The 102124-nt window shown below is 39.2% G+C and overlaps 6 protein-coding genes, 1 long non-coding RNA gene and 1 pseudogene across 10 annotated transcripts; all 8 read left to right on the forward strand.

Moving 5' to 3' along the window:
• Positions 1-2394: 2394 nt before the first annotated feature.
• zbtb49 (zinc finger and BTB domain containing 49) lies at positions 2395-7600 on the forward strand. 3 transcript variants are annotated; one of them, XM_063473155.1, is made up of 8 exons: positions 2395-2457; positions 2800-3000; positions 3090-4198; positions 4293-4339; positions 4408-4499; positions 4824-4906; positions 5077-5238; positions 6368-7600. In XM_063473155.1, the coding sequence occupies exons 2-8, from the start codon at positions 2849-2851 to the stop codon at positions 7084-7086; spliced, it is 2364 nt and encodes a 787-aa protein (XP_063329225.1). In that variant the 5' UTR covers positions 2395-2457; positions 2800-2848; the 3' UTR covers positions 7087-7600. The 3 variants fall into 3 exon arrangements, with proteins under 3 accessions (XP_063329225.1, XP_063329228.1, XP_063329227.1); XM_063473158.1 differs by having other exon boundaries at positions 4426-4499; XM_063473157.1 differs by lacking the exon at positions 2395-2457 and having other exon boundaries at positions 2467-3000.
• A 9251-nt stretch (positions 7601-16851) lies between these two features.
• synpra (synaptoporin a) lies at positions 16852-46608 on the forward strand. The gene is made up of 6 exons (XM_063473159.1): positions 16852-17004; positions 17119-17184; positions 43592-43716; positions 43872-44070; positions 44284-44475; positions 44736-46608. Exons 1-6 carry the CDS (start codon positions 16987-16989, stop codon positions 44985-44987), a joined length of 852 nt encoding a protein of 283 aa, XP_063329229.1. The 5' UTR covers positions 16852-16986; the 3' UTR covers positions 44988-46608.
• LOC134627211 (uncharacterized) lies at positions 35939-39768 on the forward strand. The gene is made up of 4 exons (XR_010093875.1): positions 35939-36062; positions 37363-37513; positions 37852-37924; positions 39236-39768. It is a non-coding gene; the product is annotated as an uncharacterized LOC134627211 (long non-coding RNA).
• A 706-nt stretch (positions 46609-47314) lies between the features above and the next one.
• LOC134627213 (zinc finger protein 182-like) lies at positions 47315-49807 on the forward strand. 2 transcript variants are annotated; one of them, XM_063473160.1, is made up of 3 exons: positions 47315-47550; positions 47629-47964; positions 48385-49807. In XM_063473160.1, the coding sequence occupies exons 1-3, from the start codon at positions 47367-47369 to the stop codon at positions 49227-49229; spliced, it is 1365 nt and encodes a 454-aa protein (XP_063329230.1). In that variant the 5' UTR covers positions 47315-47366; the 3' UTR covers positions 49230-49807. The 2 variants fall into 2 exon arrangements, with proteins under 2 accessions (XP_063329230.1, XP_063329231.1); XM_063473161.1 differs by having other exon boundaries at positions 47632-47964.
• Positions 49808-53654: 3847 nt separating this feature from the next.
• LOC134628236 (interferon-induced GTP-binding protein Mx-like) lies at positions 53655-73120 on the forward strand. Its single transcript, XM_063475005.1, has 13 exons — positions 53655-53841; positions 54721-54858; positions 54975-55129; positions 55427-55565; positions 66130-66328; positions 66421-66499; positions 66592-66714; positions 66802-66943; positions 67111-67269; positions 67369-67445; positions 67529-67732; positions 69127-69385; positions 72909-73120. The coding sequence occupies exons 1-13, from the start codon at positions 53655-53657 to the stop codon at positions 73118-73120; spliced, it is 2073 nt and encodes a 690-aa protein (XP_063331075.1).
• LOC135933061 (interferon-induced GTP-binding protein Mx-like) lies at positions 56626-58540 on the forward strand (annotated as a pseudogene).
• Positions 73121-73871: 751 nt separating the features above from the next.
• On the forward strand, positions 73872-77428 carry LOC134628237 (interferon-induced GTP-binding protein Mx-like). Its single transcript, XM_063475006.1, has 9 exons — positions 73872-74007; positions 75176-75374; positions 75467-75545; positions 75638-75760; positions 75848-75989; positions 76157-76315; positions 76426-76502; positions 76586-76787; positions 77136-77428. Exons 1-9 carry the CDS (start codon positions 73878-73880, stop codon positions 77426-77428), a joined length of 1404 nt encoding a protein of 467 aa, XP_063331076.1. The 5' UTR covers positions 73872-73877.
• Positions 77429-92418: 14990 nt separating this feature from the next.
• On the forward strand, positions 92419-99144 carry LOC134628007 (interferon-induced GTP-binding protein Mx-like). The gene is made up of 12 exons (XM_063474574.2): positions 92419-92605; positions 95071-95208; positions 95310-95464; positions 95855-95993; positions 96308-96506; positions 96599-96677; positions 96770-96892; positions 97030-97171; positions 97289-97447; positions 97556-97632; positions 97713-97970; positions 98816-99144. Exons 1-12 carry the CDS (start codon positions 92419-92421, stop codon positions 99095-99097), a joined length of 1938 nt encoding a protein of 645 aa, XP_063330644.1. The 3' UTR covers positions 99098-99144.
• The last annotated feature ends 2980 nt before the right edge of the window (positions 99145-102124 follow it).

The raw sequence follows: 102124 nt of genomic DNA on the forward strand, positions 1-102124 counted from the left end.
GTATTACTGTGAGTTATACACCTTACAGTATTAAAAAGGAAACCCAACAGACAAACCCCTCTGAGCAAGCAGGCGACAGTGGGAAGGAAAAACTCCCTTTTAATAGGAAGAAACCTTCAGCAGAACCAGGCTCAGTGAGGGGCGGCCATCTGCTGCGACCTATCAAGGTTTTCAGAAATAACTCGATCGATTAAAGAGCCATTGTGATTTAAAAACTAGCCAATTTAAATTCTCTAATTAGTTTTATAGAAATATTTTTTCAGTCTATATCAGGATTTGCCTACATTACAGAAACCTTATTTCGTTTCCTGGTGAAACGAAACATTCGGCCTACAAATGCGAAAAAACGACATATGCGACTTGGTTTCTTAGATAGTTTGGCTGCCTCGTCTATGAAAATTTTAACAATCATGATGTCATGGTCTCAACAAGCCAACGTCATAAGTTCCAGAATTCTTTTTGCATCTTTCCACCTTTCACAGAGGGCTTTGAAAATCACCTTGTGGAAGTTTCTGAACTTCTTTAAGGGGATTTTATAAAATTCATCTGGGATTTCAGACCAGATTTGGGTAGTAAGACGGTTGGTGATGGCTGAAACTATGTCCTGACTGATGACCTGGCCTGATTCTTTTACAACCCGCATAACAAGTTCTTCCACACAGATTTCCACCGAAAATCTGTATTTTTCTTTCTGTTGATGCGATTCTAGTTGATCAATATTAAATTGATTAACCATTTCTTTATTCACAATGATCGGTCCCCCATCTTTCATGTTTTCTGCTGTGATTTCTGTAAAGGTTGCTGTGTCATCACTGCTGACAGTATCTGGATTTCTCGTGTCATCACTGCTGACACTGTCTGGATTACTCAAGGCTGTGTTGTCTTTTTTGGTTTTTTGGTGGATTTCGGATGGAAATCAGGCTCCAATTGTTAAGGCAAGACAATTTCTTAATGACCTTATATTTTTGGGGCATTTGTTCCTTGCAGCAACAAGTTTTAGCAGGGAGGGAGTCGCTGTCTGAGCAATCTGCCTGAAATTGCTCCCCCTCCTCTTTTTGGTTTTGTTTTTTGCCTGTTTTTGTTTTTGTTTTTTTTGGTGTTTTCCTATGGAAATCAGGCTCCAGTTGTTAAAGCAGGACAATTTCCTAATGGCCTTATATTTTTGGGGCATTTGTTCCTTGCAGCTGCAAGTTTTAGCAAGGAAGGCCACTGATTTTGGGGGGGGGGGGGGTTGTTTCCTGGGCAGGCCTCAGTGCTACACCTGCCAAATCCGAACACAGGTCCAACATGTTGCATATAGACTCTATAGTGGTGTGATCTAGGTGACCTGCCTGAAATTTCTCCCACTGTTCTTTTGTAATGTTGTTTTTGTACTGTTCAAGGAGTTGCCTCACAGTGTTTGCTGTGGCATTTTTTGGATTACTTGTGGCTGTGTAATCTTCCATTATGTTTGAATTTGCGTTTCTGTGTTGAGAATTTAGAGTCGCTTTGTTAAAGATAAAGGTTTTTGAACTTCTGTTCATAGCTATATATGCTATCCCAAAGGCGTTTTGCCTTGCCTATATGAGAATATAGACTCCGCCTTGTCTTTTGATCTTAACAAAACTTTACGTGCGGGTGAATGAATTTACCCTGACTAAAAGGACCATCTATTTGTTTTTGTTGTTTTTTTTTTTTGTTTTTTCAATTTTATACAAATCTTTTGGTTGGATTTTCATGCCTGGCTTCAATCGAGTGGGATTCAAATTACCCCATTTACCTTAAATATGATATTGTTTGGAATGTTTCTGAAGGAAAAGAAAGTGAGTTATGGTGTTAATGTTCTATTAATCTTGTGTAAGTGTAAATACATAAATGTCATTTTTTTTAAGACCAAACCAACCTTACTTCACTGGAAAAACGACCTGAACCTGTTGTTTAAATCTTTGACTTTAGTTAAAAAGAAAAAGGCTGCATTTTTTCTTTCCTTTTTGGAAGATTTTGATTTAGTGAGTTAATATTCCGTTAACTTTTATGACCCCGTCTTTATGTCTTCTTTTTCTTCTTACAAAGGTTGAAATTTGATTTTTCTGAATGTATAATATATGGTGCATTTTGTTTGTATGTTGATTTTGCTAATTAAAAAAATAACAATTAAAAAAAAAACACCGGACCGTTTGGTCGCTACATTATTAGTCTTCCCTGTGCAAATGCAACCAAAGAAAAGTTCCGAGCAGGGTGGAAACGAGCCTCATGTAACTTTTTTTTATAAGAATGAACCAAGTGGTTACTTTTAGCATGTCCTCTCCTTACAGTGACTTTACCCGTTCCATTATTTAACACGGTATATCTGTATAATGGTTAACGGTATTTATTAGCGTTTAGCAACTCGAAATTCAAGCTACACCAGGAAGTGACGTATTGTCATGCCTGTCGAAAAGTGACCTATCATCCAAATAAAAGTTGGAATCCTTTAATGTAAGTTTGACCCCCATCTTTATGGGCTAAGACAATATACAAGTCACAGTACCGAGGAGCAGTTCTAGGTTGCAAATGTAATGCATTCGGGATTTTGTGCTCAATCGATTTACACCGCTTAATAACATGGGTGGCTAGCGTAGCTTTGTAGCTAAGCTTAGCGGTTTGTGTCCAATTTTTGCATGGGTGGTCTTGCTGCAGAGGGACACTGGATTCTGCGCGGCTGTTGAATCCCATATGTTCGAAACTGCTCTTAGCGCTTCCTGGCTCGCTGGCAGGAGAAATGACAACTCTGGTTAATCACTCGTTGTTTTTGTTTTTTTAAAACTTGTGTCACCTTAGCTCGCTTTTTGATGAAGACTTGAGTGAGCGGTGGAGCCGCTGAGTAACCATGGACAGTTTGTCCAGCCACAGCTCCTACCTCCTCCAGCAGCTTCAGGAGCAGAGGATTCAGGGTCTGCTCTGTGACTGCATGCTGGTGGTCAAAGGCGTTTGCTTCAAAGCCCACAAAAACGTCCTGGCCGCCTTCAGCTCCTATTTCAGGTGCCATTATCTCTTTTGTAATAAACGTTAATCATACCGATTTGCTTCAAGGTTTCCAGATGCATTAAGTATTACTCTGATCTTTTCAGGTCCTTATTCCAAAATTCCCCCAGTCAGAAGAATGACGTGTTCAACCTAGTTATCCAGGATGTCAGTGGCATTGGCCAGATATTGGACTACATGTATACCTCCCATCTTGATATTAACCAAGATAATGTGCAAGCACTCCTAGATATTGCGCAGTGTTTGCAGGTTCCGAATGTGCAGAGCATGTGCAATGCTTTCCTCAAGCCCTGTCCTCCACCAGTGGAAATGCCTTCGTTTTCGCTCTCAGGCATGTTGGGTTCAGAGCATGACTGCCTGCTTGGAAGCAATCTTCCTAACGATGTTGACCTGCCCTGTCCCTCTGAATCCCAGAGGCCTGGCTTCAGCAGTGACATGGACCACACCAGAAGGTTGCCAATTTCTGTGCCTAACAGCAGCTCACACTGTGAAATGGGTAGCAGCTCTCAGGCACCAGTAGAAAAGCAGCTAGTTCATGGGTACAAGCTCCGCAACTTCTACAGTAAGCAGTACTTTAAACAAAGTGCAATACAGAGCAATAGTGCAAATTCAAACCAGGGACCTTCAGTGGTGGAAGAGCAGCAGTGTCAACTTGCGATAAGCCAGCCAGGCAACAGCACCCCTGTGAACTCAGGAAACACAGTTCAGCCTAATCAGTCTTCCATATCAGTGAGTGTGGACAGGAACCCTGACTCTTCTCTCACACCCTCAGATAATCTAAACACTCCTAACCCAGACTCCTCAATGAACAAGCCAGTGCGCCCAAAGAAGGCCGTCTACCTGAAGAAATATAACTATCTTCGGTCTCAGAAGGCTTTGGAGGAGATGTGCACTGAATCAGTTATTGAACCTGTCCTTAGCTGTTCAAAGGAGAGCCTTCAAGGAGAGACAGTGGTCCAAGTTCAAGCACCAGAAGCTCCTGTAGAAGATAGCACTGCAGCCAGAGATGAGGTTGCAGACACAGCTGCAGATGCACAGCTTCCCAGTCCTCCACCTGTGAATGAAGAGGAGCAAAATCTAAAGCCTGTGCCGGAGCCAGCTCAGCAATCAGGACACAAGCAGTACTGCTGTGAGGTGTGTGGGAAGATCTTCAAACACCCGAGCAACCTGGAGCTGCACAAGCGCTCGCATACCGGTATTTCCTGATTTTAACAGCTCTAGAATCACACATTTAAGGTTGAATTATAGGAATAATGCTCTTAGACATAAACTGATCTGTTCTGTTATAGGCGAGAAGCCCTTTCAGTGCAACGTTTGTGGAAGAAACTTCTCACAGGTATTTTCTTTTGTGCTCTTCTAATTTAATAGTTATTCTTAGATGTTCATATTAAACTCAGATGTCAGACGGATTCTGTCTTACAGGCTGGAAATTTACAGACACATTTGCGGCGTCATTCTGGGGAAAAACCATACATCTGTGAGCTGTGTGGGAAAAGGTAAAGTGAATTGGATTGATTTTCATTTGTCTTCTTTTGCCATCTCCCTGTCTCTACTTTAAGCATTTTCTTGGTTTAACTGATTTTGCCTTTACTAAGACAAAAAGTGCTTCCAAAGTCTTCCCAGGCTTAACACGCTAATAAGGAACTGCTGTGAGTAATTAACAAAGTGAAAGAAAATAGAATTTTCTTGCATAGCACATGATATACTATAATATCAAAAAAATACATGATATGATATTTTCCACTTACCATATATAGATATAGAGATATCAAAACTGATGATTTCTTTACTGTCCTTTATTATTCATCTGTGTTTTCCAGCTTTACTGCATCAGGGGATGTCCAACGTCACAAAGTGGTGCACACAGGAGAGAAGCCACATCTGTGTGACATATGTGGCCGAGGTTTGTGGCATCTCTCAGCACGAGCAATAATCTCAGTCAGTCATTTGATAATACAACAATCTGAGAATTTGTAATGCCTTACTGCTAAAGTGAGCTCCTGCTGATGTTTAATAGTAGCTTGAGCTGCTTTTATTGAGACATGCATTTCTTGTTCCTTGTTTATTGTTCAGGATTTAACAACTTGAGCAATCTAAAGGAGCACAAAAGGACTCACGCGACAGACAAGACGTTCACCTGTGACCAGTGTGGAAAGTCCTTTAACACGCACAGAAAGCTTCTGAAGCACAAGGCCCGGCATGCTGGGGAAAAACCTCATAGCTGCGCCACCTGTGGTAAGTTATAATGTCACAATCTATTTTTAAAAATATTTTTAAGAGTCTACAACATGCCCAGTTATTTAACATAACTTTCAGCAATATTTTAGTAATAGAAAATCAAATCTATTCTCGGGTTGGAATAAAAAAAAGTCTGGACTAGAAACTTCCTAGCAGCCAGACTGTTAGGTGGAGCTCGACACTGGTTGGTTAAATAGTTCCCATTTTTGAAAACAAAAAACAGCAAAATGCACAAAAAAGAAAAAGAATTGCTGCTAGTATTGTATTTTGAATACTTTGTAAAGTCACTTTAAGTACTTTTAGTGCAGTTAAATCAACACATTTTAGGGTCAACGTGAAAGAAATGCCGATGTGATATGTGAACGTGCGATCAGAGGTCTAATTTGACACGATATTTGGATGCAAACTTTAATGTGATATTTAGAATCCCCATTTACCTGTATGATTTCCTAAATATCATCAATACAAACAATGGCTGTAAGAAACATAGTTTTAAGTAGCTCTACATAGCCTTATTATTATCACTTTGACCTTTGACGTAGATTAATCTTTTGACCTTAAAGGAGCGGTCAGAGGTCAGCTATGATATGTTATTTTCAATACTGTTATTGTTCATCTATATGCTGACAATACCCACCAAACTAGTAATAAGGCTTTTTATACATTTTCAACCAACAAATCATTCAGTTGACCTTAAAGACCTTGGTGGAAGTAAGCATAATTTTAATGCATAACATAACATAGGCTCCTTGATGGAGGTAATTACCATTAACAATGTACAATTTTGCCACAAAGGTGGACCCAACACCAAAACAGCAGCTGTCTCTGTTCCCTTCACTGACATTGTTTCAGTCTTATAGAGCCACGTTTTACAACAATTTGTTCTGACACACTCTGTATCGACACTACAACCAAAGTTGTTGCAATATTATTACATTAGCTAACAAGTCCAGCTGGTCTTGGAATACAATGGAAAGGCAAAAGTGTAAATGGCATTTACCTGCATATTCTTTAAGGCTCTTAAAGCTTGTTTTTCTATGACAGCATTTTTTCCCCATGTTATCATTGTTTAAACATGATGTGCACACGGTGTTATTCATTTGAGATTTCTTATGAATTAATACAGGGAAGTGTTTCATTGGCTCAGGAGACCTACAGCGTCACATACGGTCACACACTGGTGAGAAACCTTACATCTGCAATACCTGTGGAAAGAGCTTTACCCGGTCTGCCATGTTGAGAAGACATAGCAACATGCACTGCAAGGGGCCTCCAGTTGAGAGTCAGGTCACTGACAACTCTGAGCAGACACATAGCGCAGATGGCGGCACGTCATTACCCAAAGCTGTCAGCCACAGTAAACCTGCTGCTGCCAGTGAGCAGCATTTCTCTGCTATGATGCCCCACACAGAGTTAGAGAAATCCTCAGCGCCGGCTCCTTCGCCACCACAAGCAACACCACATATAGAGACTTCACCTCCCAGCATTCAACTGAGCCCAGGATCTACCCCGCTTCCAGAGCTGCGCTCCCTGGTTCCCCATCACCTCCTTTCATCTGGCCACCAGGAAAGAACTGCAACCCTATCTGCCACAGATCGTACGAAGCTGGCCAAACCCCACGTATTGCAGGAAGCGCCATATGGTCCGTATGTCGAGAACGGGAACATGCCAATGGATAGAGGCCCAGCGGGGAGGCCCTACCTGCCTCCTACAGACAATTACTGCAGTTCCCTCACAGGGACAAGCAGGCCCTATAGGTCCAGTGAAGGCCAGTTTATCTCCAGTGTAACTCTGTGGGGCCTAGCAATGAAAACGCTCCAGAATGATAATGACATGGAGCAGTAGCATGTCATGTCACACAGCATAGCCGGATCAGCTACCCAGTGTTTTAAGTGAAGTTTACTCAACTGAATCATATTTCTACCACCTGGATCATGAGGGCCATCAAATCAGAAAGGACGGGGCCTTCTCTCTCGCTAGTCTGCTAAGTAGACTTGACCGGAGAGCAGCTAGAACAGCAGCTTGCTTGAGACAAATGGTAAGCTGAGTGGCTGTTCAAGACCCAGTATAAGATATTATCCTGAACTCTAAATCATGCAAAACTGAGGTCTGCAAGGCACTGACGTCGCAGTGCAACAGGAATTTTCAGGGCTCTGTGATTCAGTGGAGTTTATTGTTTGAAACTTTATTGTTCCAAATCTAAACATCCCAGGATGCATCATGCATCAGCTACAGTCTTTCATTTGGTTTGTACCGCGCTGCACTTTAAGATGTAAAGAAATGGGCTTGTTACTGATTAAATATTAGTGCAAGATCTCTCTGTGATATATTTATGTAAGAATTAAAGACCTACCCTTTCTGTGTTGTAATGTCTCAGTTTTATTTAAAAGAAAGACATTAACTTTCACAGCATTTTAGTTTTTCCAGTTTTCACTGTGTAGCAGGCGAGTAGCTATATGGGGAAGATATATTACATTTAAAGTTTAGGGTCAGCTAAACAACTAGTCTTTTTTTCTTCTTGTTTGTATAAAATAAAATATTAAATGTATCCAAAACACCACATGGAATAGCCTCCATCCCGCGATTCTAAGAACAATAAGATACATTCACATGAATAAGCAAATTTTAAGCTGCGCTAATATTACTGGAAAGCTGAATTTCTAGTGCTGTCAGCATTAGGTTACTCAGTGTGCCACTGGAACACACAATTCAGTTATCATTCACTCATGAATGTTTGCTTTATGGTGTAAACTAAACACCAATTAGCAGATCCTCACTGTGATAGAATAATACTTCAGCTGCTCAAGCTTTGACATCAAACGATAAATGTTTGTAACGGCAATGACAAAAGTCATCCTGGTCATCTGTCTGTTTCATAGTCATCTGTCTCTATAAATAACCCACTATATATGTGTATATAATTTTTTTTTAGATTATAATGTCAACTGTAAAATTGTATAAAGGTGCTCCATCCACAGCAGCAGCTTTACTGTGCAGCAAAAGCCTGCAGTTGCAAGGTGCAATGCTTAAAGAGGACAACAGAGGGAGCTGTAAGATATGTAGCACCGGCCCACTCTGCTCTCACGCACCGTCCGAGGTCTGGGGTATGCTTAAAGGGATTGATTTGGTGTTATGGTTCCTGTTGAAGATGAGCCATTCAAAAAGTGATATTTCCACTCACCACACATCCAGTGAACACCAAGCATCAGTAAACATTGTGCAAACGCACTGCAGCATGTCGGGTAAAAAGTACACTGAGCTTTCTCTACAAGATAGGCAGCTGATAATTGGCCGTCATTGCCACAGTATACAGGCCCCGTTACTCCATGCCTGCTAGATAGGTTGCCTAGCAACACATAGGATAAATCTGTTATCATGGTGTTCATTCGTTGCCTTTACTCCAACTACGATGGGAAAGGGGGCAGGCACTCTGGGTAGAGAGGTGTGCCTAATCGTGATGCACCTCTTACATCCTGAGTGGGGTGTCATGCCACAAAAATTAACACCTCGCAGTATCCTTGTATCTCTCATGTACCTGTGATATTAATAATTAAGCTTAAGATAGTGGTGTTTTTTTAAATAACTCACTTTGCTTTGCTGAAAGCGGTTACATTTCACTACACAGAGAAGTTATTTAAACCCTGGTCAGCTTGAGTGCATTCTCACTTTACAGCAGATACCAAAGTGTGAGAGCGTGAAGAAATCCCGTCTGTCCCTCGCAACAGCAGACTGACCCTTTTCCCTAGACTATCAAAGTCTCCCAAACCTCCCAGTTGTTATTAGCGGGGAAATGGAAATTATATTTATACAGAAATGTTTTATGTTTATAAGCTGAACGGTAAACAATCAGAAAATCTTTACAATGATGATGACTGAGCTCATATAATGCTCATATCCAACATTTTCTGTCACAAGTGCAATTTATTGTTGCTCATGTGTCCTCTGCCTTCAGCAGAAAATTCAACAAAAATGGCACAAAAATATAAAACACGGATTACGTTTTGGATGTTTCTTTTTGCCTGGATGTTTACACAAGGGAAACACTTATGTGCACCTAAACCACCTTTCCCATAGAAACCTTGCTTTTCATATATTCATTATATGGCAATAACTACACCAGTTTGACTCTCTGCCAGCTGAACGAGTGACTTTGAGGGTGAATCCTCTCTGCTCATGACCCCCATTTCTCACTCTGTGTCGCTGCTTCCCTCTCCCCTCGTGCTAAAGTTAATCCTGATTATGTACGCCATCTAACTGGTTCAAAATGAGACCCAGCCTAATGCCATTTTACACAGAAACGCTTCCAAAGCCTGTCTTTTGTTCCAGCATCTAATCACGTTTCACTGCTTTGTGTTGTCACAGGCATATGAGGATAGGTTTAATTAACAAGTGAGTGTGAAATATATAAATCCAACCAAATTTGGCTGACTGGGACGTTTCACCGCAGAAACTGAGCAGTCAGCTTTAACCTCAGGCGAACAACTCAGTTTTATTTCTTTTCTTTATTTTGCTGCTTTTTGTCTGTATTTGTAGTGACTGTTATCCCCAAATTTTTAGCATTTTTATTGGATTTTTGTTTGTTTAGATAAAAAAAAAAAAAACTCCATATATCTCTTCATACTCTTCAGATGAAAATCAACAAATACCCTCTATTACCTTTCAAAAGTCATGGATTTTTTTCACCTGCTGTGCACCACAGCTTTATTATCGCGCTTATGTCTGCATCAGCACCAGAGATGTGAACGTGTTCTGGCAGCGGTTTCAGCCAAGTAGTAATTGCTGTGGAGCTGCGGCTTGTTGCTGTGTTGGATGAGATGGATAAGTGGCTGACCTAGTCTCTGCGCTATAATTCCTCTGTGTGTCACAATATGAAAGAGGCTTAAGCAGAGGAGAAGAATGGTGATTGTTCCTACTGTTGCTTTGCTGCTTCTCTCTGCTGTTTCTCACTGCTTTTCTCTTCTCCTCAGACAGCAGCTACCTGCTTAGCTCTATCCGTTTCACTCCAATCCGGTCAATACATAACTACACAGGCGTTATCATAGCACAGACCGATGCACACAGTGCTACCAGATTAATGTGAAGTTGTCAGGGTCACCTGTTAAGTGGTGCTGTAACCATCAAATGTGTACAGAAATGTGCAGTCTGTGGTTTTAACACACTCACTTGTTCAAGGAGGTTTGTAGTTAAATGCAGACTGTGGATATGCCATTTCACATTTATGCTGTCATACCCCCAATTCTTTCTCTACAATTATTATCTTCCTCCATGTCCTGCTTTCTCTTGCATACACACCCACACACACACACACTCCTAAATACACACACGCTGGCCTTTAGCTACTGTACCCAGGTGTGTTTTCTCTCTGGGTCTGCACAATATACTTCCAGTTTCCTAAGATGCGTTTAGACACCTGTCAGTGTGTGTGACAGGTTATTCTTTGTTTTCCCCCCTCAGGCAATGAAATGAGGTTGTTTCAGCACACATACAGTAAAGCTCACGATGGGAAGGAATGAAGAGCTGATTTTATAGCCAACCATGTGGCTGGTTGTCCACGCTAATGCTACCAGTTCTAATTTGTAACTCTATTCCAAATATTACAGTGACACGCTGTGAGAAAATTGAGAGATGATTGGCTACATCTGGGATCCCCTCAGGTACTGTGTGTCTATTTGTAGGTTGTTGAGTCCCTGCATGTTTAAAGACAGCAGCAGTTCTTCGACATGGGTGTGCTGTCAGTAACTAGAGCTTCAAGAAGACTGAACCGTTCCAGGCAGGTCAAAATGTCTGCTCCAGTTGATGAGAATAGAGAAGTAGTTTCACATTAAAAAAAAACCCAAACACATTTACCAGAAGATTCTGTATAGTAATTATGGTGAGAAAGCTTGAGATATAAGCTGAGCACAAACACTTACAATCAGTACATATACTTGAGATATATGTTGTATAGTGGTTCATTTCAGGGGCGTCAGTTTATGAATTTATTTACCTTATCTCAGGGGTGGGCAATCTCAGTCCATGAGGGCCGGTGTCCCTGCAGGTTTTAGATGTGTCCTTGAACCAACACAGCTGATTTAAATGGCTAAATTAGCTCCTCAACATGTCCTGAAGTTCCTGGCCTGGTAACGAACTAATCATGTGATTCAGGTGTGTTGACCCAAGGTGAGATCTAAAACCTGCAGGGACACCGGCCCTCGTGGACTGAGATTGCCCACCCCTGCCTTAGACAGTTTGTCTTTGTGCTTTGCGGAGCTAACCTCAGCAGCTGTGGCCTACAATGGCAATATCTTTCATGTTACTGTAGCAAGACAGCAAAACAGTTTTTGTGAAAAAAGAGAATACACTATAAGGACTGAATTAAATATCATCTAGTCCTTACCAGGTCTTCCAATTAAGTAAATTCAACAGTGTCACATGGTACTACACAGTTTCATTATTCACTCTATTTATATAGCACCAAATCACAACAGCACACACCTTAAGGTACTTAATATTTTAAAGTAAAGACCCTGCAACTATACAGAGAAAACAACAGCAAACCAACAACCCCCCCCCCCCCCCCCCCCCCCCCCTTTGTTCAAGCACTTGGCAACAGTGGGAAGGAAAAACTCCCTTTTAACAGGGAGAACCCTCCACAAAAAAAAGTTTTTGTATCTGTTTATGTATTTAACATATGCATAAGAGCTGGGGGGCAATTGCAGTTGCTGCCCCATGCCCCCCTGTAGATCCTCTCCTGCCCCTCCACCACTGCTTGGGTTTCCCTAAATATGCTGCTTTTTGCAGTCAAACATCACCACTTTGGTCTTTTCTGTCCAAATGACATTCTTTCAAAAGTCTTGTGGTTTGTGCACATGCAACTTTGCAATCCTAAGACGTGCTGCCATGGTTTTTTTGTTTGTTTGTTGGTTTGAGAAGAGACTTTCTCTTGGCAGTTGTTCCAAACAAGCCATGTATGTTATCCCATAATACATTTGATGGTGAAATTTCCAAATACTTCTAACTTAAAATATATATTTATTGATATTGCTGCTATAGTGTCACTCCTTTTCTGTATGTGAAGGCTGTAATGTAATGGTTTTACAAAGGTCTGTTTCAACCTTAACTAGGGGTGGGAATCAACAACTGGTTCTTGTAAAGAATTGGTTCCCAGTAGTCCAAGTCCTTGGAATTGTTAGTCTGCCTGCCTATCGATCCTACTTATCGGATCTTGCACTCGCGCTACAATCAGCTGATTTCAGCTCGCATGTCCAAGGAGGAAAATAGCAACGCAGTCTAATGGATATGGACATTTATTTTTATTGCACAAAAGGACGAGATAAACGGTAAAGTGGAAAACTGCATCCAGGGCAGAGACAACCACATTGTGCTGCTAACACAACTTTGGTTCTTTGCAAGCATCCACAGAGAGCATGCTAATGCTAAACTAGTCAAGAACCCAGGGTGAAAGTGTTGGCAATTTCTCAGATTTATATTGTTAAATGATGATTATGAATGTGTTTCAGCTGTTTTTTGAGTAATGACTCAAACACTGGTCACAACAAAGAGGAGAAATACCTCAGCAAACAAGCACAAACATTTGACCCAAAGCATACAATTAATTTGCATGAATGTCATTTTTTTTATTTCTGCTTAGCACTAGTGGTTAATCTCAAAGAGCCGATGAGAATCTAAAAAAGACTTGATAAGGAATCAATTCGATAAGTGATATCAATAATGGAAATGGAAATGCTAGATCTTATCAATATCCATCCTTAACCCTAACCATGGTCTTTTCCTAAATCTTTCCAAATTATCCTATGTTGTACCAGACTGGAATCCTACACTGAAAAAAGGCCATGTTGGATTTACTTAATTCAACAGTGGACATTGGTTGCACACAACTGTTTTGCTTTGGCAGAAACTTAAACAACTGAGTTAAATCAACACAACTTATTCATATTGAAACATGTTTAGATTAAGTAAGGTGAGCTCTTGGAATATTTTAATCCTTCGCAATTTTGTCATTTTATTTCAACACTATTCAATAACTTTTAGCCCAGTACTTCTTGGTCACTTAATTACTACATGTTGTCTTTATATTACATAATGTTCAACAACGTTTATGGTCCGGTTAACATAAGAATTGAATGGATCTATTGAACGACTACCATCCTCCTATCTTTATAGGATAGGAAGATATCACTTCTGGGTTATGCCCCAGGGGGGCTGGGGCATAACCCAGAAGTGATAGGTTACGAGGCAGGGTACACCCTGGACAGCTCACCAGTCTATCACATAGAGACAAACAACCATTTGTACTTAGATTCATGGGTAATTTAGAATCACCAATTAACCTAACTTAACTCTAACAACTGCAGGACTTTTAACTGTGGAAGGAAATCAGAATACCCAGAGAGAAACCAGTGCAAACTAGCCAGATTGTGGATTTGAACCCAGGACATTCTTGCTGTGAGGCAACAGTGCTAACCACCATGCCACCAATCCAGGCTTAACAAAAGTAGGAAAGCTACGATTGTGTGTAGTTGTCTGCCTCATAACTCCATGCCTTCCTCAAACCACGATCCAAAGCGCGCGAGACTGAAATCCCATGCGGTGTCGCGAGATTTAACATGGCTATATTATTGACTTACTTCACTCGAACATGATATGAATAATTTAATCTACCCTCTCTGCATATCATGTAGTTTCTACACTATACAGTTACACTTAACTTTAAAGCATGAGGCAATTGTGTTAAATACACGCAAGATGCTTACATAAATCCAAGAGATGGCCAATCCCTTTTTGTCAGTGTAATCTCCTGGATTTGTGGTAATTTTGCCTCCTTTGACCTGCCTACCTCATTTTAGGGACTGTACTGGTTGCAAGGTGTTTTATAGAAGGGAAAATATGTTCTCTCAAAACATTTAGAAAGCAATATAATTGGATGGGAACATAATTTTTGGGAGACAGGAGTTGATTAAATACCAGAGCATCCTTTTTTCTGCAGATCTGTTATATTATATTTCATTAAATACTAACATTAAGAACAATAAAGATTATTTAGCTGCTCATGTAATCAGATACTTTGTTGAAACATGGTAGCAAAATAAAAATTTATGTAAAAAAGTGTAGTTAGCTAGTCTAGGTACATTGTGGGTTACATCACACTGCCGAAACTGCCTCAAATTGTTGATGTGAGGCTCTGTTGCTGTCTTTGTTTAACTAGAGTCCATGGTTCCAAGTAATAATTCTGTGATCACACACTCTGCAGTGAAATAGCAAGCCTTCATGAAAGCCCGTAGCATTAGCTTGCTATATCAAACAGATCTTAACTACAAGGATAAAGTACACATGGGAGACTTCATTCCTCTTGTTCAGATTTTTTGGATTTCCTATGGTGAGAATATTAGCCAATCAGATCCAGCGATTCCCCAATCGCAAGGACAGAACGCTTGAGGCAGAGTGTGCGTGAGTGTGTGTATGTGGATGTGGGTGAGAGAAGAAGAGGGAGAAAGAGACAGTGGAGGGAGAAAATGAAAGGGGAAGGGACGATAGAAGAGATGTTGTAAAATTAGCCACGCTGTCAGAGCAGTTTGCACTTGGTTTTAAAGGAATTGTCATCAGTGTAGCAGACTCAGGGAAGTCCTTGCTCTCGATCATCTTGCCTGCAGTGGGACTCTGGCTTTCTCCCTCTCTTTTCCCTCTCTCTGCTGTGGCAAACTCATTAATGACAAACTGCTCCAGCTTCTCATGGACTTGAACAAAATGGCATTCAGACAGCCGAAGGAAATCGCACAAAGTCACCTGCATGCACCCGTACGAAAGAAAACTCGCATGAATGATGCCCTGGTTTGTGCCTGGTTATCTCGGATTACATAATGTCCACAATCTCTAAACAGTGAGTCACGTTTCCAGTGGATAAGTGATGTGACTTTATTTTATGGGACTACAGCTTCTGAACAATTATTCCAAAGTCTGGGAGATATAAAGTGGACCTGCAAACAGTTGTATTTGTTTGCTTTTGTTTTGTTTTGTTTCAGGACATTATAGTTTTTCATTTCTCTTCAAAGGTTAGACCATGAGATTTTATCTACTGTGCCGGCACACTTAATATTGGTCTCACCCTATAGACAGCTGGGGCAGACTCCAGTCCCCCAATGACCCTGAACTGTATCAGCACTTAAGAAAATGGATGGCCTATGGATGACCTAAAAATTAGCCTATTGCATAAGACATCTAGGTGTTAACTACCAGCATTTCAAAGCCAAGCAGCAACCTCCATGTGTGACAAATAAAGCCAATACAGAAGTGCCAAAAACCGCAGTTCCTCTACTGGCCACTTGACGCTGGCATTAAAAAAGGTATTAAAAAGTATGTTTACAGTCTAGTTCAAAAAAATAGCTCTCTGGGTCTCCATGGATTTCCCTTCATAAAAATGCTAAAGTGTATAACTTATTATTATTTTTTTATTTCAGAGTGATGCGGGTGAGACTTAAAGTTAGGGGAGTGAGTGCTTTGCTTGACAAATGTACTGACGCAGGGTGCTCACTGCCACTGTTTCAGCTAAGTAAAGTGGAACATTTTAACAGTGTTTGTGCCATTGGTGTCTTTAAAAGCAGTAACAGAAAAATAAGTGCAGCACAAAAAAATGCCCTGCTATGTTGTTTAGCTCAAAGGCATGGCTGGTATTTTGTCTGTTACTTAGCACTAGCAGATATTTGTATCTGTGCTGGGCTTCAGTTTATAAATGCTGTATGTCTGTGAAGGTTCTCAGTCATCCAGGTCATCGTAGTCTAAGGAGCTTGGAAAGAAAAGCGTCTGGACTTCTTAAAGTTGCTTGAAGACGTTTCACCTCTCATCCGAGAAGCTTCTTCAGTTCTAAGGTCAAATGGCCGAGAGTCCCAGATTTAAACCCAGTGGGAGTATCCCCCCAAAGAGGGACAAAGGACCCCCTGGTGATCCTCTAATCACATGAGCCAAGGTGTGAAAGCGGGTGTGGGACCTTATAAATGCTGCGCGGTAACCATGCTCATGGCAGATGGTAGCTTGAGTAACTGAAAACTTCACATCACTTTAAGAACTGTTGCACCTGGTGTAAAAATTAATATTATTACTAGTATTATTATTTATGTCATTATTATTATTATTATTATTATTAATACTACTACTACTACTACTACTACTACTAATAATAATAATAATAGTAATAATAATAATAATGTGTACCTTTTAATTATGTCAGGTTTGTCAGTTGACAATACTACTGAATACATTAACAATGCACTTTTTGGCGTTTTGTTGTTTGTCTGTATTCTTAAGTCAATTAATTTCATGAACTGTGGATGATTTGTCCCATAAAAGTTTAAAATGAGTTTACCTAGAGAGCTTTTTTTTTATTTAGGAAAAATCGTCTTTCAGTTTGTTCACTGCCCTTGCTGTAATTTATTCCCATTAATGCGCGATTAACGGAAATTCATACATCGAGAGGAATTTGCAAAAATATCGATAAACTTCCAGCCAATGAGAAAAACAAAGGAAACGCTCTTCTTTCCGGGGGCCAATCCCTGCTTGTCTCCGTGGCAAAAGGAAAAGAAAAATCCTCGACTGTGGGTCGGTTTTTTCCGGTCGGACTCGGAATCAGAGCTCAGAGCGCCTCACTGTTATCGCCACAGACACATCAATCGGGTCCTGGTTCTCGGTTCTCGGTTGCTCATATACTCACGCTAGTAGAAAAACAAAAAGAGCCCAAAGTACCCTGCTTTTGAAATGGACACCGCCAACCAGGTGAGTAAATTAAAGCCACAGGAATGTGTTTGACTGCTGCTCAGCTGATCAGTGTGTGTTTAATTGATGATGGAAATTGGAATCTTTTTATTCTCCCGCCTTGTCTTCGCGCAGCTCGCTTCTGCGGGGACGTTTCAAGTACTTAAATTACCTCTGGGATTTATCCGTGTTTTGGAATGGGTGAGTTGGATCCATTTTTTTTTTGCACTACTTACATTAACCCCATTTTGGCCACTTCAATTAAAAAAAAACATGATTAGTTACATAATGTAGGGTTTGTGAGCTTTATCGCTAAAACCCACATTTTTCTACACTCAGTAAACATCTGGTTGTGAAGAAATTCCTGCATCTGTAGGACGGAACTTAAACTTCACCGCATTTGTTAAGTGTTCCTGTGTGAATGGCGCTGTTTTTCATGTGTCCCACACCTTACCCGCAATCTACTCTGCTATGATGCTTTCCACTGTGACTAAAAGGCTTAAGTTTATGTGAGGATTTATAGCTCCGTGAGAACTACATGGCAGGGGAAACCACTATCTTTTCAATTATGCATACTTGGTGCCAGCCCTGTGCATTTTGCGCTAGTCCCTGCAAAAAACCAAACAAACAAAAAATGCCCCATTTTACCCAAAGTGAGATGATATAACAGAAATCCACAATACCAATGGGGTGTCCTAGCTCTGACTGAATTAAAGCTTTACTACCCTTTTCTGTCTAGGCGCCGGTTGTAGCTTCTTTTATTTGTTGTACAGTGCAGTGAAGCCCAGAGCCACAAAGAAAGAAAGGAGAAAAAAAGGATTAAGTGAATTTCTTTGATGTGAGTTTGGAGAAATTACTGTAGCCATAAGGGTATTCAGCTTTTGCTCAGATAGGATATGTGCGTGCGGAAGCTTGTCTTTCTCAATTTTGCAAATGCCATCAAAAGTGCAGAGAGTCCTCGAGCAGCAGTCTTCACTCTAGAAAAAAATAAAATAAAAGCTGTTTTTCTTTTGCATGCCAATAAAGTAAACTCACTTTCAAGAGACACTTAAGCTGAGATAACACAGATGTCTGTCAGTGAGGTGAGTTTTCAAGTGCATCCCTTTCGGCTGTTTGTAGTGACCTAACTGTGATATTTGGGGGCCAGAGCCAAAGCACCATCTGTATGATGAAGATCGCGCACTGTCATAGTTCCCTGTGTGGGTCTTTGTGTAACTCTTTGTGTGTGTGGGTGTCTGTGTGTGGAAGGAATCACGTGTTGTTTTGTGAGCATGACTGCACACATTTTTGTTGCATCCATACATGCTGACATATTGATCCACTGGCTACCTGGTTATGTTTGCTTAGATGTATTAACCATGATCTAACGCAAGCCACAATAAATCTTTACATTTCACACACATACACACACACATACACCCCATGACAAAATTATAAAAGTGACCTTTTCTCTCCTGCACCTTTTTTTTTCTCTTTCTCTTTAGTTGAGCTCTCACATGCTCAGCTAAAGAGAGAAGGGCAGTTTTTCCAGTGTTTCTGTTGGCCAGTGGGCTCATAAACATGCAAACAATTCAAATTATGACCTGAGTATTCTGATTTATTCTGCAGCACCTACAGTTCACCACCAGGTCTTATTCCCATAGTAATTTTTTTTAAGTTTTTCATCGTACTGCAGGGCGTCCTTATAAATGTGTAAAGATCTTGCCACCCTTTTCCAACTACTCAGAGAAAGTCTTAATATAAAAAAAACACCACATCATGGTAACCAAAAAATATAAGTATTGTTTAATTAAGTGTATTTATTCTCATATTTTTAAAGAAAATAGTGAATGTATTTGTAAAATACGTAAACTAGTATATGCAACTAGTAGCGATTTATCCGAGGTCCCAGTTGGATTTAAGAAGTGAGAAGCCTGCAGGGACTGTTTCCCACTGTCGCCCACCAAGTGACTTCCAGCTGAGACATGATGCTGCTCAGCATCACTGGATTATACAGACATAAACAATGGGATGAGTATTATCACATGGAAATAAATAAATAGTGCATTGTGGATGCCTTTCAACCTCTCAGTGTGCTGATATCACACTATATTATTTTAGCTGACCAGCACATTTTTGTTATGGTGTTGCTACTTGGTCATGCTTGGCATTTGTAACAGCAACCGCTATGGCAGCTGTGCAGTGGAAATGAAGCCATTTATATGTTTGCGCAGACAAATGCACATCCTTAACGTGTTTCTTCAATATTTCCATGTCTTTGCAAATCACTGTAATGCTCACCAGGTATAGAATTTGAGCAGTTAACCAAGGTTTTTTGTGTGTGTACAACTGTAACCAAAGTACTTAAAGTCTTACTTTCAACAACTGCAAGTTAAGGTTATGTGGGTGTGTTTGGGGTTGAGTGACTGAAAGCATTTGCTAAGGTTAGGGACGTAGTAACACTGAGACTCGCTTTAAGTGCAGGTCTGAGATGGGATGTAAATTCTGGTTTTCCACATATGATAATGCACCCCATTAAATGCAGCATTGTCCAGTATGCATGAAATTCCTGGATGCTGAGCTGTTTTTCCCCTCAGGTTGAAGCATGGAAGCATCTGCAAAACCACAAGAATATTGGCAACTGCAGTACTTTTCTGTGTTTATGATAATCATGCGTCATCATCTAAAAGCTTCTTTTAAATTTCTTCCCACGCTATTTATGATACCAGCAGAAACATGTGCGTCACTTTGATTTGTTTACACACCCCAAGGCACTGAAGCCATTCTGTTGGGCAGAAATTGACATTTACTTAGTGAATGATAAACCTTTGACAAATAGAGGGTTGTATAAAGGATAAGTTAACCTTAGTTGCAGGACACTCGTAGGTTTACCATATTATTAGTCTGTGCTGGATCTGCACAAGATTAAGCATTTATAATCAGTCATGTCTTCAGGAGATTCCGGGGGATGGTTTTACCGCTCTGTGTGCGTCTGTGCATGCAGGCTCTTGGCCCGTTTGGCACACTGTCAGGGGCTGGCATATTCTGCTCCAAACAGCTGTAAGGTCCCCTCCTCTCCACCGTGGACCAACTCATGCAGAAGCTGTCCTTTGAGATGTGCCCAAACTCTTCACTGTGTGCGTCTTCATGCTTATGTGTATGCATTTGGGGGAGAGACGAGAGGATGCCAAGAGAGAGCGAAATTGTACAGTTGCTTGAGCACATGATGTAAATGGTAAATGTGCGTTTTGCAATGCACTGAAGCGTCGATGGGTTGTTGTGCCACTGAACACAGAGCAGTTTTACCAGTATTCTGTTAACTCATTGGTTTCCTTTACTGTAGAAAAAACAAAACTCATGCTGATGAGTAGCCTGCAACATGATTCTAATTTATTAGGAAGGATTGTCCTCTCATCCAAAAACATTGACTGACCCACTGTTCTATGATGCCATCATTAGTACCTTACAGTAAGGCAGTTTAGTTTGCCTTGAGTGGTCAGTGCACTGTGTGTGTGTGTGTGTGTGTGTGTGTGTGTGTGTGTGTGTGTGTGTGTGTGTGTGTGTGTGTGTGTGTGTGTGTGTGTGTGTGTGTGCAGGAAGAGAACAATTCAATTCAATTCAATTCACTTTTATTTATATAGCGCCAAATCACAACAACTGTCGCCTCAAGGCACTTTGGATTTTTTTTTTATGTTACAGTTGGCTCAACACTCCACCACTGTCAAGTACTTTATTCACAATAAGGTCATTTTCTTCTTTAAAAAATCATTTTTAATATGCGACACAACATTTGACAAGACAATTCCATTTACAGCTAAATTTGAGCTCTTGAATTCCAGCTTCTCTCATGACCAAAACAAGCACGATGTCAATGAGAGGAAGTGAAAAGTATACAACAGAGTACCTTCAAAATAAAACAGTAAAAGCTAAAACCTATACTGAAAAAACTGGATGACACAAAAAGAGGAACTTAAAAAAAGGAAACAGAAAGAGAAAAAAAAAAAAGAAATAGGTGCATGTGGAATCAGTGTTTGTTAAAAAATAAAATACAGCACATAAAATTCTCGAAAAAAGTGGGCATGATTTTCAAGCTCCTGTGCTCTAATGCAGATGGTGATACTGCATAAGAGCTTGCATTAAATAATTCTTTTGCAAAGGGGTAAAACACATATTTAAACCTTTTAATTAACAAAAAGTCATTGTCCTACTTATGTAATTTAGTAGTAATAAGCACTGATAATTAAGGCACATATACATCACATTGGGTCAAAACTGTTGATTCCTTTGTCAGACCTGGAGATGAATTTAATTACTTGCATATTTCCGAGTATCTTTATGTAAAAAAAAAAAAAAAAAAAAAAATACAGCATAGAGGAAGACTGACAAATAACAGGTTGCTTAAGGTAAACATACTGTAAGTGATAATTAGTACATATTTTTACAGCAAGTATATAGAAGTTTAGAGCAGTAACAGAAATACATCTATTACATTGCACTTCACTGAAGTGTTTGGGTAAATACAACACGTTGCATCCACCTGGTCCACTGTAGCCCTGTAGCATTAGTGTTGGGATCACCAGGCAGTGCAATCATATTTTGGGGGTCATTAGTACCACCCTGATTTATCCTTTGGACCAACCCAGTATCACAGTAAAGTGTGTAATAGACAGGTCCACTTTGTCCATTTAACACTTCATTCACTCCATATTAGCCATCTAGCTTAATCATTTTTGCCGATTAAGGACCCTGGAATATACTTCTTACCTTTCTTGCTCACTACCGAGTTCTCACCTTTAAATATATTATCTCCCCCTGCTGGGAAAGCAACTTCAGCATGTATGTCCATTTCACGCTTTGCCTCATTAAAACGTGAATGGACACACATGCAGAAATGGTGGCACGGCATGTCTGTTACATGTTTTGCAATGAAATTGTGTTGTTTGGACACACCCTGTACAACAGAAACCATGACAACATGTAAATAAAGTAGTAGTACTAAAAGGAGGGGGGTATTCTACAGCAGATGGATTGTAGATAAACGGTACAATATTTATTTGAAACCAGCCAACATAAATTTAATTGTTGAACTGTCAAAAAGCTGAATTTGGCTATAAGAGACAATGTTGACTTGAGTGCAGTGTAGCAAAGGATAACATACCACAGTCTGGGGGCTTGATTGTTCATACTAACATTTAATACCAAAAACCAAGCAAAAGCAAGTTTTGGTGTTTGTTTAATTGTTAATGCCAGTGCTTGGTTTGTTTCAGCACTGCAGCTGAAAAGCCAAAACCAGCAAGGTGGAAATAGAGGTCATTACGTATAATTACTTTTTAAATGGAAATTTGCTAATTTACAGGCCAATTTACCAGAGATATAATTGGTTCCCAGAGTCTGAGCTGTCATGTATATACATTGTGCTGGCCATTGTAAGAATTCTCATCTTCAGATGATGCCAACTGAACACTTGAGATTAGCTAGGATTTATGTTGTAATGCAAATCCCCATATGAGTAAAAAGCATGTGACTAAACAGAGTTGGGACAAAATTAGATGCATCTCACATTTCAGTATCTCTCTTTTTCTCTAATCGTTCATTCTTCGTTGACCTGTCACATCAGTAATATGTCACAAGGAAGGCCTTAACAGACAGTTGTACAATCCTTAGGACAAACATTTTTGCAGGGTCATAAGTACTCTCACACACTGTGTCTGTAATTTCAGAGAGCATTACAACGACTCAAAGAATGTCCTGGAGACTCAACGTTTTCACATTGCAATCAAATAATTTACATTGTGAGGACTTGAGAGTATGTCTCCACAATGTTACTGCTAACATACACACACACACACACACACACACACACACACACACACACATACACATACATACCTCAAAGGAAAATAAATGAATGGGAGATGGAGTGAGATTGGTGACAGCTGCTGACAGTTATCACTAGAGACTTGCCAGGTCAAAGATCTGTTTTTCAGCACTAAAAAACTCAGTTGCTTTTGACAAGGGGACACAAGGCTAAGAGAAAAAATGTGTCCACTTGGATTAAGATGTATAATATAGTAGTAAGAAATGTATTTCACTATCCAGTCAATTGTTAAAAGACAATAAGGTAATGAGGTAAACTTTAGCAATAGTGTCTCAGTTAATTATCAGCATAAACAGATGGAGTGTCTGTCTGACAATTGTTTAGTGAAAGTCATTTCATGGGCACAGGAACACTGAAAACCACTGTTAAAATGGTTTGTCAGTGTAATCAGAAATGCAAGTTAAAACAGGAACACTGTTCTGTAATCTGACCAATCAAATTTTGAAATGTTAAATCATGGATGCAACATCCTTTTGGTTAAAGAGGTTTTAGAGATTTTAGAGTAACAGTCTGCCATCCAGGCAATCTCTTTCTCTGGGAGATTTTTGCAGCTGTTTGGCTGTTGTGCTAAATCAGTCTGCCCAAAGTCCAGACCACTAATTCAGTTGATTACCAGAAACACATATTTGTCTTTTTCTTGCTATATGCATGGAAAACTCAGTGGTTCCACACAGATAATTTTATAAGCTGATGACCAACATTAGCCCATAACAGCCACAGTGCGGTTAAATGTGAAAGTTTGTAGGCCAGATTTTGCCTGAGGACTTAAAGGTAAGACGGCCCTGACATTTTCATTGGAGTAGATATGATGTTTGGTAACATTAAATCTATGAGTGACCAATAACAAGCTGGACTGCTCTTTTGTTGGGTCTGTGTACTCTCTGGAGAAGTGAAATGAGTGAAAATTTCTTAACTTACGTTGTTTTTTATGTGTGTTGATATGTTGACATAAGATTGGCACCATTAGCATTAAGTAGTTATGCAAAAATTGTTGGGTTTTTTTAAGTTTTTTTTTCTTTTTTTTATGTTGGTCAGTGAAGATATACCTGAGCACCTGATTTCAATTAGGAGAGATCATTTGAACGAACTGAACATGATTTAGTAATGTACAGGCCCCCACTGGTGATGGGGATTAAAGCAGGACCCCATCAGGGTATCTATAGAAAATGTTTTGTTTTGCTTTTTACTTTGGGAACTAAAACTATAAATCTCATCTTTAGTTTTGAAACATCTTCTGTCAAATTCAATATTAAACAGATTTCATAGCGAAAAGGTTTAACCTGAATATTTCATGTGCCGATACATCTACATAGAACAAAACAAGAATAAGAAAGAAAAAACTGTTTTGAAGGTACAACGTATGATTATATCTGAAAGACATTGTAATTATGAAGTGATCTTAATTAAAGCTCATTGGGTTGTAAGATTTGGGGAGCTTTTAGATGTGATGTGGCCTTTTCTGACCCATCAGGTCGGAGCTGGACCTCTGTACTCTTTAACCCTGTGAAGGTGGTCTGCCATCTGTGACTCAGACAGGAAAAGGTTAACCTGTCGTCTCCTGTAGCCAGACATGCCTGTTCAAATATGACTTCACACACACACAGTGCATGTAAGATCACAGGTACTGAGACAGTATGTATACGAATACAAATGTCACAAAGCCACTTTGTATTATATAGACTAACTTCAGCCTCTCTGGGATGCTCTGTTTTTCCTTCCCTTGTAATTAGTGACCTCATGACAATAAACAAAGTAGTTGTGTACAACCAAGTTTTTTTTCCAGCATTGCTTGTCTTTTTAATGCTGTTGCCAGAAGCCAAAATTAGCATATAATTGAAAAATATAGTATGACATTTCACAGTTTTTGATTTGTTGTCTAATTTTTAATCTGACATATTAATTTAAGACTTCCGAGCCACTGCTTTAATTAACATTTTACTTAGAGTACCAGTGTTCTTTTAAACAGTGCAGTATGCCAAACCATAAACTACTGAACTATGCCTAATTCTTCCTCTGTTCTCCTGATACCTGATCCACCATCGTTTTTAGCACTGATCTTCACCTGTAACCTACATTTGTAGGTTGTTATAATGTCCAGCTGAATCTTATGGCCACCTTCATAATCTATCCTTTGACCATGTTCGACCTGAAGACCACTGCCACAGGCACTTAGACAGCACTGAGGTGCTGTTTGTTTCATAAATTTAGACTGAAATTGAGCTTGCGTTTCTAGAGACTCACCAATTTTATCAGCAGGCTTATATTAGCTGTTTTCTAATATGTTATTATTTGCATTTATAAAAACTGATAACTGAAAATGCAAAAAGACAAGAGAAACACCCTGTTATAAGTGATGACTGCCTGATATCTGAGAATATTGGATTTTTAAATCACCAATCATCAATATCTTTAAAAAAAAATCTTATATGGGTCTAACTCTGCATGTTACTCTGTTTGTTGTTGGGAGGGAGAACATCTTGTTTAGTGTTGTCCTAACCTCTCAGAAGGGAATAACGTTAACAAAGAAGCTCCCATTACAGTTGTTAGGAGCTAACTACATGTGTTAAGGCTGGACAATATGACCTCAAATCCAAATCATGATTAATTAAACTACATTTTTATACGCCCACATACACATATAAATATATATTCTTCTTGTCCTAATAGGTCACAAGGTTTGCACTGATTGGTGGTATGACCCTTATTTCCCCCAACAGGCTTTTCTCTGTGCCATGAAGTCTGGCCATTGAAAACATCTCTGCCTTGTAGTGTAATTGGATACTTTGAAGAAGTCAGTTTCATAAGGTCGTAATCCCTGGTCCTACTCATTTTAATCATATAGGGCTACCATAATATTTAAAGACAGAATCAAACTGTGGGTTTATGATACATTTTCATTGGGCAACCCCGTCTTCAAAGGGACAGTAAGTGTCGCCCTAGGACACCTAGGACACGGCACCAGGTTCCAGTTGATCACCTGACTGAGTAGCCATGGAGAGACATGAAGAACACCACGAAGAGACATTGTTAAAAAAAAATAAATTGAAATTTTCTTGTGGTCAGTCAAGCTTACAGAGCCGGAGAGGAGAGAGATAAAAAGAAAGATGAATCTGGGTGGATCTGTGGTTGGCACAAAGCACTCCCTGTGCAGGAGGGGGACTGGCCACTGCTAAATGAGCTACTGATTTTGTTCTGTGGTGCTGCTATTGAAGATCAGACAGTGATTCACTGAGGGCTTGCAGTCTTTGCTTCTTAGTGTGACCTGATCCTTAGTAAGTGAAGAAGGTGGGTCTTTTTTGTAATGCAGTGGTGAAAATCACAATAAATGAAGTATAATTACGTGTGTTTCTGTTGGTAGAAAAAAGCATGTATGTATGTAACGTGATACAAAACATTCAGCTCTGCTCTGCAGCATTTATAGTGCTCAAGTCACACATCAGTGCCATGAACCGAAAAGTCTTATTAGAGAGAGTCTTTGTTGCAAATTAAAAACAAATAAATCAGAAAAATTAGATTTATATTACCTTATTGTACTGGAATGTCATTTTGAGTGATAGCCATCATCAAGTGTTGCGTAAAAGTTCACATATGTCTGTCTGCTTCCTCAAATGTGCTTCTATTGTTTTGTACTTAACTAGCTGCCATAAAATTGCTCATGTTTGCACACTGGCAAGCTGCAGTACTGAGAGCAAGTGAAAGTGTGTGTGTTTGTGTTGGTGTGTGCGTAGACGCTAACCAATGCTTCTGCCTGACTGGAGAGAGTGAGATATTTTTACTCTGTGTTAACATACATACACATTGCATGCTCACATCTAGACCCATCTAGGCAAACACTCTGACACACATGCGCATGGAGCGATTATGCTAATTTGGAGTCGCATGTGGAGCCATGCACATGCAGACATGGAGTTCTAAATAACTGGGAATACTGTATCCACAGTCAGACCTGTGGCTAGATTTGGAGACTTCCTGATTGTCTGGGACATTCTGGAACAGGTTACACAGTGTAATTGGTGTTTCAGCTCTCAAATCCAAAACATTTTTGCTGCCATCTCTTCAAATGGTTCTTTTTTTCAACTATATTTAAAGAAAAAACATTAGCTACAATAGCTGGACTAGCTCTTGTACTAGCTAGCTGAACTATAGCTGAACTAGCTAACGCCACTGGGAATAACTTTCAAGGAAACTTGTCACATAAGCAACAGATGGATATTCATTTGCACATGCTGTTTTGTTTACATGGATGAGGCTAACTTTGGTTTGACTCAAAGATAAGCAAATGATATTATTAGTGAGAAGTATAACTTTCATTTGAAAGTGTTATATTTGTCCTAGTTACATTTCTATGATTGAAATAAAAAATATAATACTGTAAAAAGGTCTTGAGCCACCCCTCATGTTCTTTACATTTTTTCTAGGAAAATGAGAAATAGGTAGTAATTTAATGAAATATGAATAGACCTACACAGAAATTGTACATAAGGCAAACGTTCTAAGCAGTGGGAAAGTTGATATTTGGTTTGACCACCTTTGCTCTTCAACACAGCCTGAAATCTCTTAGGCAAACTTTCTTCTTATTTCTTAAAGTAGTCTTCAGGAATAGTTCTGCAGGCTTCTCGAAGGACATTCAAAGCTCTTCTTTGGATGTTGACTGCCGTTTGTTTGGTGCTCTGTCAACATGATCTAACACTTCAATAATGCTGAGGTCTGGGCTCTGGGGACGCTTATCCATGATGGAAACTGTTCCATTTCATTTCAAATCACATGCTTTCCATGAGGTGTATCGTGTTGGATTAAAATTGGACTTCCGTGTTCATAATTCCATCAATTTTGATAAGATTTCCAACACCACTGGCTGAAATGCAGCCTCCACTGTGTTTCACAGATGGCTGTAGACACTCACTGTTGTATCTTTCTCCTGGCATTCTCTCTACATGGTTACAATGATCTGAACCAAAAAAATTCCCTCTTTCCTTTTCTTTTCGACAGCCACCCTACAACTAAGACTTTCTGTAAATGGAGGGCCAGATGCATTTTTCAGGTTCTGTCAGGTCTTTGGTGGACTATTTCTTTTTTCTTAAGGACATGGCTTCCAGATATTGTTCTTCTGTTGTAGATAGGGTTTTTTTTTTAGACCTGCCACTTCCAGTGGTACAGTTTTCTCAATTTTTAAGTGACTTTACAAAGGAAAGAAAGCATTCCTCTATAAATGGTCAGGTACAGCACTGGACTAAAAATAAATGAGAAAAAGCCCCCAAAGAAAGATTTTGAAAGACCTTATGAAATCTTAGAGGAGCAGCGCTCCCCAACCTCCCAACCCACTGGTCCGTGAGTCATTTGGTACTGGGCCACGAGAGTTGAGGCTCATGTGTAAAATTTATGGTTTTCAGGGTTTTTATCATTTTCATCATTAACTCAGTTTCCCTGGGCCTTTTCCCGTGTGTTATGAATAAATCATCTTTTTTTGGTACTGGTTTTATTTTGTTGTATTTATCTGCGACATCTTAAAGGCCGGTCCCTGAAAATATTGTTGGACATAAACCGGTCCTTGGCGCAAGAAAGGTTGGGGACCGCTGTCTTAGAGAATTACTGTTCAAGCCTACTTTAAAAAAATTAAAGTCTGGCTGCTTGAAAGCAAAATTTCAAGAAATGAGTGGTGGCTTAAGACTTTTTTACTGTACTATCTTAGGACCTACCAAACTGTCCCGACTTTGAACCCAAACTCCACTGTATTTTATTTCATCATTTCGTTTTTCCTCCTCCTGAGGCAGCCACTTTACACTGCACCGACTCCTATTGACTTGAATGGAGCAGGTGGATTGTGTATGACTGTATGTGTTGCATCTGTGCCGAGGTTTGTGAAAATGTCAAGTGCAGCTCATCAGCGAACTCATATTTCAGCTCATTTTTCCGATCCTCACCTCCCCCACTCAGTGTCACCTCAGTGTCACTTCCTCTGCCGCTCTTATCAGGTGCTTGTGTTGAAGCAGCTCCTCCATTTTCTCACGTGATTCTCCTCATTTTTTTCATTTGCATCCACAGATACCATTCTTTAAAATATTATCCACCCCTGATTTCGTTGCACGTTTGGTTCATCTTTTTGCTGCTCCCTAGTTATTTTCCTGTTTTTCACAACGGAGAGTGTGTCTACTGGACAGTGGGTCGAATTGCTGGTGGTCAAGCCTGAAGACAGTGTATCAGTTTCATAATCCTCAGCCAGCCTACGCTCCTTCACAGTGCTTGCTCACATCTCCATTTAAGCCCCCAACACCGCTCGAGCTACACTCTCAGACAAAACCATTGCACTCTTATCCACTACCGCTCGTTTAAATCTGTAGATAATATCACAGTTGCTTTTTCTTAATTCTTATTTGAAGTGCAAATATGTCTTAACACTGGTTTGAATGCAAATTAAAATATTCACATTAGTGCTTTTCAGTACCAGTGTTGGTTAGAGGAGATGGCGGCAAACGCGGAGATGTTTAAAGGCTTTGTTTGCATTGCAGGCGGGTTTCATTCCTGCACCCTGGCTTTTCTCTCTTCTTCTCTTTGTATCTGTCTCTCCCTTTTTGCTTTCCCTCTCTCGCTCCCCTTCTCTCTATCTCTTGTTCCCTGAGGAGCCCAGCTGGGAGAGGCAGATAAACACATGGGGGCGCGGGGCTTAGCATCCACCCTACTTCCACAATGCCACGCTCTCCTGTTCAAAGGCCCCAGCCAGAAATGAGAGGGGCTAAACCCGAGCTGAAAATCACAGGCAGGGGAGGCAGCTGTAGGAGTACGTATATACACAAGCAGAGAGACAGGCAGAGAGTGATGTTTATCTGGGGCTGTCTTTGATAATTACGATGGAGCATTTACTCTGTCTCTCCCCTGGTCACTTGTTTTTTCTACTACTTGTTTACCCAGATATACACATACGCTACTCAGCAAGTACAATATCTGTCAACACTTTGAGCTGCATATGATTAAGCAGCACATGTACATTAGTTAAACGTGTGTTTGTTTGTTTGTTTGTTTGGGGGGTTTTTTTGGGGGGGGGCATGTTTGTTTATAGGCCGGCAAATTTCAGAACAGAACAAAGCTAAAGACAGTGACGCACTGACAAACACTTCAGTGGAGGGATTTCCAAGAGAGGTTGCAGCTGTGCACCATGACAGCTAGGTAAGCAGCAGTCAGCCATCACCTGAGGCCTGAAGCTGCAAGTGGAAATTGGAGTCCCCTGTTTATCATCTGGCTGTAATCTCGACTCACCTGAACCTGCCAAACCAAGCTGGGTCCTTTGTGACCCTGATTAGCTTGGCAAAGCAGCATCTAGTATTGTGCAATTATGCCCCTGTGAGCTCACTGTTGCCACTTAGCCTTAAAGATTAGATTATACAGCTAGGGAAACTTGGAGAATAACTTCACTTTTTTGCAATTTCATTGAATCTATTGATGGTCTTCATCAGGGATGTCAGCATACTAGAAATGTAGTAAATACCAATACCATTAAAATAACGGAATTCTCGACACCAAACCAGAAAAAGATGATCCAGTATACTTGTTATACGTAAACATGTTAACGTTTGTTGACAGGTATAAAGTTATAACATTAGATACATTATGTTGGTGTACATTTATATCAATACATTGATATAAATGATAGTAAACGTTTTCTACAGTCAGTGGTTTATTTAATGTTAGCTATTGCAAATAGAATATCATTCACACCACCGTGGCAATGGCCGCTTTTTTAAACAAATGATAATGTGTTTTTCAGGATAACATAACAGGGATAACACTTTGGATATTGAATTGAAAACTCAGTCAGTCAGTCACTCAGTCATTGAACAGACCTGGATGCCGCTCTTTTGTATTTCCTCACTTGCTCTGGAAAGCACAATTTGCATATTGCCTTCTGCAAATCAGCTATCACTTGACTCTTTTGCCTTAAACAAGCATGTCCGACACAGGGATAACAACAGAACAGACAGTCCACCAAAGGCTGCAGTGAAGAGAAGACTTTTATACACATCAGAGGGTTGGACACAGGAGCGTAACTAGACACAGATGTAAACAATAAGGACAATCAGTTGTGGAGGAACTGTAGCCTTGGTAAAATACACTGCCTACAGTACATACGGTACTACCAACACTGTGACCGTTGCATTTCAGAGTTATGATATCAAAAGGTATCATAACGACTGGTTCTGGTTCTAGTTTACATTGCTGCCACTGTCAGCTGTAATGCTTCTGGACTGGAGCGTTAGGGACCTTTTGTAAGAAACTGCCCATTAATGAGTTCCCTCCTATACTACGTACATTAAAGGGCTTATTCCTATTTATTTTCAAACAACCAAACTATAATAATAAAATGATACAGTAACCCAGTGTTTGACATAACAACAGCTATAGCACAACAGCTAAATAGACAACAATGCGATCAGTGGTTTGTAAGGCAAGGCAAGGCAAGGCAAGGCAAGTTTATTTATATAGCACAATTCAACAACAAGGTGATTCAAAGCGCTTTACAGAGACATTAAAAACAAAAACAAATAAAAAGCATGATTTAAAATTGATTAAGACAAGCAAACAAACAAACAAACAAACAAAACAGTATTTAAAATCAAAAATCAAAACAGTAGATAAAATCAGAACAGTAGATAAAATCAGAACAGTAGATAAAATCAGAACAGTAGTTAAAATGTAAGTTTTGAAATTTAAGCTTAAAAGTGTGGATTTGGTGCTTTATTCAAAAGTAGCTGAGAATAGGTGAGTCTTCAACCTGGATTTAAATAAACTGAGTGTTTCAGGTGATCTGAGGCTTTCTGGGAGTTTGTTCCAGATATATGGAGCATAAAAGTTGAATGCAGCTTCTCCTTGTTTGGTTCTGACTTTGGGAACTGATAAAAAACCGGATCCAGATGACCTGAGGGATCTGGAAGGTTCATACTGGGTCAGGAGGTCACTGATGTATTTTGGTCCTAAACCATTCAGAGCTTTATAAACCAGCATCAGAACTTTAAAGTCTATCCTCTGACGGACAGGCAGCCAGTGTAAAGACCTCAGAGCTGGACTGATGTGGTCCACTTTTTTGGTCTTAGTGAGGACTCTAGCAGCAGAGTTCTGAATGAGCTGTAGTTGTCTGACTGATTTTTTAGGTAGACCTGTAAAGATGCTGTTACAGTAATCAAGCCTGCTAAAGATGAATGCATGGACTAGTTTTTCCAGGTCCTGTTGAGACATCAGATCTTTTATCCTTGAAATATTCTTGAGGCGATAGTAAGCCGATTTTGTTATTGTCTTAATGTGTTTTTCTAAGTTTAGGTCTGCATCCATCACTACACCCAAATTTCTCGCCTGGTTGGTGGTTTTTAGGTGTATAGATTGAAGTTCTCTGGTGACCTGTAATCGTTTTTCTTTGGCACCAAAGACTATTACTTCAGTTTTGTTTTTGTTTAGCTGGAGAAAATTGTGGCACAACCAGTCATTAATTTCCTCAATGCATTTACCAAGAGCCTGTACAGGGCCTCGGTCTCCTGGTGACATTGTGATATATATTTGTGTGTCATCTGCGTAGCTATGATAGTTTATTTTGTTGTTCTTTATAATCTGTGCCAGTGGGAGCATGTAGATGTTAAACAGAAGGGGTCCCAAGATGGAACCTTGGGGAACTCCACATGTGATACTTGTCTGCTCAGATGTGAAGTTACCTATTGATACAAGGTATTTCCTGTTTTCTAAATATGTTTTGAACCAGTTTAGTACAGTTCCTTAAAGACCTGCCCAGTTCTCCAGTCGTTTGAGTAATATGTTGTGGTCAACTGTATCAAATGCTGCACTGAGATCCAGTAAAACTAAGACTGACATTTTTCCACTGTCTGTATTCAGACATATGTCATTAAACACTTTGGTCAGAGCGGTTTCAGTGCTGTGGTTCTGTCTAAAACCTGACTGGAAGGCATCATAGCAGTTATTCTGTGTTAAGAAGTAATTGAGCTGTTGAGAAACTGCTTTTTCAATGATCTTACTTAAAAATGGGAGGTTTGAGATCGGGCTGTAGTTATTCATTTGTGTCTTGTCAAGATTGTCCTTTTTCAGTATAGGTTTAATTACAGCAGTTTTTAGTGATTCTGGAAACACACCTGACGTTAAAGAAAAGTTTATGATCTGTAACAGGTCTGACTCCAAAGTCTTTGAGACCTTTTTGAAAAAACTTGTTGGCAGGACATCTAAACAGCAAGAGGAGGAGTTCAGTTGACCTAAGATGTCCTCCAGGTCTTTGCTGTTAATAGGGTGAAACTGTTTGATGGTGTTTAAACAGTTTTTTGGTGGACACAGTACATGTCCTGGATCTGCTGTTGATGTACCAATTGCTTGTCTAATCTTTTGGATTTTTTCTGTGAAGAATTTGGCAGAATTTGTAGGGCTATCCACCCAATATCACGCTAGCTGTGTGCCACGTGTGGACAGCGGAGCATTGTCGGTGTAGCTCTTCTCTCACACTGTGTGATCTTTAACTTCCCCATATCCATATTTCATTTTCCTTTTGATTACTCATGCCGCAACAGTATAAGCTTGTGTCTAAATGACTCACAGTGCACTTATGTCACTCAAAGGTTCTTGTGTTGAAGAATACCTAAACTTAAGTAGATGCTGAAATAGACCCCAAAACGGGTTTCCAGGAACTGTAGCAGTCCCCAGTTTTGCTGTGCAGAACCACAGGAAGGACTTCCTCCAAGGACTATGAAAAAATTCCTTCTTAAGAAAAAGAAGGTCAAGCCTCTCTGTATCAGTTTATGATCAGTAAATGTGTTTATTCATGACTTATAAGTAAATATAACTCCACCTGTAACTGCATTCTGGTGTATAAACAGAAAATTAATGTTGAAAAAATGCAAAAAGAAGAAAATGATACTAAAAATCTTGTTTTTTTTTAAAGCATTATGACACAAAAATTTAGCCTATCAAACGGTCTCAGTGCTACTCAGTTTTGTTACTTCAATTTCTACTGGTAGAAAATGATAAATAGCTGCTTGTAAACTACAAACCAAATGAAAGAAATGAAGCTTATAGCTACATTATAAATTTGAACAATAACACAGCAGAAGCAGTGAATGAAGGGTGGGGGGTGTAAATGAAATGTAAAATAAAATTCATACAACTTTTCTAGTACTTATAAAGTTAGGGGGACTCAGAAGTACTGAAAAAATGACATCAATTTAAACATTTTGACACCTTAATTTAAGTCTAAAGTTTCATTTGTAAATATTTGCTGAATTTTAGCGGCTCATATGGGAAGCACTCACTGATTTCTCATTGCATGACCCATAAATCTTTTCTTTGTAAGATGACATATATGTGCTTAGCCCCTGTTCCCTTCACGAACATGAAAGCATCCATTCAGTGTGGCATAGTCCAGCTCAGTGATCTGATAGTGCCCTCCAGAGGCTGACATTCTTTCAAACAAGCAGAGATGCTGCATAACCTCCACAGCTGCTGGCAAGCTGCATGTCCAGCTGCCTGTAATATGGGAGAGGGGAGGCTAATGCTAACCAGGCGTCAGGTCTGATTATGGTGATTATGGTTGTGAGAACTCTTGAGGCTATGAGAGCTTTATATGGACAACTGGGCTAGGGGAGGAAAGATGTTAAGGGCAGGGGAAGTGTGTGACTATAATTATGTGCTCGCTGCACGTTTGGTGACTGTAATGAGCAGCTTGTTTTCACTTCATGTGTGTTTTATGCATTTGGACTTATTCAGAATGGAAGCGGTGTCGTGTCAGCAACTTTTTTTAATCCCCAGCCATGAAAGCCCCAGGCACATAGAGCAGAACCACTGAGGTACTGTAGTAAGTGGAATTTGACACAATTCAATTCAATTCAATTTTTTTTATAAAGCGCCAAATCACAACTACACTGTAAAATGTAATTCTAGATGTTTGTTATTTCAACATATTATTCTATATCAGTTTGACGATAGATGACTGAAGTTGTTGTTATAACATAGAATTACAAGTTAAAAACGTCCCAATTACACCAAAAAAAAGCTAACTTGAAAACTCATGTCCAGCTAAATCAGCAACTTATGTGAACTTGACAATGTGGGGAAGTTGAGCACAGCAGGATTCAAAACTGTCCCACGTGACTGCTATCGAGGTGCATCATGGGGAATTGGCGGTTAATGACATGTTCACTTTACTTGGACGTTTTCTAATCGTCTTCTTTGGAATATGCTTTCAAGGTGAGTAACATTGGTTATAACTATAAGGAAAGAGAGCTACAAAAGTTGGAACATGTTTTGAATTTATGGCATGATGTGTGTTTTTCTCTTTTAGCGAAATGTTTGCTTTAGCTAATGTAACTTTAGCCGACAAGGTCCAGCTTGTGTGTCATGACCAAACTTTACCTAATAAACTGACATATGGCCTTTTTTATGGGTTTAATGTAGCGCTGAGCAAATCACAAGTATTGTGCCGCTAGCTTTAAGGTTGTGCACTCAACCACTGTTGCGATATTAGCAAGCTAACTCAGCTAATTAATAAAGCTTATTTCATATTGTCTCTGTACTTGTAAATTTCTTTCAAGTTCACAGGCTGTTGTATTTTGGTGGAAGTTCATTTTGGCAATATTTCCAATAACTGACTGGGTTCAAAAAGACCTTTTTGGCAGGACTCGGATGCTTGTTGTCATCTGTTTACCCCTATGTAATCACTTAAGTTGTTATTAACTGCTGCATGCTAAGCTGCAAGAGTGCACTGAGGACTGAGACAAAATATGGTCTACAAACCAGCATTATATTAGTTTTTATCAGATAGTTCTCCAGTGTGTTTATTTATTGCTTTAATTATATTGTGCAGTTATTTGTTACCCTGAAATGCTTTATGCTTAACAACAGCTCACCATTTTAACTTATTTTTGAACTCTTGTGATCAGTATGACTAGATTGTGTGAGTTTCCATACTAAAAGAGCTGTAGTGATAAAATAATTGGCATAGAGACACTGATTTTTGGCATGGTATACTGCAAAAGTTTTTGGGTTTTTTTTGCATAATTTACCTTTTAATTAAACTGCATTCTCTGTATTGTAACAAAACTAACATTGTTTATATGTCAGAAAATTAGCAAACATGAATAAATGGCAAAAACAATATAATTATAACATATATTTTTATTTTACTTATTTTAGGTCTGTGAAGCCAAACTTGATGCTGGGGATTTATTTTTGTCAGTGGAGTCAAATGGTAAGTTACAATTTGTGCATTTTGTCATACTGGAAACACCACAGATTATATTGTAACTTAATAGCTCTGTAGAACAAATGATATAAAGATTGTAGTGTCAGGGTACTTCTTAAGAAGTAATCTGGCACTATTGATGATCGCATGCAGGTGGCATAAACTAAATATTCAGACGTGCTACCAACAAATGATTCATTAACAAAAGCAATGGAGCAGACTGTTTAGGTTCTTGTGGTTGTAATAACATCCATAACTGCAGGTTTGTCATTAATTTATTTTCACAGGTCTAGATGATCACATCTGTCTTTGTCATTTAAATGAGGTGGACTTGCAAACTTTGCACTCTTTTGGGTAAATTGCTGTCCACTACATACAGTGGCTTGCAAAAGTATTCGGCCCCCTTGAACTTTCCCACATTTTGTCACATTAAAGCCACAAACATGAATCAATTTTATTGGAATTCCACGTGAAAGACCAAAACTGCTGTTCACAAATGCTGTCCATCTAATCTGACTGAGCTGGAGCTGTTTTGCAAAGAAGAATGGGCAAAGATTTCAGTCTGTAGATGTGCAAAACTGGTAGAGACATACCCTAAAAGACTGGCAGCTGTAATTGCAGCAAAAGGTGGTTCTACTAAGTATTGACTCGGGGGGCTGAATAATTACGCACACCCCACTTTTCAGTTATTTATTTGTAAAAAATGTTTGGAATCATGTATGATTTTCGTTCCACTTCTCACGTGTACACCACTTTGTATTGGTCTTTCACGTAGAATTCCAATAAAATTGATTCATGTTTGTGGCTGTAATGTGACAAAATGTGGAAAAGTTCAAGGGGGCCGAATACTTTTGCAGGCCACTGTATACACAGAATGTGCACAGTATTTCAAATCTAAAAAGGGAGTATGTAATGGACTTGCTGGCTTTAATGTAAAAAGCCTGTTGTGTAACTTTAATGAGGCAGTTAGACTAAAACAGTATTGCTCATCAAGGTAAACATCTGAGGAATAAGGAAATTGTTACTTGTCCTTTTACTCAGTGTTCTTTTAATCGCACGTTTACTAAAGTTTTACATCACATTTTCACAATCATTCTACTTTAAAAGATTTCAAGACAGAGCTTATTGTTCTCTGAACTTCCTTGTTTGCTGAAAGGCAGGTAAAGTGCATCTTTTTGTTTGTTTGCTTTTGTGTGTTTGTGTTTTCTCTAATGGGCCTCAGATGACCGTTTGCTTAAATGTGGGTCTCAAAGAATCTTTTTTTAATTCTGCCTGTACTCTCCACCCCTCTTCTTCTATTGCTCAGGTTGAAGCAGAATTTGCCCGTCTTACATCTGTTGACCTGAAAGGGTTCCTCTTTGCTGTGCTTGACCATTATGGAGAGGTTCGTGGAGCTGTACAAAATCAAGAGCGGCATAGGAGGGCTAACTAGGCTCATAAAATGCTTCGATGATGATGTAAGTGTTCAACTGCGAAATCTTCTCCTTTGTTTAAGTTTTAGGTTATCCAGTTCAAGTGATGAACTCATTGAAAGAAAGCTGATAAGTAAAGTCTGTGATCATATTTCACAACCGGACATTTAGTGTGGTAACTTTTACAGAATCTGTGTATATTGGTGGTAGGTTGGATATCATATTCTACTTGAATGTCCTGATAAGCCTGATTCAAAATTTTCAATGATAATCATATATTGATGGAATTATGTATCAAAAAGCTGTGAATTTGGAGCTGTCTACATGCTTCATAAACACTGTTTAAAAAGTGTTTTTGTTTTCTTTTTGACTTCTTTGACCAGAGCCCTACACAAAGAGGACAGGGGACCTCATTTTCTAAAGGAAGATCCCTCACACACTTTCAAGACTGTGAAGGTTAGCATTGTTTCTTTTAGTTAATTTAATAATGACAGCACCACAGTGGATTTTAAATTAAACATGTGGCATCTATGAAACAATAGATGCCACATGATAACATGCGTACTTTTTCCTCACCAAATGTATTATTACAAGATCTTTGACACTGGATTTGGTCTGGCTTTTAGAGAAACTAACTGGCAAGCTAGCATTGATATTATTAGTGTCTTGTGTTTATTCATGTCTTCACCAGGGTCTTTGACATTTCGCTGCTGTACTGTTCACTTCAGCTTTACGTTTGATTTCTCACATTGTATATTGTAATGGCAGAGATATTAGGATATTTAAGGGGCTGCAGTGGCTGCTACAGCTGTGGGGGGCAATACTTTGGTGAAATGTCCTGGACCCTGAAAAGAGACTGTGTAGACTGGGTAAGCAATTAAAGGTTACTGGCCCAGAGTCATTGGGCAGCTGGGTAAAGGTGGATGTTGATATTCAGTGCCAATTATGCAACCTGTTCCGCCATGTCTATATGCTCTTTTTTCATGCTGTTAATATAGGGGGAAAAAATAAACTTTAATCAATAAACTGATTAAAGAAGCATTGTCTATGGAGCCATAATCTGATCCTGTAGTGTAGCTGCAGTTTGCACATTTCATGTATTCTCAGCCAGATTTGGTTTAGAGCACAGCCAGTATTTAGCATAAGTAGATTTAAATTCACACACACTGATGATGGCAAGCTACATTATAGCCACAGCCGCCCTGGGGCGCACTGACAGAGGCGAGGCTGCCAGACACTGGCGCCACCGGGCCCTCTGACCACCACCAGTAGGCAACAGTTGAAGTGTCTTGCCCAAGGACACAACGACTGAAACTGTCGGAGCCGGGGCTCGAACCGGACACCTTCCAATTATAAGACGAACTGTCAACTCTTGAGCCACGATTCAGTCATCCACCCATGTGTGTGAATGACTGAATGTGTAAAGCGCTTTGGAGTCCTTAGGGGACTAGTAAAGCGCTATACAAATACAGGCCATTTACACTTTAAATTGAAAATTTTGTTTGAATTCTGCAATTGAAGACATGCTCAGTTATTTATGAACATGGTCTTTGTTTAAAGCAAGAAATGGATTTGTAACATGGGGGTCCATATCTCATTCTGAAAAAACTTTAACAACTAATAAGTGTTACCCAAAGCCAATCACCATCATCCAAAGCATCAGTATGGCTCTTCTTTGGAAAGACATGAATTCTTAAGCACAAGGAATATTGTGTAATTGTAATTGTGTAATTTTATTTTATTTTTTGTCTTTGAACCCTTTTATAGCCGACAGGTATTGAAGACACGTTTTCTAAGAGGATGAAAGTTGGCATTGTGATGGTGAAAGAAGAAGACATCATCGATGTGCTGGTTGTCCTTGAGGCGGCAGTAATCCTGTCTAATCTGAGGGATGTCTCAAGTGCCATTTCCATGCTGATGGGCCTCCTTTTTGCCCTCAACATAGACTATCCAAAGGAACTTAAGGACATCTTTGAAGTCATTCAGAACGTCCTAATGAACATTGGTGGGAGTCAGTGCATCTCACTAGTGCATGGTCTAAGAAAACGACTCCTGCAGAAAGCCATGCAGAACTGTAATTGTATGCTCACAGCATACAATTGCCTTAGTGTTAAGGACAGTTTTTATTTTACTGTTTGTTTTTTTATTCTTGCAAGTTCTCATTCTCACTTTTGTATGTCACTAAATGACTACACTTTACATTCCAGATTAGACAATTACTCATTTGTTCATGGTTTAAGAAACTTATGTGAACAACAATATAATGGTGGACTCTGCAGATGCTTATCTCATGCAAGTCAGTAGTTTTTCCTTTGTTTTGCAATTGAGCAAACTCAAACTGATGTATCTGAAATATCCATATTATCAAATGTTTCAGAAGCATGCACTCATTTTCAGAGATATTGGTTCTGTGGAATTTGTTGCAATTGTAAACGAAGACAAATACAAGAGTTTGATGTCTTAGTTGTTATAAACTGATCTTTACTGTCACTTATCAAAGGTTTTGTACTATTTTAATATTTCACATTTTATGCTAACAGGTGTGACTGAGCACAATGAAGTTTAAAAATTTTGCAAATGTAAAGAATAACTTATCTAAAATAGCAAGTGTCCCGTTTATACATTACATTAATGCAGACTTTATGTTGTTACTTCACAAGAATCACTACTGCTCCTAGAGTATTGGTCAGAATTTAATCTTCACCCAAACTGGGCTCAAGACCAAGTTCAAATTTATTGTTTCACAGGGAGCAGCCTTTGAGTTTTGATGGATTGTGAGCCTGATGAGCTACGTCACTGATTTTTCTGTTTCTCAGATGACTAAGATGGCACAATAAATTGTGAATGTTGGGTGCTCATGAGTAATTGTCTTGTCATGTTCCTAAAACAAACTTTCTGTATGAAATGATCAGATACACTTTAATGGAATCTGTGGGTTTTTATTTTTTTTTTCTGTAAACAACAGAAAATTAATTCAAAGGAATGTAGATATTTAAACCTGAGATCTAAGATAAACCTAACAGGAAGTTTTGCTGAAATGGATGTTAGAAAGCCAAAAAAAAACAAAACAAAACTTAAGATGTTTAATACACATTTTTCTTAACATCCAGTCAATCAACTCTGATAATTAAAATGAAACTGATTTACAAGTTCACTCAGCTACCTTAAGGAGCTCAGTTAATTAATAAACTTAAATCAACTTAGCTAACAGATTATGTTAGTTAAGATAAAATAGATTCCTAAGTTAAAAGAACTACTAAAGTATTTGAATTAACTAAAAAACCCAAGTCAACTGAACTAGGACAAGAGTTTAAACAATAGATTATTTTAATTTAGCTGAAAGGGTTTTCCCAAGTAAAAATGACAATTAAAGGAGTTGAACTGACTAACAAATCTCAGCCAACTAAACTAAGACAAAAGTTTAGACAACATGTGATTTTTCATTAAGATAACAATTGGTTGTGTTATAAGAACAAACTCTATTTCTTGACTTAACTTAAAATTTTAAGGCAGCCCTGTACCTGATATTTTTAAGTTGAAACAACAAGTTATATTTTACAGTGTACAGTCGCCTCAAGGCGCTTTATATTGTAAGGTAGACCCTACAATAATACATAAAGAGAAAAACCCAACAATCATATGACCCCCTATGAGCAAGCACTTTGGCGACAGTGGGAAGGAAAAACTCCCTTTTAACAGGAAGAAACCTCCGGCAGAACCAGGCTCAGGGAGGGGCGGCCATCTGCTGTGATTGGTTGGGGTGAGAGAAGGAAAACAGGATAGAAGACATGCTGTGGAAGAGAGACAGAGATTAATAACAAGTATGATTCAATGCAGAGAGGTCTATTAACACATAGTGAGTGAAAAAGGTGACTGAAAAGGAGACGCCAGACATAGAAGAGAGGCCTGAAAACTGAAGGCTCTCCCTCCAATTCTACTTTTAAATACTCTAGGAACAACAAGTAGGCCTGCAGTGCGAGAGCAAAGTGCTCTAATGATATGATACCTTATATGGTACTATAAGGTCATTAAGATAAGATGGGGCCTGATTATTTAAGACCTTGTATGTGAGGAGCAGGATTTTGAATTCAATTCTGGATTTAACAGGGAGCCAGTGAAGGGAAGCCAATACAGGAGAAATATGCTCTCTCTTTCTAGTATCTTTCTAGCTTTTCAGGGAGTTTTTAGGACTTCCTGATAATAATGAATTACAGTAGTCCAGCCTAGAAGTAATAAATGCATGAACTAGTTCTTCAGCATCACTCTGAGACAGGATATTTCTAATTTTAGAGATGTTGCGCAAATGGAAGAAAGCAGTTCTACATATTTGTTTAATATGTGTGTTGAAGGACATGTCTTGGTCAAAAATGACTCCAAGGTTCCTCACAGTGTTACTGGAGGCCAAGGTAATGCCATCCAGAGTAAGAATCTGGTTAGATACCATATTTCTAAGATTTTCAGGGCCGAGTGCAATAACCTCAGTTTTATCTGAATTAAGAAGCAGAAAGTTAGCAGCCATCCAGGTCTTTATGTCTTTAAGACATTCCTGCAGTTTAACTAATTGGTGTGTGTTATCTGGCTTCATAGATAGATAGAGCTGGGTGTCATCAGCATAGCAGTGAAAATGTATACAATGTCTTCTGATGATACTGCCTAAGGGAAGCAAGTATAATATAAACAGAACTGGTCCTAGCACTGTGCAACTCCATGAACAAATTGGAGTCTATTAGATAGATATGATGCAAACCACTGCAGTGCAGTACCTGTAATACCTAGAGCATGTTCTAATCGCTCTAATAGGATATTATGGTTGACAGTATTGAACGCTGCACTGAGGTCTAGCAGGACAAGCACAGAGATGAGTCCACTGTCAGAGGCCATAAGAAGATCATTTGTGACCTTCACTAAAGCTGTTTCTGTGCTGTGATGACTGAAACTCTTCAAGAGTATTTAGTGAAAGAAACTTGTAAGAAAGACTAGCCCCTCAAATATTCAAGATGATAAACTGTAGTATTATCCATCCATTTATTCATTTCTTTAGCCTTTTATTGATCTCATTGTACGGAAGGGACTTGAGCTGGTCCCAGCTGACATAGTGCAAGAGTTTGCCAGTTCTATGGCTTCCTAAAAATATCAGTATGACTTGTGGTTTAACATTTTCATAGTAAATTACCACATTTGCTTCTTGTTAATTCTGTATCCTTTCGAGGGGGCCATTCCTTATAAAATTGTCCCTTCCTTGTACAAAAGTTGGACATTGCGGAATATTGTTTTCCACCATCATCTAGAGAAAAGTGGAGGAAACTTACATACTTTATTTTCGCTATAATGACTTATAACTCACAAATACTTTTTCTGCACAGAAATATAACTTTAGGTTTAGATTAGGTTTAGCGAAACATCTGGGTTTAGATTTAAAGAGAAAACTTGTTATAAGTCTGATTTTCTTTTTTCTCTCTATGCATGTTTTGTGACTATATATGTATAACTATATATGTATCACTCTGTCACAATTTTCTTGTGTTTCTCAGGGCATAATGCCATTCAACACCTGTTCCTGTCATGCTGTTAACACAAGTGTCCAGCCAACTACTTTGTTCAGATTTTTTCTTGCATCTTATGTCACTACCACTAAAAGATCTAAGGGCTGCCAGCACAATTATGCTGCTAATCTGTTTGGTAGACAGGACACCTGAAAAACAAAAGAAAATGATATATATGACTCATATATACATATCCATAATGCAGCAGATGAGTCAAACTGAGTCTCCTTCACATTGGAACTTTCTTCTATGTAAAACTGTAACTTTAGGTTTTGGTAAATGATTGTTATTGAGCTGAGAAGGTAAAAGTAAACTTTACCCAACCATCCATCCATTTTCTACTGCTTGGGGGGTTGGGCCATGGTGGCAGCACCCTAAGTGGAGCCCAGACCTCCCTCTCCTCAGCCACTTCCTCCAGCTTATCCGGGTGAGCCTGCTCATCTGCCCAACCCTGTACTGAGGCCTTTGTTAATGTGTTTGAAGAAAACTGATTGTTCTCTTCTCATAGTGTCCCCTTTATATTACTTGTAGTGTCTTTTTTGGATGAGCATGTGATGCTTTTTTCTTTGTGTCTCTGCAGCTCTTTTCCATCTTCGCATTTGCAACATGTGGCGGTTATACTGGGCAGCTGTGGGTTAGCGTGGACTGCATGGAGAAGGCCAGCAGCAACCTCAGCATTGGCATTGACTTTGGTTATCCTTTCAGGTGATTGACCTTCATGTGTCTGACAGCCTGCTGACATTTTGGGATCTAAGAGCTTTATATGAAATGTATGAACTGCTGACAGTGAAAGTTAATTGTTCATTGCTTTTGTACTTGACCCTTGCGCGCGTGCGTGCGTGCGTGCGTGCATGCACCAGGTTGCACCAGGTGTCCTTTGAAGCGCCCATGTGTGAAGCCATGAGGAGGGAGCGTGTTTTCCTGACCGGAGACTATTCATCCTCTGCTGAGTTCTTTGTCACCATTGCAGTCTTCGCCTTCCTTTATTCCCTCATGGCTGCCATTATCTACATCTTCTTTTTAAACAAGTACCGCGAAAACAGCCGAGCACCACTCATTGTGAGTACAGTCGATGAAACACTTTCTCAGTCCTTATTAGGTAGTTTATCAAGAGTACGTTATGCACATAGTCTGACCCTCTATTCTTCCAGGTTGACGTCTTCCATTGACTCACAAACTAACTATTCACTCATTTAAAGTAAGCATTTAAAGTAATGCTATAGTTTTATTGCGCTGAATTCTTATGGACATGATCTCTCTCGTTTCTTCCAGGACTTTGTAGTGACAGTAGTGTTCTCCTTCTTGTGGCTGGTCAGTTCCTCCGCTTGGGCCAAGGCCCTGTCTGATGTCAAAGTGGCCACCGATCCAGATGAGGTGCAGCTTCTCATCTCTGCCTGCAAAGACCAGATCAACAAATGTGGATCTGTGCATGGACCTCGCTGGTCTGGACTCAACACCTCAGTGGTAGGTACAAAAGATGTGGAAATGCATGAAAAGATCAACTAGAAAAGCTCAGTTTTCTGAACATGTTTAAACTGATGTGTGGAAACTGAAATAGTTGAACAGTGTGAATGACTGATGTTATGGTAGTGTATGGGAGATGTAACCAGTGAAAACAGCAGAAATTGTGGTTCAAGCTGAATGAATATGTGGGGGCAGTTATGCCAAGATTATTTGAATGTTTTGATGTTTATTGTAAATTTGTTTCTTCACTGTCTCTTCAGGTTTTTGGGTTTCTCAACTTTGTTCTATGGGCTGGAAACATCTGGTTTGTCTTCAAGGAGACCGGCTGGCACAAGGGTGCTTCAAGATTTGCAGCCGGGGCGTCTGAGAAGCAGGGCGGCACATTTAGCCAGCAGTCATACAACCAGGGAAGTTTTGACCAGTCAGGGAGCTACAACACCCAGGGCAATATGGGTCAGCCATCTGAGTACAGCCAGGTGGGAGGGCCCACTTCCTACCCCAGTCAAATGTAATTGTCTTTTTTCATTTTGCAAGTAGCACCTCAGCGTCTTTAAGCAGGGCAATCAGGCGTGATAGAAGAAGACGGAAGTAAAGTTTGTCTGTGCAGAATACAAAACGGTGGTCATAAAACCAATGTCGGTGTGTCCAAGTACACTCATTGTAGATACAAGTGTTGTTGGGTAAAATTATTAGATATAGTCTTTTACTCCTTCTCTTTCAGAGGTGTTGTTTGCTGAATGCTGTATTTCTTGTAGTCTGAAACACATTAGTAACAGTTTCTCTCTCTCTCTCTCTCTGTGCTCAGTAATTGACATACAATGTTCTGATTGGATGTCTTTTCCAAAGTGGTTTCCATTCTGTCGTGGAAGGAAAAAGTACTCCGTGTTTGTATACTCCAAAGTTTCCAAGTGCATGATGTTTTATGTGTTCTAATACGCTTTCTGTGAAACAAAGGGGGGTGGGGGGACATGCATTTTATCTCTGAAAGTTTACACCCTGACTGATTACTAGACGTTCATCAGTTAAGTATTACTACAAGTGTAATTTGTTTTTAATCTAATAAGAAAAATATTTTGATAATGGGAATTCACATATCAATTCAGAATAAATTCTGTGATTTGTCTGTGACACAAATGCATTCCAGCTTCATTCTAACACTGGCTATTGACGGTGTCAAAAAGTCTTCAAAAACTAAGGCAATAACTTCATTCTGCAAAACATACAGGGAATGTGCAAGAAAACCAAATTCTATATGCAACCATTGCAGCATGTAGTTTCTGTTCCTTTCATTTTCATTTCTTCTGCACAGGCAGCATCACTTTGGCATTTTATTTGTAAAGAGGGAGTTTGTCTCCCCTTATTGTTTGCAAGTGGCTGCTCCTGCTACAAATGCCTGGGACTGCTTCCTATGCCATCGTCAGACTGATGAGTAATTCCAGATCCAAGTTCCACCTCTCTAAAGCATGACCAGAGCATCCACACACACACTAATAAAGCCCAGCAAAAAAGCTATAGTGACAACAGAAGACTAGTGAATATTAGATTCATCTGTATATAATGGCTACTGAGCTTTAGTTTACTTTAAAAATCACAGTTCCTTTCTGCACCACAGAGGTGTGACTTCATGTATGGTAAAGTCAAAATCAAAGGATAATGCGTGGTTGCTGTTTGTTTACATTAATGAGACTTGTGCAACCCTGTTCTTTGAACTTCTAAGCATGTGGCTCGCATCAGTGTAATAAAGTAGACCGAACATCCATGCACTGTATAATAATCTGGCATCCTTGATGACTGTGTACAGGTCAGGAATTCAGGAATTCATCCTAATAAAATGTATAAATTTGTCCATAAACGACTTCTTCATCTGTTCTGATATCTTGATTTGATCTGTAACCTCTGACCCTTTTCCTTGATTTCCCAAGAACAAAGCAAGGACACACTGCTGTCTTTCTGTTTGATATAAGAAACAGTGATGTGCACTGCAAACTGAGACACAAATGTATGTGGTGTCTCTGCGTGTAGGTTTTGGAGTGTCACTAGAACAGTTCATCTTTTACCGTACCTTGTTCACGTTCTGAACTACACTATAGAAAATAAAGCAAAGAGCAATAAACACATCCATGGATTTCATCATACCACTCTGAAATTCCTAGAAATTGATTTCTGAATGTTTTGGTGTCTTCATAATGTTTACTTTTAAAAAAAAGTGTATTTAAATAGTTTTATGTACAGTAATAGTAATAACAGTAATGTGTCCTCATGATTTAGTGAGTTTTCCTTTGTAGCACTCAGTGGCCTAAAGTCCAAATCTTAAAATCCAAATGAATACAGAATTATAACATCATAGTCTATGTCTCAGGAATTTGCGCATCAATAATAAAATGAATTGTCTCCACAGTATTTTGAAATGTAAGCCTGTGCATTTTTAAAGGTCTCTCTCTCTAAAAGGTCACCCACACCCCTCCAAATGATGCAGGAGTTTCCACTAAGACCAGGAATATATTAAAATGAAAATTAAAACCACAGTAGTTTACTTGAACTCTTGCTTTTCTTCATAAGTTATACTCCTAATTCAAGATTTGCAGTATTTGTTTTCTTATTTGTGTGTCTAATATAGTCTGTGTCATCTAAAAACACACTTTATTTTGCTTTTTCTTCCCACTAAGTAATTTTAATTATATGTGGAAAAACGGGGCTTTTGCAGTTATCTGCTCTAACATGGCTACAAGTTGGGTGTGACTTGCTTTTCCACTGCGAGCATGTGGTGCAGAAAACATCGCGTGTGACCAGCAGAGGGCGATATCCCAACAGCTTAACGCTTGTCGCTGACACCAACGAGGAAGCCAACGTCTGGAGCTGATCAGCGAAACCTCCACCGGATCAGACCAGACATGGGCACACTGCACCACCTAAACGCGCTCATCACCGAGCGGCTCACCGCGGCGGCGGTGGAGATTTTCGGGGCTGTGGAGAAAACCTTAATAGACTACCAGGGAGAGATCAGCCGATCCAAGCAGGAGATAAATCAGCTGCGATCACTGCTCTCCTGGCCTGAAGTCAGGCTACACAGATCAGGTGTGTAAATGTAATACTCATTACTTTATGTTAAAGGCTACAGCTGTTTCACCTCCAGACTTTTCTCGTACCATTCAGCAGATCATCTTTTGAGTGCCCGCAGTGATGAAGAGGCTTCTCCTGAGGGCTCTACCCCACATGTGAGCCCAAAGCCCCAGAGCATCCTGCACATTAAAGAGGAGCATGACCAAAGGGATGCTCAACAAGGAGCCTCCTGTAGGCAGCAGAGTGATGCCACAGTGTCACCTGAGGTTGTGACAAGAGGAGATCACGAGGATCCACCCTCGCACCTATACACTGTATTAACTGTTGAGCAGGCAGAAGCTATCAAAGCTGAGCCACACGGAGATGAGTGTTTAACATGTACCTGCGGAATAAATGCGGAGTCAGAAGTTCAACAACTTAACCCAGAAGGTGAGGAGAGGACTGAGTAAAAGCACATCCAGCAAAAGCTGGCATCAGTTATTTTGTTCTTATATCAGTCCGAGTGCTGGAATGAGAAAAATAGTGTGTTTTTCATTGCATGAGCTGGAGATGCTTCCTATAATGAGAAGGTTTGTTTACATTCATGAGCTAATACCTGTCTGAGTGACCAAATCTAAAGTGTATCACTGCAGTAAACAACAGATTTCCTTTACATTCATGTTGTGTTTCAATGTTAAACAGAAAGGTGAAAGGAAATGTCAAACGCAGCCCAAGGTCATAAACTTCTCTCATGTTCAAATATACTAATAACAGTGGTACTAATTAGATATAAATAATTCAAAATGATGGCAATTTATTATTAATATTTTAATATAATATTTTATAATAATAATATAATATTTTTTTTAGATCCACTGGAGATCACTTATTCTAAGAATCATGGGACTCAACAAGACCAGAGCCAGTATCAGCACCGTTACAACTGTCATACATCTCAGATCATCAAAGTGCAGGCGTTTACATCATCTAGACCTCAGGAAGAGGCGGACTGTGACTGTACACTACCTCATCAGCCAGTAGACGATTATAACGAGGCTACTTCTCTAACCCTGAGCCCCAAATGCAGTCTGAGCAACAATGCATTTACTACAGCAGAAAACAGGACAGATGTTGAAGGCTGTACACTGTGTGGAGAGTCTCAGTCAGTCCACTCTGTAGAGCCAGAGCAGCTTGTTGGTCAGAGTGAGCATACTGAAAACATAGAGGGTGTGGGGATTAAGCTGCTCAAACCATCGGGAACAAGACAACAGAAAAGACGAATTTCTGAGTTGAACACCAAGGACGGAGACGGTATAGGAATGGAAGAAGATGGAAATCATTTCATAAGGGAGAGAAGGCACACATGCCCCATTTGTGCTAAGCGTTTTAAAGAGTCGAGTCATTTGAAAGATCACGTGAGGATCCACACAGGAGAGAAGCCTTACCGCTGTAAGGAATGCGGCGTGAACTTCAGGCAGAGCGGAGCCCTGACGTTACACATGAGAATCCACACAGGAGAGCGACCGTACCAGTGCACAGAGTGCGGCAGGCGCTTCAATCGTAAAGGTGACATGGAGACTCACAGGGTGACGCACACAGGGGAGAGGCCTCATTCATGCTTGTTTTGTGGGAAAACCTTTCAAAGGAAGAGCCAATTAAACACACATCTGAAGATCCATGAAGAGGACAGAACCGATTACACTCACCCACTGTGACTGTTCACAGGAGACAGAAGTGACATGTCTAAAACCCTTTATTTTAATTGCAACTGATGTTACAACTGTAGGACTCAAGGAAGCATGCTAGGGTAAAATCATTCCATTTGCAGTCCACAGTTCTCATCATCAGTGACTTCAACACTTTCACCAATGCAAATCCCTCTCCTAACAACACGTTATTTCTCTGTGTAAAACCAGGTTCTTGGCGAGCCTAGAGCCATATATCTTCATTTCATTAGAGACTAACAATATTATTAAACTGTGTCTTATCATTATCATTGTAACATTAGATGTGAGTCATATAACAATCTCTATAAGTAATATGTGCAACTTTTACACCACAAACTGAAAGAGCCCGTGTGAGCAGATGTCTCGGAGTATCAGTGCAAATGCAAACCAGAATTTCTTTAGTGAAGACAAATTTAATAAAGAAAGCTGCTGTAACGCAAACTGTAGAGTTAAAGGAGATGAACACAATGTCTCAGTTTTAATAGGTAGTTGTCAAAACAAAACTAGCATGCACATTAAAGGACAAGACAATAAAAAATGAATTCATTCAGCTGACAAACATTTTCTACTAGACAATTTTTGTGTCTCCAAAGTAAATAAATTGTCGTCTTTTGAATATTTTCATTGTGTCTGTTTTTAAATGAAAAAATAAGCATTACATGACAACAGGGGTCTCGAACTCCAGTCTCTGAAACCATGTGTGCCTGTTGCAACACACCTGAATATAATTAGTAGGTCATTAGCAAGAGTATAGAACTTGACTGCATGCTGAGGTGGCAATTCAGCCATTTGATTCATATTACAGCAGCTCATGAGTGAATGAACATGGCGCAATAAAGTACTGTTAGAAGTACATTTTTCCAAAAACTTATATTTACTTAAATTTACTTGAGTACTGTTAGCGGCTGCCACTTTAGCATGTGTAGCATTGTGTAGGTGTCAAAGAAGAGGAATCTGCTGAGAAATTCATGTCAACTATCACAGATGTTTTTTATTATATTTTTAATAAGACGCTATCACACTCCTTGAAAGTTGTTAAATGTGAACAGACTTTTCCTTTAATTTTTGTGGAATATTACAGCAGATATAGATGAAACTTGGCTCAGAGGTACAGTAGGTGGCCCAGAGGAGGAATGTGTTGAAAGTTTGATGTCAACTATCAAGTATGATTTTTAATTAATTTTTGAATATGATGCAACCAGGCTGTCCCAATGCAATGTGTGCGCGCGCGTGTATTGTGCTCGGGCCTGCGATCGGTAAAGAAGGAGAAAAGGCGCTGCCGTAAAGGCCAGTGTAGAAGCGCAAGAAAATTTATGCGGCGGATAAGAGACGGCTGGCTTGACCGCGGTTTCATCAGCTATACGGGTCACACCAACGGAGAGCAGGTACTGCTCACGCAGTAATCCACGGGAGTTCATTTTTGGGTTCTTGATTGTCGTTTCTTCAAGTTTTTAAAACTTTGGAAGTCGTTCGTAAGAAGAGTTTTCAAAGCACTTGTAGAAAAAGCTCCTGGTAGCGCTCACACGTGAAAACCACATTCTTTTTTCTCTTTTTTTTTTTTTTTTTGCGCCTGTCCCGTTTGGCTCTTTTGCCATTAGAATTATTGTCTAAAGGCAAAGAAAGATGCCCAACGGATTTACTTTACCAAATGGACCATCCCAGCCTTGCCGTAATGGTCTATTTGATTCACCTTTTATTGTTTATTTTATTTTCACTTTCTGAATACGGGACAGACTTGACCGAGGGAAAGAAAGGGGAGAAAGAAAGAGGGAAAGAAAACAGCTGAGAAGAGGGACTGGGGAAAAGGGCAAAAAACAAAAACCAACAGAATAAGTAGACAAAAAATATATATATCGATCACCTGGATCACCTGTTGAGAAAGAAAAAAAGAAAACAAGCAGAAGAAAACGAGAGTAATAGAATAAACAACATCACAATGATATATGGGAATATGACTGTAACCCACATAATTTCCTTAGGGATTAATACAGTATTCTGATTCTGATTGTTTCAGGATACATGACCTGCCATTATCCAGTGACACATCTGCTTACCTGTATCTTTTTCTTGTTTCTCCTCCTCTTGTTTTTCCCTTTTTTTCTAAACTGAGCACCTGATGGCTTTGAACTTTTCTTGTCCATCATCCATTGGTTTTAATTTTGCACTCCAGTATGAACACCCATCCCCAAACCCGAGGATCACCACAAGATAACCTAATAGACCTACACCTTAGTTCACAGATAGGGTTTATTTCTGGGATTTCGCACAAACCAGGATTCAAATCATGAATACATAATGGGCTTGGATTTACAACATTATGAATGAAATGTGCTCTATTTGGAAGCCGCCAGCCCCCCTGCCCTGTCGACGGGTTGTGTGCGAGACTTTAAATCTTTAAACTGTAAATTATAAATTTTAAATTGTTATTGATCCCTTTACCCCTGATCCTAAAGTCTATATTTATTTTCTTACTCTTCTTATATGAATTGTTTGTTTTCTTGCACTGCTGTAACTGGAGCCTCGTCGTCTCGTCTCTCTATATACTGGACTGTATGTAGCGGAGATGACAATAAAGTTTACTTTGATTTCAGCAGCGAGCAGGCGCACTGAGGGCTCTCGCGCTCACTTTTCGCTTATAGAATTTCGAAAAACCATCGGTGCAAATTATAAGTCTGTATCATAATGTCTGCTGTTTTCGTGTTTGTTTTTATTTTGTTTTATTTTGCGAGTTGGTTATTAGATGCTGCTTCAGCCAACCAGTGAATCCCCCGCCGCCGCCCCGCCCTCTCCTCCCTGTGACGCAAGCAGCAGGCGCACCTCGCAGACGGAGGGCGCCCTTACTCCCAGCAAATGTGCGATAGAAAACCGATTGGTGCCTATGCCATCCCCAAATTGCGCTGGCAGGATGTCGGGGCAGCATGAGTATGAGCAACTTTTGCGGTTGCCCACGACGATGGGCAACCGTGCAAAAACCGCTACTGGTTACGATTTTACAATAACCTATAAAGGTTAGTATTTAAACTAAATAACCTGCTGCGTTTATTGAAAATTTCTCTCAGTAAACGTTGTAAAGTAAAATGAAAGCCAAATAAAACTGGCAAATTAAAGTAACTCTACAGCGTATTTTATCCAGTATAGCATCATAAAATCAGACAGCTGTGACATTAACAAAAACACCAAAATGTACCAGAATAACTGGAATAATTGATTAGATTGCCTGTATTTTTATAGCGCTTTACTTAATCCCTATTGACCCCAAAGCGCTTTACACTACATTCAGTCATCCACCCATTAACACACATTCACACCTGGTGATGGCAAGCTACATAGCCACAGCTGCCCTGGGGGGCACTGACAGAGGCGAGGCTGCCGGACACTGGCGTCACCGGGTCCTCTGACCACCACCAGTACGCAACCGGTGTCTTGCTCAAGGACACAACGACCGAGACGGTTGGAGCCGGGGTTCGAACCGGCAACCTTCCGATTACAAGACGAACTGCTAACGCTTAAGATTAGATTAACCTTTATTAGTTCCACACATGGGAAATTTGTTGTGCCACAGCAGAAAGTGGACAGTGCAAGTTTCAAGTATGGAGAAGGATACAAACAGCTCATAATCTAAAGCATATTCCACATTATCTGTCAAACGTGATGGAAGCAATGTTATACCATAGGACTGCGTGCAGTGGAATCAGGTCATTGGTTCCCCTCACATGATGTGACTGCTGATAGGAGCAGCAGGATGAATTCAGAAATGTGCAGCGAGTACTGTAATCTCTGCTCAAACTCAGAGATTTGGCTGATGTTGGTTGATTGGACTGCATTTAAACAGTGTTACTCCATAAGGACCCAAAGTGTACTGCAAAAACAACCCAAAATATCCCAAGGCAAAGAAATGGGATATTCTTAAATGTTCAAACCAATCACATGATCTGAGGCCAACAGAGCACGCTCTTTAGTTACCAAAAACAAAACTGAAGGCAGAGACACACACACACAAACCCAAAAGTCCAGCAGAGCATTTAGACTTCAGTCAGTCACTGACTGCCAAGGATTTTCATCAAAGTTTTAAACGCAATTTCATTTAAAGTCATATCAGGGTGTCCAGGTACTTTTGAGCCTCTGAAATTGGGGGACAGTGCATGAAAATGGCTGTCTTTTCTAAACCGTTAATGCACTAACTTTGTGAAAGCCCTGCAATTAAAGGAAGAAGTGTGACAGCTTAATAAGGGACATTCCATCTGTTGCTGCTTCCTGTATTTTTGAATTAAACAGACACCACGAGGTGCAGAAAGCGAAAGAAAGCAGATCTGTTTCTTTCTGTTCCAACTCACGGTCTGCTTTTCACGGAACACGTTATCACTTTGTCCATTTTTAATTGTTATTTTTGTCGAAAGACAAGCTGAGACCAACATGAGCACTCTGAACCAGCAGTATGATGAGCAAGTCCGTCCCCTCATCGACCTCATTGACTCTCTCCGCTCTCTCGGTGTAGAGAAGGACCTGGCGCTGCCTGCTATAGCTGTGATTGGAGACCAAAGCTCGGGGAAGAGCTCTGTGTTGGAGGCGCTGTCCGGGGTGGCACTGCCGAGAGGGAGCGGTGAGTTGTCTTATTTCCAGCTCAGAAACTTTCCGTACATTAGAAGTGTCAAAGTAAAGCATATAACGGAACTGTATGAGGAATCAAGACTGGCAGAGAGGTGGGGGGTGCAGGGCACGTATGAGGCACCAAAACACATTCTTTGGCGACTAGCCTGTTCCTTAAAATCTATATTTAATGATTTATTAATTTAATGACAGCTTACTCATTTTATTTCAGTAAAATAAGTAAAAGACGGTTTGACCTTTGACGTGACCATTCCATGACTTTGTTTTATTTTTTGAATTTTTTGAATGTACTCAATGGGAATTGTAAACTAAAATTACAAATTTGACACATTTTCAGCTGAAGTGTTGCTGGTGATCCATAGAAACAAACATTGGATCAAAAGATCCATCATGTCTGCGTTATAAAATGTGGCACACAGAGGAAAAACTGACAGACTGTCACATCCTGGGTTGGAGCCAATTCTGTTTCTTCTTTCAACTAATGGATTTTTTGGGGGGTTCTATTTCTTTGTGCGTGTGTGTGTGTGTGCGCACGTGCGTGCGTGCGTGCGTGCGCGCAAGTTCAGTTGTAGAGGAGGGTGGTTGGTCTGGGTTTGGGGTCTATTTCCTATAAAACAAAGTTTCGAACAAGTCAAAGGAGGGAAGGAACTGGAGAGCACAGAAAAAAACTGAAATAGATGGATTCTCCCCTGATCTTGTGAGAATCAAAATGCAGAGTTACTCAAACATAGCATTAGACTCCAACTAGAAAAAAAAAACCTTGTTTCAATCTCTTACAATTCAGTTAAAATCTGAAATTGTTCATTAATTTGTTCAAAACAATGAGTAATGGTCAGAGAAATTGTCTGACCCTCAGTGTTTTAAAACACAGGTATTGTGACAAGATGTCCACTGGAACTGAAGATGATGAGAAAGAAGAAAGGAGAGGCGTGGTATGGAAAGATAAGCTACCGCGACTTTGAAGAAAAGATAAAAGAGCCTGCACTCGTCGAGAAAATGATTCGAGAAGGTGAGTCTACATAATTCTTTCATGTCACTACTAAAAACCATTTAAAACATGAAAGTACAAAGTAGGCAAGTTAAATGTGTTGCTTAGGCATACGTGACATCATATTCTCTCTTTAGCTCAACTTAAATTGATCGGGAATGAGGTGGGGATCAGCAGTGAGCTCATCAGTCTGGAGATTGCCTCCCCGGATGTTCCAGACCTTACTCTCATTGACCTGCCTGGCATTGCCCGGGTGGCTGTAGATGGGCAGTCGGCAGACATTGGTGATAAGGTATGATACCTTAGTCTCCCTCACATTTTTAAGGCCATTTCTTTGGTAGAAATTTCATCCAATGAAACACAAACCCAGAGTTTGATTGGCATTGGCATGTTACTAATAGTGTTAAAAAGAGACAACACTGACACACCAGTGTGACTGCTGATTTTTGGTATTATATGTATTTATTGTTATATGAGTTTGCTACTTTATCTGGACATTCCTGCTTACAGCAGTTGGTTGTATTGTTCATAACTGCATTTATGCAATTTATGACATAATCTTTATTTTATTTTGAATGGATACTTTCAGATTAAAACTATGATCCAAACTGTCATCAGTAAACAAGAAACTATCAACCTGGTGGTTGTTCCATGCAACGTGGACATTGCAACTACAGAGGCTTTGAATATGGCTAAGCTGGTGGATCCTGATGGAGAGAGGACTTTGGGTAAGCAAGTGTCTCTCTCAGGTCATTTATTCTCTTTACTGTGGATTCTGTTGCCACGTAGTCTTGACTTCATAAAACAGGCTCCCAAATGATTAACATCATGTGGGTGCAGTGAACCACAAACGCAACACATCAGCCTGGAAGTTGGAGATGGGCCACAGATTGCTCTTCCACACAGGCAATCACCCAAATCACTTTAGCACAAGTTGTAGTGGTCATGGCAAAGCCTTGTTGGTAATTCAATAGGAAATTTGGGCAGAAAAGAAAAAGCAGGTATAAAAACCGAGCCTACAAATCTGATTCAGTACTTTGCCCTAGTTTCTGAGTGCCTTTTGATGCTGAAGGAAACTGTAGTCACTGACACCCTGGCTTTCCTTGCAATTTCTCTGTAGGAAAGACTTACATTTAAGTGTTATGACGGTCTGTCTCTCTTCCATTGTTAATTGCCTTTTTCTCACCATTGTTGTAGCAATACAGTACTTTCTGCAGTACAATACTGTTCAAATGATGCTCACGAGGGTAAGGTACCACATTGTGTTCCAGCACTGCTTTTATGCAGACAGAGGGAGTTGTAAGTAATCCAGAAAAGTTGGAACACCTGTAGGAATTAGCAGAACCAGCTTTCAAGGCTTGATCGACTTCCATTGCTGCAGAACAGCTTTAAATTGTTAACCCATTTTGTGTTCCCTGAAAAAAGCCTTTTTGTATAATTCTGAAATGTACTTTTTTCAGTACTTTTTGTTTTTTACCTCTGTCATTTCTAACCTTTTTATCATTTCAAACCATTCACTGGACTTGAACAACTTGTTTTCTGCACATTGATATCTGAGGCAATGTTTGAACACGAACATCTAAAAACTATTAAAGATAAAAATCTGAATGAATGGAATGACAGCTATATTAAAGAATTTCAAGGTCATGTATTAACTGAGAGTGAAATGAAAGAAACAAAACCTTACCAGGTATATGTCCTGTAATGTGAAAAGCTGCATTTAAATGTATCCAAAATGGCTGTACATTTCTGACATCCACTGGATTTCTTCTGCAAACATCTGTGATCATGTTAAAGATCCCTTTCCTGCTGAGCAAACAATGTGAGCAACATTTGATGACTGGCACCAAGCTCTGACTGGAGCTTGCAGTGATCAATTCAAATTATCCGTCTTCCCATAAGGCGGGAAATCCAACACTATCTGTCCATGTAATTTGTAGAAATCTCTGCCACGGCTTGATGAGCAGACAGAGAAGAAACTGGAACAGACTCAGGAAAACCTAAAAAAATTAAGGACTGGACCCCCATCTGATGCAACTAAGAGACAAAAGTTTCTCAGTGATGTGAGTAAACAAAAGTGTAAGCAAAATGAATACGAGCTTCTGGAAAACACGTCCTGTTCTTTTAATTGAACCTGTTCTATCTTAGCTTGTGTTAGCATTCGCACAGGATGCTATCAGTCTCACCAAAGGTGAAGAATTAAAATGTGGATACAACTCCAGCATCTTTTTCACACTCAGAAATAATTTTGAAGCATGGGAGAAAATCATAAAAGACTCTGGATCATCATGTAAGTGAATTAACAACTTTTTCATTGATCAGTTTTTAAGATTCCCTCTGTTGCTTACAAGCTACTACATAAAGTAACTCTAACATTTAGAGTAAAAAAAAATTACTGTCATTAAAAAAACACGTTTTACATCTTCACTTAACTTTCATTGCACTGCAGTCATAGAGCACATTCTGAGAGAAGAGTCTCAGTTTGAACGCATGTACCGTGGAAGAGAACTGCCATTGTTTGTGAGCTACAGTACTTTTGAGTCCATAATCCAGAAGCAGATCAAACAGCTGGAGGAGCCTGCTATCCAGAAACTCAAGGAAGTGTCAGGCATGTTTTTTTTTCTCATAATACTTGAATTTTACTTTGCAGGTAATCTTTCATTTGGTACATTTTTTGACTAACTTGTTATCATTTTATTGCTTTTAGAGGTTGTGAGGAAAGAGCTGTTTGAATTGGCACAAAACAGCTTTGTGGGCTTTCCCAACCTCATCAATACAGCGAAGGTATCGTCTTCTTTATAATGTATTGCTGTGCACATATTACTAAACGCTAATGAATATTTATTGACATTTTTTGTGTGATTTAGATGAACATTGAAACCATCATGAAAGAAAGGGAAGAGGAAGCAAAGTCCATTCTGGGGATGCAGTTTAAGATGGAGATGCTTGTTTACACTCAGGACAGCAAATACATCACAGAGATACGAAATGAAATTGCCAAAAAAGGCCAGTTGTACTTTGGTGGGATGACCTCAAGGGAGATGATGAGACATTTTGAAGTATATTACAATGTAAATGTCACTCAATTGCTTTTTTTAATGCTTTTGTTTAAAGCATGTGATTCATTGTATCCACATGTATCCCATTGAAATAGTTGACTTTTTTTTTTAACATATTAAGAAAAGCAAACACTGAAAACTCTTTGAGAAAAAAATAATACCTAAAACTTACATCTGTTATATTTAATCACACCTTTAGATCCATAAAATAAGATCTATTATTTTATGTTGTGATTAAATATGTCTAGAGTGATCTGAAATATTTTTTTGATAATTACATGTAATTTGCAATAAAACTTTAAGGAATTTTTTAATAAGCACACTAGAAAATGTCTCAAATTCAGTCCTAAACCAGTGAGCTCTTTAGTACATCTTATTTTTGTCTTCTCTGCTTACAGATTGCTGGTCAGCGTCTTGCTGACCAGATCCCCCTGGTGATCCGGTATCAGATGCTGCAGCAGTTTGCCAGCGAGCTGCAGAGTAAGATGCTGGACACATTTACGGACAAGGAAAGAAAAGAGTACCTGCTTCAAGAGGATAGTGGCACAAAAAATAAAAGAGAAGATCTTAAGATGCGCCTTGAGCGTCTCTCAAGAGCTCACATTCTGCTGTCTGACTTTCAAAACTTTCAACCAGATTCCTAACCTGGCAGCACAAAGCACGAGGTTGGACCTCACTGCAATCTCTCCAAGTATTACTAGAATTGAAAGGGTTGGGTTTTGCACCTATAATCATTTATAAGAAACACTGAAGAAATAGGAATATTTCTATACAGGTATCATAAAAAACAGATACAGTTGCACAAGGAAGTCTTAAGTGCTAGAAGAAGAAAAAAAGAAAAACAACACACATCCAGAGTTTTCAGATTTCTGCTCAACTAAATCAGATTGTGTTTTGGACAGGAATATTTTTGCATTATTATGTGCTCTGTATCTTCATGTGTTTTATCATCTGTTATAGGTTTCCTATTCATCTCCAGTTGTATTAAATACATAAATTAATAAAATGCAGTGAAACAATAAAACTGATGTTTCTGACAATATTCATTTTTGCTGAGGCTCCACATAACTGCACTGAACCACAGCTGTATACATACAGATGTCACATTGCTTCTGGACAAAAATCAGGCCATACAGTCAAAGGAACTCTGTAAACTTCAATAATGTGGTCATGTTCCTAGAATCGATAAACATGAACTAAAAAAAGTTTGAGTTAGCCGTCATCTTTCAAGATAGAGTGTCACTTTCCCTCTTGACATCTGATTTTCCTCTAACCTTGACCCATTCCCTTTATGGCTGGTTGAACCCTTACATAGTGAAACTTATGCTGAAATGTATTACAAACGCTTGTGTGCAGTGATTTATGCGCAACTTTTGAGGACTCTGACCACACTCTAAACTATTTTACAAACGCAAATTTCAAATTTGAATACATAGTGATCCCTCATGCTTTTACAATAGCCCATAAAGGTTAGTATTTAAACTACATAAGCTGCTGCATTTCTAACACTATTTATTGAAAATGTCTCTCCGTAAATGTTGTAAAGTCAAATAAAACTGGCAAATTAAAATAAATCTCTACACCACACCAGCCTCTTTTATCCAGTATAGCCTCATAAAATCAGACAGCTGTGACATTAACCAAAAACACCAAGATGTACCAGAATAACAGGAAGAGTATACGAAACCGGTGTGTTCCTGCATTATGTCTGACAATGAAAGGTAAAAAGAAAGACCTCCAATTAAATAACTTGCCAGCTCCAGCTCCTCTCCCACGTGAGAATTGTAGAAAAGAGGAGAGGCCAAAGTGGTACCTCAAATTTATAGGGTTGAACCAAAGAAGAAGAAAGGGATGAGGAAGGGCTCTAACTTATAATCAACATAACTACAGGCTTAGAGGTCCTAAAAGTCAGGTATACCAGGGACAGCTTGGGGTTTCAAACACATTTTGTGTAATTATAACAATATGTCATTTATGATCTGGTTACATTCACCCCCCAAGAATTACATAAAAGCCTGAAGAGCACACACACACACAAAAATACAAAAAAATATATGTATAAATACACCCACATTAACAAATAAGACATGTGATAATAATAATAATAATATTGATGTCAAACAAATTCACATCACATGTACAATGAATTAGCTCAGCGTCTAGACCAGGGGTGGGCAATCTCAGTCCACGAGGGCCGGTGTCCCTGCAGGTTTTAGATCTCACCTTGGGTCAACACACCTGAATCACATGATTAGTTCGTTACCAGGCCAGGAACTTCAGGACATGTTGAGGAGCTAATTTAGCCATTTAAATCAGCTGTGTTCGTTCAAGGACACATCTAAAACCTGCAGGGACACCGGCCCTCGTGGACTGAGATTGCCCACCCCTGGTCTAGAAAGATCCCAGGACACACTATAGACAAAATGAGGTGCAGTTTACACCACACAAAACAGACCATATCTATGGGCATCACCATAAAGCAATCAGACCTCACAGAGGTGCAGACAACTCTGTGAAGTGATTTTCCTTTTCCAAAAACAATACCAATTGTCAACATACAGTAATAAACAAATTCACACATCAATAACCGCTGCTCGAACAGGTTCAAGCCCAAGAAGTGTTTCAGGTTGAGCCATTGATTCAATCAAGCGACAAACTGGTTTAATGATTCTACCAAAACGTGTGGTAAGTCCCTGATCCATGTCCACTTCTTCAGGTTCAAGAGAACGGAAACTGTGGGACAGGAAAGCAGCAAGGGAGTCTGGGGAGGCCCCATCACCAGCCAACCCACCAAGGTCAGAAGCACTCATCATAGGAGGGGTTTGCTGAATGCTATCTATGCTTGGGTCCGCAGCGGACTGCTGATGGTCATCACACTCACCAATGCGGGAGATGGAATCCACAGTACAGGCGGCGGTAGCTCCTGCCATTACCAGTGGTGAGGCATACTTGCTGGTGGATGGTGCCTTTCATCTCCATGTCTGACAGCACCTCTCTCAACTTATGATAGTGAGCCATGGCACTCTGCGATACAGAAAGGACGGTCGTCAGTGAGGTGCATACGATGGAGATATTACCATATAACAAAAAAGCCTGACACACAGTTGTGCAAAACTTGACAAAACAATGAAATCTGGGGAGAAAGAGATTAAAGTAGCCTAATGAAAACATCATGGAAAAGAAAAGAAAACATAGATGTCTCCTCTTAATTAAAACAGGCTGTAAAAGACATCAGTTGCTCCACAAAACTCTGGCTCAAAACTACCATTAAGCCAATATCACTGGGAAAAAAATGTGTGCATCTCAGTACTATAATCTCTGCTGAAATTCAGAGATTATAGTAGCAGCAGAGCATTTAGACTTCAGTCAGTCACTGACTGCCAAGGATTTTCATCAAAGTTTTAAACGTAGTGATTTCATTTAAAATCATATCAGGGTGTCCAGGTACTTTTGAGCCTCTGAAATTGGGGGACAGTGCATGAAAATGGCTGTCATTTCTGAACGGTTAATGCACTTTGTGAAAGCCCTGGAATTAAAGGAAGAAGTGTGACAGCTTAATAAGGGACATTCCATCTGTTGCTGCTTCCTGTATTTTTGAATGAAACAGACACCACGGGGTAAAGAAAGTGAAACAAAACACATCATTTTTTCTTTCTCTTCCAACCCACGGTCTGCTTTTCAAGAAGCATGTTATCACTTTGTCCATTTTTAATTGTTATTTTTGTCGTAAGACAAGCTGAGACCAGCATGAGCACTCTGAACCAGCCGTATGATGAGAAGGTCCGTCCCCTCATCGACCTCATTGACTCTCTCCGCTCTCTCGGTGTAGAGAAGGACCTCGCGCTGCCTGCTGTCGCCGTGATTGGAGACCAAAGCACGGGGAAGAGCTCTGTGTTGGAGGCGCTGTCCGGGGTGGCACTGCCGAGAGGCAGCGGTGAGTTGTCTTATTTCCAGCTCAGAAACTTTCCGTACATTAGGAGTGTCAAAGTAAAGCATATAACGGAACTGTATGAGGAATCAAGACTGGCAGAGAGGTGGGGGGTGCAGGGCACGTATGAGGCACCAAAACACATTCTTTGGCGACTAGCCTGTTCCTTAAAATCTATATTTAATGACTTGATTAATTTAATGACACGCTATTTTACTTTATTTTATTAAAAATAACTAGAACAGGGTTTGAATTTCATGACTTTGTTTTGTTATTTTGAATTTTTTAATGTACCTAATCGTACATTTAAACTAAAATTACAAATGTGACAGATTTTCAGCTGAAGTGTTGCTGGTGATCCGTAAGAACAAAAATCAGTTGGATCAAATAAACCATCATTACTAAGATATGAAAACATGTGTGTGTGTGCGTGTGTGTATGAGTTGTAGAGGAAGGAGGTTGGTCTGGTTTGGGGCCTATTTCCTATAAATTGAAGTTTTGAACAAGTCAAAGGAGGGAAGGAACTGGAGAGCACAGAAAAAACTAGTCTGAACCTGCAAACTCATTAATGCTGAACAAAGTGCGGCTCTGCTTCAAGCTAACCTTGCTCTGTTTTGCCTTTGTAGAGAAACTCCTCTGCTTCAGACTAATGGAAAAGGTTTAGCCTAGGAGCTTTCTGCCAGAAACTTTAAGCTTTCTTTTCAGTTACATTTATAATTTTAGTTTTAGTCAAGTAAACTACCTGGTTAGGTTAGGAGCTGCTTGCTGTTAAAGCAGCTCCTCCCTTCTGTCCATGACCTCCTCTCTGTTGTTAAAAACGGTTTCTTTTAAAGGGTGAAACATGCCTGGAAGACAGAATGCTCACAGGAAGCTGATTAATCCAAATCACTTTGGCTGAAAGCATTTCGGCAAGATGGATTCTCCCCTGATCTTGTACAAATCAAACTGTCTATCAGAGCAGAGTTACTCAAACATAGCATTAGACTCCAACTAGAAAAAAACAACTTTTTACATATTTTTATCACCAAAATCATGGGAGGCTAAATGTCATAATAGAAAACATCTGAAATCATTTATTAATTTGTCCAAAAAAGAGAGAGAGAAATTGTCTGACCCTCAGTGTTTTAAAACACAGGTATTGTGACAAGATGTCCACTGGAACTGAAGATGATGAGAAAGAAGGAAGGAGAGGCGTGGTATGGAAAGATAAGCTACCGCGACTTTGAAGAAAAGATAAAAGAGCCTGCACTCGTCGAGAAAATGATTCGAGAAGGTGAGTCTACATAATTCTTTCATGTCACTACTAAAAACCATTTAAAACATGGAAGTGCAAAGTAGGCAAGTTAAATGTGTTGCTTAGGCATACGTGACATCATATTCTCTCTTTAGCTCAACTTAAATTGATCGGGAATGAGGTGGGGATCAGCAGTGAGCTCATCAGTCTGGAGATTGCCTCCCCGGATGTTCCAGACCTTACTCTCATTGACCTGCCTGGCATTGCCCGGGTGGCTGTAGATGGGCAGTCGGCAGACATTGGTGATAAGGTATGATACCTTAGTCTCCCTCACATTTTTAAGGCCATTTCTTTGGTAGAAATTTCATCCAATGAAACACAAACCCAGAGTTTGATTGGCATTGGCATGTTACTAATAGTGTTAAAAAGAGACAACACTGACACACCAGTGTGACTGCTGATTTTTGATATTATATGTATTTATTGTTATATGAGTTTGCTACTTTATCTGGACTTTCCTGCTTACATCAGTTAGTTGGTTGTATTGTTCATAACTACATTTATGCAATTTATGAAATAATCTTTTTAATCTTTATATTTTATTTTGAATAAATACTTTCAGATTAAAACTATGATCCAAACTGTCATCAGTAAACAAGAAACTATCAACCTGGTGGTTGTTCCATGCAACGTGGACATTGCAACTACAGAGGCTTTGAATATGGCTAAGCTGGTGGATCCTGATGGAGAGAGGACTTTGGGTAAGCAAGTGTCTCTCTCAGGTCATTTATTCTCTTTACTGTGGATTCTGTTGCCAGTAGTCTTCACCTCATAAAACAGGCTCCCAAATGATTAACATCATGTGGGTGCAATGAACCACAAACGCAACACATCAGCCTGGAAGTTGGAGATGGGCCACAGATTGCTCTTCCACACAATCAATCACCCCATGCACATTTCCAAAGTTGTGGCCAAATCACTTTAGCGCAAGTTGTAGTGGTCATGGCAAAGCCCTGTTGGTAATTCAATAGAAAATTTGGGCAGAAAAGAAAAAGCAGGTATAAAAAACTGAGCCTACAAATTTGACTCAGTTACACTAATATATAAGAGGAACAAGCTAAAAACAGGACAGCAACTTATTGAGAGAGACTTTCAGAAGGAAATACATGTTTTTCCTATGGGTCATTCCATCTTTTGTCAATACAGGCCTTCTGTTTGACCATCTCTGATTTGCATGAAGATTTTCTGATCCAAATTTTGAACCTACATTACCAGTCAAAAGTTTTAGGACACCCCAATTTTTCCAATTGATAATTATGAAAATAATTTAAAAATTATGCAGTTTAATGTCTCATTGCACCCTGAAATGAAAACTTAGTCCAAATATGCAATTTGAGAAGAAATCATGGCATAAATTTATAGACAATCATTTATTCTAAACCTTTGACTCATCAAAGTAGCCACCTTTGGCAGATATAACAGCTGAACACACCCATGACTTTCTTTCTACAATAGAAAGCAAATATTCTTTAAAAGTTCTTCCCATATCTGTTGCAGAAGCTCCCATAAATGTGTGGCACTTGTAGGTTGCGTTTCCTTGACTCTTCTGTCCAGTTCATCCCAAACCAGCTCGATGGGGTTTAAGTCTGGAGACTGTGCTGGCCACTCTATGTTTTGAAGCTTACCATGTTTGGTTTTTTTCCTGAGGTAGTTATGGCATAGTTTGGACTTATGTTTTGGGTCATGATCTTGCTGTAGGATGAACCCCTGACCAACTGGACACATACAATAGGGTATTGCATGGTACTGCAGAATGCTGTGGTAGCTGTTTTAGTTCAGGGTGCCTCTCAGTCTGTACAAGTCACCGACCCTGGATCCATCAAAACAGCCCTAGACCGTCACACTTCCTCCTCCATGTTTGGCAGTTGATGCCACACACTGTGGAACCATCCTTTCACCTACTCGACGGCGTACAAGGATCCTGCGTGATGAGCAACAGATTTCAAATTTTGATTCATCAGTCTATGATACCATCTTCCTGTCTACAGTAGTCCAATGGTGGTGTTTCATGGCCCAGGCAAGCCTCTTTGTCTTATTCTGATGTCTTAGCAAAGTTACGCAAACTATTAACTCTCAGAAACCTGTCCTCAAATTCAGTTGCCTTTGGGTCTGCCAAACCTCTTCCTATCAGAGTTTGCCCCAGTTTCAGAGTGCCTTTTAATGGTGAAGGAAACTGTAATCACTGACACCTTGACATGCTCCAACACTGCTTTTATGCAGACAGAGGGAGTTGTAAGTAATCCAGAAAAGTTGGAACACCTGTAGGAATTAGCAGAACCAGCTTTCAAGGCTTGATCGACTTCCATTGCTGCAGAACTGCTTTAAATTGTTAACCCATTTTGTGTTCCCTGAAAAAGACCTTTTTGTATAATTCTGAAATGTACTTTTTTCCTTTTTGGCTAACCTTACTCTTTTTTATTTTTTTTTACCTCTGACCTTTCTAACCATTCTTCGGACCTGAACTACTTGAATTGCAAAAAATAACTGGGAAAACGGGGGTGTTCTAAAACTTTTGACCAATTTTTTAAAAAACTGTTGGATCCACTTACTTTAATCCCTGCAAAATGATATCTGAGGCAATGTTTTAACATGTACATCTGAAAAACTATTAAAGATAAAAGCATAAATGAATGGAGTGACAGCTATATATAAACAATTTAAAGGTAACACATAAACTGACAGTAAAATGAAAGAAGGAATGCACTGTTAAAAAAAAGTGCATTCCTGATGGATTTTAACTGACTGAGTAAAAGCAATTACTGCCAGACAAACATGTCCAGTAATGTGAAATGCTGCATTTATATGTATCCAAAATGGCTGTACATTTCTGACATCCACTGGATTTCTTCTGCAAACATCTGTGATCATGTTAAAGATCCCTTTCCTGCTGAGCAAACAATGTGAGCAACATTTGATGACTGGCACCAAGCTCTGACTGGAGTTTGCAGTGATCAATACAAATTATCGTCTTCCCATAAGGCGGGAAATCCAACACTATCTCTCTCTGTCAGGTGTCTTGACTAAACCTGACCTGGTGGACAAAGGCACAGAAGAGAACGTGGTTAAAATTGTCCATAATGAAGTCATCCCACTGAAGAAGGGCTACATGGTGGTCAAATGCAGGGGTCAGAAGGAGATCACAGAGAATGTGTCACTTTCTGAAGCCCTAAAAAATGAGGAAGCCTTCTTCAAAGAGCATGCCCATTTCCAGTAAGTTTGCTCTTTTTGGAAATTATGCAAACAAGTGTTTGTGGTGTGTTAGGCTGTGTTGCTTATATTCTGACCTTTTGTTTGTGCTGTAGGACTCTCTTTGATGAGGGTCAGGCCACTGTTCCTAAACTGGCAGAAAAACTCACTCTTGAACTGGTGCATCATATTCAGGTGAATACTTATTACTGTTTTACCTTTGTAGGTCACTGGGGAGAGCTTTAACCCACTCCAGCTTTGATGTGATTTGTCCATGTAATTTGTAGAAATCTCTGCCACGGCTTGATGAGCAGACACAGAAGAAACTGGAACAGACTCAGGAAAACCTAAAAAAATTAAGGACTGGACCCCCATCTGATGCAACTAAGAGACAAAAGTTTCTCAGTGATGTGAGTAAACAAAAGTGTAAGCAAAATGAATACGAGCTTCTGGAAAACACACGTCCTGTTCTTTTAATTGAACCTGTTCTATCTTAGCTTGTGTTAGCATTCGCACAGGATGCTATCAGTCTCACCAAAGGTGAAGAATTAAAATGTGGATACAACTCCAGCATCTTTTTCACACTCAGAAATAAGTTTGAAGCATGGGAGAAAATCATAAAAGACTCTGGATCATCATGTAAGTGAATTAACAACTTTTTCATTAATCGCAACAGAGATTCCCTCTGTTGCTTACAAGCTACTACATAAAGTAACTCTAACATTTCAAGAAAAAAAATTACTGCTATTAAACAGACACGTTTTACATCTTCACATGTTAAAAGGTTAACTTTCATTGCACTGCAGTCATAGAGCACACTCTGAGAGAAGAGTCTCAGTTTGAACGCATGTACCGTGGAAGAGAACTGCCATTGTTTGTGAGCTACAGTACTTTTGAGTCCATAATCCAGAAGCAGATCAAACAGCTGGAGGAGCCTGCTATCCAGAAACTCAAGGAAGTGTCAGGCATGTTTTTTTTTCTCATAATACTTGAATTTTACTTTGCAGGTAATCTTTCATTTGGTACATTTTTTGACTAACTTGTTATCATTTTATTGCTTTTAGAGGTTGTGAGGAAAGAGCTGTTTGAATTGGCACAAAACAGCTTTGTGGGCTTTCCCAACCTCATCAATACAGCGAAGGTATCGTCTTCTTTATAATGTATTGCTGTGCACATATTACTAAACGCTAATGAATATTTATTGACATTTTTTGTGTGATTTAGATGAACATTGAAACCATCAGGAATGAAAGGGAAGAGGAAGCAAAGTCCATTCTGGGGATGCAGTTTAAGATGGAGATGCTTGTTTACACTCAGGACAGCAAATACATCACAGAGATACGAAATGAAATTGCCAAAAAAGGCCAGTTGTACTTTGGTGGGATGACCTCAAGGGAGATGATGAGACATTTTGAAGTATATTACAATGTAAATGTCACTCAATTGCTTTTTTTAATGCTTTTGTTTAAAGCATGTGATTCATTGTATCCACATGTATCCCATTGAAATAGTTGACTTTAGTTTTTTTAACATATTAAGAGAAGCAAACACTGAAAACTCTTTGAGAAAAAAATAATACCTAAAACTTACATCTGTTATATTTAATCACACCTTTAGATCCATAAAATAAGATCTATTATTTTATGGTGTGATTAAATACAGTGGGGCAAAAAAGTATTTAGTCAGCCACAAATTGTGCAATTTCTCCCACTTAAAAAGATGAAAGAGTCCTGTAATTTTCATCATAGGTACACCTCAACTATGAGAGACAAAATGAGAAAAAATGAGAAAATTGTAAACAATTTATTTGCAAATTATGGTGGAAAATAAGTATTTGGACAATAACAAAAGTTCATCTCAATACTTGTTGTATACTTTGTTGGCAATGACAGAGGTCAAATGTTTTCTCTATCACAAGGTTTTCACACACTGTTGCTGGTATTTTGGTCCATTCCTCCATGCAGATCTCCTCTAGAGCAGTGATGTTTTGGGGCTGTTGCTGGGCAGATTTTCTATGGGGTTGAGATCTGGAGACTGGCTAGGCCACTCCAGGACCTTGAAATGTTTCTTACGAAGCCACTCCTTCGTTACCCGGGTGGTGTGTTTGGGATAATTGCCATGCTGAAAGACCTAGTCATGTTTCATCTTCAATGGCCTTGCTGATGGAGGTTTTCACTCAAAATCTCACAATACATGGCCCCATTCATTCTTTCCTCTTTACACCGATCAGTTGAGCTGGTCCCTTAGCAGAAAAACAGCCCCAAAGCATGATTCTTCCACCTCCATGCGTCACAGTAGGTATGGTGTTCTTTGGATGCAACTCAGCATTCTTTCTCCTTTCTCCTCGACAAGTAGAGATTTTAAGTTCTATTTTGGTTTCATCTGACCATATTCTCCCAATCCTCTTCTGGATCATCCAAATGCTCTCTAGCAAACTTCAGACGGGCCTGGACATGTACTGGCCACGTCTGGCACTGCAGGATTTGCAAATAAATTCTTTAAAAATAAGACAATGTTATTTTCTAGATATTTTTACTTATTTTGTCTCTCATAGTTGAGGTATACCTATGATGAAAATTTCAAACATCTCTCTCATCTCTTTAAGTGGGGGAACTTGCACAATTTGCGGCTGACTAAATACGTTTTTGCCCCACTGTTTATCTAGAGTGCTCTGAAATATTTTTGGGAGAATTACATGTAATTTGCAAAAAAAAAAAAAAACTTAAGCAATTATTTAATAAGCACACTAGAAAATGTCTCAAATTCAGTCCTAAACCCATGAGCTCTTTAGTACATCTTGTTTTTGTCTTCTCCACTTACAGATTGCTGCTCAGCGTCTTGCTGACCAGATCCCCCTGGTGATCCGGTATCAGATGCTGCAGCAGTTTGCCAGCCAGTTGCAGAGTAAGATGCTGGACACATTTCAGGACAACGAGAGAAAAGAGTACCTGCTTGAAGAGAACAGTGGCACAAAAAATAAAAGAGAAGATCTTAAGATGCGCCTTGAGCGTCTCACAAGAGCTCACATTCTGCTGTCTAACTTTCAACACTTTGAACCAGACTTCACTGCAGTCTTTCCAAGTATTAGTAGAATTGAAAGGGTTGGGTTTTGCACCTCTAATTGTTTATAAGAAACACTGAAGAAATAGGAATATTTCTATACAGGTATCATAAAAAAACAGATACAGTTGCACAAGGAAGTCTTAAGTGCTAGAAGAAGAAAAAAAGAAAAACAACACACATCCAGAGTTTTCAGATTTCTGCTCAACTAAATCAGAATCTGTGTTTTGGACAGGAATATTTTTGCATTATTATGTGCTCTGTATCTTCATGTGTTTTATCATCTGTTATAGGTTTCCTATTCATCTCCAGTTGTCTTGAATACATAAATAAAATACAGTGAAACAATAAAACTGGTGTTTCTGACAGTATTCGTCTTTGCTGAGGCTCCACATAACTGCACTGAACCACAGCTGTATACATACAGATGTCACATTGCTTCTGGACAAAAATCAGGCCATACAGTCAAAGGAACTCTGTAAACCTCAATAATGTGGTCATGGTATTCTCTGAATGTTCCAACAACCAATAAACATGAACTAGAAAACCCATAAAGGTTAGTATTTAAACTACATAAGCTGCTGCATTTCTAACACTATTTATTGAAAATTTCTCTCCGTAAATGTTGTAAAGTCAAATAAAACTGGCAAATTAAAGTAAATCTCTACACCACACCAGCCTCTTTTATCCAGTATAGCCTCATAAAATCAGACAGCTGTGACATTAACCAAAAACACCAAGATGCACCAGAATAACAGGAAGAGTATACGAAACCAGTGTGTTCCTGCATTATGTCTGACAATTAAAGGTAAAAAGAAAGACCTCCAAGTAAATAACTTGCCAGCTCCAGCTCCTCTCCCACGTGAGAATTGTAGAAAAGAGGAGAGGCCAAAGGGGTACCTCAAATTTGTTACTAATTATCTGTCAAACATGATGGAAGCAATGTTATACCGTAGGACTGCCTGCAGTGGAATCAAGTCCCTGGTTCCCCTCACATGATGTGACTGCTGATAGGAGTAGCAGGATGAATTCTGAAGTGTGCAGTGCAGTACTATAATCTCTGATCAGATTCAGAGATTTGGCTGATGTCGGTTGATTGGACTGCATCAAACAGTGCAACTCCATAAGGACCCAAAGTGTACTGCAAAAACAACCCAAAATATCCCAAGGCAAAGAAATGGGATATTCTTAAATGTTCAAACCAATCACATGACCTAAGGCCAACTGAGCACGCTCTTCAGTTACCAAAAACGAAACTGAAGGCAGAGACACACACACGCAAGCCCAAACGTCCCGCAGAGCATTTGGACCTCAGTCAGTCACTGACTGCCAAGTAGTGATGGGAATTCCGACTCTTTTTAAAGAACTGGCTCTTTCGGCTCGACTCACTAAAGAGATCCGACTCTTTCGACTCCCAAGCGGATCTTCAGGTTGTTTTGTTAAAAACAATATAAAATTATGCACAAAATGAACTAATAATGTAAAAAAAGGCATTTAGAAATATTAATATCACACTCAACTGTGTTTTATCTTCCCATCGCACTGATTGGTGGACAGTTCTCAGGTGCCTGTGCATGTTATTTGTGGAGCCAGCTCTAAATGATAGTCTTTTCTTGCAGACTCTACACTCTGCCTTTGTATTGTCAATAAAATTGAAATGGTTCCAAATTTTGCTTCTTTTCTAGGTGTCACTGATTTTCTTTACCATACCTTTCTAATGTGACGATGTTGTCTCTTGTTGTTGCTCCCGTCTCTCTTTCTCTCTCTCCCTACTGCTCTTGATTGATTGATTGATTGATTGATTGATTGATTGATTGATTGATTGATTGATTATACTTTATTCATCCCGAGGGAAATTGGGTTAAGGCTGCCAGCCGTGCCAGCGCCGTCTTACCCATCCGACCATACATACATTACACAAACATCACATGGGGAAGACAGGTCAGAGGGGTATAACATGGAAAAGCACAACATGAGGAAAGATAAGGAGAAAAAATAACTCCTCCCAGACTGAGCTCCAACAGGGAGATCAGTTTGAGAACAGAAAAAAACACCTCTGCACATAGCACATGAAAAAACTCTTAATACACCAAAGAAACACATGACAAGCAACAGGGGTGGGTAAAGGGTGAGAGACAGCCAATGTAGACAGTACATCCGGGCCTGCAGCCTATGCGCTGGTCTCCTTGATCCACCGTCAGCATCGGAAGGGAATAAGCGTCGAAGGCGTTTGGAGGGGGGAGGGGGGATGAGTGTATATCTGCATGTGTATATATATGTCTGTGTGCGTGTGTTTGTATATGTCCAGAGTTCAGCTGAGACAGTGTCCTTCACCCTGCCAGGCTAAGTAAAGAGTCTTCCAGCCAACCCAGGTGGCCTTGCATAGAATGGGAAGAACAGTCTCAACACAGTCGTTATCAGGGTGTTGTTGTTCAGCTCCAGCCTTGAGACCGCAGCTGGCGCCGAAGGGGTCTCCGCATGAAGTGATGATGGTTTTTACTTTAGTGCGAACAACTCATAAGAATTTCAAAGCTGTTCTAACAGTCCAACACTGGTCTCTCAATCTCCCGTTGGAGAGCCGTGAGCTTTCTATGATGTTATCCAAACTTACGCTCCATGATGTTGTCATTCTTGTGCTCAAAGAGCAGGTTCTGAGAACTCACGACCGCAGTGCGCTTCCCAAGATGTGATCCAATTTGCGCTCAGAGGTGTTATTCCGAGCGAGCCCCTCCAGATGTAATCAGTTTGCACTCAGAGGTCTTGTTCTGAGTGCGGTTCTCCAAGATCTTATCCGTGCTGCACTCAATGAGCCCATTTCGAGAAACTCACGCCTCGTCCCATCGTTTCAATCCCAGCGGGCAGCCTTGTGGGGGTTTGAACAGCCGGTTCCACTTCCTTAATTCTTCGATAAGCCAGGGCCAAGCCAGCTCCGATCAGCAAGAACCCTCTTATCGTGGGTTCAGAATAGGTAGATATCTTCAGCACTCAGGCTCACCCGAGCCCAGACTTCTCGTTGAGAAGGGGTGTCAATTGCATTCAGAGACCAGTTGATCAAATCCATAATTCCTCTTTTAGGTTTTAGAGAACAGACTGTGAGAGAGTGTTCCAGGGAAAGTAATACAAAAAACACGAGACTAGACAAGGACACAAGAGGCTAAGCAGGGAAGCTAAGGGAGAGGAGAGGAGGAGGAAAAAAAGTGTGACCGCCTTCGCCAAGAGCAAGAGAAGAAAGTGTGCTACTGCTGTTGCGAATGTAACCACCGCCCCCGCCGCTCAGCGCAAACACAAGGCTGACGTGCAGCGTGAAGCGAAAAAAGTGAGCGAGAGGGCAAGAGAAAGAAGAAAAAAAAACACGGATCCGACTCGCATCGTTCACTTCAAAGAGTCGGCTCTAAGAGCCATTTCGTTCGCGCCCGGCCCATCACTAAGGTGCAGAAAGCGAAACAAAACAGATGTTTCTTTCTGTTCCAACTCACGGTCTGCTTTTCACAAAACACGTTATCACTTTGTTCATTTTTAATTTTTATTTTTGTCGTAAGACAAGCCGAGACCAGCATGAGCACTCTGAACGAACAGTATGATGAGCAAGTCCGTCCCCTCATCGACCTCATTGACTCTCTCCGCTCTCTCGGTGTAGAGAAGGACCTCGCGCTGCCTGCTGTCGCCGTGATTGGAGACCAAAGCTCGGGGAAGAGCTCTGTGTTGGAGGCGCTGTCCGGGGTGGCACTGCCGAGAGGCAGCGGTGAGCAGTGGTGACACTTCTTTCCGTACATTAGGAGTGTCAAAGTGAAGCATATAACGGAACTGTATCAAGACTGGCAGAGAGGTGGGGGTGGTGCAGGGCACGTATGAGGCAGCAAAACACACGATCCATCATGTCTGCGTTACATGTGGCACACAGAGGAATAAGTGACAGACTGTCAGCAGTCACTTATGGGGACAAGATGCCCGTCCCCACGAGATTGACGGCATTTTTGAGTTTCAAAATGTGGTTGTAGTGTCAGGATTACATTTAGGTTTTGGTTAGGTTTAGGCTGAGGGTTAGGAATAGGCACTCATTTTTGATGGTTAGGGTAAGCGGCTTGGGAAAGCTTTAGTCAATGAGATGTCCTCACTAAGTTGAGTTGTAGAGGAAGGTGATTGGTCTGGTTTGGGGCCTATTTCTTATAATACGAAGTTTCGAACAAGTGAAAGGAGGGAAGGAACTGGAGAGCACAGAAAAAACTAGTCTGAACCTGCAAACTCATTAATGCTGAACAAAGTGCGGCTCTGTTTCAAGCTAATCTTGCTCTGTAACATTGGCATGTTACTAATAGTGTTAAAAAGAGACAATACTGACACATCAGTGTGACTGCTGGTTTTTGGTATTATATGTATTTATTGTTATATGAGTTTGCTACTTTATCTGGACTTTCCTGCTTACATCAGTTGGTTGTATTGTTCATAACTGCATTTATGCAATTTATGACATAATCTTTATTTTATTTTGAATGGATACTTTCAGATTAAAACTATGATCCAGACTGTCATCAGTAAACAAGAAACTATCAACCTGGTGGTTGTTCCATGCAATGTGGACATTGCAACTACAGAGGCTTTGAATATGGCTAAGCTGGTGGATCCTGATGGAGAGAGGACTTTGGGTAAGCAAGTGTCTCTCTCAGGTCATTTATTCTCTTTACTTTGGATTCTGTTGCCACGTAGTCTCCACCTCATAAAACAGGCTCCCAAATGATTAACATCATGTGGGTGCAGTGAACCACAAACGCAACACATCAGCCAGGAAGTTGGAGATGGGCCACAGATTGCTCTTCCACACAGGCAATCACCCAAATCACTTTAGCACAAGTTGTAGTGGTCATGGCAAAGCCTTGTTGGTAATTCAATAGGAAATTTGGGCAGAAAAGAAAAAGCAGGTATAAAAACCGAGCCTACAAATTTGACTCAGTAGTTTTCCCCAGTTTCTGAGTGCCTTTGGATGGTGAGGGAAACTGTAGTCAATGACACCTTGACATTCTTTGAAATTTCTCTGCAGGAAAGACCTACATTTAAGTGTTATGATGGTCTGTCTCTCTTCCAATATTAATTGCCTTTTTCTCACCATTTTTGTAGCAACACTACTTTCTGCAGTACAATACTATTTAACTGATACTCATAAGGGTAAGGTACCACATTGTTTTCCACTGCTGCTTTTATGCAGACAGAGGGGGTTGTAAGTAACCCAGAAAAGTGGGAACAACTGTTCTGAAATGTACATTATTTTTCAGTTTTGGGTAACTTTACCTTCTGTTTTTTTAACCTGTCCTTTCTAAACTTTGTACCATTTCAAGCTATTTATTGGACTTGAACAACTTGAATTTTCTTGTGCACACTGATATCTGAGGCAATGTTTGAATATGAACATCTCAAGAACTATTAAAGATAAAAGCATGAATGAATGGAGTGACAGCTATATTAAACAACTGGAAGGTAACATGTCAACTGACAGTAAAATAAAAGAAACAAAACCTTAAATAAACACTGCATTCCTGATGGATTTTAACTGAGTAAAAGCAATCACTGCCAGATAAACATGTCCAGCAATGTGAAAAGCTGCATTTAAATGTATCCAAAATGGCTGTACATTTCTGACATTCAGTGGATTTCCTCTGCAAACATCTGTGATCATGTTAATGATCCCTTTCCTGCTGAGCAAACAATGTGAGCAACATTTGATGACTGGCACCAAGCTCTGACTGGAGTTTGCAGTGATCACTACAAATTTTCGTCTTCCCATAAGGCGGGAAATCCAACACTATCTCTCTCTGTCAGGTGTCTTGACTAAACCTGACCTGGTGGACAAAGGCACAGAAGAGAACGTGGTTAAAATTGTCCATAATGAAGTCATCCCACTGAAGAAGGGCTACATGGTGGTCAAATGCAGGGGTCAGAAGGAGATCACAGAGAATGTGTCACTTTCTGAAGCCCTAAAAAATGAGGAAGCCTTCTTCAAAGAGCATGCCCATTTCCAGTAAGTTTGCTCTTTTTGGAAATTATGCAAGCACGTGTTTGTGGTGTGTTAGGCTGTGTTGCTTATACTCTAACCTTTTGTTTGTGCTGTAGGACTCTCTTTGATGAGGGTCAGGCCACTGTTCCTAACCTGGCAGAAAAACTCACTCTTGAACTGGTGCATCATATTCAGGTGAATACTTATTACTGTTTTGCCTTTGTAGGTCACTGGGGAGAGCTTTAACCCACTCCAGCTTTGATGTGATTTGTCCATGTAATTTGTAGAAATCTCTGCCACGGCTTGATGAGCAGACACAGAAGAAAGTGGAACAGACTCAGGAAAACCTAAAAAAATTAAGGACTGGACCCCCATCTGATGCAACTAAGAGACAAAAGTTTCTCAGTGATGTGAGTAAACAAAAGTGTAAGCAAAATGAATACGAGCTTCTGGAAAACACACGTCCTGTTCTTTTAATTGAACCTGTTCTATCTTAGCTTGTGTTAGCATTCGCACAGGATGCTATCAGTCTCACCAAAGGTGAAGAATTAAAATGTGGATACAACTCCAGCATCTTTTTCACACTCAGAAATAAGTTTGAAGCATGGGAGAAAATCATAAAAGACTCTGGATCATCATGTAAGTGAATTAACAACTTTTTCATTAATCGCAACAGAGATTCCCTCTGTTGCTTATAAGCTACTACATAAAGTAACTCTAACATTTCAAGAAAAAAAATTACTGCTATTAAACAGACACGTTTTACATCTTCACATGTTAAAAGGTTAACTTTCATTGCACTGCAGTCATAGAGCACACTCTGAGAGAAGAGTCTCAGTTTGAACGCATGTACCGTGGAAGAGAACTGCCATTGTTTGTGAGCTACAGTACTTTTGAGTCCATAATCCAGAAGCAGATCAAACAGCTGGAGGAGCCTGCTATCCAGAAACTCAAGGAAGTGTCAGGCATGTTTTGTTTTGGGTTTTTTTTCTCATAATACTTGAATCTTACTTTGCAGGTAATCTTTCATTTGGTACATTTTTTGACTAACTTGTTATCATTTTATTGCTTTTAGAGGTTGTGAGGAAAGAGCTGTTTGAATTGGCACAAAACAGCTTTGTGGGCTTTCCCAACCTCATCAATACAGCGAAGGTATCGTCTTCTTTATAATGTATTGCTGTGCACATATTACTAAACGCTAATGAATATTTATTGACATTTTTTGTGTGATTTAGATGAACATTGAAACCATCATGAAAGAAAGGGAAGAGGAAGCAAAGTCCATTCTGGGGATGCAGTTTAAGATGGAGATGCTTGTTTACACTCAGGACAGCAAATACATCACAGAGATACGAAATGAAATTGCCAAAAAAGGCCAGTTGTACTTCGGTGGGATGACCTCAGAGGAGATGATGAGACATTTTGAAGCATATTACAATGTAAATGTCACTCAATTGCTTTTTTACTGCTTTTGTTTAAAGCATGTGATTCATTGGATCCACATGTATCCCATTGAAATAGTTGACTTTTTTTTTCATATTAAGAAAAGCAAACACTGAAAACTCTTTGAAAAAAAATAATACCTAAAACTTACATCTGTTATAATAATCACACCTTTAGATCCATAAAACAAGATCTATTATTTTATGTTGTGATTAAATATATCTAGAGTCATTTGAAATATTCTTTGAGAATTGCACATAATTTGCAATAACCCTTAAGGTCCTCGCTTTAAGGAATTATTTAATAAGCACACTAGAAAATGTCTCAAATTTGGTTCTAAACCAGTGAGCTCTTTAGTACATCTGGTTTTTGTCCCCCTGGTGATCCGGTATCAGATGCTGCAGGAGTTTGCCAGCGAGCTGCAGAGTAAGATGCTGGACACATTTACGGACAAGGAGAGAAAAGAGTACCTGCTTCAAGAGGATAGTGGCACAAAAAATAAAAGAGAAGATCTTAAGATGCGCCATGAGCGTCTCTCACGAGCTCACATTCTGCTGTCTGAATTCAGTAGGAACACAACTTTAACTGAAGTCAACAACTTCAACTCAATGGAAAATTTTCTACCAAATTTCTAACCTGGCAGCACAAGGTCAGACCTCAGTGCCATTTTTCCACGTGTTATTAGAATTGAAAGGGTTGGGTTTTGCACCTATAATCATTTATAAGAAACACTGAAGAAAGAGGAATATTTCCATACGGGCATCAGAGAAAATAGAGACAGTTGCACCAGGAAGTCTTAAGTACTAGAAAAGAAAAAAAGAAAAACAACACACATCCAGGTCTAAGGAGTTAAGAAAGAAAAGCGTCTGGACCGCTCATCCAAGAAGCTTCTTCAGTTCTGCGGTCAAATGGTGGAGAGTCCCAGATTTAAGGCCTGTGGAGACTCCACACCATTTGTCCATAGAAATGAAGAAGCTTCTCGGATGAGCGGTGAAACGTCTTCAAGCAACTTAAAGAAGTCCAGACGTTCCTTAGACTACGATGACCTGGATGACTGAGAACCTTCACAGACAACACACATCCAGAGTTTTCAGATTTCTGCTCAACTAAATCAGAATCTCTGTTCTGGACAGGAATATTTTTGCATTATTATGTACTCTGTGTGTTCATGTGTTGTGTCATCTGTTTTAGGTTTTGTAATATTTAAAGAAATTAGGTCACTGCTGAACTGTATCTAACCATCATCCTTAACATTACATTAATTATCATTTCATCAAAGTGTTTATTGAAGCTGCTGGCATTATGTTATAAGTTATATTATAGGGGTTATCATAATCAAATATTAACATGTTTATTACAGGTGCAGTTATAACTACTTTAAAATGATTGAGTTAATATATATATATCATAACTCAGAGCCTGAGTATATTGTTACAGTAAAATAGTAGCTGAGCAAAGGCCTGAATGTATTCAGCTTCTTGTGGTATTTGAGTTTGCTTAGTTACAGGTGACGAAAGGATGTCCAGTCCATGGGGACCTCAAAGGCCTGAGATCTTCACCATATTTGGATGGATGGGGAACTTCTGTGTCTGCAGTTATCTCTTAAAATACATGAATGTTCTGTACATGCAAATTATGTGACTGTAAACGCAAGAGGGGGCGTTACAATACCCTGATGGGATAAAAGTAATCTAGAGTGTATTTTGGGCAGAGATGTACAACTGATGTTTTGCAGTTTGCACCTCTCCACGCTGCGTGCATTCATTAAAATCAATTGTTTGACCGACCTCTTCTGGACCATCATTGTTTTACTCTCGTCCTCAATTTCGAACCCGTAACATTTGGTGCATTGGCCGAGGGTTGAGGGGGAGAAAGGTGGAGATTGAGACCGAGAGGGTCCGAGGTGCTCAAACAGGCAGACACGACTCAGTGGTCGAAGTGAGTGGACATAAGCCGGCTTATTCAAAGGTAAGGCACTACCTGTTGAATTATTTCCAAACAGTGCTGAATTGGTTCTGACAAAATTGAAAGTCTACTCACTGAAATCACTGGTAAAGGTCTGTTTTGATTTTGGTGAAAATCTCATGAGAATTGAAGTTGAAGTAATGATAATGTAAGGTTAAGTGATAGTACTGATTAAAGGAAAAGCAGTTGGACTGCTACGAGGATTTAAATGCAGTTGGACTGCTAATGAAAGAGAATTTAAAGTAGTTGGACTACTGAATTTAGGATTATAGGTAATTTGGAAACTGTGTATGGTAATACAGTCATAATTGAATATAAAGCTGGGCTTGGACATCAATAAAGTCGGTTTGGTGGTTTCATAGGCTGTCTTTAAAAACATAATTAAATTTATGTAGAACGGAACTGTGGGATGTTCTAAGAAGCGCATAGCCCGGACGTTGCGATCCCTCCTCGATGTGGACGCACATTGTTGACCTATCGGCGAATAGGGTTAGCTCGGTTTGGCTTGACCGTGGGGTACAGGGCATCCTGAGATAAGCTAGTGGTTGGACCACTTTACCGTTTGGAACGGTACTTGCGCTTTTTTGGGTAGCAAAGGTTGGACCTTGGGCGTTGGACGCTTTTAAATTGACTTAGGAACTTTAGCAATTAGACCAGACACAGGTTGGACCTGATACTGGGTTATTGACAATAAAAAACTTGGAGTTTATCCCTTGGAGGGTTAATTAAAATTTTGTCTAAATTCTGTAGGATACTTAGGGATTAGAGCAGATACAGTTTGGAACTGAGACTGTCATTGACGATCAAAAACTTGGAGTTTGTCCCTTGGAGGGTTAACTTAAAATTTTGTCTAAATTCTGTAGGTTATGCACTTTAAGGCCTTGTAAATATTATTTCTTTTATCAGACGTCTCTGTGTTATAATTTCTACTTATAATTTCTATGTTTGTATATACACTCTGTCTGCCACGGGCACTGCAGCAGGCTGGTTATTTTGAGATTGTGTGTCTGTGTCTATGTAAATGAGATGCCTGTGACTTATTTAGAGTGACACTTCCTGTTTACTAATGAGTGGCTAATGACTGACTGCAGAGCCTGGGTTAAGGACGACTTATATTGGTGTTTTAAGGGAAGAATTGCTTTTATTTCTACTTTGTTGGCATTACGGTTGTTAAATACGATGACTACTTTATGATACATGTAGAATTGGAGTATGGGTTTTGCTTTACACGTCCTTGAACGATGTAATACTTGTTGAAAGTAATAGGACTTGTGTTTTATTGACTCTTTGTACTGACACCGTGTTTTTTTTTTTGACTAACATTTTATAACAGTTTGTGTAAATACACATGTTGGATTAAGGGTATTGTGTAGTTGAATATACATGGACAGGGGATGTTTATGACGTAACCTGTCGATGTCACGCTGTGGTTTCAGATATTCATTACGGCTTTTTAGTAACTTCAGTAATAAGGCGATCAGAAGAAGCAGCATTAGATTTTGCATGTAGTAGTATTGTTATATTTCGGGCCCTGGAATTATACTGTAGGCAGGATAGAAATCTAAATCCCACTGACGCCGAACGGGACTTTCCGGACTTCTGTGCAAGTGCATTCAGGGATTTTGAAACTTAGTTCCAGTGGACGGGATAAATTGCTGTCTCATTTTGCATGTGTGTGATTGGCTTTCAAATGTAGTTTTGTAATGTAACCTGTACACTCCATGGAGGAAACAGACCATGGAGTTTTGGAAGAAGATAGCAGAGATATGACTGGCTTTACGTTTAGTCTTGTGTTGACTCCAATAACGGATGCTCAGACAGGGCTGGTTGAAACAGAGGTGCGTGTTTGCTGTGAAATAGAGGCCACTGACCATGACTCAAAACACAAAGGCTGTGAGATTAAAAATTACTGTGAGTAACGGTTTGACTTTTGACTAGGGAAATAATATGCTTACTTTTGGGTCTATGAAGATATTTGACTTTGAGTGATGTTATGAGAGGTTGAGTTTATTTTTACTGATTATTTGTAGACTGTGAAATTAAAAGGAAGTCTCTGCAGAAGCTGTAGAAACAGGAAATACTGTGCTGCTGTGTGTGTGAGAGGAAGGTGTGTGTGTGACTGATGATGTCAGGGGATCACCCAGAGAAATAGGCAGACGAGTTAAATTCTAAGAAGATGAAGCGAATGCATGTTTTAAGAAAAGTAATAAAGTAATAAAATTATATTAATTACAGGTTTTAGAAAAGAGACAGACTGAGAGAAATAAATACATGAACTAACAATTACATTAATGAATTGAAAACGCACGTACACAAACTGTTACAGGTGAAATTATTGTTGGAAAGCTTAATACACACATGAAATAAAGAAAGCAGTTTACACTCATTTAATTTCCAGAACAAGTGTGTCCCCCAGACCTGATAACACCCTTGCCCAGTTGGCCCCCGTATCAGGCGAGCATGGAAGGCTGGACAGCCCATGACGGGTAAGATCCCACCTCGAAACCCTGGGACAACCTAAGGCAAGGCGCAGTCACGATTGCTTGAACCTAAGTCCCGGAGTGACCTTGGAGTCACTGGAGGAGACGGGACTTCAATGGGTAAAGCTGCTGGGTACAGGCGAAGGGGAAATGCCACTAACAATGACCAGTGATGAGCCAGAGAGAGAAAACACACCCTGTCAAAAGGAGTCTGAAACACTGCAAAAGAAACATTTACGAGATCACAAAGATCACGAATAAACATTTATAAAAACCACACATACAAACAGAAAATGCACTAACCCTACAGAGATAAGCTCATGAAGAGTAATGCATAGATAGTGATTAAAACCTGCCTAAGAACACAAACATATGTAATTAAATGAGCTTGCTAATTTCATGAGTGTTAAACTAGTGTGAATGTTGAAGAAAATACACTTAAAACACACTTGGATAAAATAGAGTTGTGGAATAACTGAAACGAAGCTGTATGACAAGGGAGTGAGTTATGGAAAAAACAAAAACAAAAGAGAAGTGATTAAAGTAGTTTAAGAAGGGTGACTTAGGAGCGCTGTTGCACCGATTGATAAAAGCAAGTGATTAGTATAGAAAGAAAATGAAAATAATTGAATAATGTGATAAGGTTTAAACATGTATTTATTTTGTGACTGAGTATGAAAATTAGTTGGAGAACTAATGTGAGTGATGACAGAGGAGCTTGCTGTGTGTGTGTGATTGAGGCCTTCAAGGAGAAGTAGACAGTTCAGAGGTGCAAATTTGATTAAGAGGTTTATAAATTAGTGTTGACATATTGTGAGAACGTGCTTATATGTTAGGTTGAATGTGAGGTTGGTAAAGTGCTTAAAGGGGGATATTGTGTACGAAACGGTGTAGCTTTTTACGTTTTGGGTGTGTTCTATGGCTGAAATTTAAGATTGTTGAAGATTTTTGAGGTTGTTGTTTTATTTTTAAAGAGGGAGTTTTAATAAACATGGACATGTTTAAGGGGTTTTGTAACAGTGCACTTATAAAGAAAAAACCTGTCAGGTGATTTTGTTTTGTACTTTGATGAGCTAATATTCAGCTCTCTTTTTTTTTCTCATTTTTGTTCTAAGCAGGCCTGCAAAAGACAACAATGAATAACGGCGCCGACAATAGTCTCAGGAAAACAAAAAGTAAGGTGACCTTTTCTGAATTACAATGGGTCAGATTGTGGGTCCCTGTCTAAGAGGATTGCAGCGAGCCAATCCAGTCCAAAAGTATAAAGAACTATTTTCTTAAGAAACGAGTAAAAAGAAAATAAATGATTATATAAATAAAATGAGTTTGCTGAAGGTGGTAAATCTGATTATTTGTGCGGAAGTCAACCAATACCCGATGTTAATGCGTGTGAGTGAATGTGTGGGTGAATGGACGGACCAGGCAGACCATAGGTTGGACTGACTGGACACTGACAAAAGACTGGACTAAGGTTGGACACAGGACTGATAATTGTTATGTTTTAAGTTTTGTTTTATAACACAGGTTGGATCATAAGTGGACAAAGTGAGTATAAAAGGTGATGTTCTGGTTAACACACAGGCTTTTGTTTATAGGATGTTTCAAGGATGCAGGCTGTGGATGGAGCCAAGAAGGGATTTTGACATGATGATTAATTTGATTTAATTCCTTAAACACAGGTTTGAAGACCCGGAGCAAATATACCTAATATGATATGATTAACTTTTCTTTTAATTCCCTAACCTGAGTGAAGGATTTTGAGTTTGTAACACATGAGATGTGTCACAAAAAGGGGGTTGTTAATATATGCGATTAGCTACATGAAATGTGCTCTTTTAGGGTTACTAAGCAAATGTCTACGTGACCTTTACCTAACAACCTTTGTGATGATAAACTTGTTTACCGACTTGCTCTCTTGTAGAACATACAGACTTAGGAAAGGGGAACCTCAGCTCTGAGTTTTGAGAATAACTCTGTTAAGTTGACAGGAAACACGTCGGAACAGCCATATAGGGCAAATGTGTTAGAGCTTGTAATTAAATGTGGGACTTGAAAAGAGGAAGCAAATTTGGTACAGGACGTACTTGAGATGATCAGATGAGAGAAGGAGAAGGTCAGGAATAGTTTAAAGTAAGATTGAGAAATTAAATGGGGTAAAAGGGGGTGTAGCTTCAGGGCAGTTCACAGCCCGGCGTAAACGCAAGGTGCTGTCACACAGCTTAAGTTATTTGGTTGATTTATTTTATGACAAAATAATAAGGAAATATTAAAAATATACAACACGTTGAGGAGATCTCTTATGTTATATTTTAGTGTTTAACATGAAGGTGCCTGTTATGCCTTTTGGTCAAAAGTCAGTAGTTAGTGCATAATCTGATTAAGTTACGTAAGCAAGATGATAAATAAGTTCAAAGTTAAGAAATATGTGATTCATGCTAAAAACAGTTAAAATTTGCTCAGAGTGAGACATAGTTATCACAAGCTATCTTTGTATTGTATGTGCGGAAATGGGAGCGAGGGAGCGCTCTGATCATTAACCTATCTTTGATGTTTTTTCTCCGTGAACGCTGTGAAAAGTGCTTCGGCAGAATTAAAACAGTGAATAAGTTCATGTGCATGCTAAAAGTGCCCTACACGCTTGTACCTTGGGAAACGTTCGTCTTTGTAAGTATTAATGTGTTCAGAAATGACTTTTATATGTGTTTACATGGAGTGAACTGTGATGCTAATGTAACGCACGTGTTAAGCTAGGCTAATCTTTGTGTTTCTCATTAAGATGTGTATTAGCTAGCAATTTATTTTCACCTTTTGTATATTTCAGTTACAAATAAGAAATAGAAAGGAGAAGCCTTGAGAGAGGATAAGGCTTCAAAAGATCTTCATTAAAAGCAAGAAAAGCAAGCCTTGTGTGGAAGATCTCATCTATTTTGTTCGCTGGCTGTCTAGCTTCACCTGGTCACGTGTTGTGAGGGCAGCACAGTGCCTCTCTGGAGCTTCTCTCCTGATGCTACCCCACCAAAAGACGCTTATCCATAGAGACTATGTCAGCTCCCAAACAGAAAACAACAAACCAAGACTAGCAATAAACAATCTAAACATAAATAATAACAAATAAAGAACAATACAGAATAAAAATTTGAACCAAAGAATAAAATAGTGAAATGTGGATTATTAAATATTAAGTATTTCTCTTAAAAGGTCTCTGTTAGCTGACGCCAAGCGGTCGCAGCAGATGGCCGCCCGTACCTGAGCATGGTTTTGACGGAGGTTTCTTCCTGTTAAAAGGGAGTTTTTCCTTCACACTGTTGCCAAAGTGCTGGCTCAATAGGGGGTCACAAGATTGGTGGGTTTTTCTCTGTATATATGAAGCACCTTGAGGCAATTTTTGTTGTGATTTGGCGCTATATAAATAAAATTAAATGGGAATGTATTGAAGTAAACTTAAATGTCATAAACTAGGAATTAGTTCATTTCTCAGGGGAGAAATGAAAAAACGGGGATTGGTGTTAGGAATAAAAGCTATATTTTTAATATGAACCTGCCCATTATCTTGTTTTATGTACTTTAATAATGAAGGCTGGCTTGTAGAGCAAGGCCACCTTTTACTCACAAACAAGTGCTCAGCCAGGCTGAAAATCAGGAAGCTTTAGTGCACAAGGCATATTAATAAATATAGACACAAAAAGAGGAACTCCCCATATAAACAACGTTCAAAACTGTGTGAAGTATAAAGTACCGAAATAACACTATATAAGTCACAGCTGATGATTCTAATGTTAGAGAGCTCTTGCAACTGGCGTCTGAGCTGTGCAGAGGTCGCTCTTAAGACAGGTACTTATGTAGGTTAACATAAGGTGGAGTCCAACAGAAGCAAGGCACAGCATGCAGCAGGGGTTGCCAAAATAATAGGAAACAGCACATGTAGGGAGAGAATACTCACTAAAAGTTCTGACTAACATAGTGTGGTGGCTTATGTGAACTTGCAGGCGTTCACTATGACATCATTAGCACAACAGAGACTGAGTAAAGTTTTAGATGCTCGAAATCTGACACTTACACATGAAGGAATCAATATGGCAGATTTAATGGGATTAGGAGGACCTAATTATTGTACTAAGACAGCAGAACTTGAAGGGAGAGCCAGGGAAGATTTAAAAGCAGGACCTGTTGGGATTGGGGATTTAGAGATTCTTTTATTGCTATGATATAATGTGCGTTATGATGACTGCATTAATAATAGGTTGTACAGTATAATTTTAATAGTATTGAATATGTTTGTGATAACAGTGATGTCTCTATTTACAGGTTGAGTTTATTTCATACACAAAGCATAACTGTGCTTGTTTAGAGTTGATGTTCCGTCCAAAGGGTTTTAAGCTTCACGGGTGAGAGTGTCCAGGTGATACATGTTGAGGGAAGATGAGAACATAGCAGGTTAATTGCATGCACGCTTACAAACACACATGATTTAAATATAGGCCAGGCCGAAGGCCTGGACTTTATGTAGCTTTTAAATTTACAGCTCCTAACTTGCAGGAATGGCGTGGAGTGTAATGAATGAATGCAAAACATGCTTACAGACACAAGCATGACATAGATTTATTTTGGAGGGTAAAGGTGGAATACATGGTGCTTTGTTTCTGCTTAGCCAGTACTGAGGTAAAAGGTGTTAAAGATACATATGCAATAAGTGAACAGGAAATGTGTGAGGGTGAGCCGGGTGAAACAAAATGTTGTAGAAACTTGTCTAACTGGTATTAACAGTAACTTTTGCATGTTATGTATATGCTTGAAGCAAAAAGAGGCGTAAATGATGATGGAAAATTTTGAAGTGTGTTTTCTAGCGGACATTTAGGCTGACATAGGGCTGGTGTATATTTTACCCGGGGTGTTTTTAATAGAACTAAAAGCGTTGCTCACACACATAAAGAGTATTGAGATTAGGTAAAGTTAATATAATGGATAGAGCCCAGAACATGATATTGTCAACCAACTTTGAATAATTAAAGGAACATTAGATGAACAAAGTAGGTTAGTGAGGTGTAGCAGAGAAAGGCTGTTTGTTTTTTATCCCTTACAAGAGAAGATTTCCACTAGAGAGGGACCCAGAAAAGGAGCAGAGACCACTTAAGCATGAAGTGTTTTCAAGTGGGAGCTGGTGTTTTATTACTGGACCACCTAGAGGACATGAGGTGGTTTTCTGATTTGCTGAGTCAGAGGACGGCTAGAGAGGGTCAGAGCGAAGGCAGTGGACCTGGGAATGGTGGTTTCGGGGCCCATGATCCCATTAATGGATGTAGAGGTGACAGAGTGGGTCGAGGAGTGACCCAAGGAAATGGTGTGGTGATGTCTCTGGAGAGACATCAAGAGAGGGAATTGTAATATTTAAAGAAATTAGGTCACTGCTGAACTGTATCTAACCATCATCCTTAACATTACATTAATTATCATTTCATCAAAGTGTTTATTGAAGCTGCTGGCATTATGTTATAAGTTATATTATAGGGGTTATCATAATCAAATATTAACATGTTTATTACAGGTGCAGTTATAACTACTTTAAAATGATTGAGTTAATATATATATATCATAACTCAGAGCCTGAGTATATTGTTACAGTAAAATAGTAGCTGAGCAAAGGCCTGAATGTATTCAGCTTCTTGTGGTATTTGAGTTTGCTTAGTTACAGGTGACGAAAGGATGTCCAGTCCATGGGGACCTCAAAGGCCTGAGATCTTCACCATATTTGGATGGATGGGGAACTTCTGTGTCTGCAGTTATCTCTTAAAATACATGAATGTTCTGTACATGCAAATTATGTGACTGTAAACGCAAGAGGGGGCGTTACAATACCCTGATGGGATAAAAGTAATCTAGAGTGTATTTTGGGTAGAGATGTACAACTGATGTTTTGCAGTTTGCACCTCTCCACGCTGCGTGCATTCATTAAAATCAATTGTTTGACCGACCTCTTCTGGACCATCATTGTTTTACTCTCGTCCTCAATTTCGAACCCGTAACAGTTTCCTATTCATCTTCAGTTGGATTGTATGAGTAAATAAGTAAATACAGTGAAACAATAAAACTGGTGTTTCTGACAGTATTCATCTTTGCTGAGGTTCCGCATAACTGAACTGAACCACAGCTGTATACATACAGATGTCACATTGCATATGGACAAAAATCAGGCCATGCAGTCAAAGGAACTCTGTAAACCTCAATAATGTGGTCATGGTATTCTCTGAATGTTCCAACAACCAATAAACATGAACTAGAAAAAGTTTGAATTAGCCCTCATCTTCACATTCCCTCTTGACATCTGATTTCTTTACGACCTTGACCCATTCTCTCGATGACTGGTTGAACCCTTAAAATTGTGTATTCATCACCACCCTTAGCAGCAACAAATGCAATCAAGTTTTGCAACAGCTAACAACAACTCTTTTACAGTGCTGTGGAGCACTTTTGGCCCTCTTTGCAGAATTGTTGTAATTCAGCCAAATGGGAGGATTTTCCAGCATGAACCACCTTTTTAAGGTTGTGCCACAGCATCTCATTCATGTCAGGATTATGTCTTGGCCACTCCAAAGTCTTCATTTTATTTTCCTTAAGGCATTCAGAGGTGGGCTTGCTGGTGTCTGTGTGTGCAAAAAAGTATTTAGTCAGCCACCAATTGTGCAAGTTCTCCCACTTAAAAAGATGAGAGAGGCCTGTAATTTTTATCATAGGTATACCTCAACTATGAGAGACATAATGAAAAAAGAAATCCAGAAAATCTCGTTGTCTGGTTTATAAAGAATTCATTTGCAAATTATGGTAGAAAATAAGTATTTGGTCACCTACCAACAAGCAAGATTTCTGGCTCTCACAGACCTGTAAAGTCTTCTGTAAGAGGCTCCTCTGTCCTCTGCTCGTTACCTGTTTGAACTTGTTATCAGTATAAAATACACCTGTCCACAACCTCAAACAGTCATACTCCAAACTCCACTATGGCCAAGATCAAAGAGCTGTCAAAGGACACCAGAAACAAAATTGTAGACCTGCAACAGGCTGGGAAGACTGAATCTGCAATAGGTAAGCAGCTTGGTTTGAAGAAATCAACTGTGGGAGCAAATATTAGAAAATGAAAGATATACAAGACCACTGATAATCTCCCTCAATCTGGCGCTCTACACAAGATCACATGGGGTCAAAATGATCACAAGAAAGTTGAGCAAAAATCCCAGGACGACACAGGGGGACCTAGTGAATGAGCTGCAGCGACCTGGGACCAAAGTAACAAAGGCTACCATCAGTAACACACTACGCCGCCAGGGACTCAAATCCTGCAGTGCCAGACGTGTCCCCCTGCTTAAGCCAGTACGTGTCCAGGCCCGTCTGAAGTTTGCTAGGAGCATTTGGATGATCCAGAAGAAGACTGCGAGAATATGGTCAACCAAAATGTAACTTTTTGGTAAAAACTCAAGTTTTCCCATAGAAAATCTGCCCAGCAACAGCCCCAAAACATCACTGCTCTAGAGGAGACCTGCATGGAGGAATGGGCCAAAATACCAGCAACAGTGTGTGAAAACCTTGTGAAGACTTAGAGAAAACGTTTGACCTCTGTCATTGCCAACAAAAGTATTGAGATGAACTTTTGTTACTGGCCCAATACTTATTTCCACCATAATTTGCAAATACGTTTTTTAAGACAATGTGATTCTCTGGATTTTTTTTCTTTGCTCATTTTGTCTCTCATAGTTGAGGTATACCTATGATGAAAATTACAGGCCTCTCTCATCTTTTTAAGTGGGAGAACTTGCACAATTTGTGGCTGACTAAATACTTTTTTGCCCCACTGTAAGTGTGACAAACATACACAAAAATAGAAACTCGCGAAGGGGAAAAACACTTTTTCAAACCACTGTGATTCCTCATGTTTTAAATCGGATATTAGGTCTGTACATGTTACATGATTTTTTTTTTTTAACATTGTGAAGCATGTTGAAAAACAAACTAAGCCAGACTAGCTGTGGTATTTAAAGACTGCTTGAAAATAATCAGCAGTTTGGTGCATGACAAGCAAGTTTCCTGTACTGTGATAGATTTACAGTCTTTTGGCCTGGTGCACAGTGGTTGTGGTTTCATGGTCAGAGTTTGGTTACATTAAGTGTAGCAGAGATGAATTTGAAGGTAAACTGATGATGCTTACATTCATTCACTGAATCCCACCTTTTAACTACAGCATAAGCAGTCAGTGTGTAGAGGATGGAAATAGGCTAGGACCACTCATGAAACATCTGCTTACATCTTTTTTTTAAATTCAGCTGTGTACATCTACACAGAGCAGCAGTAGCCCAGATCAGCCGATCACAGCCTGTCAAAAATCTACTGGAGCTCTCAATAGAAAGTTTTTGTGAGTTGTGATTCTTTTCCCTACACTCAGCCATTACAGACAATTTTAGGGTTCCCACACATGCTCGATCCAATTTTAACCCTTTCTGGACTCATTTTCCTGTGTAAAGGAAAAGTCACCTTCTACAATGTAGACAACAGAAAGCAGAGCTTTTTTTATCCTTCTTTTTCTTTGCTCATGTTCTACTTACCTAATTCAAGCTGAATACATATATTAGAATGAAAATTCAGACTAAAATTTTGTTTGTATTCCTATCTACAAGGTAGCTTTGCACAAAAATTGCTAGTAGAAACAAAGAGCTACTTTTTACTTACTTTGATTACATTTTTGAACCTGCGCTTTTTCACTTGAACCAGTACTTCAACTTTTACATTTTCTCTACAAGGTCTTGATATCCAATTACAAGGACATTATACTGCTGCTGTTCTATCGAAATTTTAAACGAATATCCTCATATGTGGCTCTCATTTTTCTTAGAAATAAAAATCAGGTAAAAAAAAAAAAACCCAACAAAAACAAAAAACAAGTCTGGTAATTCTTTGCTTTTACATTCATCAGGTCCCAATATGCCCAAATATCAAAGAGAAATTAAAAATGCATGCCATAGAAGAGTTTGCGTCTTAGGAGGTTAAACAGTAAATACACCTAATAATAGACCTATAGGAGCTCATAGGGGCTATTATAGGTTATAATATATGGGCTTATGCTTAGATTATCTCCTTGCAGGAACTTAAACCGAAAGTCATTTCTTGATCACATTTTGTTGAAGCTGTTTAAACTGCACATTATCTAAATGAGTTTAAATAAAGAATCTTTTTTCTCTTATTTTACCAGTCCGTCTTAATTGCAACTGTAATATTACTTAATTGAACAATCTGACTTCTTTATTTATTTATTTTTTTTGAAGAATTTTTAAAATGAATAAATAAACTGATCAGCTCATACTAAACTGCTCTACTTTCTTTTGGCTGAGATATAATTTTTATCTGTTCCGACTCCAAATAAAATTAAGTAAATCACTCAGATTCTATTTATATTATTGTATTTGCTTTCAGCTCTCATGCACTTGTTAGATACTGGAAACTTTTTAACTATTCAAACACTTGTGCACTTTAGCTCCCCCTTGTGGTTTTACAAAGGAAACAAAAAACAGCTTGAACATCAAACTATAAAAAATACTTGGTCATGACATCCGGTGCACATCCTTCCTTCTTGGCTAGAAAAAAACGACTTCCTTGGCTGTGAAGGTGCATGAACTCAATTAAAGCATCTTGATCTGTTTCTGAATAGATATCAAATATTTCAAAAGCTAAACTCCTGACAGTGTGTATTCACGTAGTACCAGATACTGATGCTAAAAAAAAATGTGTTTAGGTTTGTTTATTTGCCATTTTTAAGTGATGACAGTAGGGGCAAGAAATTATCTTTATTTTTTTCTCTACTAAGAAGCACATCTCTGCACTGAAATTGTTTTCAAATCTGAAGTGGTGTTTGCCCTGCATCAGGCTGGTCATAACCCCCCCCCCCCCCCCCCCCCCCCCCCCCCGATAATGATAAGCAGAAGAGGATGGATGGATGGATATGAAATGTCCACTGTGTGTTTAAATCAAGTGTAAAAAAAAAAAACACGTACATATCATGCCTGCACATTACTATGTCCTGGTTTGTGTGGACACTGTGATTTGCAGTTTCCTGATGTCCCAAATCACATTTCCCTCACAGCTGTTGCAAAAACCAAAGATGTTGTCCCTTTTCAGCTTTAGAAAGTAGAACCAATGAGTGATGTATTGATTTGAGGCAGTTCAAGTATTTATTTGAAAATCACCACAGCCATTTAACTTTAAATAGTAGCCTTTGTCAGTCAATTATCAGTTATCATTTCATGATTGATCACTGATTGATCATTTGAACTAGGCTATCTATGTTTAGAAGAATCTGTTATAAATAATACAAAAGATGGATGTGACATCATTCACTGTTTTGTGATTTCCCATTTTGAACCCTCAAGCTGAGCATCATGTCTGCTGACATCAGTTACATAGTTTCAACACCATGGGCATGGGCTTCCTTGTTTCCCTGTATGGAGGACTATAATTCAGAAACGGAACATTGTGCCAAAGTAAATACCTCTGAAACTGATTGAGGTATCAAATCCATCAGCAAAGCATTTACTGAAGTTAGAAATCAAGTGAGCTTCACGGTACTTCTCTCATAGATTTACACACACACACATATACACACATACATACATCGAGAGAAAAACATGCTCAGGATAAGACTTAAGATGAAGTATTTTTCCTCTTCCATGGACAGGATGCTGAATGACCCAAATCACTGTGGTTTAGCAACAGGAACTTTGCGTTTTGCCCAGCTTAAGGCTATCTCCCGTGATCTTGCAAGAAGTAGGGTGAAGTAACAGGAGAAATGAAAGAAATGAAACCTAACCGAACTCACTTAATTGCTGATTTAGGAAAAAATAATTAAAGTGAAGAATTGTAATGCAGCTAGGATAGGCTCCAAACCCCCTTATGCAAAAACCTGAAAATGATAAGCGGAAGAGGATGGATGGATGGACTCTATAGTGCACACTGCACAGTCAAATAACCGCGAGTTAAAGAAAGCATCACTTTAAGAAGAGGCTGCGACAACAGGTGCGAAGAAACGAAACTTATAGCAAACTCTTTTCCGGGTTAAGCCAACAGTTTTGATAGAGCAGGTTACAGCTCACACTGTCATTTTTACCTTTTCTAGAAAATTATTTTTCAGGAGACAAACATTAGCTACCATGAACTCTCTGAACCAGCAGTATGAGGAAAAGGTCCGTCCCTGCATCGACCTCATTGATAAACTCCGCTCTCTTGGTGTAGAGAAGGACCTGGCGCTGCCTGCTATCGCCGTGATAGGGGACCAAAGCTCGGGGAAGAGCTCTGTGTTGGAGGCGCTGTCCGGGGTGGCACTGCCGAGAGGAGTTGGTAAGATGACTACACTTATTTCCAGCTGAGCAAACTCACTGTTCATTAGAATCGTAACAGTCCACTATATAAGTAATCCTTTCATACCTTACTTAAATAATATACACTACCGGTCAAAAGTTTTAGAACACCCCAATTTTTCCAGTTATTTTTTGCAATTCAAGTCCGATGAATAGTTTGAAATAGCACAAAGGTTAGAAAGGCCAGAGGTTAAAAAAGTTAAGGTTACCCAAAACTGAAAAAAGTACATTTCAGAATTATATGTTACACTACCAACTCATCTCCCGTGCAACATATTTATTTTTTCACAGAAAACTGTAGAAAAACAGAAAAACGACAAGTTAATCACTTCTTTTCGGCGCGCGGGCCGTACGCTGCATTTCTTCTAGTGAAGCGTACGAGACTGAGCGCCCTCTGTTGGCGGAACTTATATAACAGTACAATTGACATTAACAGTGGCCTTACCAAAAGAAAGTGTCTTTGAGTATAAAATAAAATGGGGGGCGACTATTTTCATGTCTTTATCTTTATCATAGTGCCACATATACAAAAAGGCCTTTTTCAGGGAACACAAAATGGGTTAACAATTTAAAGCTGCTCTGTAGCAATGGAAGTCGATCAAGCCTTGAAAGCTGGTGCTACTAATTCCTACAGGTGTTCCAACTTTTCTGGATTACTTACAATCCCCTCTGTCTGCATAAAAGCAGTGTTGGAACACACTGTGGTACCATACTGTTATAGCCCGTCTCGGGGTGGCCAGACCATAACATGAGGGTGATCCATCCCCGTCCGACCCCAAGCAGCACATCACACAATTAGTACAGTTTGATGGTGATTTATTTACAATGAGTGGATTTAAAACAAAGGAAAGGAGCGGACTATAACTTTGGGGTGGACCTAACGAAAAAACAACAAACAAAAGGACCTATCTCAAGGATATATCAAACTTGCCTACTCAAAAGAATTAAACCAAACGACAGGAACTTACCTCCCCAACTAACAAAAACATGAGAAAACTGTAATCAAAGAAAAGGGCAGTCCACCCCTACATGCTCCTGTGTAAAACAAACATCACTAGACAGGTAACATAAAGTCTGCCAGTTAGGATGGGCCGAGGATGAATAGCTGGCCGTCCATGGCGGTGTCATCAAATACGTTGTCTCCCGGTAGTTAGCCAATCCGCAGGAACTGTCCCCTGGATCCACCAATGACGAGAAGGCACCTGCACACTTAAATTTGCATATGAGAAACAACTTTACGACAGCAGTCGTAACACATACCCTCGTGAGCATCAGTTGAACAGTATTGTACTGCAGAGAGTAGTTTATTGTTACAAAAAAAAAGGCAATTAATAATTGAAGAGAGACAGGCCATCATAACAGTTAAAAATGTACAGAGAAATTGCAAAGAAAGTCAAGGTGTCAGTGACTACAGTTTCCTTCACCATCAAAAGGCACTCAGAAACTGGGGCAAACTCTGAAAGGAAGAGGTCTGGCTCACCCAAAGCCACAATTGAATCAGAGGATTTTAGTTCAGCTGTTATATTTGCCAAAGGTGGCTACTTTGATGAGTCAAAAGTTTAGAATACGTTTTAGTCTATAAATTGATTCCATTATTTCTTTTTTTTTAACTGCAGTTGCTAATTTGTACGATGCTTTCATTTCAGGGTGCAATGAGACATTAAACTGCATCATTTTCAATAAAAACTGGAAAAATTGGGGTGTTCTAAAACCTTTGACCGGTGGTGTATATACATTTGAAATCCCTTACCTTTGTTTAATTGGCGTTATTTCTTTGTTCAAATTCAACTTGTAACAACTTGTTCAAATCAAATCCTTACAGTACTACCTGACCATTGGTCTTATCCTGGCATGGGCTCTGACGTGGTTCTATAGAAGTGTGTTTGAATATATTTGGATAAGCCGAGACAAATGTCGGGCTGGCTGGATAAATTTCAGTTTCTGTTTGGGTTTATTTTTATTTCTGTTGCTTAAAGTTTGGGTGTTTAGCTTTGCTGTATTTTTAGTTTCTGTTTTCATTCTTGTTGTTTTGAGTCTTGGTCTATTTGAGTTTCTGTTTCTGGGACCTTCACTGTTTCCCTCTCTGTCTTGTTTCATTTTGGTTCCTTTGCCCTCCCTTGCTTCCTTTTCTTTCTCATCTTGTTTACTGAATAATTTCCTCTTTTTATTTTCCAGTTACAGTGTATCTGCAAAGTATTCACAGCACTTCACTTGTTCCACATTTTTGTCATGTTCACTCTTATTCGCTTTAGTCTGCACACAATACCCCATAATAACAAAGAAAGAAAAGTTTGCTTGAGATTCAATCTCTACAGACCTCCAAACATGGCATTCAGATTAGCTCAAGAACAGAAAATGGAAAGTTTCATGGAATGGGTTTAGCTGGCTGGGTATTCACTCAAATTTTTTCCTCTCTGTCTCACCATTCACTCATAAAAAACACAGGTATTGTGACAAGATGTCCACTAGAACTGAAGATGACAAGAAAGAAGAAAGGAGAGGCGTGGTATGGAAACATAAGCTACCGTGACTATAAAGAAGAGCTAAAAAAGCCTTCACTTGTGGAGAAAAAGATTCGAGAAGGTACAGCGTGAAGCATTCTTAAATGTCACTGTTATTGAGGCAGAAGATAGGCTAGTTAAACTTATTGTTTAGGCGTGACTCAAACCAAATTCTCTTTTCAGCACAAGATAAACTGGTGGGAAATGGGACTGGGATCAGCAGTGACCTCATCAGTCTGGAAATTGCTTCCCCTGATGTCCCAGATCTGACACTCATCGACCTGCCTGGCATCACCAGGGTGGCTGTCAGTGGACAATCAGAGGACATTGGTGAACAGGTAGCATTTAGAGCTTTGGTGGTAGAATGCATCAAGTCAGATTAAAATACAGCTCAATTCATCCCTGTCACATGTTTGCTGTTTTACTTTTGATTTTTAGAAAAGCAAGAAAGACCCCATCATAAATATATGCATGATTGCTATCAGTACTGCCCACAGAACACTATCCAAAGTTTGGTTACTACCACAGCTCAATAATATAATCATATGATATATTTCTCACGGTATAAAAGATCACAGTATGGCTGTGATCTTTTATGGGTATTACATTCATTCACAACTTGATTTGAACAATCCTAATTTGGGCACGATTAGTTTGTGTAACTTTTGTAACTATATTTCTCCATTTTGTAGCTTGATATTTGTTACGTTACAAGCTAATACTTTCAGATAAAACGACTGATCCAGAATAACATCAGAAAACAAGAAACCATCAGCTTGGTGGTTGTTCCGTGCAACGTGGACATTGCAACCACAGAGGCTTTGAGGATGGCACAGCAGGTGGATCCTGAAGGAGAGAGGACTTTGGGTAACTAGAACTGATTTTAAAAAGTGCCACCTGGCTTATAAGCAAATGTCTCTCTTAGGTCATTAATTCTCTATCCACTGAATAAATATAGTTACTATGTATGCTTACTGCTTACATTTAGTGTTGGTTCTGTTTTCACTGGTGAGGAAACGGTTGAATCTCATTTAATCTTTTTATTAGTTTGTCACAATGTGAGCAATATTTAATGGCTGGCACCAAGCTCTGACTGGAGCTCATTAATGATTACTGTCATCATCATTATCCAGCTGGTTTTCCCATAAGGCGGGAAATCCAACACTATCTCTCTCTGTCAGGTATCTTGACTAAACCTGACCTGGTGGACAAAGGCACAGAAGAGAACGTGGTTAAAATTGTCCATAATGAAGTTATCCCCTTGAAGAAGGGCTACATGGTGGTCAAATGCAGGGGTCAGAAGGAGATCACAGAGAAGGTGTCACTTTCTGAAGCCCTAAAAAATGAGGAAGCCTTCTTCAAAGAGCATGCCCATTTCCAGTAAGTTTGCTCTTTTTGGCAATTATGCAAACAAGTGTTTGTGGTGTGTTAGGCTGTGTTGCTTATACTCTAACCTTTTGTTTGTGCTGTAGGACTCTCTTTGATGAGGGTCAGGCCACTGTTCCTAAACTGGCAGAAAAACTCACTCTTGAACTGGTGCATCATATTCAGGTGAATACTTATTACTGTTTTACCTTTGTAGGTCACTGGGGAGAGCTTTAACCCACTCCAGCTTTGATGTGATTTGTCCATGTAATTTGTAGAAATCTCTGCCACGGCTCGATGACCAGATACAAAAGAAACTTAAACAAACTCGGGCAAACCTGGACAAATTAAGCAATGGACCCCCATCTGATGCAATTGAGAGACTTGGTTTCCTCATTGATGTAAGTTAACCAGTTTTTTTTAGGAGGCACAAAAATGCCAGCTGCAGGTTTTGCACCTCCTAAACAAAAGTGTAAGAAAAATGAATATGAGCTTCTGGAAACAACATATCCTGTTCTTTGAAACCGTTCCTTCTTAGAGAGTGTCAGCATTCACACAGGATGCTATCAGTCTCACCAAAGGTGAAGAATTAAAATGTGGATACAAGTCCAGCATCTTTTCCATACTGAGAGCTCAGTTTGCAATATGGAGGGAAGCCATAGAGACCTCTGGAACAAATTGTAAGTTAATTTAAAACTTGTTATTTAGTTACTTCTTATATATCTACTGTTACATACTTAAAAGATGAATTTATTAATACTATTATTTTTCCCACCACAACTACAACCATATTATAGTCAACTGGAATATTCAGAGAGAGGTTTCTCAATATGAACGAAAGTACCGTGGAAGAGAGCTCCCAGGGTTTATCAACTACAAAACGTTTGAGGCCATGATCCAGGAGCAGATCAAACAGCTGGAGGAGCCTGCTGTCCAGAAACTCAAAGATGTGTCAGGCATGTTTTTTATGATGCCGCAATCATTGAAAGTCATCACAGAACATGTTACCTTGCAGGTATTCTTTCATTTTCTAATTTTATATATTGATCATTTTCTCTTTTTAGAGCTTGTGAAGAAGGAGCTCTTTGAGTTGGCACAGGGCAGCCTGGTTGGCTTTCCTAACCTCATCAGAACAGCAATGGTAACATCTCGTTTGCTGCTTGTTGTATATTTATTACTAAACACTGATAAATATGTACTGACATCTTCTGTGTGATTTAGCTGAAGATTGAAGACATCAGAACTAAACGGGAAGCTGAAGCAGAGGCCATACTGAGGATGCAGTTTCAGATGGAGCTGATCGTTTACACTCAGGACACAACATACAGCAAGATGTTAGCAAAGAGGAAGAGGGAAGACGAAGAGGAGGCTGTAAATTCCTTTGGCTCATTGGCAAAAAGCCAAAGCAAAACTGTGAACAATAATAGCAGTGGGGCCACCCTGAAAGAGATGCTGAAACACCTTAAATCCTATTACCAAGTAAATGTTACTGAAACTCTGTTTTTATGTTTGCATTTAAAAACATGATATAGTACATAAACTCTTGCCATGTCAAAAGATACATCCCACTGAATTTTTCAATATAAGAGAAAAGGTAGACTCTTTGAAACAGTGACTACAGATAAGCAACAACAAAAAGAAAAGAACAAAACTAAAGCTGAAATTTAGAATTTATACAGTTAAATGAAATGAACACCTGTTATATTTATGACACAGTCACATAAAGCAACAAACAGTAAATTTGAGTTAGAACCTGAATTTGCCCAACAAATTCAGCTTGATGGGACAAAAATGGGCCACAAAGTAGAAACAAATCCAGTTTATCTGCCCATGGACATCAATACAGAAGCAAATCTTTTACTTAGAGATGTTTGGCCTCAGTAACAGTAACAATGTTATTTTGTTCCGCCTAATAATGTATTAATACAGAATAAATGTTTTAATGTCTTCTCAAAGCCATGTCCAAATTCAGGTCTTACAGTATTAGAGACACCAACAATATTTTTGTGATGGCAGCACATGAAGGATTTAGCTTTTTAGCGCATCCCTATTATCTGCTGGGAGGGTGGTTTTAGTCTTTGTTTTATTTTGTTTTAAGAATATTACTCAACTTTATTAAGTCTTAGTCTGGTATGACTTTTTTTTCTGTTTTTCTTTAGATGTGAACACAATGTAAACAACTAAGTTGGTTACAAAATATCGAAATGCTCTATTACTTTGTTCACAGCTAATAATTTAATACAAAACAACAACCATGTTCAAATTCTGACATATTACAGTAACAAACAAAAGCTTTTTACATCCTTATTTCTGTCTTCTCACAGATTGCTGGTCAGCGTCTTGCTGACCAGATCCCCCTGGTGATCCGCTATCAGATGCTGCAGCAGTTTGCCAACCAGCTGCAGAGGGAGATGCTGCAGATGCTTCAGGATAAGGAGAGAAAAGAGTCCCTGCTTCAAGAGGACATTGGCACAAAAACTCAAAGGGAACAACTTCAGAAGGGCCTTAAACGCCTCTCAAACGGCCACCTTTTGTTGACTGAGTTTAGTATGAACACGTTCAACTTCAGCTCAGCACAAGGGCAAAGCTTAGAACCAGATTTCTAACCTGACAAACAAAATGATGGACGTCACTTCATAGAATCATAGAAATATTTCCCCAGCATTCGCTTTGCAATACATTTTGAGTGCCTTTATTATAGATTGTAATTGTTTTAGTGTGTGTATATATATACATATATATATATATATATATATATATATATATATATATATATACATATATATATATATATATATATATATATATATATATATATACATATACATGTGTATATATATATATATATATATATATATATATATATATATATATATATATATAACATCTTAAAGGGTCATACGCATGTATGTTGCTGTTGCAGAAGGATATTTTTTGTTTATTAAAAATGTTTTGATTGTTAGAAATAAAAATCACTGCTAATAGTATGCACTCCATGTGTTATTTTGTTATATTGTGTGTTACAGTTTGCGTATACATTAACAGGGGAAATGAATAACTAAAATAAAGTGAGACATATACTAAAAGGCTGAATTTTTTGAAAGTGACATTTTTTTCTGCAGAAATATGATCAGAATGTATTAAAAGAACATTTCTCAACAAAGGATTCATCTTCAAACTGGTACAGCCCCAAAATAAATGAGATTAGTTATACCACTGTACAAAAAATGGAAACAGACACCAATTCACAAATGACAGGCTTGGTATTATTTGCCCTCCACCCTCTAACCTTTGTGCCAGTTTTTGGTCATATGAATGAAACTGTTGCCAGAAATTATGGGGAGGATAAAGTTGTTCTGAGCCCCCTTTTTTAAAAATATTTTTCTACTCATTAAAACATCACCATGAACTACATAATGTTAGTTAATAAAATATGCAGCGAAAGCTAGATAGAAAACAATACCTTAAATCCTGACAAGTGGACTGACCCTCATATGCCTCAGACTGCCTACAGTTCTCTTAATCCTTTACTTTGCAAAGATGAACTGAAAACCAAGCATGTGTTGGACATTATCCTTTACTTCTACTCAAAAAGAACAAATTGTGTTTACAGCTGTAATCAGTCTGCAGTCTTTGTTACTTTCAATACCTTGGAAACTGAATCTTGTGCTTCAATGCAGTTTCCATACATAAAACAAGAGACCAACATTTCCTTATGCATGTTTATGTTCATGGTTTCAGGATTTTGTGCATTTGTGTGACTAACTGGAGCTGACACAATATCTGCACAATAAACATGTGATTCCAAAACCCTGCAGGGTTTTCTGGTTTGGTGACTATCTATTTCAGTAGATGTTTACAGATCAGAAACTCAGATCCCAACTTTAATTTATGCTGTATTTATGTTATTTCAGGATGAGATCAGTTATTAGTTTAATAAATAAAACTTTGATTTTATCTATTTCAGTTGCATTTGACTCAAAATGATTGGTTTGTTTTTGTGAGACCCAAGAATCTTTTTTCTCCTTTTTTGTGTATTTCCATGGAATCGCTAAATGACATAAAATTATTGTACTTCAGTTTGCTTTGCAAGATCTTTCACAAAAACATAATTCAGCAACACATCAATACCTGATTTAAGAACTCTAAAATATATTGGGGCATTGTACATTTACGCTTTAAATTTCCAGTCTGGTATTTGAAAATAATCTCCTGTTCTCTCTTTCTTACATTTTTGTCTTCTGTATGCCCAAAAATATAAAAACTACTACACATACACATTTATGCATCTGGCTACCTGTTATCAGACAAAGATTGAAGCCATTAAGCAGGAAAATAAGGCCACTGCTGAATCAATCCTGAGAACTCAGTTCAAGATGAAGCTTCTTGTTTATTCTTAGAACAGGACCTACAGCAGCAAGAAAGAGGAGGGTGAAGAAGAAGGCAATCAGAATAATGAATTTAGAGAACGTACAACACACACAATGTGTATTTTAGTTTGCTTCTTTTTTTAAAGCTTTTCATAACTGTCTAACTTTGCTCCTTTGCAATCTCACCTCACACGGCTCCTGAAAGCCTGTGCATTCCTGGTGGAGGTGAAGTGCTGCAGTCTGTGGTATCAGTTTCATTTTAAAAAAAAAACCCCGAAACAAAACACCTAATATCCACTATAACTACAATAAGATCTGTTATAGGTTACATACCATGTTTATGAGATATGCTTTGTTTAATTCCTTCCAGATAAAAATCTAAAAAACATTGTCGGTGCTTCATGGCGAGCAAAAATCATATCCAAATAATTTTGTCCATATTTGTTAAAGTTGTTTGAATAACACATTAAATACATTTATAGATAGATAGATAGATAGATAGATAGATAGATAGATAGATAGATAGATAGATAGATAGATAGATAGATAGATAGATAGATAGATAGATAGATAGATAGATAGATAGATAGATAGATAGATACATTTCCTACCTGGTGAGAAATGTTTATGGACCAGCTAAGGTCGGCTGAGATATGGACACTGAGGAACTTAAAGCTTTCTACCCTTTCTACCTCCTCCCTATCAATGTAGAGGGAGGAGTGCTCAGATTGCTTTGTTCTCCTTAACTCGATTACTATCTCCTTGGTCTTGGCTGTGTTCAGATGTAGGTTGTTGTTGTCACACCATCACTTCAGATGCTCTCTGTAGACTGAATCTTTGTACTCGATCAGTCCTATGATGGTGGTGGTGGTCAGCAAATTTTATAATGGTGTTACTGGTATGAATTGAAGAACAGTCATGGGTAAAAAGTGAATATAACAGGGGACTGAGGACACACCCCTGTGGAACGCCTACATTCAGAATGAGGGTGGAGGCGGTGTGCTCTCCCATCCTGACGTTCTAGGGTCTATCCCTCAGGAAGTCCAAAATCCAGGTGCACAAAGAGCGGAGTCCTCAGTTCCTTAGTTTTTTTTAACCAGTTTGTGGGGTTGAACTGTAATGAAGGCAGAGCTGAAGTCCACAAACAGCATTCTCACATAAGTGTTACTGCTGTCCAGATGTGTGAGGCTAAACTTACTAAACCCTTTAAAATAGTAAAACTTATACTGAAGTAAAAATCTGAGAATAATGAAATAGTACAAA

Source organism: Pelmatolapia mariae, linkage group LG5 (assembly GCF_036321145.2).
Source record: "Pelmatolapia mariae isolate MD_Pm_ZW linkage group LG5, Pm_UMD_F_2, whole genome shotgun sequence".
NCBI lineage: Eukaryota > Metazoa > Chordata > Actinopteri > Cichliformes > Cichlidae > Pelmatolapia > Pelmatolapia mariae.

Excerpts from the sequence above, each read along its gene's own strand:
- zbtb49 (XM_063473155.1), top strand. The coding sequence starts at position 2,849 with ATGGACAGTTTGTCCAGCCACAGCTCCTACCTCCTCCAGCAGCTTCAG. Across the intron at positions 4,199-4,292 it reads GCACAAGCGCTCGCATACCG|GCGAGAAGCCCTTTCAGTGC; the intron begins GTATTTCCTGAT and ends GTTCTGTTATAG. Across the intron at positions 4,340-4,407 it reads GTGGAAGAAACTTCTCACAG|ACGGATTCTGTCTTACAGGC; the intron begins GTATTTTCTTTT and ends CTCAGATGTCAG.
- LOC134628007 (XM_063474574.2), top strand. The coding sequence starts at position 92,419 with ATGAACTCTCTGAACCAGCAGTATGAGGAAAAGGTCCGTCCCTGCATC. Across the intron at positions 95,994-96,307 it reads TGAAGGAGAGAGGACTTTGG|GTATCTTGACTAAACCTGAC; the intron begins GTAACTAGAACT and ends TCTCTCTGTCAG. Across the intron at positions 96,507-96,598 it reads AAAGAGCATGCCCATTTCCA|GACTCTCTTTGATGAGGGTC; the intron begins GTAAGTTTGCTC and ends TTTGTGCTGTAG.
- LOC134627213 (XM_063473160.1), top strand. The coding sequence starts at position 47,367 with ATGGGCACACTGCACCACCTAAACGCGCTCATCACCGAGCGGCTCACC. Across the intron at positions 47,551-47,628 it reads AGTCAGGCTACACAGATCAG|CAGATCATCTTTTGAGTGCC; the intron begins GTGTGTAAATGT and ends CGTACCATTCAG. Across the intron at positions 47,965-48,384 it reads TCAACAACTTAACCCAGAAG|ATCCACTGGAGATCACTTAT; the intron begins GTGAGGAGAGGA and ends TATTTTTTTTAG.
- synpra (XM_063473159.1), top strand. Across the intron at positions 43,717-43,871 it reads GACTTTGGTTATCCTTTCAG|GTTGCACCAGGTGTCCTTTG; the intron begins GTGATTGACCTT and ends TGCATGCACCAG. Across the intron at positions 44,476-44,735 it reads CTGGACTCAACACCTCAGTG|GTTTTTGGGTTTCTCAACTT; the intron begins GTAGGTACAAAA and ends CTGTCTCTTCAG.
- LOC134628237 (XM_063475006.1), top strand. The coding sequence starts at position 73,878 with ATGATCCAGACTGTCATCAGTAAACAAGAAACTATCAACCTGGTGGTT. Across the intron at positions 75,546-75,637 it reads AACTGGTGCATCATATTCAG|AAATCTCTGCCACGGCTTGA; the intron begins GTGAATACTTAT and ends TGTAATTTGTAG. Across the intron at positions 76,503-76,585 it reads ACCTCATCAATACAGCGAAG|ATGAACATTGAAACCATCAT; the intron begins GTATCGTCTTCT and ends TGTGTGATTTAG.
- LOC134628236 (XM_063475005.1), top strand. The coding sequence starts at position 53,655 with ATGAGCACTCTGAACCAGCAGTATGATGAGCAAGTCCGTCCCCTCATC. Across the intron at positions 67,270-67,368 it reads GAAACTCAAGGAAGTGTCAG|AGGTTGTGAGGAAAGAGCTG; the intron begins GCATGTTTTTTT and ends TATTGCTTTTAG. Across the intron at positions 69,386-72,908 it reads CTTCACTGCAGTCTTTCCAA|CCGAGACCAGCATGAGCACT; the intron begins GTATTAGTAGAA and ends TCGTAAGACAAG.